Source organism: Myotis yumanensis, unplaced genomic scaffold (genome assembly GCF_028538775.1).
Source record: "Myotis yumanensis isolate MYYU_CA2020_CCGP unplaced genomic scaffold, mMyoYum1.0.hap1 SCAF_2, whole genome shotgun sequence".
NCBI lineage: Eukaryota > Metazoa > Chordata > Mammalia > Chiroptera > Vespertilionidae > Myotis > Myotis yumanensis.
This window is the reverse complement of record NW_027223753.1, coordinates 209,840,205-209,960,998: the sequence shown is the minus strand read 5'-3', so window position 1 is coordinate 209,960,998 and position 120,794 is coordinate 209,840,205. Positions and strand designations below refer to the sequence as shown.

The 120,794-nt window shown below is 45.8% G+C and overlaps 3 protein-coding genes, 1 non-coding gene and 1 pseudogene across 14 annotated transcripts; 2 read left to right on the top strand and 3 right to left on the bottom strand.

Moving 5' to 3' along the window:
• Positions 1–1,050: 1,050 nt before the first annotated feature.
• Positions 1,051–15,794, bottom strand: WDR4 (WD repeat domain 4). Of its 2 annotated transcripts, XM_070407129.1 has the most exons (11): positions 15,694–15,794; positions 13,954–14,022; positions 12,701–12,844; positions 9,297–9,453; positions 8,602–8,714; positions 8,081–8,141; positions 7,003–7,101; positions 5,172–5,236; positions 3,957–4,140; positions 3,026–3,095; positions 1,051–1,330 (listed from the first exon to the last, which is right to left on the bottom strand). In XM_070407129.1, the coding sequence occupies exons 1-11, from the start codon at positions 15,780–15,782 to the stop codon at positions 1,134–1,136; spliced, it is 1,248 nt and encodes a 415-aa protein (XP_070263230.1). In that variant the 5' UTR covers positions 15,783–15,794; the 3' UTR covers positions 1,051–1,133. The 2 variants fall into 2 exon arrangements, with proteins under 2 accessions (XP_070263230.1, XP_070263231.1); XM_070407130.1 differs by lacking the exons at positions 13,954–14,022; positions 15,694–15,794 and having other exon boundaries at positions 12,753–12,838.
• Positions 15,795–26,792: 10,998 nt separating this feature from the next.
• Positions 26,793–38,167, top strand: NDUFV3 (NADH:ubiquinone oxidoreductase subunit V3). Of its 2 annotated transcripts, XM_070407127.1 has the most exons (4): positions 26,793–26,890; positions 28,614–28,734; positions 34,677–35,768; positions 37,905–38,167. In XM_070407127.1, the coding sequence occupies exons 1-4, from the start codon at positions 26,843–26,845 to the stop codon at positions 38,090–38,092; spliced, it is 1,449 nt and encodes a 482-aa protein (XP_070263228.1). In that variant the 5' UTR covers positions 26,793–26,842; the 3' UTR covers positions 38,093–38,167. The 2 variants fall into 2 exon arrangements, with proteins under 2 accessions (XP_070263228.1, XP_070263229.1); XM_070407128.1 differs by lacking the exon at positions 34,677–35,768.
• LOC139004458 (large ribosomal subunit protein uL18-like) lies at positions 30,883–33,190 on the bottom strand (annotated as a pseudogene).
• A 17,022-nt stretch (positions 38,168–55,189) lies between the features above and the next one.
• On the top strand, positions 55,190–117,306 carry PKNOX1 (PBX/knotted 1 homeobox 1). Of its 9 annotated transcripts, none has more exons than XM_070407120.1 (13): positions 69,668–69,737; positions 70,810–71,015; positions 78,120–78,188; positions 79,202–79,308; positions 83,422–83,549; positions 86,221–86,392; positions 88,367–88,537; positions 94,845–94,944; positions 95,870–95,967; positions 104,615–104,743; positions 108,777–108,853; positions 111,149–111,321; positions 113,216–117,306. In XM_070407120.1, exons 4-13 carry the CDS (start codon positions 79,258–79,260, stop codon positions 113,425–113,427), a joined length of 1,311 nt encoding a protein of 436 aa, XP_070263221.1. In that variant the 5' UTR covers positions 69,668–69,737; positions 70,810–71,015; positions 78,120–78,188; positions 79,202–79,257; the 3' UTR covers positions 113,428–117,306. The 9 variants fall into 9 exon arrangements, with proteins under 9 accessions (XP_070263220.1, XP_070263223.1, XP_070263221.1 ...); XM_070407123.1 differs by lacking the exon at positions 69,668–69,737 and adding an exon at positions 69,978–70,038 and having other exon boundaries at positions 94,845–94,917; XM_070407118.1 differs by lacking the exon at positions 69,668–69,737 and adding an exon at positions 69,979–70,038.
• On the bottom strand, positions 79,653–79,785 carry LOC139004722 (small nucleolar RNA SNORA51). Its single transcript, XR_011470557.1, has one exon. It is a non-coding gene; the product is annotated as a small nucleolar RNA SNORA51 (small nucleolar RNA).
• Positions 117,307–120,794: the final 3,488 nt, after the last annotated feature.

Sequence of the window (120,794 nt, the reverse complement as noted above, 5' to 3'; positions counted from 1 at the left end):
CCATTTCACCCCAGGCATCCCCTCCGCCTGAGCACCACCCCTTGCTCCTGAACTGGTTTTGTCCTTGACCCCTTGCTTGGGGCTGTTCCTGTGGGAAGCGATCCTGTGTGCGGCACAAACTGTAGCTTTCAGATCAATGTTCAAAGTAAAGCAAGGCACTTAGGAAAAATGTGAAGCACTCCGCTTTGATACACAGAACGGTTTGTCTCCAAGCACCTCATGAATCCCACACCAAAAACCTTTTCTCTTCAAATCAAAGAGTGCACTGCTCGGTCACACACAGTACACTCATCAAAAACGGTTTTGCTCAATGTATTCTGAAATTAGTTCCACATGTTGCTGCTAAACATTTCCAGAAGCTGCAAAAGCTCGTCTTTATTGATTGGTGACTTGAATTCAGCTGACACCCTGCTCTTTGTGACGTGTGCAAGGTTCCAATCAATCCACGCACATGTCATCAACCATTTCCCTGTAGAACTCCCATATTCTACATGTTCTCACGTCCTGAAAAAGTCCAGTTCTCCGCTGTGTGTCCGCCAAGCCTGCACGTCTGCAGCTGAGCAGGAGCCCTCACTGCGTGGATGGAACACATGGCCAGGCTGGGGAGGAACTGAGACTCCATTCTGCTCAGGCTGGTGGCCCCGTGTGGGGAGCGGTGCCGTGGTGGACAGTGCAATCCACCCTCCAGGAGGACCGCTGCCGGGAAGATGAAAATGCCCCTCACACTGGTGTGAAACCATTTGTGTGGGTTCCCCTGGAAGGAAGTGTGCCCGGCATGGGTGGCATTATGGGAAGAGCGGAAATACCAACAAGTGCCAGGGAAGAGGCTCACACATCCTCCACCATGAAGATTAAGTGCTTCCAGGCACCGAGCTGCTCACCTGCAGTGTCTCCCCGTCTGGCTTCCCTGCAACCAGAGGATGCTCAAGACACCTCTGCTCAGCAACAGAATGTTCTAGAGCCCGGGACACCCTCAGTTACTGGGCCAGCCCAGGTGCCTGGGGAGCTGTATGGACCTCACTGCCACCAAGCGGAGTGGACAGTGATGTGCCCCTTTTTTTCCCCAAAGGGAGCTGCTGGCAAGGAGGGGACAAAAGCTACTCTGCTTCTCGAGGCCAGAACCGGCACCAGGGCTAGGACGAGCCACTCCAGGAGGCCTCCCCGGTCTTCACCTTCTTGGTCTGCCCGTTGGGCCCAGGGGGCGGGTTCTTATGCCGCTTCTTCCGAAGCTGCTGTTGCAACCTCTCCTCTTTCTTCTTCAGGTAAGTGGTCATGTTGTCAAAGGTGGCCTTGTACAGACTGCTAAAGCCCTCGTCCACGCCAGCAGAGCCTGTGCGGGAGGAACAGGAGTAGATGCCAAGTGGGACGGTGACACAGGACATCGCGGGACGCCGCCTCTAGGAGTGGGATCTGGTGGGCCTGCCAGGCCCTCCTGCAACGGAATCCACCCGGCAACCACGCAGTCTCTGTGGACTTGTGGCGCCTTCTCCAAGGTGACTCTCACAAGGCCCACCCGCTGGTAGCCACACAGCTGGATCTCAGACTCGCTTCTAAGAGAACACAAACTTCTGCTATTCGAGACCCCTCACCCGGCGGGAACGCCACAGGGCCCGTCAGGGAGGCGCAGGCCTGTGCCCACAGGCATGACCTTCATCTGCCCGCAGGAGTGACCTCCCAGCTCCCTCAGCTCCCCTACCCTTCTGTCCTGTGATTTTCAAGGTCAACTCGCCTTCCCCGTGCTCTCTCCAAGACTCCCCCCCCCCGGAGGGGCCTCATAGTGATGCTTCCACCTGGGTCCCTGACAGTCCTGCTGAAGGTCCACTTTCCCAGTGTGGCCCCCGTAAACCCAAACAGCCCCAACCCTTCAGCTCTAAGCGAAAGGATGGAACTTAACCCTGGAATCAGAGCCGACGGGCCTTCCGAGAACGCTCCGCCTGGGGGACGCTCTGCATGGAGAATGTTACACATGGGGAACGCTCTGCATGGGGAACACTCCGCCTGGGGAACGCTCTGCCCGGGGAACGCTCCGCCCGGGGAACGCTCTGCATGGGGAACGCTTCGCATGGGGAACGCTCCGCATGGGGAACGCTCCGCATGGGGAACGCTCCGCATGGGGAACGCTCCGCCCGGGGAACGCTCAGCATGGGGAACGCTTCGCATGCGCACTGAGATCATTGTTCCCATAAAGAGACTCTGAATCCATGCTAGGCCCTCTCGAGAGCTCCCAGGAACCCAGACTGGCTTTGCAAGATGTCTTATGAGCATCAATTTCGTGATTGGAATGAAGGCATCTGAATTCCAGTGCTGAGCTACAAATTCCCCTTTAGACACTGTCGCTTCAAGTCTCTCCCCAAGAGAAGCTTTAGGGAAAACAGCCAAGAGCTGTGTGACTAGGGGTCTGCCTTCTACCAGTGCAGACAGATGGGGTCTCACCATGTTCTCTCTCTGACAGACCCCAACACCGCCACCTCGGCACTCGCTGTGGGCCCTGTGACAGACAAAGCCCAAGGAACTGACAGCCTCGCCACCCTCACTGAATGCAGAGGCTGGTGGGGGGGACCTGTCTTCTCCCACTGCTCTCCCCTCTCTCCTCAGCCTGATGGTCCTGTGAGCACCTGCCCTGGGCTGTGAAACCTCTCAGCGACTCAGCGACCCGGAGACTGTCCTCATCCCTGGTCTCCTGGCCCAGAAACTGCACGCACTGTGCAGCCGCTCCGTGCCACCAGCTGGAGCCGTTGGGTGGCTCCGGCTCCCTCTGGGGGCCATAGAGGCACTGGCCCTGCCTTGGGGCCTGCCACCCAGCTCTGGAGGCAGAAAGGCGGCAGCTGCTCTGACTCAGACCACAGGGCACATGCAGCTCGGCTGTCCTGACGGTCAAACCTGGTTAGTGGGTTACCTCCTCAGCGCCCCCGACGGGGACACACGCACACCCCACACCCCCTATATTCTCACAGCTTCCTACTGTGCACCTCGTCCTAGAATCTGCTTTGTCGGATGTTACCCTGAACACAGGCCGCACCCTCACCTTCCAGCATGGCCCAGTGCCCGCGGAGCTGAATGCAGACTTTCTTCACCGTGGCATCTTCAGGCACAGGCTGGGGGGCAAAGGAAAACCTGTATCAGAAGGTGCTGCCGGCCCAATAATGGGCAGACCTGCCGGGCCCGGACTGCGGGGCCAGGGAAGAGACCCCGTAAATCTTTACATGAGACCAGGTGAAGCCGGCTCACCAAACACAGCAGCCACATCTCGTCAGGACAAAGCCCATGGCCCCTCACGTACTGGCTTGTTGGGTGCGACTTTATCTACGAAGCCTGGCAGACCTGACAGGTACCGGCTGGTGGCACTCTGTTCTCTGCCACTTTCCAGATAAAAACGCCTGGAAGGTCAGTGGTTCCTGCGGACACTCGGCCAAGCGAGCGTCTGTAAAGGATGGGAAAGGTGCGCTTTTCCGGATCCTTCCCACGGCAGTCCTGCCAGACACGGGACAGGAAGGAGAGGACGCCCCCACTTTCAGGATGTGGGGCCGACTCAGAGAAGGCACGGAGCTCACTCGCCCACAGCCCACGCGCCTTCCTCCAAACCCAGAGGCTCCTCTAGCCAGTGGGACCACTGCCCCAGGCGCAAGGCCATGCTAAGCTGCAAACTTTAAGGATGACACACCAAGTATCAGCTTCTCTGATTAAAAATAATTTTTAAAAAAAAACAGTGTGACCAGGACAGGAACAGAGAAAACATGCCAGTTTGGGGTGGTGAGCCCTCCCAAAAGGCCACTGCAGGCTCAGGACACTGGACAAGTTGGCCGGGTACCCAGCTCCCTTCTCCCAGGTCACAAGTCCTACGACCGCCCACCCAGGACACCCTCTGGCATCAAGGCTCAATCAGCTGAAAGGTATGAGAGCTGTGGCCCTCCCCCCACCCCAGGCTCAGGGGACAGCAGGGGCCCAGCACAACTCACCTGCCACTGGCCGTCCACAGGCCTGCAGAGCACGAGGGGGGCTTCCCGGCAGTCCTGCAGCACCCACAGCCCCTGGCTCTCCTCGAAAGCAATGTCCCACACTCTGTGCTGGAAAGACAGCTGCTGCTTGTAAACCAGCTGCTGCCTGGGGGCCTCCAGCTGGAAGATGTAGACCACAGGGACACTTCCCGCGAGAAAGAGAGGGAGATCGTTACAACTCCCACAGCCCACACCGCCAGCAGCTCAGCCTCCGCCCAGGCCGGCCCCAGACAGAGACGCGGTCCTCGCCAACGTTTTGGCTGCAACTGCACAAGACCCTGAGCTAGAAGCACCCAGCTGAGCGCTCCCAGAGCCCTGAGCCACAGACTGTGAGGTAAGGACCATCCGAGTCACCAAGTCCTGGGGTCACGTGTTACACAGCAAGGACCACCAATACAGAACCGGCCGTTCCACCTGCAGGCAGCAGGCAGGACACCTCCTGGAGGCACTTTCACCTCCTCTAAACCTGCGTCCTTATTTCTAAGACAAGCTAAGGTGCCCTCCCTAGACTTGTTATGAGGACAAGTAGGAGCAGAGCACAGGGAAGATGCTCAGGAGGAAGCAGCTAAGGCAGGGGTGGGCAAACTTTTTGACTCGAGGGCCACAATGGGTTCTTAAACTGGACCGGAGGGCCAGAACAAAAGCATGGATGGAGTGTTTGTGTGAACTAATATAAATTCAAAGTAAACATCATTACATAAAAGGGTACGGTCTTTTTTTTTTTTTTAGTTTTATTCATTTCAAACGGGCCAGATCCAGCCCGCGGGCCGTAGTTTGCCCATGGCTGAGCTAAGGGCATGTGCTACCTAATCCAGCTCACCACTGGCCTTCAGGGGGGTCTACCGAGACCGCTCTCAGCTGCACTGACTGAGGCAGACTCTACCACAATCGACCCTTAGGTGAGACTGATCACACACAAAAGACCAGTCCCAGGCCTTGCTGTCCATTAGCCAGTGTGTTTAAATAGCTTGTAAAAGACTGCCTGCCTATAGAACCCTCACCCACAGGCCATAGCAACTTCAGAAAGGGAGACACATACCCCGCCCCCACAGGGAGCTGTGGTCCCAAAATACCAACTAAAACCTCCGGAGTTAGGAGACAGAATGTGGGGCCAGTGGAACAATCCATGTGTTCCCGCTCTCACAGGCTGGAGGAGACCAGAAGCCGTGAGCTTACCAATCACACAGCAGCGCCACACAGCTGTCCCGGCTCCAGTAAGTGATCCTGGATGCGGCAAACCTCTGCAAGGAAAGCAGCAGCTTAACTGCACGTCAGGGACCAATACCAGCCTGTTCCGCTCCCACTGAGCTCGCGCTGCAAGACTGAGTTCCCACACATGTCCCGGATGAGAGAGAGAAGGCAGTGCCAGAACTTTCCGCAAACTATTGAGGGAAAAGAAAGGCAAGGGCTTGCCCGGCCAGCGTGACTCAGTGGTTGAGCATCGACCTATGAACCAGGAGGTCATGGTTTGATTCCTGGTCAGGGCATATGCCTGGGGTTGCAGGCTTTGATCTCCAGTATGGGGGTGTACAGGAGGTAACCAATCATTGATGTTTCTCTCTCCGTCTTTGTCTCTCTCTCCCTTCCTCTCTGAAATCAATAAAAATATTTTTAAAAAAGCAAGGTAAGGGCTGATTTCCTGTTTCACAGTAATGCCAACATGCCAGGCACGTGGCAAAAGCCTCTCCATGGTCTGGCCCTCCCTCCAGACAACAGAATGTCTCCAAAACCAACGAAATTGGTCAAAAATCAAGAACGAAGGGAACAGAGAACACAAGTGGGAAAGAAGGGGGTTGTTCGGTACAGACACAACTGCCCTACAGGTGCCCACACGCCCAGCAGGGATGAAACACTGGGCACCAGTCAGAAATGGAAAGGGAAGGGCCTGGCATCCACAAGGCCTGAGCAGGGCAGGCGCCTGAGAGGCAGGGCTGCCCCCGGTCCTGCAGGCCAGGCCGGTGTCACCTTTAGAAAGAGCTCACATCAACCTCGCTGCTGGAGCATCAGGTAGAGTGAGGGCACATGGGCGATAAGTTAGCAGAAAAAAATCAGGCTTGTTTGCTGCAGCTTCCACTACTGCAGGGTTCCAGCAGGAGGTGCCCATGGGGCAGCAGAGCAGCTGGAGCCACTGGCCTGGTGGTCACTGCAGGTGCTCAGCTAGGGGTCCTAGGGACCTTGGCCTGGGTCAGGCCCAGCCTGCCCACTTCGAGGACCTGTGAGGGCAGCTGCCATGGAGTGCCTCAGAGCAGACAACGGAAATGAGAAGCGAAGCTGAGGACCAGGCAGACAAGCCCTGCACTTCACACCCAGGTCTTATCAGAAATGCAGGGGAGCAGAGTTCCACATGGGGAATGCAGGGGGAAGGGCTTGGTGCCCCTGGGGACAGGCAGAGGGTACCCAGCTCTGCAGGCCTGAGTGGACATGATAGCAGTCCTTCCCTCCCTCCCCACCAGGACCAGGCGGGCCTCTGGGAAGCTGGCAGGGCCGTCCACATGTGACCAACCCGGGGTTGCATAGGACTAGCTCAGGAGCATCAGAGCTGGGTGCCCATGAGCACAGAATCCTAGGGATCCTGAAAGGCAGCCCACACTTTCCCCCTGAAAATCTCCTTGGCAACCAAAGACCCAGGCAACCTGAACTGGGGGGTCATAAGATTAATCCATGACGGACAATAGAGAATGCTGGGTGGGTACCAGCCCGCTGCCCAGTTGATAAAACCACAGCAAGCCTCGCTGCTCTAGCCCCACTATTTTTTCCATTTCCAAGTGGATTAGAGGCCGTTCTATAATTAGTTGTTCAAATGCAAACATGGTAAGAATATAAATTATTCCCCCACTTACTTGACTAGCTGCCTAGAATTTGAAATACACGACTTCTCCCAAGCTGGAAAAGTTCCAGCTGCACTAACAGCAGAGAAATGTTTCCAATGTAAAACATTGTTTTTCTCAAGACCCGAGTCCCTGGAGAGGCACCCTACAGCCCCCACAACCCAGACAAACTCGGTTACCTTGTCGCTCCAGGGCCCCGCTGGCTCCTGCAGGCTGGTCAGGTGACAGCAGTGCAGCTCTTGGCCACGTCTGTACTCCCAGAGCCTCAGGGTGCAGTCCTGCACACAAGGACAGGTCAGCATACCTCTCAGGGGCCTGGCACCGCCCCCCGCCGCAAGCACCCAGGCTTCCACCAGGTCGGGGGGGATGGTAACTCTGGGACAACCAGAGCACCCTTCTCAACCAATGGCTCTTGGCTCTAAAGAGCTCATGCAAGTCATTCAGAAAAATGGGCCTGGCCAGTGTGGCTCTGGTTGAGCGCTGACCTATGAACCAGGAAGTCATGGTTCAATTCGAGGTCAGGGCTCAAGCCTGGGTTGCAGACTCAATCCCTAGCAGGGGGCGTGCAGGAGGCAGCCAATCAATGATTCTCTCATCACTGATGTTTCTCTCTCTCTCTCTCTCTCTCTCCCCCTCTCCCTTCCTCTCTAAATCAATAAAAAAATTATTTTTAAAAATATGTTTAAGGAAAAAAAAGTCGTGGTTTTTTTAATAGAAAGAAAAATGGGTAACCACGCACAGCAAAATGAGCAAAGGACACATGGAAACATGATGTCACATGCCAGGCTGTATTTGGGCCGAGTATGCACACACAGGAGCACACATGTGCATAAACACACGGGCACATCAATGACCAGGCATTTGCACAAGGAGAAACACATGGGGATACTGAGCATGTGTCAGCAGCAGTGGTGACCAAACCCAGGTCCCCATAGACTCAGAAAGGGTTCCTCTACCAACTGTCTGAAATAGGATCACGATGTTATGACAGATGTAACAGCCCTTAGAACGGACTCCCTGCACAAGACCCTCCAACTCTACACACACAGACCTGCATACACACACACAGACCTGCATACACACACACAGCCAGCTCTAAACTGCAGAAAACAAGCACCATCTAGTGGACGGCCACCAGTGAAGAAGGAACACTGACGTCCAAACCACGAATGGAAACAAAGGACAAGCTCTTGGCTGCGAGCAGGGCTGGGTCACTACAGAGGAACCCAGAGGGGCCCACGGCGGAGTGGCACTCACCCCGGATGAGGACAGAAGCAGCTCAGGGTGGTCGGGCACCACGAAGATGCGGCTCACGAACCTGCAGCACAGAGAAGCAGAGTGAGCCAGGTTCCAGTGCTGCTGTGACCTCCGCACGACTCCTGTCACCTCAGAGACAAGCCTGTGCCCCCCAAACCCCTGACCTCCAACAAAACTGATATGAGTAACATGTGTAACTGGTGATGGCCATGTGGATAGTGATGAGGAGGCTGGGAGCTCGCTGGCCGTGTATTCTCAGGAACCCAACAACACAACAGCCTCCACCAAGGGCGGCCCCCAGACCCAATGAAGCCCAGCCACCCTGCTGGACAGACCCATGAGTGCTCCTCTCAGCTGCCTGCACACAGCACCGGCCGCCTTCCCAGCCGGGGGGAGACATGGAAGACAGTGGGGGATGGAGGAGCAGCAACACTGCCCAGAGGCCAGACTCAGACCAGCTGTCCCTCAGCCTGAGGAACCACCTCTCCCCAGACACCAGCTCAGGGCGGAGGGAGACTCACTCAGTGTGCCCCAGGCAGAAGGACTCGATGTTGTGCGGTGCCACGGCCCAGCTCACCCGGATCTTCTCGTCCCGGTCAGCGGTGAGGACGTAGCGGTCGTCAGGACTCACGGCCTGTGCGAGGGGTGAGAAAGGACAGATCCAGTCACGGGACAGCCAGACACTCCCCTCCACCACCGCCCCTCAGACCTCTTGTCTCCAGCCCCCATTCCATATCCATGAAGACCCACCTCAACACAATTCCTTACCGCCACCCATGCCTTCCTGTCTCCAGCACCGAGTCACCTTCTTCTCCCTCCTATTTCAGTCGCCAAGTCCTGACTCCCCCCATTATGCCTGCGTGTCCCCGTGGGAACCCACCCCAGTTCCACCACCCATGGCTACAGCCCAGCCCTCACTGGGACAGCTCCTGGCTCAGGAGTTGGAAGGACACCATGGAGATGCCCGTGAAGCATGAAGGATGAACTCTGACCTTGTGACTGCGCCCCTCCACCGCATCGCCCTGACCTGGGCTGACCTCACGTCCGGAACCACCCAGCGCCTTCCTCACTCACCCGCTGTCAGCCTCATGTGCCTGGATCCCAATCCTCCTGCTCATGTATCTGCAGAGGGCTGTCCCTGCAACAGGAGGACCCGCGCCCACCCCACCTGAGCCCGACCACAGCAGAGTTAATAAGCACTTCGACTACCACATACCACATCCAGCAGCATCGACAGGTGCCCAAGTTCAAGTTTGCCACTTTCATTCGGCTCCAGCACCGCAAAGGAGTAAACGTCCCCAGACTTGTCTGCCACCAAAACCTTCTCCTCAGAGGCCGTGAACGTCAGGGCTGTACACCTCCTCACCACAGTCCTAGGAGGCCAGAGAGATGCCCAAGGTTGGCTGACAGACTGACACAGGTCAATGCAAGATCCTGCAACAGGCCTGCAAGCCGTGCGCTCCCAGCATGTGAAACTCCAGATGTCAGCTTGAAATGGAAACGGAAGCCTAAAGGAATTAGGACCCCAACACACCATCCCAACAGGCCCCCGTGCTTCTCAGGAGCACAGGGACACATGGACAGAAAGGCTGGAGGAGGCCGCCCAGGCATCGCTGCCAGAGGAACCAGCAGGCCTGAGGACCGCAGGAGGAGGCACAATAAACATGGTAAAAACAATGACAAGAGAGACAATCAGGCTCCGGGTAAGATGCCTCAAAATTCTCCCAGCTGTGATTTCAACAATGGCTGTGCCCATTCTAATAGGCCAATTAAGCAGCTGTGACAATCCAGCCACAGCACTCTGGGGGAGCAGCTAGGACAGTCCTCCAGGAGCTGGGCTGGGATCCAAGGAGCTCGGCCACCCCAGAGAGAATCCAGCCCCACCTTCACCCCACCCCCCATGAGCACCCCTCCCACCCAGCTTCTGCCAGACTCCGCATCATGTCCCTTTGTCTCGCACCAGATGGCGGCTTTCAGCTGCTCAGGCTAAATTGGACCTGGCGATGATTCCAGGATGCAGCTGAGCTTTACAGAGTAGGTTTAGGGCATTGGGTCCAGGGGATTCAGGTAGCAGAAGGGAGAGGAAGGGCAGGTCATAGGACAGGACAGTTAGGAGGCCTCTGGACTTCCCCAGGGGAAAGTACCCTGGGGAAGGCAGAGGCCACAGCAATCTTCAATCTACACAGGGTCTCCTACACAGGGTCTCCTTCACAGGGTCTCCTACACAGGGTCTCCTATATAGGACCTCGTATACAGGGCCTCGGCACCCTTCCCCCCTTCATGGAGTGCCTGGGTTCAAAAGCTCCCCCACAGCACACATCCCAGCAGCCACTCTCCCCATCCTTAGGCCCCTGAGGGTAGAACAAACCCAGATCTGATGTCCAGAGGCTCCGCCTTTTCCAGGGCTTTTATTATTGGGATACAGGTGCTTTATAAAATGGTGTGGTTTCGTGTGTAAGATTTCTCACTAACACATCAGAAATATAAAATACCAAAACAGAAAACATCATGTCCTCATTTTTTATTCAAAAAAACCTTGTTTTTCTGGCCTCTGTTCTGAGCCTGAAGTCCTTCTGACTTGCCCAGTTCACAGGTTCTCTGCCCTTTGTCACTCTAAACTTTACCTTGAAAAATGTCACTGCTACCCTTAATTTCCTTCTCAGCTTTTCCTCAAAACCCTCCAAGGTGAAGTTTTAAAGCAGCTGCAGTTAGGTCGTTCCCGCTTGGAGAGCTGTAAATTACCACAGTAGGACACACTGTGTAACCCGAGGAACCAAAGCAGCTGTGCTCACCTCCCTGATCCCATCCACCCCCAGACTCTGCACTGGTCAAGTCCTGCCGCACAGAAACCACAGACCTGCAGCAGACATGGGCCCCGGGCTTTGAAAAGTATGCCAGCAACGCAAGTGCCAGGAACAGGCTCACCCAGCCTCCACAGCCCTGAGCGGCTCTCTCTCCACGCTGAGCTACCGAAAGGCCATGTGAAAGTAACCACTGTAGACAGGCTCCTCTACCACAACGGGAAACCTGAGTTCCCTAATACACAACCAAATGAGAAGGGGAGCAGCCCAGTGGGAAAGCATAGCTCACACCCGAGAAGCCAGCACACAAGACACTGGTTCTTAAAATAAGATGTGCTCCCCTCACTCACACTTAAGTATACAGGACACCAACTTCCTTCTACCTAATTGCATAGTCCCCAGGTTCCATACCACCTGCTGTCTAGGGTAGGAAAGGCACCTTACAGCCTGGGAGGTGGAGACAGAGCCCCTTGGGAAGACAATCTGGGATTCTCTATCTAGATTATAAATGCACCTATCTTTTGACCAGGCAACTCATTTTTGGAACTTCTCCTACAGATACATGAGATTTTTTATGTTTGGGAACACAAAGAGACACCAAGGACACAGGCACAGAGGGACAATGTTGTGAGAAGGCCGTAAGAGGACAGCCATCTACAAGCCAAGGAGAAAGGCCTCCGGGCAAGCCCTGCCGACAACTTGATCTCAGAATCCCAGCACCAGACTGTGAGGAAGAACTACCTGGCTTTTTCACGCTGTGGTGTTTGTCGCGGAGGCCCAAGCAGAGTAAGACAGCGACCATGCTCTGTGATTGCTATCACTGGCTTGCTTCTCTCTGGCTTGCTTCCCATCCTCACATCCCTCCCTCCTTCCCACAGGTGGTGGGAGCAACTCAAAACCAAGGCCAAGTACAAGGATCCTTGTTGGAGAAGCTCAGTCAGACCAGAAGGCCCCATGTAGTATTTACCCCAAATGCTGAAAGCACTTATCTTCCATAACCAAAATACTGGCTAATGTCCTGGCTGTTCTGGCAAGACGCTGCCTAACAGGCCTTTCAAGTGAAGGATGATGTGAACTCATAGCAGTCAGCTACAAAAAGTGACTCATTATCATTTATAACCTGCATGCATGGCAGCAAGCGTTTACGTCACTCTTCTCCTGGGAAACTCTAACTGCCCGTGGGGAGAACTGGAGAGAGGAGGTGGAGGGAGATTCACTGTATATCCTGTATCCTTCTGTTAATCTGTTTTTTTTAAAGCTTTTAGGTCGTCTATTATGGTCATCTATTGCCTGATATATGAAAACACACATAAGATAAAAATGGAATACCGTTACCAGGCTTTATTTTTAACCTGAATGGAACACAGGGCAGAATGGGTATTCCTTGCTTGTGATGTCACCTGGAATGTAGCTTTTTATTCTTCTCTTAGGAAATGAGAGGAAATAAAAATTTAAAAAGCATAGCTGTCCCCAACACAAAGGGAAATTCCCTAGTCTTGGTCACTTAGTAATTCAAACATTATGACCGGCACGTGTTTTCTCTGATTATCAAGGGACATTTAAACCCTGCAGCCTCAGGGAAGACAGAATGAGGGGACAGGGGCTGACTACGCCCTACCAAACTGACTGGGATCAGCTTCCAGACTCCTGGCAGCAGATATGAGTGAGGACCATGTCCCCACCCGTCACAGGCCCTGGGCATACAACTGGAGCTACGTGTTAGTTGCGTATTATAATCGTTGCTGTCACTATTGTTATTGGCAAGCAAGTGTAAGCTGTGTGTTCAACAGGGTAATTATTCAACATTAGCATTTCATACCTGACACTCAGACATTGCCATGGTTTTGTACGGAAAAGAATCAGACGCTTACTGTCATCGGTTAAAGCAAAATAGCTGCCGGACTTGGAGAAGGTGGACGCCAGGATCGTGTCACTCCCCTTCTCCACGGGCTGTCCGTCCTCCCTGAGAAAGAAGGAGAACGGTGAGGCCTTAGCTGAGAAATAAGGCTGCATTCCCCTAGGCCAGCCTTGTTCATTTTTAATGTGAACAGAGGTAGAAAACGCCATGAGGTTCATGCAGCCAGACTATCAGACCTATTAGGGGAACATGGGGAGGTTCAAACAGTTCTAACGTTTAAGGAGTAAAAGCTAACTAACAAAACAATTTCTCAGTGTACACACCAAAATAAAAAGAGCTGAGGTGGAAGGACCTACATGGTCCACTCCCTCATGGACATGAACTAATCAAGACTAGAGGCAGGAGCCCAGCTGGCGTGGTTCAGTGGTTGAGCATCGACCTATGATCCAGGAGATCCCGGTTCGATTCCTGGTCAGGGCACATGCCCAGGTTGCAGGCTCCATCTATTTCTCTCTCCCTCTCCCTTCCTCTCTGAAATCAATGAAAATATATTTAATAAAAAAAAAGACTAGAGGCAGGAATTAAATAATAATAATTTTTAAAAAGCTGAGCCACATGACCAATTCTAGTAAAGAAAGTCACTAGAGCCAAAACCAGTTTGGCTCAGGGGATAGAGCATCGGCCTGCGGACTGAAAGATCCCGGGTTCGATTCTGGTCAAGGGCATGTACCTGGGTTGCGGGCACATCCCCAGTAGGAGATGTGCAAGAGGCAGCTGATCGATGTTTCTCTCTCATCGATGTTTCTGGCTCTCTATCTCTCTCCCTTCCTCTCTGTAAAAAATCAATAAAATATATTTTAAAAAAAAGAAAGTCACCAGATAAAATCATCACACTCTGCTTTTCTTACCTTTCAATTAGCTAAGTTAATGTCATGCAACTGCCCCCAATGCACTTAAAACTGATTGCATTATTTCAAGGTGCCAATAAGAACGTTATTAACAAAAACTAATTAAAAGTACTTAGAAAAGTCCTAATATTCTTAACGCCTAATTTGAAAATCCCACATTTCTTTCCTGAGGTACCCGGTTTTCTACACAGCAAGGTAAAGAGAAATGAAAAGTTCAGTGAGAAGACATCAATCTCCTTCTTAGGCTATCAGGGCCCATTACTCAAACCACGAATTGAACCTGAAGAGACTTCCCCACTATCTCACCCTTTATTTTCTTGTGACTTCTTTTCTGCAGTACTGCAATCATATGTGAAGAGGCTGCCGTCATCATCACTGAAGAAAAACAATAGAGATTTTTAAAAAGTACTTTGTTAATTAAAATGCTTATGTCTTTTATTTCCCTGGAACAGAAAAATATTTGCCTAGTCATCAAGTTAAGGGTCTCAGCCACAACAGGTCTGAGTTCGCTACCTCAGGCAACAGTTATGGAGCTTTATCCGCCTAACCTCTATTTGGATTTGCCATGCACAACTGGCATGGTTCTGTACAAAAATCCGTTTAGTAAAATAAGTGAGAACAAAAGTCAACGGGAAATATCCTCCTCTTTCAGGCACCAGCACATCGACGTAAAATGGTTATGTCTGAAGAAATGTGTCCTGATCTTGTTTTCAGTGGGTTTTTTGTACCCAAACTTAAAACTGCCATTTCTAGTTTAGAAAAATGTCTCACCTGCCCCAAAAAGCTCCTTTGGCTGCCAACCACTGACCAATACAGGAGCCACCCCTCTTCCCCATTACACCCCAAGTTCTCTACTATATAATACCTCCCTCCCCCACCCCCACCCCGCTTCTAGCACACAGAAGGCATCTTGTACAAATGTATAGCCTTTAAAGTGACTGCACTTTAAACTCTTCACAGGGAGCACTGGAGCATAGAAAAGAGAAATAGTCCTCCAAGTCAGAAACTGTGCTGGCTCTAAGGCAGCAAGCAGATGGAAGTCTCCCTGTGGCATGTGTGGGACACCGTGAGCCTCAAAAACGAAGTAATCTGGGATACGTGACAGGTTTGGGAGGAAATGTTTTATTAGATCTAAATTTAACATTGAGTTGGGAGTTCTGAACCAGGACACTGAACAGGGAGCACTGATAGTGCATTTGTTAGGCACGTTCTCTGATTCAAGCATGAGAATCAAAACCCTGCGAAAAGAAACAGGAGCCCATACAGACCGCTACTAACATCCCGGAGGCTCCTGAGTCAAGAATAATGGAGCAACAAACATTTCCTGAGTTAAAAATCCCGAGCGCTGTGTCCACACTGGGGAACCACAAGGAAAGAACGTTAAATTAGGGAAAGCAGCCCTGGCTGGTTTGGCTCAGTGGATAGGGCGTAGGCCTGTGGACTGAAAGGTCCCGGGTTCAATTCTGGTCAAGGGCACATGCCTGCGTGGCGGGCTCGGTCCCCAGTGGGGGGCGTTCAGGAGGCAGCCAATCAGTGGTTCTCTCTCATCACTGATGTTTCTATCTCTCCCTCGAATCCGGAAGAGCCAGTGGGGCGGGGTCCACAGATGCAGAGGAGTGTGCGGCACCAACGCAGGACGAGGGAGCCAGAGGGAGGGCGCCGGAGAGCCAACCCCTCCGACCAGCCTGCCTTCCTCCCCGCGCTCGGGTCTGCCGGGCGTCCCCGGGACCCCCCTTTGGCCCACGCACCTGGGCTCCATCTGCCCCCTCAGAACCCAGCCCAGAGCCACGCAGACCAGCCATCGAGGGGGCGGCGCCCTGGACCGGTGGCCAGGGGAGCGCCCGGGGCGGTTCCAGGGAGAAGGGCTGCAAGGAACCGGTGCAGGCACGCAGCCAGGCCGAGGAGGCAGTGGAAGCCCGCAGGCAGCGGCGGGACTTCCGCGGGGCACCGCGGCACGAGCGCAGCCCCGGGCGCAGGGAAACCGGGGTCTCCAGGCCCCGAGCGCGCCCGCAGCCTGGCTCCCTGCTCCACACCCAGACGCCTTACCTGCTCGCCGTGGTGGTGGCCAGGAGCCGGCTGCCTCCCCGCACCACCAGCGCCCGCCCGCACAGAGCCAGCCCCGCGGAACTCGCCATGAGCCCAGCCGTCGCGCTGTACCCACGTGCGGCGCCCAGCGCCTCTGCCCCGCCGCGCCGGAAAGTGACGTTGCGCGCAGGCGCAGCGAGGTGACAGGTCTCCGGGGACAGCGCCGACCCGGGCATGCGTAGAAGGTCTGTTCTCGCTGTCCATCCTCCAAACCGAGTTCCTGTCTCTTGGCGACTCACGGTGTGTCGCTGACCAGATGTGTCCGGGGAAATACACGGCACACGCGATAATGTTGGTCTTTTCCTCCAGACCGAATGGCCGGCTCTGAATTCTAACCATGCACCGTGAAACTACATGAGGTCTGGCCCCACGAGACACGGAGCAATGCATAACAGAAAACTTAAAGAACTGTGCTTGGCCATCAGTTGTAAGCACAACTCAATCATTTGGATCTTTTTGAGATGCTGAGTCACTTGCCTCACACTCTGAATTCTTACAGTACTTGTGCAAACAAGATGGATTTGCCTCAAGATCTTTTTCTTATCAAATTCCATGATAACCCATATCTTGCTTTTTAATTTTAATCAATTCTGAATTGAAATGTTTTTAAGCTCTTATTTTCATAATTTTTCCCTTTTTATGTCTCTTCTGGTACTACTTATTTTGTTGTGTGCTATTAGACATTAACGTTTGCCTGCAAAAGTATTGTTTAAGTGGATTTTATCATCATTACTCTTATATATAGGTAAACTATAAATTTCATCATTACTCTGATGCGTTGATATTTTACTATCTAATTATCTTAGCATATTACCCAAAACCCACAACCTGAATTTCAGTTCAGTGTAATTTGTCTGTTGTTGTTTTTTAATTTCTTAATATGGCTAGTTAAATTATCACCAAGTTTTCACTTCTATGAAATTTTAAAAACAATGAGGGGGTATATTAATCATTTACAACTTTGATAAAAATGGAGAATTATTTGATTTCATACCATCTCTTGGTAATTGTTAGGTCACCGAAGGAGGAACACACTAGGCCAGAGTGGTGAGGGATTACAAATGTATTTTATTCGATCAGCCCCCAGCGATGGGAATCAGCGGCGTTTAAAAGATTTTTGGCGGGCTTTTTTTTCTGGGTGGAGACTTCTTTATGCAAACCCGGAGTTGTCACCGCAAGTGAAATGTGGTCAAAGGGAATGTCCATAGTGAAATGACCTGAAAAGCCAGTTCCCGGGAGAGGGGTATCAATTCAATTCAATTACCTAACAGTAATTTTCTCAAAGAAGGTAGCTGTGTTATTAGTAACTCTATCTGCTATCCACTGCCATAATAATGCATGACAAACACAAAAATTTTGTGACCTAAAACAGCATTTACTTAGCTCGATTTTGTGGGTTGGCTGTCTAGGCTGCACTTAGCTGGGTGGTTCTTCTGGTGTTGAATGAGCTTTGCTCTGTGTCTCTGGCCAGCCACCTAGTTGGAAGAGAACTAGCTGGTTTGAATGGCCTGGGATGGCTCATCTCTATTCCATCTGGCCTCTCGTCCCCCAGAAGGGTAATGGGGATGGTGTGCATAATAAGCAAAATCAGGAAAAAGCCCACAAACCTCATGAGATCCAGGCATAGAACTAGTGCACTGTTCTAAGTGCACTTTTGACACATTCTATTGACCATAAAAAAACAAGTCACCAGGGCATTAAGAGCCAAGGGGTGGGGAAATAAACTGCCCCTCCTGACAAGAGGTGCAGCTACGTCACATACAAAAGGCCTGAGCGAGGGAACTGGTGGAACATTGAGGGCAATTTTAGAGTCACATCGACCTCAGTCCATCCTCTGGCCCCAATGATTCATATCTATTCACCTGGAAAACACTTCCAACCCAACATCAGGCTCAAAATGCAAGGTCTTGGGATCTGTACTAGGTTGGATGTGGCCCCTCAGGTGCAGCTAGCTCCTCTGGATCCAGAGACCTACCACCTAAAAGGCTGAGTTGTCCCCCACACAGCCAGCCTGCCCCGGCAAGCTGGGAAGGAGAACCACAGGAAAGGGGAAGCCTGGGGTACACCCAGCAATCTCTTGTCTCCAGCAAGTCTGAAACCCACCGGGAACTGACTGCAGGGCGCCCAGGAGTGGGAAGTGTTCCTTGATGAAGTGAGACATCCCATCCTGACTCTTGCCTCTGCCCTCTAGGATATCCCTCCTCTTCCAGCACCTCTTGGTCACTTTGAAAAACATGCCCTTTGAGCAACTCTCTTACACCTTTGGCTGCCCTTAGCAAGTTGGGGGCCCAGAGACCATTGTTCACTTTAAACTTCCCAGGCCCCTTGAGCCAGCAGGTGTGCTTTGTTCAATACAACTCCCATAAAAACTCTGTGGAGCCCTGGCCGGTTTGGCTTAGTGGACAGAGTGTTGGCCTGCGGACTGGAGGGTCCCGGGTTTGATTCTGATCAAGGGCAGATGCCTGGGTTGCAGGCTCGATCCCCAGTAGGGGGGTGTGCAGGAGGCAGCCCATCAATGATTTTCTCTCATCATTGATGTTTCTCTCTCCCTCTCCCTTCCTCTCTGAAATCAATTTTAAAAAATTTCAAAAATAAAAATTAAAAAATGAAAACACTTTGTGGAGCCCGACTAGTGTGGCTCAGTGGTTGAGTGTCTACCTATAACCAGGAGGGCATGGTTCGATTCCCTGTCAAGGCACATGCCCAGGTTGTGGGCTCGACCCCCAGTGGGGGCGTGCAGGAGGCAGCTGATCAATGATTCTCTCTCATCAGTGATGTTTCTATCTCTCCCTCCCCTGTCCTCTCTGACATCAATAAAAATATTTTATTTAAAAATAAAAAGCTTTGCCGAAACCGGTTTGGCTCAGTGGATAGAGCGTCGGCCTGCGGACTGAAAGGTCCCAGGTTCGATTCTGGTCAAGGGCATGTGCCTGGGTTGCGGGCACATCCCCAGTGGGAGATGTGCAGGAAGCAGCTGATCAATGTTTCTCTCTCATCGATGTTTCTGGCTCTCTATCTCTCTCCCTTCCTCTCTGTAAAAAATCAATAAAATATATTTTTAATAAATAAATAAATAAAAAGCTTTGCGGAGATGTCAGCATTGCAGTTGAATAAGATAGATCTCTGGTCATATCCTGCCCACCCCCACCAAAACAATGTAACATCCACAAGCAAAAGCGCCCTTGTGGGAGCTGTGGGTGCAGGATCATATGCCAAGGAACCCAGGAGTATCACCACCTATGCATCAGATAATAGGCATACACACCTCGGTCCCGGCTGCAGTGGCCCATGAACTGCCTCCACCCCTCCTGGCCACAATCTGGGAGCCCCTGGAAAACACCATCTTAGACCATCACCCATGAAAGAGCTTTGGTAGGAGTCCAGGTTTCCAGTGGACAAGTTCCAGCGCATCATCAGAGCAAAAAGTGTGAGGGCAAGAGGAGCAGATTGGCTTTGCCAGCACCACCCCTCCCCTAAGGCAGCCCCGCTTAGGGCCCAGAGAGACCTTTTCAGCCATGATTTCTCCCGCAGGAGAGTGAGAGCACTTGAGTGAGCACCCAGCTTCCCCAGCTGTGCCAGATGCTGCTAAGGAGTCTCTTTCTCTCTTGTCCTGACCAGAGTACCGAATGGTGAGACTGGGAGAGCAGGAGATAGAATTCTCAGAGGAACGTAAAGGGACATCAATACTGCTAAATGCATCACAGACTCTATCTATCAAGAAGCCTGCCCATGAGCTACTAGGCAGTGGTTCTCAACCTTCTGGCCCTTTAAATACAGTTCCTCATGTTGTGAGCCCCAACCATAAAATTATTTTCGTTGCTACTTCATAACTGTAACGTTACTACTGTTATGAATCGTAATGTAAATATTTGATATGCAGGATGGTCTTAGGCGACCCCTGTGAAAGGGTCGTTCGACCGCCAAAGGGGTCGAGACCCACAGGTTGAGAATTGCTGCACTAGAGTCACTGAAGATCCCCCAACTGGCCCATAGGCACCCCAGCACACCACATACCTCATCCACACACACTCCTACCCTGTGAGCAGCTCCCTGTGCATTCCCAGTGGTGGTGAGAGCCAGTTAGGGCAAAGGAATGGAGAGCACACATGGGGGGGGGCGGGGGGTGACGTCTGTGGGCCAAGGAGAGACAATAAACTTGAGTTATAGCTCCACCTTTGGAAAACAAAAGGGAGTGTCATCACCCGCCTTTTCCATTGCAGGATCCAGAAAAGGCATGGAGCTTAGGAATTCCACCACAAGAGGGAGCAAGAAACGTGAAGCAAATGTATCCACGGAAGGCCTGAAAGACAGAATGCCTGGCAGCTGGGCTAATGGAAGGTATTTCTCTCCCAAAGGCAGTTGGCAAAGATTGAGGAGGTGGATTGCTACTTCAAATGTGAAGACAGCAACACAAGACTTCAAAGATCATGAAAAATCCAGGAAACAGGAGATTACCAAAGGATCACAATAATCTTCAAGTAACTTATCTCAAAGACAATGGAGATCTGCAAGTTACCAGATAAAGAATTCAAAATAGCTGCTTTAAGGACTCTCAATAAATTGTAAGAAAGCGAAGGACAATTCAATGAAATCAGTAAAACAATACATTTAAAAATGAGTAGTCTAACAAAGATAGAACTCATAAGAAAGAATCAAAGAAAAATTCTGGAGCCTAAGAACACTATGAATCATTTTTTTTTAAAAAAAAAAAAAGGTGGCAATAGAGAGCATTAACAACAAAATGGATCCAGCAGAAAAAAGCATCTGTGAGTTAGAAGACAGAAATTGTAAAATATTCCAGTTGGAAGAGAACAAAGAAAAAAGAAAGCCTATGTGATCTATGGAATACTAACAAAAAGAACAATTTGCAAATTGTTGCAGGTTCAGAAGGAGAAGATAGAAAGAAAGGGACAAACACTTATTTAAATAAATATTAACTGGGAACTCCGCAATTCAGGGAAGAGATTTGGACACTCCTGTGTCCCCCGACCCCTAGGGCTAATTGGTCACCAGGTTCTGTTCACCTGCCCTGCCTGTGTCTCCTCCTGGGATTCAGGAAGGAAGATAAACAACTCTGATGGCCGGCGCCATGTCTTTCTTGCAGCCCACAGTGGGTGCTCAGGAAATGGATGCAGTCGAATGCATGGTGAGAGGACTCTAGAGGGCACGCTAGAATCTAGTAGGTGATCATTTCACACAGTCCATGTTTCCTCCCAATCAGGAGGCCGGGCCCAGCTCCAGGGCCTGGACCCTCTGCTCCCCTTCGGGTTGGAGCCAGGACTGGCTTACATGCTGCCCGGCCCTTTGCACTGCGGAGCGCTGGCTGGGGCTCCTCTCACAGGTGGCAGCAGAGGCTGTGTGTGAGCCTGACCCTCCTCTGAGCACTTCATATTGGTCCCAGGTTTCTGACCCAAGAGTTTACCTCCTTGATTCCCCAGACGTGGCCCAGTGATGGTTGGTCCTTTCTATCACTGGGATTGTTCGCAGGCTCGCTAGCGTGGTATCATTAAATACTCGTGGGTTTATTGAGTACTCGCGGGGTGTGATTAAGTAATTAAGCTGAGGATTCTCTGGGAGCCGCCAGGTGCCCACCCTTGAGGTTTTCGCAGAACCAGCTGGGCCAGAGCCTCCGCTCCTCCCCAGGGATGAAGCCTGGGCTCCTCGAAAGCCCTCCAAGGCCAGTTTCCGCCCTCCCCCCCCCCCCCCCCCCCTTCCCGCAGGCTGCTGTGGCTTCCATGACCCGGGCACAGCACCGGCCTTGCAGCTTCCATTAAAAATGTCTGTGTATTTCCAGGAAAAAAAAAAAAAAACATAAAGGAGAGGGAATAAAAGGGAAGTTATTGTATAAAATCAAAGTTGTAGTCAGTGTAAAATGGACTTTTATATCTAGATGAAGTTTTACATAAGCTCCAGTAACCACACAGCAACAAACCTACAACAGATTCACAAGAGAGGAGAAGGAAGATGCAAGGAAGAAAGAATTCTACCCAGAGTCTCAGAGGGTGGTGGCCCTTCTGACACCTTGATACAGGACTGTGATGCAATAAATTTCTGTTCTCTTAAGCCACCCAGTTTATAGCACTGTGTTATGGTAGATCTAGCAAACTAATATAACGTGCATTTTTCTTTTCTTTTTTTCTAAAGTATTTTTATTAATTTCAGAGAAGAAAGAGACAGGGATAAATAGAAATATCAATGATGAAAGAGACTCATTGACCGGCTGCCTCCTGCACGCTCTCCACTGGGGATCGAAGCTCACAACTCAGGCATGTGCCCTGATCAGGAATCGAATAATGACCTCCTAGTTCACAGGTCAACACTCAACCATTGAGCCATGCTGGCCAGGCAATCACATGCATTTTCATTTTGAGAACAATGGTGTTGTAACAACTAAATTGTATCTCAGTGGCAGCACTCAGCTAGAAGCCCTTACTTGGTAATGACACTCGGCCATTAGAGTTGGAAAGTCTCCAGCAGCATCCACTTGGTGACGTGGGAGACACACGAAGGTAGATCCTCGAAGCTGGGTTCCAGTTTTATTCCACCACCAGGTGTTCCATCGAGAATGACTTACAGCTGGGTTATATATGCAAGGTGCATGTACACGGGATCTTGCTGGACAAGCTATTTGTCATTTCAGTGTACAGAAAGGTAGAATATTCAGTAGTGTTATCGGAACCTACATTTTTTCCATTAAAAAGTGAGCATCTAAAACTAATATAATTTGGGGGAACCAAATAAAACCAAAATATATGTAGGGATGTTTATTCATCAAAATGCATTATGGCCCTAGCTGGTTTGGCTCAGTGGATAGAGAGTCAACCTGTGGATTGTAGGGTCCCGGGTTTGATTCCTCTTAAGGGCATATGCCTGGGTTGCAGGCTCGATCCCTAGTGGAGGGCACACAGGAAGCCCTTGCAGAGCTGCGCCTAACTGACAAGGTAAACCTGGGTAAAGCCACCTGCTAGCAAAAAAGGCCACAGGAAATGTGTCTATCTCAGCCTGGGCACTGGACAGGCGAAAATGTCTACAGACCTACTCTGTTTTGAATAATTTGGTGTTTCTTTCTCATCATTGATTCTTTCTCATCATTGATGTTTCTATCTCTCTCTCTCTCTCTCTCTCTCCCTCTCCCTTCCTCTCTGAAATCAATAAAAATATATTTTTAAATGCATTATGAAGTATATCATACATGTCAAAAATATATAAGTAAGATACAAACACTCGTTACCTACAACACACCTGAAGAAATAAAGATTACTAATGGAACTGAAGCCCAAGGTTCCCTTCCATGTGGCTCTCACCCCAATCCACCCCCCACCACATCCACCCCTCCAGAGGGAGCCATTATCCTATCCTTGTGGGTGGCTTATCTTTCTTGTTTAACGAGTAGGAAAGTCTTTATGTACTCTGGATACTAATTCTTTACGAATTAAATAATTTCCTAGTTTGTCTTTCTTAACTTTTTATAGTGCCTTTTGCTAAACAGAAATTTTAATTTTAATGTCATTAAATCACTTGGAATGTCCTAGATCACAGCACGTGTGTGTGTGTGTGTGTGTGTGTGTGTGTGTGTGTGTTTAATACCAAATTCTAAAGAGAGTAGGTCTGTAGACATTTCCCCTGCCCAGTGCCCAGGCTGAGATAGACACATTTCCTGTGGCCTTTTTTGCTAGCAGGTGGCTTTGCCCAGTTTACCTTGTCAGGTAGGCGCAGCTCTGCAAGGGCTTCCTCTGCTTTCCAGCCCACTCCCAAGGGTTCACAGGTCAAAGTTCTGTCTTCTCTTCTCCTGATATCACTTAATTTAAACCATGGGACTGGCTTACTGAGATCCGCAAATGCTCCCTGGGTCGTGCGCTAGGCTTCTTGTGTTTTCTTTCTTCTGCTGTTTGTTTGTTTGTTTGTCCCTGGAGACACACTTCCTATGAAAAAATGATCACATGAGACCAAGATGGGCATCACTCAGAAGAGCCTGTTGTACACGAAAAGCAAATCCATGTGGGAGGCATGTACACTCAACCAGGCTTAGGAATTCCCACAGTTAGGAGCCCAGAAAGACATGAACTTCAAGTACATCACTGCACAGGGATCATGAACAAGCACCAGCAGACAACAGAAAACAGAACTGGGTGTGTGAGCAGAACTGGTGATTTAAATTATGCTTGTAACATTTTGCCCAGAATTGCTAAATGTTCTGTAGCCCAAGGTTTTTCACAATACCTAGTGGCCAAATGCTGCCAGGAAGAGAAATCATTACATGTGTTTTCAATCACAGTTTTAGGTACCCCGAGTTTCACTTTAATTTCCATTATTTCCTTAATGTTTCTTGACCAAAAAAATGTTTTAATTTACGTTTCCTGTCTGCTGAGCTACCTGTTTTTATTCTTTTATTAAAAACAAAATGATCAGCCCTGGCCAGGTATCTCAGTTCGTTAGAACATTGTCACAATATGCCAAGGTTGTGGGTTCAATCTCTAGGCAGGGCACATACAAGAAGTAATCAAAGAATACATAAATAAACGGAACAACAAATTGATGTCTCTCTCTCGCTCTTTCTTCCTCTCTCCCTCTCTCTCCCCGCCTTCCTCTCTCCCTCTAAAATCCATAAACAATATCTTAAATAAAATAAAAGTAAAGAAAATTATCTAACTTAGAAAAGCATAATATATAGGGTCATCCTAAACAATATTTTAAATGAAAGCTCTTTAAAAACAATCTTAATTTAAAATGCATAATTAAATTGTATTAATTTACATAGGATAGTGGCATAATACATTCTTTTTGCGGCTTAAAAAGAATATACATATTAGGCAAGAATGCAGCTGGACTGATGTGGTTCAGTGGTTGAGCATGACCCAGGAACCAAGAGGTCACAGTTGCCCTCCCGGTCAAGGCACATGCCTGGGTTTTGGGCTCGATCCCCAGTAGGGATCGTGCAGGAGGCAGTTGATCTATGATGTTTCTCTCTTATCATTGATGCTTCTATCCCTCTCTGCCTCTCTTCCCTCTCTCTGAAATCAATTTTTTAAAAAAGAATGCAGAATATAGACAAATACAAGTTTTTGAGGTTGTTAACCTCAAAATAGAAAGCCAAAGTGAGAGGCAAACAGCATTTATTTGAGAACAAAGGCTAGCTAATCAAGAAGCACTGATTGAGGCAGAAACCTAAATAGTGTTCCAATAATGGGACTGAAGGCAAGAGGTTTTTATGAGAAAAGGCAGGGAAATAATTACATGAACAGAAGGAAGGAATTTGTATTGCTGTTAATCTTTAGCTACACGTGACTGTTCACCAATTCTAAAGAATGTCTTTATTTTTAGTCCTATAGTCAGGGGGTATGTTTCCTGTTAGCTTTACAACTGTTTGGAAGACAATGCTGCTCCGGCCCAGTCCAAAGGTTATTTTGCCAAGTTCAAAAGTTCAAGGAGTAAGACATGCAGGCGGGACCTCTGGAATTGCTGCCTGACTCTGTTTTAAAATGGCTCCACTTGTGCCAACTTTTCATAAGGTTTTATCTAAAAATGTTGGGTTGGTAATTGGTAGAGCTCCAGGCAGAGGTAATAGGTGCCTGCAGAAAGAGTTTGGACAGAGAATTAACAGTTGGAGGACCAACCCTGTGGCCAGCAAATTCTAGGCTAGTTTTTTAGCTGATTGGAAAATATGGTATAATCCCCTCTCCACAAATAATCATTAAATCACCAGTCCTTTCTATGATAGATAGATAGATAGATAGATATAGATATAGACATAGACATAAATATAGATATATATAATTGATTTCAGAGAGGAAGGGAGAGGGAGATAGAAACATCAATGAGATAGAATCATTGATCGGCTGCCTCCTGCATGCCCCCTACTGGGGATCGAATTGGGGCATGTGTCCTGATCGAGATTCGAACCTTGACCTCCTTCATCTTCAATTTTCTTAATCACTTGTACAACAAGCACACTTCACAAAGACAAGCTCAAACTTTCCCCTGGGACAACAAAGTTAATTTGGTTTGAGCAAAGGATAATTATTCTGTTAGCATGTGGGTGTTTTTTTTCTTCTCCCTGTAGGGATGTTAGTAGGACAAGGGTCTCAAGGTCTGGGCAGTTCTAAATGTTATTACTAAATGTTATTCTTGCTAAATATTAAAATGTGATACAGTACTTTGCAGACCAGCTGTGAACAGGATGAGCTTGACAGGAACCCAAACGGGATACATGTAGCCAGCTGTAAAGAAGAAATCAATTTGTAATTAACCAAATATGTATATAAGCCATGGCTAACTTGGATGTAATACTTTATTAAGGACACTGGGCATTGAAGGAGTGGGGGCGGGGAGACATGATCAATAGAGAAGGAAGCCGATTACTAACTACATTTACTCCACGATTATGTCTAACTCTGGGGAAAATTTACATTGAAAGCTATAAACATTCGGGTGAAATAAACTTGCATTTCTGATCTGCCCGGATCCGGTATTAGTATTGTCACGGGCCAAAAGCGCGCTCACGGTCCGGCCTGAGGTAGCGCAGTACAAAGGGCAGTAAACAGAGGCGACCACAGAAGACGACGCCGATGGGAGGACGGAGTCTGATCCGGTGCCGCAGGGTGGCCGGGGAGGGAGGCTGGGCACGTGGTGCGTTTTGCACTTAACGTGCAGAGGGGCTTCAAGCCCACCAAACATTACAGTACTGTCGGCCAGGGCCAGGAAAACTCCCTCGGACCCGCGTTCCGCACACAATGACAGGAGGCGTGCCTGGCAATAGCCACGGTGCGGTCCCTGCGCCCAGGCCGCTGCATCACCCGGGCCCGGGAGAGACACCAGCCCGCGACTCACGAATCCACTGGGAACAAGTCTCCAGGCGTCTCGCGGAGAACCCGGAGCAGCTGGGTGCGCGCTCGGGACCACGCCTCCGCCCCGCCCCCGGCCCCTCTCGTGATTGGTGCCCAGGGAACATGTACTCAATGGTGCGCGCGCAGCGGCGGCTTCCTCTCCCGTCCCTGCCTGGGATTGGTGCCCTAGGTTCAAGGGGGCGGGCTTTCAGGTGGGTGCGCGCGCGCAGTGGTCGCGTCAGTCCGGATGCGACCTGCTCTGGCCAGCCGGCCTCCGAGTCACCGCGATGGCGGCCTTCGTTCTGCTGCGACAAGGGCGAGCCGGTGCGCTGAAGGTAAAAGGGAGCCGGGCGGTGCCTGGGAGCCCACGTAGGGCCGGGGCGAGGAGCGCGGCCCTGGCGGTCACCTCTGGCCTTCATGGGGAGACGCTGACCCGCTTCCCGGGCGAGGAGAGAGCGCCTGACCCTGGCAGCAGCCGGGGGTGGGGGCCGGCGAATGGACCCCCGACACCGGCCGGGCTCCCGCTGGACCCCAACTCCCTGGGGAGCCTCCGTGGTGCGGGGCTCCCAGGGGGCGTGCGCCTCTGTGCTCTGCCGAGACCGTTCCGGACCGCGTCTTTACTTAAGGAACCTCTGGGTACCTAGTCGACCTAGTAACTTCACAATTTCTAAGAAGCCAGCTTACAGGACCTCGTCTGTGAAAAGAAAGAACGAAAGAAGGGCTTTCCTTCTCCATATGTAAAAACTAAGGCCACGTCACTATATTGAAAATGTGAAAAGGCTCTTATTACAGAAGCAATAACTATTCATTGCAAAATAACTTAAAAGTACAGATGGGAAATCTATTGTCAAAGAGTCTACTATTTACTTCTTGATATATCTAGTTGCAAATGAGTTTTTCTGCTTTCATGTACCCACGTGGTTAAAGTTATAAACAACAAAAATTTCTCCTTCAGATGCACCCTACAGACACCTCTGTTCTGTGTGGAGCGTCTAAAACAGTGCCCACCATGTAGTAGTAAATACATGCTGAGTAAATTGACAGTTTGTAAAGTGCTTGCCACTTACGATGTATTGTAAACAATGTTGAAGCAATTATTCATCTACATCATTTTTAAGTTACAATTTCAAATGTTATCCTAAATTATTTTATAAGTGTAGGAAAACATTTTATAAAGAGAATCAGTATTTTGCAGGTTAATAAATAATTGAAGACTACAAAAAAGGATGCACAGGAAAAAGTCTGGTTGGAGAAGTACCCAAATGCTAATAGTGTGTGTGCTTTTTTTTTTTTTTTTTAATATATTTTTATTGATTTCAGAGAGGAAGGGAAAGGGAGAGAGAGCTAGAAACATCAATGATGAGAGAGAATCATTGATTGGCTGCCTCCTGCACGGCCCCAGCCCGCAACCTGGGCACCTGCCCTTGACTGGAATCGAACCTGGGACCCTTCAGTCCGCAGGCCAACGCTCTATCCACTGAACCAAACCAGCAATAGTGCTTGTTCTTAAACTCAGGTGTTTTTCTCTTTTTGCAGCTTTTTTGTGTTTTATAATCATGAATATGCCATGTGAGTGCAAAGCAAAACATTTATATGTAGTAGTAACAATACATAATCTTCATATGTAGTAATAATTGAAGATTATTGAAGGGACTAAGAAGTACAAGTTGGTATAATGCTAAAATAGTCTTTAAATTTTTTTTAAATTTTTACTTTACAGTTTACTTTCAATATTATTTTGTATTGGTTTCAGGTATACAACATAGCGGTTAGGCAGTCATATACTTTACAAATGTTCCCCTGATATTTTCAGTACCCACCTGGCACCATACATAGTTACTGCAATATTATTGACTATGTTCCCTGTGCTGTACTTTATATTCCCTTGACTATTTTGTAACTGCAAACTTGTACTTCTCAGTCCCTTCACTTTTTTCACTCAGTCCCCCAACCCCACTTCCCTCTGGCAATTACCAGTCCACTCTCTGTGTCAGAGTCTGTGTCAATTTTGTTCTTCAGATTCCTAAAATTATCCTTATTTGTTAATTCTTTTGTCAGACTCTGCTTCTAGAAGGACAAGTGTTTCGAGGACTTGCGTCTACAGCTTCTCTCTCTGCAGAATCAGGAAAGAGTGACAAGGGACTGCCACCAAATTCCAAGAAACAAAGTCCACCAAAAAGTAAGGTTTTAATGGTGGTCATGGGGGAAAAGAATGCATATAAATCGGTCAGCTTTCCAGGAATAAAAAAGAGTTTTACTGGCTACATAATTTATGATTGTTCATTTCCAGCAGCATCCACTTTATAATCAGACATAAGATCTGTAACAGGTTTTAGACCAAACTGGTTCTATCTGTATTTACTAAATGATGTGTAGCAACGGGATGCAGAGTATAAAGGTTCTGGATATTCAGGTGGCCCTAATACAGACCCCGTATTCGCATGAGGCGGCCATAAACCCCACTTTACTTTTCTTTCCCTGATTGTGACTTTTTTCAATGTTTTGAGACTCATCTGTAGCCTCCCAAGCTTTGCTCAGCCACAGTCCAGGACTGCAGGCATCAACATTTTGTGACTGTGACGAGAGTTAAGAGCAGGCACCATTTTTAATTATATGACTCACTTTGATGGAGTATGATGTCTGCTTTGTTTCCAGCTCTTTCTGCAGTCATTTTGACTTTGAGCACCAGTTTTTACTTTTCCCCTAAATACCAATGGAGCAAATCCTCATTGAAGGAAAAGAGGAAATGCAACAGTATGTTTTAAATACTTCTGGGAATTTTATGTTCTGTTAGAGGCCTGGTGCATGAAATTCATGCACGGGTCAGGTCCCTAGGCCTGGACGAAGATCAGGGCTGATTGGGGCCTTCCTTGCCCAGCTACTGGCTGCCAGCCGGCTGGGCCCTTCCTTCTGTGAACTCCTGAGGGGATAATTTGCATATTGGCCTTTTATATATATAGATATATATAGATAGATTCCCCACGCTCATTGTTAATTGATTATAATCCACATTCATTGCACTTGGTCTTAACTGATGGAACTTTAGTGAACTCTTAAAAAATATATATGGTATCTATAATCTCTTGGCAAATCTTTTGTTTTTTTATTATTGAGGTGACATTGGTTAATGAGGTGACTTTCCTGACATAATAATTATATAGGTTTTGGGTGTACAATTCTATAATACATCATCTGTTACTGTTTTTTCACCACCCCAAGTCAAGTCTCCTTCCATCCCCATTTATATCCCCTGTACCCTTTTCTACCTCCCCCTCCCCCACTTTCCCTCTGAGAATCACCATACTGTTGTCGGTCTGTGAGGCTTTTTGTTCTTGTTGTTTAATCCCTTCACCCAGCCCGGAAACCCTCCTCCCCTCTGATAGCTGTCAGCCTGTTCTCTATGAGCCTGTTTCTATTTCATTTATTAGTTTTTTTGGCATATATTTAATGTGTGTGTGGAGTTTAGAATGGTAATTTCAGTTTGTCTTTATTTTCATGATAATACCATTTTCTCAGTTTAAAAGTGTTTAGATTCTTTTGTTAGGTCCCTCCTTGGTCTGCACACAAAAACATGAGTCGGTTATAAGAGACTGGCCCTCTGTTGAGAGTGCCAACCTGCCAACTGCCTTTCACATGCCATCGATCTCAACTAAGAAGACACACCTTTCTGGGGGTGTCTTCGGCTCCTGTACACTGGAGGCCTGATTTTGACAGGATTTATTTAATTCTGTCCTCTACCTGTTTCATTTTTAGATCGTGTTCTCTTTTTTTAATCCGTAAGTTTTAAAATAATGATCTTATATATAAGGACTTTTTAAAAAAAATATTTTATTGATTTTTTTTTACAGAGAGGAAGGGAGAGGGATAGAGAGCTAGAAACACTGATGAGAGAGAGAGACATCGATTAGCTGCCTCCTGCACACCTCCCACTGGGGATGTGCCGGCAACCAAGGTACATGCCCTTGGCCGGAATCGAACCTGGGACCCTTCAGTCCACAGACTGATGCTCTATCCACTGAGCCAAACCAGTCAGGGCTATAAGGACTTTTATTTGTTTATTTTTGTGTGGACATAACCATAAAACCATTATCACACTTAAAACATGTTTATAAGAATGTCAGTTAAATTCTGTATGGTGCCGGACATGTTTCTGACATTCTTTCATTGTTTACTGATGAATGACTGTTGAGTTTCATTACTAATATTACCCTTGGCCTTGGAGAAGTTTATCTTTTCTTTCTGGGTTTTTGTGTTTTTTTCAGGTTGGTCAGTAAGTTTATTATTGTCTTTATCTGAAAATATGCATAGAAAATTGTGGTTTGGTTCATTAGCTCTTAGCAGCCTGTTCCTGAGCTCTGAGGAAGTTTGCCTTCTGAGCTACCAAATCTTTTTTCTAGACATTTGGGAAGTCTTCTTTCTTAGGCCTCTTCTCATAGACAGGATTCTCTCATATAGCAGCACGAGATTTCTTATACGTCTCCTTTGTGTCTTGAGTTACATTGCTCTTTATGAACTGAGAGAATTGTTTTTTGTAAGCATCTTTATCTTCTTCCATTAGGTAGCACATATAATATGCAACGTTCTGACCTATGATGTACTTCCACATTGAATCCCTTGTTTTCTGAATCATAACCAGGGAATCATTTGGTACTGTGAGGGATAGACAAGCCTCCATCCATAGCTCCCTTTAGGGCCCCAAAAACTTTATTGCCAGTAGTAGTTCTGACAAGCCCTGCATCCAAATAGCAGGTGAAGGCACCAGGTTGACCAGCAATGCTTTCCACATTCTATTCACCTGTAGCCACCTCTACTTGGCCTTCATAGATCGTGTCCATACCAACTCTATTGAACAGCCTGCAGGCCAGTATAATATACTGTAGCAGGTTGTCAGGCCAGCCTTCACACCATACTCTGGGAGTTCATGAGTGTAAACTGCAAAAACTACTCTGTCTCCTTCTGTACGGGTGTAAGCAATCTGGCAAATTATATCTTTGTTAGTTACACTATTATCACCCTGCTTTGGGGTGTGTTGTGCTTATTTTTATCCTGGACTGCCAAGCATTTATGGGCATTGTAATCAGTTTTTCCGTCTCATCACCCTCTAAATTTCACTTGAAGTAGGCTTATTTTTAACAATTTTAACAAACCCTGTTTTGCAGAAGAGAGATCCACATTTGTGGCTCTGAAATTTTATATGTACAATCCTGCTTCATGAAATTGGCTTATGAAGTTGGGTTAATGGATTTTAAAATATCATGGCAGAGCCAAAGATTCCCTTTTTATAAATATGCTTCTGTATGTGAGTGGGAATGAGGTGCTTCTCCTGTGACAGTTTGGGGTGTAGTTATGAGAAGGGAACCCTGAGCTGGAGGTTAGCCTTGGGCTTGTAGCTTTTGCCCTGCGGGCCCCTGAGCCTCAGACCCTTCCTGCCTTAGTGGGGTCAGTGCATCCCAGAATCTGAACAATAGTAATCCCCATTTGAAGACAAAGAAGTAATGCTTCTAAATAGATGTGTGCAGGTGTCAGTGTTTCCCCAAAACATCAATGATTGGTATGCATGAGACAGACTGCTTATCGCCCACAAATGGCTCACTGCCAGATTAAACCCCTGCCAGTGGTGGGTGTTTTATCACATTTGTCTTTCAAGGAAAGTCACTACCAAACTAAAATATTGTCAGATCTATCGGCATCCAGCTTCTAGACCAGGTGGGCTATATAAGGCCTTGGAAATCATTTGGTCTGCCAAAGCATTAGAGGTGAGTTAATTAAATGTTTGACCAAATATAGCAGGCTCCTTGTTAAGTTGATAATTTTGTATGGCCCACAAATGATGTTATAAACATCCAAATGGCCCTTGGCAGCAAAAAGGTTCTCCACCCCTCTGTAGACAAACGTCAGAGATTTCATGAAAACACAGGTAAAGTCATCCTCACATTCAAAGTGAGAGCCATCGTTCCTCTACTTGACACTGCTGTGTTCCAGGAGCTCCCCGGCCAGGGATTGAACTCAAAACCTAGGTACATGCCCTGACCAGGAATTGAACCCTCAACCTATTTGGTGTACGGGACAATGCTCCAACCAACCCAGCCATGGCATTTGTTCCCTTTTGATAATAGCAGTTCTGACAGGTGTGAGGTAGTATCTCGTAGTTTTGATTTGCATTTGCCTAGTGATTAGTGATGTTGAGCATCTTTTTACATGAATATTGGCCATCTGTATGTCCTCTTTGGAGTAATATTTGTTTAGGTCCTCTGCCGTTTTCTAATTGGATTGTTCAGGGTTTTCTTTTTTCCTCATTTTTAGAAAATTTTTGCTCAGTGTAGAAGTGGATTAATGACACAGGTGAGCAGGCTATTGGGGTTTGGAGGCCAGCATATCCTGATTTGCCTTTAGGCATTTCTGAACTGTATGGTTTAGAGAGACAGGGAGAAAGGGAGAGTTCAAGTGTGTAGCCACTTCTTTGCCTCAGTTTTATATTTGGCATGATCCTGGAGCTCCGTGCGAGTTAACTGCATCAGCACCTGCTCTGGGTGGTCAGGATGCAGATTCTGCGCTGGCACCTGGCCACAGAATTAGACGTGGTGTGAAGGAGGTAGTGCTGAAAGTGGAGGTGACAGCTCTAACCAGTCACCCATGCTCTAGTTCCGTCAGATCCTTCTACACTGCCCGCTAACCTCTGCCCCATTTCTGACTTTTTATTATTTCTCAGTTTTCTTTCATTATTTTCTATCATTCTATTATATATAAGTCCCTGAACTCAGAAAACAATTAAAAACCTTTTAGATACTGGTAATATAGAAAAGCTAGGAATACCGTTTTGTTTTTTTTCACTTTAAAGATGTAAGATTGATACCTTTTTAGTATAAAATTGACTTCTAGACTTGAAAATAAAGATTTTGGACTTAGAGTTTGCTCATTTGTAATATTTCTTAAGTTTTTACTTTAGATTTGAAAAGTTATTTTAATTTATAAAAACATGTCCTATATTTTTCTTTTAATCTGTATAGTTACAAAAAATTTACCCCCTGAGAAAACTGAAATTAGCTCTAATCAATGTACTGTTTAATTTCATTATTTTTCATAATTGACTTGACAAAATGTAAGGCTTTTATGTTAGCACTTACTAGATTTTTTTCAGTAAACCTGTTGCTTCCGATGATATATATGATGTTAAATTATTTTAGACTTTTGTGGTCTTATAATACTTTTGCTTTCCTTAGCTGAATAAATCTCCAAGTGGCTTATGATTTTGAAGGACTTCTCTTCCTCTTAGCGCAATTTCATTTGTACTACTTTATACCCTCCCTCTGTGCCCCCCACTCTTTTGTGTGTATGTGTGTGTGTGGTGGTGTGTTTGCTTGTTTGTTTTGTTAACCCTCACCAGAGGATATTTTTCTATTGATTTTTAGAGAGAGAAACATCGATGTGAGAGAGACGCTTAGATTGGTTGCCTCCCGCACATAACTGAAGATCGAGCCTGTAACCGAGGTATGTGCCCTTGACTGGAATCAAACCTGGGAATCTTTCATTCTCTAAGCTGATGCTCTATCCACTGAGCCAAACCGGTTAGAATATGAGCGCCCCCGACTCTTAACACGCATCGATGTGTATATCCCAAATCCAAACCAGGCTTTTGTCTCTACTTTTGCTTTGCTATTTTGTTCAAAAAGTTCAAGTTCATACAATATGGGTAACTTCTTTAATATATGAGAAGCACCAGTTTTTTTAGGATTTTAAGAAATTATACATTTGTAAAACTTCAACAGACATCTGAAAATATCTTTATATTATAGTTTAACCATCTTAAATTTGGATGAAATAATTTTAAAATAATTACCAAAGAAGCTCTCTTGTGAAAAATGAAAACGTTTATTTCTGTTTTTAAAAATCCCCATTTTTAAAATTTCCATTTACAAAGAAAAAAGCACCTACATTTCTTACTATTCTCTCATGTGGTTTGGCTTTCACTTAAGAATGGGTTCCCCTGAAACGTTTCTTAGGATTATTACGTTGAAGATGTTATAAATGACAAGTTGGTATATGTTGAAATATCTGTGACATTGATGAATTTAGATTGTTTTACTAATTATTAAAAATAATCCTCTTTATGCCATTTCCTAGATGTAGTGGACCCAAAAGAGAGGGGCAAGCTACTAACCACTCCAACAGCAGCTGAATTGTCTAAAAACTTAACTTCACCCAGTTCTTACTCATCAATTGTGAATCAAGGTGGGACAGTAGCTAGCCCTAACCCTGGTGACAACACACTATTCACAGATGCCGGGGTCGCAAAGTTTTTGTCAAGAAAGACTTTGGTAGAGTTTCCTGAAAAAGTTCCATCTTCATTCAGAAAACAGGGCTCCGATTCAGAAGCTCTTCAGAAGAGCAAGAGAGTGATGGACAGTTCCTCTTCATCGTCATCTTCATCCAGCTCCTCTGATTCAGAGTCTGACGAGGAGAGAGATGGCTCAGAAGTTGATTCTCAACTGGTGAGCAAAGGCAAAGGAAGGGTTTCAAAATCAGAGGCCTCCCCTTCCTTTGAAAATAGAGCCTCCAAAATGTCAACATCAGCAAAAGAGAAACCCTGGTCACCACAGCCGCAACTGGACCTCCCCTTGCCAGAAAAGCCCCATCCGGCAAAGAAAGGGACCTCCGTTATGCCATTAAAGGACAAGAAAGATGAAGCAAAACCCACAGTACCCAAGTCACAAGTAGGTGAAGAGGTTATGAAGCAAAATGTAAAGGAAAAAAAACTGCAGAAAATAGTTAGCTCGAATAAAATAGATGAAAGCCAAAAGCCATTTGAAGGTAAAAAAATCTCATCTGACCATACAAAATCAGGGTTATCTACACAACCGAGTGGTGGCCCGGTGCCCACTCGATTGGCAGAAGAAACCACTGCAGGAAGACGCCTGCAAGCAACTCCTCCTGAGACCAGAGGAAGAAACTTAGAAAAACAAGTCCCAGAGCCTGATGGGGAGGTGCCTTTGTTCCCATTCAAAAAAGAAAATTTAGGGAAGCAGGTGATGGAAGGACTCTCACAGGCTAACAAAGAGATTTTGGAAGATCAGGTACCAATGAAAAATTTGAAGCCAGTTCCTGTTCCTAATAAAGGCATTTTCCATGAAAAGACAACAGTACTAAAGCGTGAGGCAAAGAGTGAAATCATGGAGGACTCAGCAACCCAAGTGGGAGACCAGCAGGACACACAGGGTACACCTTGATTGTTGAGAACTCTCCTTGTCCTTCGGGGGTGGTTAGAGTGAGGAACTAGGAGATAAGACATACTGTAATTAATCAGATTCTATAGGAAAAATATTGCCTATAACTCTCAGATAAGCAGAGGTGTCTATGAATTATGAAAAATACCTTATAACAAAATCCCTAAAACATTTTACATTTCTTTTACAAGGAAAGAGTAGGCCCTTGACACTCTTGACTGTTCTTAGCCAGTGTAATTTTGAACACTGGCAGTGTAACTCATCACCCTTAACTTTGGAGGGTGTGCCAGTTCCACTGCATGAACTTGCAGAGCAGCCCACTGAGTGTAAAGGGGAGTCCTGTTTAATGTGAAGGGCGATAGTTACACTTGGTCTGATGGTCTTCATGTGAGCTGACAGGCGATAACTCTTAGCATCCTTATGCCTGAGGGGAAACCCACAGTAATAAGTGACTCACTGGCTGCCATGGACTGCATGAATCTTGTCACTGGACTTTTCCTTTTCTGCTTTACTGAAAAAACAGTGGGCTGCTTTCCTTTTCTGTAATGAATTTTTATGAAGGGCATTTTTGCTACCACAGATTTTTAAAGGGAAACTGTTTATTCTTATGTTACCATTTACTTGTACATTGAACTTCATAAAATATAGTGTGCATTAGGTAGGTCATGGCAAAACAGTAAAGGAGGTCTCCAATTTTAGGGTCTGTGCTCAAGACACCTTTAAAATGCATTACTAACAAACCCAGCTCCTTCCTGTCCGCTCTTTTTACTTCTAAAGAGCATACATTTTCCTGATTTATGTTACCTGGTCATTGTTATTGGTTGCGTTATGTTGACAGAATTTACGTGTTTCCTTCCCTCCTTTTTCTCCTTTTGTCATTAATATGCAAAGTGCCAGCACTTACCAGACTGCTCAGGACCTCAAGAACTGCATTGCCTAACGCTCCTGTTTCAGCCATTGTGTTGTCATGAGGAATACCGAAACCTTCAGGAGGAATACAGAATGTGGGGTTTTCAGATTGCACATCTTTTTGAACAAACTTTGCTCCTAACTTTTCATGGATGTGTGAATTTTCCAATATTCTCTTTGCCCTTTGGAATCGAGTGATGCCATCTAGGAGCACAGGGGTTGTGTCTGTGCAGTGGACTGAATGTCACTAAGTCCACCCGGCTCCGTGCCTTCCAAGGGGATCGGTTTTTGATAAGTTTTCTATAGCCCTGTTTACCTTCACTTTGAAGATGCCCCTACACCACATCGAAGATACTCAACTCGTGGAGATTGGAGAGGTGTCAGCTCTTTAAATAAGACATCATTTTTACTTAATACAATTAAAAAAAGAAAACCAAAGCTTTTGGTATGAATTCAAATAGTGGGAAAATGTATTTCAGCTTTTTGGGCAGCCCAGAGAGCTCCAGTGAGAACTTAACCCAGACCTTAGCCGACTCCCACGCAAGCTTGATCCTGCCGTCATTCTGTCTTGCATTCCACCTTGCTGGCGAGCGATATTTCTTTTGCTTCAACCACACGCTTAGTTTTAAGATTACCAGATATCTAGTGTATGGGTTTTAAATTTTTTCCACTTAAGGAAACAAAACTAAGTAATTTTAGTCTATGAATCTAAACTATATCAACAACTTTTTTAAAAAACACTACACATCCCATTTCCAGTACCCCTTAACTGTGTCATTATTAAAACAGTTTGAGTTTGTTCAGTTTTCTTGTATTCAGAGACTTAGAAGTGACTTAGTCACTGCTTTTGAAAATTTTCTTCTGTAAATGTTTGTTTCTGTTTATTTCTAGTAGATCTCATTTTTCCCCCTGAATCTTTATGTGACCTGAAAGTCCCATCTCCATAATTGTTCTAGGCATTTTCAAAGTTCTGACAAGTTCAGGGTCTAGAAGTACAAAAAGTAAGATGTTAAGACACATTATAATAACTATTTCCATTTCATATGTTGTTAAGGCTATATGTTGTAGAATAGATTTTCAGCTAATCTCTTCATTTTGGTTTTGAAGGTACTGTTTCTCTCATGGGCTTTTCTTTTCTAATTAGACACTTCATAGCAGTTAGGGTTCTAACGAAGCTCCTTTCCTTGTCCAATGTGCTCACTGCATGTTTCCCCCACAGAGTCTGCACCAGCTGCCGCACCAGCCGCCGCACCAGCCGCCGCTCCTGTCGAGCCGTTTGACAACACCACCTACAAGAACCTCCAGCATCATGACTACAACGTGTACACCTTCTTAGACGTGAACCTGGACCTCTCAAACCGGAGGTTGCCTCAGCCCTCTTCTGGCCGAGAGTCACCTCGCCACTGAGAGCTCAGTTTAATGATCACCCTTATGTTGTCCGCTGCATTCTTACCTGCAAAATAAAGTCTGCTCGAGTCATAAGGCCTGGCGCGTGTCATTGGTTTCCCTTTTACGCCTTCACAGTGAATGGTGAATTAGCAGCATGACTGCTGATCATTTATTCAGCATGTGTTTAGGAATTTTTCTTTTAAGCTATGGCTCACTGGACACATCCATAAAATTAGAGAACGTGGGTGCTTTCTGGCAGTGTGGTTCTGTGTTGAGCCCCTCGGCAGTTTGGCGTTAATCTGGGTTACCAACTAGGTGTTGACAAATGGAATGGCAGCTTCTAATTTTATAAACCTTAATAAATTAGGAGCAGGAATTCGCTCATTTTAACTACTGCATTGCAAAGAAATAATATTAAATTATAGCCTTTTATTATCAGAAGGAACAGAATCCTTTTGTTTACTTGAATTAGGTATTTGATGTAAACTCAGAAGCTTTTGGTGATGGGATTAGCTAGAGGAAATTGTTTTTTAATATATTTTTATTGATTTTATAGAGAGGAAGGGAGAAGGATAGAGAGTTAGAAACAGCAGTGAGAGAGAAACATCGATCAGCTGCCTCCTGCTGGGGATGTGCCCACAACCAAGGTACATGCCCTTGACTGGAATCGAGCCTGGGACCCTTCAGTCCGCAGGCCGACGCTCTATCCACTGAGCCAAACCGGTTAGGGCTAGAGGACATTTTATAGGGTCCAGCAGCATCTTTGTTCCCAGGTGGCCACAGCCAACCCAGCTAAATTAGCTACAGTGGCCGAATAACCTTCCCTCCTTCAAAGTGTTACATGCTGTGGGTGTGCGTCATGCAGTGTGCACCAGGCAGCCTGTGGGGACGAAGGAAGCAGACTGCTGTGAGACAGTCACTAATCTCGGTAAGAGTGCTGCTGATTCAGAGCTGAAATGAAAGACAGCATCTAGTCCTCAGGCAACACTGAAACAGCCTGACATGGGAAGCTTGTCTGCACATACATGACCGTTTCATGATTGGCTTTGTTCTCACGCTTCCCTTGTTTATGGGCTTCATTTCATTTCATAGGAATTCTGGTCCTTGGCCTCCAGTCAATTTAGCAAATACTGTGGATTTGTAACTCATGATTCACATTCCTGTAATCATACATTTCTTAAAATTAGTCCAAGTAAGAATACCAAAATTGAAAAGTCTTGAAAACTAGTACTAAGATTGTCTGCCTCAGATTTTCTTACCACCCGAGAGGCTTAGCAACTCAGCAAGTCTTCTAAGCACATTTTTTATTATAAAAGTACTAAAACCACATTACCAAAGGGAAAATGGAAAGTAGTAAGATTACCTAAAATCCAATATGCTAACCCAGCCATTATTAACATTTTACATGTTTCCCCGGTGGTGGTGGTTTTAGTTGGATGTAATAGTGTATAATGTACATACAGTTTTCTGTTGTGCCGGGTTTTTTTCCCATTTAACAGCTTGCTTGTCAAACTGGCCCCCAGAACCCCTATAATGTGCGGGGGTCTCAGGGTGGTAGGGGAAATAGAATATGAAGCCACAGAGTGTGTTTCCCTGGACTGTTAATGCCACAGACTTGACAGTCTTTATATAAAAATGTGTATGAATATATTTCAATTTGTGTGAAGTTTTCCCTTAGGATCAGTCCTGTGGGGTTGACTTTCAGTCTCCCTGGGACTTTGGTCCCCTCTCCTCTACCCACCAAAAAAGGCTTGAAAGGAAACAACAGGCAGTGTCTGGCGGGTCTGCGTTTTAGACCCATCGTCGCTAATGACTCCTTCATGTCCCATCTGGTGGCGACACGATGGCTGCCCGCTGAGCGCAGTTTGCGATCTGTGTTATTTCCCGTGTTCTCGTTTGCGGAGTGCTGCCAGAAACAGCGGTGTGAATTTAACTTGTTTTGTGTTTGGTATTGTCTCCTTAGGATGGATTTCCAGAAATAGATCTGATGGATCACATGTGATTCCTGAACATTTGTCTTTCTTTTGTTTCTGTGAGATTTTTTAAAATATATTTTTAATGATTTCAGAGAGAAAGGGAGAAGGGGAGAGAAATTAAAACATCAATGATAAGAGAGATTCATTGATCAGCTGCCTCCTGCATGCCCCAGACGGGATCAAGCCTGCAACCCAGGGATGTGCTGTGACCAGGAATTGAACCATGACCTCCTGGTTCATCGCTTGATGCTCAACCACTGAGCCACACCGGCTGGGCTCTGAGAGATTTTTTGAGCCAGTTTAATAGGTTTGAGCTAAATTAGGTAGGCAGTTGTTTTTATCTTCTATATTTTCCCTGTCACCTGCACTCTGGATTCTTTCTAGACATTTGATCTCTTATACCTGTCAAATCCTCTGATGTTTACTGGCAGCTGGCTAATAACTGAAAATCGCAGATGATTGGGGTGGGGGTGGGGGTAAGGAGTGTCTGATTCTGCCTCCAGGCACGTGCTTTGTATTTTAATAGTCCTGTCCCCCTGCCTGTCTCTCTAGCATTCAGAACCAGGAAGTGCTCAGCAGCTCGCCACCCAGCACTGTCTGACCTGGCCCCGTGCTGGCCCAGGATGCCATCCGAGGCCTGTGAAATGAGCTCACCAACAGCACCGCTTACTGCACCCCATAGGATGCTGCAGGAGAGAGACGCTAAGTCGGTTTGTCCTGTGGAAGCAGGGAGTGGAGAACTCTCTTAGGCTTTGCCACATACATACAGTCAGTGTTGCACAGACTTTTTTTTTAACCCTTTGAAAATGTTAAAATCATTGTTAGCTTGTGTGTCTTACGCAGGGTTTCTCTGAGCGGCCCCCCTTTGTGGACCCCAGTATTAAAGGGCTCTCGATAGACCACTGAACTGAATAAAAGGGCTGGCCAGAGAGAAGACTCAACAAGGGGTGTGTTCTAGGTGTCCAGCCCCCCTGGTTCTGCCTCCTCTCCCTGGCCCTCTGGCCCTTTTCCCTTCTCTTGCCCTTATTCTAGAAGGGATCTGAAACAATACCAGGGTGTAAAAAATTAACAGCTCAAGTGCTGTTTCTTCTAGAGCAGTGGTTCCCAACCTTCTGGCCCTTTAAATACAGTTCCTCATGTTGTGATCCAACCATAAAATTATTTTCGTTGCTACTTCATAACTGTAATGTTGCTACTGTTATGAATCGTAATGTAAATATCTGATATGCAGGATGGTCTTAGGCGACCCCTGTGAAAGGGTTGTTCGACTGCCAAAGGGGTCGCGACCCACAGGTTGAGAACCACTGTCCTAGAGCACTTTTCACTCTTGTGAGCCTGTAATAAACATTAGTGTAAGTGCCTCCTAAGTGCCAGGCCTAGTCTGGGAGTGTGGGTACAGAGACGATAAAGACAGTCTCTCCCAGGAAGGGAGGGAAGCTAGTGAAAAGCACCTCGAGGTAAGGTGCCGCATCCAATGACAGCGGGGTGATAACTGAAGTGAGCTGATTGGGGAGGAGGTGACTGTGGGCGTTCATCACCGAAGGCTGTATGGGACATGAATCCACCAGGTGCTGGTGGATTGTGGAGGGAGCCTGGAGGGTCTTCAAGGCCTCAGGATGGGATATGCAGAGACCTGGATGCTGAGACATCCGTTGGTTTTCAGGAAACTCAGTCCTTCCGCTGGAGACCCCGTTTGAGAGGGGACACAGCCGGAATGAGTCATGAGGGCTGAATCATGAGGCTTGGGCTCTGCTCTCTGTGAGTCAACCCCGGCTGCCATATCAAAATACCACAGTGAACGGCTTAACCCACAGATTTATCGTTCTGGAGGCCGGAAAGCCCAAGATCAAGGTGCTGGTTGATCCAGTTCATGTTAGAGTGCTCTTCCTGGCCTACAGCGGCTGTCTACTAATACCATCGCATTCAATATATGAATTGGGAGGGATACACACATTCAGTCCATGTCAGGCTCTAACCTGTAGGAAAAGAATTTAGTGTAGCTATCCTGTTTTATAAAAAGAACCAAGCTGATCATCTGTTTGAAATACTCTGACAAAAAAAAAGGAGGGAAGGGGCTGTAGCAGAGGACATAAAAGAATGGTAAAGCAGTAAATGTTGAGACTGGGTGATGGGCAAAAGGAAGTTCATGATTCTGCTCTAACTTTTCAAGTGCTTGAGAACTTCCATAATAAAAAAGTATTTTTAAATCCTAATAGGAATATGGAGAATAAAGTTGGAAAGGAAGAAACTTGAGGCAGAGAGAGGAAACAGATCACCCTGTAATTCCTCCAGGCAGAGTGACGAAATGTTGCATTCAAGCATGGCTCCTCAGCTGGCTGGCCAGGTAACTTGGAGGTTTGGATACACATAGCCAAGCTGACGCCCCAAAAGGTCATTCGGTTTATAATCTTTCCAACAGTTTATGAATGCACCTGTCCCATTACACCCTTGCCAACAACAAGTATCATGGTCTCTGATATTTGCTAATCTGACAAATAACTTTTATTGGAGTGTGGGTGAGCTTATATTTCCTTCAGGTTTACAGGCATAAAAAGTGAGCCGCTTTGATGATAACCATGTGTCTCTGTCTCTTCTTCTATCTGCTCTGTCCATTATTTGATACAGTTTTTCATTTTCAGCTGATTTTCCTGTAGTGTATCTAAACACATTTCCTATTTCTTTTCCGTGTCTTTGGACATCTAACCATTGGTGATACCGCTTTTGTCTGCTTTCTTTGAAAATGTATCAACACCCTGAGCCCTTCATGGGAGAAAAATTAGACAATGAAACCCAGCCAGCTAGGAGATTATTAACATGAAAACTCAGGAATTGAGGAGCCACGGTAAGCGGACTGGGGTTGGCCATAGAATAACTTTGCATATAGAACTAAGATGAAACAAATACAGGATCATGGTTGCAAGACAGGACAAAACTGTTAAAAATCCTGACAAAGTAAAAATCATAGAAACCAAAGACTCTGGAGGCTGGAGCCAGGAGCCAGGAGGCCGCCTCCCTGAGAGGAACCCAGCTCATCTTTCAGAGCAAGTCAGGCCTGTCTAAAATAGAAACGGGCTCAGGAAGCGGCGAGGTTTCGCTCACCGTGGTTTCCAGCCTGCTGCTTCATTTCGGTGGGCTTTATTAGGAACCAGGGTCTTCTGGGGAAAAAACAACAACACAGTTATTTAACTGAAGTTTAGAAATCCTTTCATTTTTACTTCAATTTCTTTTTATCAATTAAATTTAATAATTTAATGCTTTGTATTTTTAAAAGTGTCAAAATAAGTTATTTTATGTCTGACAGGCTCTTGTACAGAAAATACTTTGTTTTAATTCTCTCCTGAGGATATTTTTCCATTGATTTTTAGAGAGAGTGGAAGAGAGGGAGGGATGGGAGAGAGAGAGAGAGAGAGAGAGAGAGAGAAAGATCGCACCCCAACCAGGGCAGAGAATCACAGGTATGTGCCCTCGACTGGGAATCAAATCTGAGACCCTGTGGTGTGAGGGCCAATGCTCTAACCACTTGAGCCACACTGGCCAGGGCAGAAAATGCTTTTTTTTTTTGGAGTTAATATTTAAATTTTTAAAAATTATTGTAAAATTTAAACAAAATTTTAAATCAAATCTTTAAAATGTCTTTAATATTCAATCTTTTAAGAAATCTATTTTTTTCTTAAAGCCTTTTTGTAAATATTATTAATCTATTTTAAAATATATTTTATTGATTTTTTTTTTTTTACAGAGAGGAAGAGAGAGGGATAGAGAGTTAGAAACATCAATGAGCGAGAAACATCGATCAGCTGCCTCTTGCACACCTCCTACTGGGGATGTGCCTGCAACCAAGGTACATGCCCTTGGCCAGAATTGAACCTGGGACCTTTCAATCCGCAGGCTGACGCTCTATCCACTGAGCCAAACTGGTTAGGGCATTAATCTATTTTAAATTGATTTTAGAGAGAGTCAAGTAGAGAGAGAAAAAACAACAACATTGATTTATTGTTCCACTTATTTATGCATTTATGGTTGATTCTTGTATGTGACCTGAGTGAGGACAGAACCCTCAACCTTGGTGTATCAGGGTGATACTCTAACCAACTCTGCTACCCAGCCAGTGCTTATTACTCTATTTAGTAGTCATATTTTAACGATCACTTCTAAACTTAAAAAGTAAAATTTTATTGAACATGCATTTCTTAGTGAGATGTATTAGAACTATTCTTTTCAGTTAGTTTTTATATTCATGAGTGAAATTACTTAAGGCTAGAACAGTTCATGAAAATTAGTCAAAAAAAAAAAAGGGAGAAAGCATAGATCACTATCAGGGATGAATTTGGATTTTGAGGGGCCTAAAGTTTACAGAATTAGGAGAGCTCATTTTAACAACAACAAAAAAATGCAGAATTATGAATTCTAAGTAAGGTATATAAAAGTGAATATTATTTAGAATGAGAAAAAAATCTTACAGATTTTCAAAGCTGGTAGATACCATAAACCTCCTCACAAAATCCAGAAAAATAGCATAATATTTTTATTAACTGCTTGACATACCTCCATATGTGTCAGGCAGTAAATAAAAAAACCTGTGGCTGCATACCTTTCAATTGCTTTGTGACGTGACAATTTTGTAGTACTATTTTGCTGGAATATAAAGGTACTTCAGTCTTTCCCCTTGTATGGTTGGTCAAAATTTGTTCTTTGATAGTTTAGATACCTTAAAAATGTGACTTCACACACAGATGTCCTTGCTGTTTGTACTACTGCCCCAAACATAGGTATTGTGATAAATTTTATTTCACACGATTCCCATCAAAAAAGAAAAAGTGAACCCATGTTTAATTGCACAGGCTGCACTCGGGAGTACGTTCCTGCAGGAGAGGAATTCCTCGTCCCGGTACGGATGGAAACCAGATCCTTTGCTTACCACTTTTCATGACTGAAGGAATTTCCCACCAACTAGCTTCTCTGGCTTTGTGAATTTCAAAACCTGCTTCCTCTTTTCCTCCACCTATTTCTGGTGCCAAGCATCTCAGGACATGGTCAGAGCATGTTTGCGGCCAAGTCACATGTTTGTGGCCACATCACACGTTCGCATTTCGTGTGCAAACGCACAAAAGGGGTGAACTGGGGAAGAAAAGAGGGCAGTTTCCTTGCACTTTTCTAGGTGGTGCAGACCTAACTGACCACCTGGACTCCCTGGTGGAAGCCGCCCAGAGGGTTCCTGGGCCGCAGAACCGCTCCCTGGCTACTCTGTCCTCGGAGGCTGCCCCCCACCCTTACCCCGACCCCCACCCCCACCCCCACCCCCAGGAGCAAGACCTACACTCAGGGATCAGATCCAACCTCTCCACCTGGGCACCCTGAGCCCTTGTTTCTTCCTTCCTTTTAAACACTGGCTTTGAAATCTCACGAATCGGAGCCCAGGCTCCAAGCATATCTTGATGTTTTTAGTTCCTCACAAGCCTTGCCAAGGTTTTTATTTTTAAATGCGGGGCTTAAAATACATCGTCCTCAGCTCAGAGCCAGCCAGAGGCAGCCAAAGTAAAGCACCGTCTTCTTCAGAACATATGGCCAGTCACTGCCGCGGAACGAGGGGGTGCTAAGGAGAGAAAGGAGGCTGGTATGAAATAAAAATGCAGGTTTAGTGCATGGAAATTGGCAAAGCCTCATGCCACCAAAAGCTGTTTTCAAAGAGAGAATTTTTAAACTATAGAGTTTGTGGAAAAGAAAAAAAGGAAAGGGGTGGGAAAGACATTCCTAAAACTGACCTAGGCACTAGGGACCTGGATGTCCTATCTGAGCATGGACACAGGACACAGGACACAGGACACAGGACACAGGAAGGGAGGGAGCGGTGTCACCAACAAATTTAGGACGTAGCTGAACATGTACACACTGCTCTTAGTGAGGTTCATCTCCAGGATGGGCCCTCACCTCCGCCTGAGTGGTACTTAGTTCCTTTTCTTTCTCCCTTTTCTTTCTCTGGCTCTCCGTTTCCACCACCTCCCTTTTTCATTGTGCCACTGGGTCCTTTAAAGCATCCTGATTGTACCGCCAACTACACAATTGCAAACTCGGGTCATCTACACGCAGGGGACAGCTTAAACAGCTTATGGCGCTTGAACCATTTTGAAGGCTTATTTTTCAGCATCTTTTGATGTTCTCTGTATATATTTTTTTTTGTCTCAATCTTTTGATTATTTAGTCTAAAACCCATAATGCTCCCCCCACGCTTTTAGCATGCTCGGAGTTTCCAGGTCTCTCTTCTGCTTCCAGTGAAGCTACAGTTTTTATTATTGTTATTAAGGATTTGACCGCGTCGAGTAGGGAATTTTAAGTAGTGTTGCTGGGTAGTCGACGTTTTAGATACCTGAATTTATTATTGCAGATAGAGTGTCATTAGAAAAAAACGTGCACAACAAAAGGGGACTGTCGGTGGTGTAATTGTAGAGGCATTAGGTTAATATATAATGTAGAAGTCTGTGTAATGGATAGTTTTTATTCATCATAAAATTTTCAAATGACTCGCAGATGTGCAGCCCTTGCAGCTGTTTCTCCCTCGCTAATGGCCTTAGGCTCTGACTCAGAGAGATAGTTTGTGCCAATGGATTCTGGCAAAGACGATGGTTCTTGTGATCCTCCCCCGGAGGAAATCATTCATTGTCAGCAGGGGTGATGATGACAAGCCCATAAAAGGCTGAGTGGGGAGGGGCTGGTGAAGGAAGAAGGCTGGACCTTGGCATGTAAAGAAGGCTGTTTGAAGCTGATTTCAAAAAGAAATATATTGACCCCAAAATTCTTACCATTGATTTACTGACTTCAAAATTCTTACCATTGATTTACCCAAATCTGTTTCTATTTACAAAGTCTGCTTCCCCCACCCTCCACCTCCCCTTCTCACCACTCCCACCCCCCCCCCCCCCCCACCCTCCCGCCCAAAGCAGGGCTGCCACGAACATCAGCTTGAAGCTAGAACTACAGTTTGGAGAAGGAACTCCTTGCCAGTGCCCACTGCGCCCTCACCTGCTGGTGCAGAAAGTGTCTGAGTTCCATTGCATAGACCCCATGATGTTCCCCATCACACCGGCCTCCAGGGAGGAATGGCTCAAACTTGACCCCGTAGGAATCACCCCAGGGTGCTAGCAAAAATGCCAATCCCTGGCTTGGGCTGTCAGGACCAAACATGCAAGTAAGGAGACTGGTTTTATTCTGGCTGCTACAGGAAGGAGAGGCCGCATCCAAAGATCAGAGTCCTGCCAGGGTGGTCTCGCCTTGAACTTTTACGGAAAGGCCAGACTAGTCCCAGGCAGGGTGACTTAGAGCGTCAGTGTCAGCAATGGAGGGCAGTCAGGCAGCTGACAGGGAAATGCTCATCGCTGTGTCCAGCTGGTTTCAGGGAACAACGCTAATCTCAGCTGAGCATTCATGAGACAAAGAACAGGAAACTGGGGCGGGCGGGACTGGGGGTCCTGTGTGTAAAAGGCATCTTCTGCGAGTCCTGTCCGAGTTGTGAGGAAGAGCAGACAGCAAGTCTTACCTAAATTACACAGGGAAGTGGGGGGCTTTCAAGGTCGCTGTTTCCCGGGGGTTCAGCTAAGATCCATCCTTTTCAGCGCCACTAACCTGTATTTTGGACAAATGCCTAGTGACTGGAGACAGGTGGAAGTGGACCAGACTTTGAGCAACTCTGTTTGCGGGGACTGGAGTGGTGCAGGTGCTGCCCGTTACTCCAATATCACTTTGCCATTTCATGGTTGGTGTTCGCTGGCCCGTCTCCTCTCACCTGAACTTTCTGACCAGAACTACCCAGGATGTCCCTTTGACAACGCTTGGTGCTGGGTAGGTGGTAGCCGCTCCCAAAGGGCACAGGCTACTTCCTGCTGCCTTCTCCCCATTCCTGTGCCTGGCCAGGGCCAGCGGGCTACAGAAAGCACGCACACCAGGTAATCTGAGGACGCTACCTGGCACTAGCTCCGAGCTGTGGCCTGTGGCCAAGGGATGCTGCAGTGCTAGCTCCTAACGCCTGGTTACCAGGAGCTGTTTGCCCATCAGGGGAAGGACAAGGCAGGGAGCAGTTCCCAGAATCTGGGAGGCAGGTGACAGCATGAAGCTGGGAGGAGGGACCTGACTCATGGTGACCGGGTATAACCCCACACACTTCCTCCCACCCTGTGAATGCTGACAGTGCCTGCCCTTGGCCAGCCCACCGGGGAGCCTGGAGGAGGGAGCCCGGGAGCAGCCTGTGCAGGTGGCCCTCAGGGCACAGAGCAGGTGGGAGAAAGTGATTGTAACAATGTGTGTTATTCAATAATTAAAGTCTAATAGACTGTTTTAAAACATAAATAAAGCAATAACAGAGAGAAACGGACTGTTTGTGACCCATCCCTTCGCTCAGGATGGGCTGGAGCTCCTTCCCTCGAGGTGCCTGGGACTGTGCATCACCTGTGTGGCCAAGGCGAGAGGCCCCAGCTCCCCAAGGTGCTGTGTTGCGATCTGGGGGTGGGTGCAGGACTGATCATAACCAGGTACCTTTGGGCCCAAGAAGAGTGTGCACGGCTGAGCAGAGCGATTCTGACACCAACTCCGGAGCTTCGTGCAGGCCCACGGAGTGAGGGCACAACCTCCCACAGGACTGTCTCCATTCTAGACACCACCCAACTATAAGGGTTCCAGGCCACTAGTGCTTCTGGCCAACTGGAGACTAGTTTCAGGGGTTCCTACCACCCTTTCTGATTTAATCATTTGCTAGAATGACTCAGAACTCAGGAAAGCACTGTAGTTTTACCATAAAAGATACAAATCAGGACCAGCCCAAAGAAGGGACCCACAGGGTGAGGTCTGGGCGGCCTCCAATGCAGAGCCTCAGGTGCCACCCTTCTGGCACATCCACGCGTGTCTCCAACCAAGAAGCTCCTATGGATTTCCCGTGTTTGGAGTTCTCATTGGGGATTTATCACAGGGGCACGATTGAACTACTGGTCACGTGATTGACCTCAATCTCCAACTCCCCTCCCCTCCCTGGAGGTCAAGGGGTCAGCCTGATATCACTTGGCTCAAAGTCCCAGCTCTCTGAACCCCTGATGGTCTTTCTGGCCTGATGGGCCCTCATCCTGAAGCTATTTAGGGGCTGTCAGGACCCACCTCATTAGCATAGACTGGTGTGGTCTGAGGGGGTAAAGGCTGCCTCCGAACTAGGGACAAAAACAGGCCAAATCCCTTGCTATACTAGTACAACAGCTTCCAGCAGCACCACAAGGGATGAAGGAAACTCCCAAATCACCTCTGAGAGCTGCCAGGAGAGTCACACACCTGTGGGGACAGTGGAGGGTGGTGACATGCCTGGCACTGTTCCCCTGAAGGCCCAGGTACCCAAAGCTCAAAAAGAAGTCAGGAGAAAACCCCAGACATTGAAGGTGTCTTAGTGGGAGACGGCCTTTGCTGTAAGTTCTCCTTGCAGGAATGTTGGCTTTGCCAATGCAACAAAACAAGTATTTCTAGAGCTGCCTTTGACCGGAGGTCGCACATTCATTCTTTATGACTCCATATGTTTGGATTTCAAATAGCATTCTTCTGAGTAAATGTCACTTTGGGGATTTAACTTCCTTGTTATTCTTTAAAGGGACTCTGATTTATAGTTTCAGGAAGTGAACTCTTTTATTTAAATACTCAGGGGCTGAGATAAATCCATCTATGTGAGTAATCTGTTCGAATATCGTTGCCACAGCTGACATTGTGTGGGTGACACACTCTCTGTGTAACTGAGGAAATCAATTTGGGGATAGTTTGATTTCACTTATAGAATCAGTGTTAGGAGAGAGGGAATCGACTTCTGGCAGCTTCCTTCCCCACAGACTCGCTGTATTCTTTTGGGTGAGATTCTTAACATTTCAGTGCTTCTGTTTTCCCATAAAATAGAATTAATAATGCTTGCTTCTACTGCAGTGAAATAACATGATATCTGGGATTTCTTTTAAAGTACTTAAGGGGGGGGGGGGAGGATGGGAAACAGATGAAATAAAATTGGCAAAATATTAATAATTTTACAGCGGAATGATAGGCACACAACGGTTCATTATTCTCTTCTCTCTACTTGTGTGCATGTGAAATTTTGTTTTTAAAAAAGGTTAGAAAATAATAACACCTGCCATTCTCCCGCAGAGAATGCGTGAACTGCATCCTGTCCTTCGCGCACCTCTGGCCCCTTGGAGGAGGATGCCACATTAACACAAGCCCGAGCTGTTACTCTGTGGCCCTCAGATTATTGCATCACACCTTGAGCGTCGTTGACAAGGAGACAGAAAATAGATGAGGACCCAGGGGAAGAATGGCTATAAAACAGTGAGATAAACCTTCCAGAGCATGGGATGCTACCCAGAGGAATTTATCTTCGTCTGACAAGCGGGAGGCCCATCTGGGCACACTGGTGATGTAGAAAATAAATCTGCAATATATCAAAACTATATTGCCTCATAGCTGACAATTTATTTCTGAAGTTCCATGTGTGTAATATTTCCAGTCTCCTAAATGGTAAATAATAAATTTTTATTTATAAATCACCAGTTCCCAGATGAGCACACTGAATAAAAATAAGCTGTTACAGAAGCTGGTTAATTTCTGCCAACCGACACCCAGTAACAGTGATTTACTGAGTTTGGGGAATCAGTGAGCCAATGGGGGAAGCTAATACATTGAAGAAGTTGTGCCCATCACAGATAAAGCTTATATTGTGGAAAGTGCAGTGGCATTGTATAGAAAGATACAGCATTGAACTGTGTGCTGTAAAAGTCATCAACATACTGTCCCAACCTGAAAGAAGTACATTTGAGAAGACATATTGTTGGCTTCCCACAAACCCCTGAGCTCTCTATAATAGTAGAAGGAGAATTAGCTAAAGACTAGTAATACAACTGCTGTAAAAAAAAAACTCAGAAAGGACCATTGTTATGTTGAAAACATGCCTCCACTTTCTGGATGTATGTTTGTCTCAGACTGTAGCACTGGCTGGGGGAGGGGAGCACAAGGTTTCATTCCTCTCAGCCTCAGTGATGGGATCCACAACTTCTTATAAAAAAATTATTCTGTAGCTCAAGGACTCCCCGATTTTCCTAAGACAGAACATGAATAAACATGAGTGTACAGAGAAAGTCTTCAGTAATTCAGGGTCGCTGATGACAGGAACAAGACAGGAGTGGGCGCTGATCTTTGTTAACAAACCCTTTGGTCAAGGGATGATCAGACAGTGTGAATAAGGCTTACAAGATAAATCTTTGAATAAATAAGAAATAGTTTTAAAAAGAAAATTTGGGGCGCTGACCAGGTAGCTCAGTTGGTTAGGGCATTGTCCCAATACACCAAAGTTGCAGGTTTGATTCCTCGTCAGGGCACATACAAGAAGCAAGCAATGAATGTATGAATAAGTGGAACAATGAGTGAATGTTTTTCTCCCTCTCCCTCTCCCTCTCCCTCTCCCTCTCCCTCCTCCTTTCTCTCCCTCTCTCCAAAATCAATAAATTTTTTTAAAAGAAAAATTTGAGCCTGGCCAGCTTGGCTCAGTGGTTGAGTGTCGACCTATGAACCAGTAGGTCACAGTTCAATTCCTGGTCGGGGCATAGGCTCAATCCCTAGTGTGGGGAGTGCAGGAGGCAGCCTATCAATGATTCTTTCTCATTATTGATGTTTCTATCTCTCTCTTTCTCTCTAAAATCAATAAAAATAGATTTTCAAAAGAAAAATTTGAAAACCTTTACATATAATTACCCAAACCTAAGCTGATTATAAAAGACTCCATCTCGTTGTTAAACAGGCTTCTAACAATCCTTATTAGGCCAGAGTTTGTGTTCCTTGTTCAAATTGAAAGTAGAAAAGGAGACACCCAGCACTGGGATGAGGGCTTGACCTTGTCTTCATTGCACCGTGGGCTGCAGCGGGCCTTGTCTGGAAAGTTTTTCCCCTTAAAATGACCCAGATTCCTGCGGGCTCTCGAATTTGTGAGCACATTTTGTTTTCCGGTAACAAGTTTTATTCTTTAATCTTTGCACTGATTCTGGTTAATATTTGCACATAACAAAGGTTTTTTATTTATAGACAAATATATGTGGATGCAGCAAAACAAAAGTGCTGCCCAGCCCAATAGGCATCGAGAGAGATGGTGACACGGCCACCAAGAAGGCTGCTTTCTGACGGAGCTCACAGGTCCAGCCCAGGCTTTGTTCTCGCTCTCTCTCTCTTTGAAAATATGCTGCAGAAAACGAAACTCCGATGTCTCCAAAGATGGTAAACATTCCGGAAGATTAGGAAAATAGCCAAGAATGAGGGGGCAGAAGAAGAAATTTTTTTTCGCTTGATACTCCTTTTGTTGTTGTTGTTGTTAATCCTTGCCCGAGGATATTTTTCCATTGCTTTTTAGAGAGTGGAAGGGAGGGAGGAGGAGGAGAGAGAAACATAGATGGGAGATACATGGGTGGGTTGCCTCCTGCACACACCCCGACCAAGGCCAGGGATTAAACTTGCAACCCAGGTATGTGCCCTCGACCGGGAATCAAACCTGCAACACCTCAATGCATGGGCCGGTGCTCTAACCACTGAACCCATCAGCCAGGGCTTGATGCTCCTTTTTGTGCTTTGTGCTGTCCCAAGTGCAGGAGGGCAGTGCATCAGCTCTGCTCCCTCTCTCTCCCTTGGGCATCCATCTTGGACCCCCCCAGGCAGGGCCACAGCAGATCTGTGTCCCTGCAAAGGTCAGTGCAGCCAGCTGGAGTACAGGGAGGTGTCAGAGGGACCCTCAGCCAGACCACTGAATCTGGGTCCCTTTTCATCCCCCTCCCCCACCCCCACTCCTCCACAGCCAGGTAGTGGATAGAGCCCCTCCAGGTGCGAGTGTCCCAGTGGGAGGTCATGGGGCGGGGGGGAACTGAGAGGGCAAGAGGGTAACTCTCTGAAGGGCACACTGACCACTGTGGGCAGACAGGAAGCAGCACTACAGGGCTTGAAAGCATGTTTTCTGTGGCTGATCCTCAGCTTATGATCCTCATACTTCTTCTAGAAGAACCATGGGGTGAGTGGCTAACTTGGACACACGCCTTCCAGGGTTGTCCACAGAGGCCTTGGCCATCCACAGTAGAGGAGGAGGAAGGGGTGCAGAAAATAAAAGAAGCATGCCTGCTCTCTGGATGGCCTCAATGTGCCATCGTAGAGGTCTAAATAGAGAGGAAAAGGAATACTGTCTTTGTCAGTCAGTGTGTGTGTGTGTGTGTGTGTGTGTGTGTGTGTGTATCTCACTATCTGTCAAAAAACTGATTTAAGGAATTGGCTCATGCCATTGTGGGTGCTGGCAAGTCTGAAATTTGCAGGGCAGGTCGGCCGGCTGAAAATTCTGGTAAGCGTTGATGTTGCCAGGGTCTGCTGGTAGGATTCTTCAGGGGACCTCAGAGTGTTTTCTTGTAAGGCCTTCACCTGATTGGATGAGGCCCATCCACATCTTGGAGGGTAATCTGCTTTACTCAAAGTGTACTGATTAAAATGTTAAACCTTTCCAAGAAATACCTTCAGAGCAATATCTAGATTTGGGTTTAGTCACACAATTGGATACTCTAGCTCAGCCAGGTGGACACATAACACTAACCATCACAGATACCAAAGCTCAGGAAATAGTCTGTGCCCAGTGCAGCTGCACACACTTGTGTCATTTCACGGTTCTGGCTTACTGTGCTTCCTGGTTCATAGGTCAACACTCAAGGACAGAGCCACACCAGCCAGGCAAGGTGGGAATGTTTCTGCAAAAATGAATGGTCAAGCCAGATGTCACTCAGTGGTTGAGCCTCCACCTATGAACCTGGAGGTCAGGGTTTGATTCAGGGTCAGGGCACATGCCAGGTTGTGGGCTGGATCCCCAGTAGGGGGCGTGCAGGAAGTGGCCCATCAATGATTCTCTCATCATTGATGTTTCTCTCTCTCTCTCCCTCTCCCTTCCTCTTTGAAATCAACATATGTACATAGTTATATACACATATACATACATATATACACATCTTGTATAAAAGTGTAATATGCTAATTAGACCGGCATCCTTCCCCGCGACCTTCTAGACGAAGCCTGGGCTGCAAGGGAAGCATGGGTGCCAGGTGCCAGAGGGAAGCTGCGGGGGCGGGGGGGGGGGGGGGGGGGGGAGAGGGAGGCCTATTCTTGCATGAATTTTGTGCATCGGGCCTCTAGTATGTATATATTTAAATGAATGGCCAGTCAGACAAACCCCATGCCTCTGTGCTAGGGCAGGTGATGACTTCCCTTCAAGTCTTGGAGAGCAAGGCCACTGGCGGGACCCATGGGTGCACTGAGGCAGCCTTTGAAAGTCCACCTGAGATAGGCGACACTCTCCATGTCCCCCAGGGAAGCCACTTCACCTGCCGACAGGCCTGCACGGGTCACCTGGGGGACGGATGTACTGAAGGCAAAGCGCCGGACCAGACCGGACCAGAGGCGTGCCAGCGTCGGTGGCTGGAACCCGCACGCCGGGACAGACGGAGCCCAGGGCCAGGCCAGTTGTTGGGCAGAGACAGCCGGCGACAACTCCACCAGCCGCGAGCACACGTCCGCACCCGCTGCGCGGTCCGGGCTCGCGCCCACCGGGAGGCGGCGGGGGCTACACACAAAGGGCGCGCGCAGGCCGAGCGGGTTGGGCGCCCGGCGCCCGTGAAGCCAACCTCCAAGGGCCTCTGAGGGCAGCGCGAGTCGGCCCGGGCCCACCTGCGATGGGCGCGCGCAGAGGGGCTGGTGCCTCCTTTCCCCACGGTTCCGCCCACCCAAGCCCGCTCCTCAGATCTCTCCGGGCCGCTGGAGAGCGAGCGGAGGGGGCGTGGCGCGCGCCCAGGTCACGCCTTCCGCTGCATAGTCATGAGGCGGGAAGCTCGGAGGGCTGGGGGCGGGGCCTGGCTCGGGCGCGAGGCGGGGGCGGGGCCGGCCGCCGCCCGCCCCCGTCTCGTTCTCCACCCCCGGAAGGCAGGCCACGCCCCGCGCCGCTGCGGCGCAGGGACGGGGAGGGGCCCGAGTCTGGATGGCCCCGCCCCCTATCTGAATATTGATGCGGCGCGCGTCGGCGTCGCCCTCCTCCCATTGAGCAAGGCTGTGTCGCGTGGCCCAGCGTCGGCGTGACGGTTGGACGCGGGCGCGGCACTGCGGGTCCCGATTGCTGCAGCCGCTTGTCAGTGTGATGAAGATTGGCACCCAGGTAAGCTGTCACTCAACCGCTCCGCCGCCGCCGCCGCTCCGCCGCCCCGTCCCTATCAATCACGCTGGCCCGCCGGCGCCGCAGCCGCCGCCCCGTCGCCATCGCCTGGGTCTCCCTGGGCCGCAGTCGCCCGGGAGGGCCGCGCCGGACCCGCCGCCCGGGGCAGGGGGCGGGGAGGGGGTGCTTGTGGGGGAGGGGAACCAAGGGCTCGGGGAGGGGCGTTGTCTGCTGGGCAGCCGCGGGGGCGCGCCCACCTTGTTTCTCAGTGTGGGTTTACGGACGCGGAAATTTCTGGAAGCCGCCGCCGCTGCCGCTCGGGGCCCGTTGTGAGGCGCGCGCTCTGAACCGTTCCTCACGGAGCGCGGCGCGCGCCCGGGCGCAGGCGGGGGCGGGGCAGGGGTGGGGGGCGCGCGGGCGCAGGCGGGGCGGGGCCGGCGTGAGGGGCGCGGGGGCGCGCGGGGGCGGGGCCCGGCGTGAGGGCAGCGCGGCCCCGCGGTTGGTGCGGCGGCCGCGGGGGCCGCTCCGCGGGGCGGTAGGCGGGAAGATGGCGGGTGCGGCGGCCGGAGGGGCGCGCCGCGTCAACCCCGTGCGCCTCGGGCGGTGCGGGTCCCGCGGGCCCTGCCGGGGTCGGCGGGGTGGGGGCGGGCCCGAGGGTGCGGACCTGCGGGGGAGCCGGCTGCAGCCTGACGGGGTGCCGGGCGCGGTGCCGGCTCCTGGAGTTGGTTACGAAGGGGTCGCTTATCATAAACGGCCGACTTGAGTGAGCGGACGTGTCGGACCTGGCCGGGCGCTCGCCAGAACCTCTCATTCCTGTGGGAAGCGGTCGTGAGTCACGGCAGGAGAATTAGGAAAGTGGAGCCTATTGATTTCATCCTGCGACTCTGGGAGCCCTGAGCGGCCCTGCGACACAAGTTGGGGTCTCCTCGGGGGGTGCCCCTCAGTGCCTGGAGGTGCTGCTCGCGTCGGAATCGTGGCCGGGGACGGCAGGCACCCGGGGGGCGGGCGGGTCCTTAATCAGATGTGCGTTTGGTGAGTTTGATCGCAGGCCTTGCAGCCATCCAGGATGTATCTGACGTGTCAGGTGTAATTTAACTTAATAACTTAGCTTGTAAGAGTTCGCTTTCTATAAAAAGCTACTGTTTTTTCCCTTAGTAAGTGAGCGCTTCCACTTTAGGGTGAACGAACCCTTCGGCTTCAGTTGGGTCTAACTATGATTTTTCTGACATCGGAAAAGGAGTGATATTTACACCATGCATCATGTTGAAATAAATTACAGAATACGTTACACAGTACATTCTAGATGCTGCAGAGGGAGGACAGGTGAAGTTTGCAGGTAGTTGGTGGTGATGCATCCGAGTCTGGAGCATTGATTGGGAAGATGGCAGCCTGCGCAGCCACCTGCCTTCCGTCGCTTCCCCAGTTTCCCGAGTGGAGAGTGGCAAGCGCTGTTCGGTGCACGGTGCACGTTGAGCGACGCTCACAGTCCAGTCCCTTCTGCCCAGCAATAAAGTGCGCGTCCTGCCTGAGACTGGAAACCGGCCTGAAACGGGACTTGACCTGAGGGTCCTGCTGGAGACTGACGGGTTGCATGTGAACGATGCTGGGTGCGAACCTCTCGCTGGGTCCTGCCCCTAGTTTGCATCTCTTCGCATCTGTGTCAGCTGTAACTTCAGAAAAGCACTTCATGAGCAGGAACATTCTAGTTAGAACTTTCACTTTTGTTGCAAATTATTAAGCATTTTGAAACCGTTTAAAAGAAAACCCTGAAACTGCTGCTGGTGCAAAGCATCGGCCCTTGGGCGCCTTTCCTGTGTTCGCCCGGCCTCTGGGCTCTCGGTAGAGCCGGTGTGGATCAGCGGTGTTCAGCCTTTCTCCTCGCAGGGCACACTAATTGCTACAGTTCTGCGGCACACCAAAAAGTACATTTTCTGCCGATCTGACAAAAGATCATTGGTTTAACTTTGATTCATTCACACCAGACAGCTATTGTTGTGTTGGCTGTTGTCGTTCTTTATTTGACAGTCTAAGGGGAAGAGGGTCAGTGCCCCTGACTAGGCAGGTATTGCATGTTTTAAAAATCCATGTGGCGCACTGTTGAAAAAAATCAGTTTTAGATAAAATAGGATCAAGAAGAGAACCCGTTATTACTGAGATACAGTTATCAAAATATCGAACCAAACTGGTGATAAAGTTCCTCAGTGCCCTTTATTAGCTGAATTAGTAACAGACTGAGCGCTGGCTGTAGCAGTTCCTTTGCAGCGGTGACAAGTAACTGACAATTGAGATTTCTGAAGCAACTCTAGCGCTTTGTGAAGATATTTGTGGTTTCTGTTGGAAGCTACAGGTACTGCTGGAATGCCAAGATTTTTAAAATTTTTTAAATGATTTCAGAGAGAAAGGGAGAGGGAGAGATAGAAACATCAATGATGAGAGAGAATCATTGATCAGCTGCCTCCTGCACATCCCACACTGGGGACTGAGCCAGCAACCCGGGCCTGTGCCCTGACATCGAACCATGGCCTGGTTCAGAGGTTGACACTCAGCCACTGAGCCACGCCGGCTGGGCTGGAACTCCAGACTTTAATGTCTACCCTCATAATTGAGTGAGAACTAGATTTCAGCCAGAGATTATTGCAAATAAAGATGTGATACTTTTTCTCAATCAGGTTCACAGACACCAAGTTCAGAACTTCTGCACCAGAACTCGTCTTTCCCTCAGCCCATCCGTTAGTAGGAATATGTGTGTGCCCTGTTTTCCTTCCTAAAATGACTGTACTGATGACATTGGGGATGAGGAAATAAAAACAGTTCAAATAAGGGAAGTCTGAATTTAGCAGGCTGGGGTCACGGGGGTGAGGGTGAGGGAAGCTGCAGGCGCCACATGGGGGCACTGTCTTAGACCATTGCGACAGGCCACACACAGCTGTGATAAGTTAGCCTTCTATTTTGTACAAGCTGTTTAAGAAGACACTGTTAGGGAGGAAAATCATCCTCTACCCTTCAAGTTCTGGCTGGAGTAATAATCAAATTAACAGAAGACAGGTTAGTAGGAGAAAAGCAAATTAAAGTTTAGTAACATATACTTTGGAGAGACCCAGGTACACTAAGTCTCCAAAATGGTGGAAGCCATCATCTTCAGTACCATTTTCAGCTAGTGACAAAAGATGACATTGGGGGTGGAGAATCTGTTACAGGAGGTTCCCAGGCAAAGCACAGAAAACCAGCCTAAGGTTTTTCTGCACCTTTAAGTCCCTGCCTTCTCTGACGGTGAAAGCAGGACAGGTATGGTGAGGGAACCCCCTTACAGAGGGAGGTTGCCCTTACAAATGTAATTGAGTTTTACAGAGGGTAACTTCTGGGTTTTCAGAGCTTCTCCCAGGTCTGCTGTTTCTTAAAATTAACCAGCCTAAAATAATCAATATGCCAAAGTGGGATCCCAAACTCTATTCTCCTTCAATATAGGACATGGAAATACAGTGTAGAAAAAGTTTGAACTGGAAATCTTTAGAATAAACATTTAAGGGATGATTGACGTGATCATTTGGTGGAAAGGCCTGGTTGCAAAGGTTGTCAAGTGAGGCTACTGTATCTGCCACGTTGTCCTGCCCACCAGAGTGTGTGCAGAGTACAGCCAGCCCCAGGTGCCCTTGTGTTGGTGTTTTACCCCTCTGCCAGTCTATTCATTTTCTGGGAATTTCACTCAGAGGGTCACATATTATCACAGCAAATGTGCGTTCTGATAAGGTGGTTTCAAGCGCCCATCCCAGGGACCTAGAAGTAGCTTTCTAACTCTATGTAGGATTCCTTGGGAGAAGGTTCAACAGCTTTTTCAAAATCTTGAGAAGGGTTGAGGGACTGAGGGCCTGTGAGCTAGTGAACATTTTGGATTCATTTTGTTGTATTTCTCTAAGTGATAGGATTTAGTTATCCTGACAGGTCCAGCTATCAGGCCCTGCCTTCCCTTTCTTAGAGTAAGCTGCTCATTGTGGATTGATGGTGCTCCTGTCTTGGGAAATTTTTCTGCTCAGGATGATGCCATCACCGTAAGGCAGACAAATTTGGCACGCCTCTAGCCCAGTAAAGCCATGTGAGGTGAGGCTATGGGCATGTTTACTGGAAATGCTGCTTTTCTTGTTTGCCACCTGTGGCTGACACAGAATGATTGGCTATTTTGTCAGGTCTCAGGATGGCAGGGAGCAGGCTGACTTCAAGTCCAGGAGCCTGTGGTCCAACAAGGTTAAGGAAAATCGAATCTAGCGGGATTGCAGGGATCACCATAGTGCTGGACCTTGGGACCAGTTTTGGGTCCTGGCAGAGTCTGGCTGCCCACATGGGGTCTTGGCCCTCCCTCTCTGCTGGACTCTAACTCTCCACTGTCTGCTCCTGCACACTGTCAATTGCATGTTCTCCGCCACCCTTTCAGCTTGAGCCCAGCTCTGCCACCTCATCCTCTTCATCTTTCCCTCCACCCCACCTAGGAGCTGCCTGGTCCTGTCCCCAAAAACGGATGGACTCCTGCCATCTACACAGCTGCCCCCTTTCAGCAGGGTCTGCAGTGGGGTTGGGTCACTCAGAAGGGACTGTGGATTGATAGGTACTGTGATTGCAGTTTCCAAAAACAGGTCATTATTTTTTGCAAAAATAATGCCTCAATGAGACCTTGCTAATCTTTCAATACATGTTATATTTTGTCTAAGACATTTTATCAAGATTTGTACTTTTTGTATAAAAAAATTAGGAATTTAATGTATTCTTCTAAATTCAGTTAGTGTTTATGTATACTTTTTAAAAAACGTTTATTTCAGTAGAATTTCCTGCAGCATAAGTGGAAATACTTCTGCAATCCTCGAGAGCAGCAGTAAACCATGGCACTGTTGACATTTGGCACTAGAAATGTCTGTGTGGAGGAGTTTGTCCTGTGCGTTGTAAGATTTTAGCAGCATTCTTGGTCCCTACATACTAGAGGCTAGTGGGATCCTAGCCCCAGATGTAACAATAAAAAATGTCTTCCGATATGGCCCAATGTCCCTGGGGGACAAAAGTCTCACTTGGTTGAGAACTACTGATCTAGAACAGCATTTTCCAAAATATATTGAACCCAAGTTTAGTGGGATATGTGTACATTTTTATGTATTAATCAGTTAAGCTATTTTGTGTTTATTTTTAGCCAGCATTATTATATTACTACAGGCCTGGTGCACAGATTTGTTCACTGGTGGGGTTGCTCAACCTGGCCTGCGCCCTATCACAACCCGGGACCCCTCGGAGGATGTCAGACTGCCAGTTTCTGCCCAATCCCCGCAGGCCTGGCTGAGGGACCCCACTGGTACATGAATACGTGCACCAGGCCTCTAGTATGCATGTAAGATCTTTGGTTAATCTCTTCCCACCCTCCCCCCTCCTCCCTTCCCTCTGAGATTCTTCAGTCTGTTCCATGCTTCCATGCCTGTGTGTTGAGCATCTGCCCCCTGGTGGTCAGTGCACATCATAGCTACCAGTCGAAGGGTCACTTAGGCTTTTATATATATACTAGAGGCCCGGTGCACAAAAATTTGTGCACTCGGGTGGGTCCCTCAGCCCAGCCTGTGCCCTCTTGCAGTCTGGGGCCCCTCGGGAGCCCCTTCCCCTGGCTGCTGGCACCAGTTTTCCTCCAGCGCCCGAAACCCAGGCCTTCGCTCTTCGCCGGGAGGGGCCTGCGTGGCGGGTGAGGGGCTTAGCTCCTTGCTCGCTGTGCGCGGGGCCCGGGGGCATGGCGGAGGCCAGCATGGCAGGCTTCCCTCTTTGCTTTTTGCTCATCACGCCGGCCTTCACTCGCTGCTCCTGCCCAGGGCCAGCCGGCTTCGCTCTGTTGCTTGGCGCCTATGTATGCAAATTAACCGCCATCTTTCTTGGCAGTTAATTTGCATATCGCCCTGATTAGCCAATGGGAAGTGTAGCGAAGGTATGGTCAATTACCCTTTTTGTCTTTTATTAGATAGGACTAGAGGCCCGGTGCACAAAAATTTGTGCACTCGGGGGTCCCTCAGCCCAGCCTCGCTAATTAGCCAATGGGAAGGGTAGCGGTCATACGCTAATTACCATGTTTCTCTTTTATTAGATTAGATAGAGTAGTAGCCCGGTGCACAAAATTTGTGCACTCGGGGGGGCGGTCCCTCAGTTATTAAACATTTTACAGCACAACACTGACCACATTGGTGGTGGTGGTGGTCTTGTCAGAATGTGTTATATTATGCAGATGAAAATCTATTTAAACAGATTTGATGTAGATATTTTCAAAGATGGAAGAATTGTCCCTGTCAACTATTTTAGTTGATTCATATCTTCAGTAATTGTCATCATTGCAAAGTTTTCAGTCCCCATATGGATTGCTGGATATAATAGGTCATGCGCTGTCCCTGTCCTTTGTAGCCTTTGTTACCTTAAGGACTCTAGTTTTTCATTTATATGTTTAAGTACCAACCTTACCGGCTTAAAAATGTAAGCTTTTAACACTGCTCTCTCTGTTCCGTATCCTTCCGATGAAAAGTGGAGTTGGGTTGCAGCACAGGAGAGAAATTCAGAAGGGGAATATTGAAGTAATGACTACAGTAGGAGAATAGGGAACCTGTTTCCCTGGCCACAGGCGCTGGCACCCTGGACCACAGGGCTGGCAGCTTCTCCAGGTGGCTGCAGCCTGGGACCTCTGGCTGGTAGCTTGTCCATCTCCTGGGCTGCAGCCAGCCCCAGGCGCTGGTGCCAGGACCAAAGGTGGGCGGCGGCTTCTTCTGGGGGCTTCTTCTTCTTCTGTGCTTCCAGGGAGGGTAGTCAGTTAAGTGTCATGCAAAAATAGGCATCACCAATTGCATAAGCCGGGTGTGGGGCAGGGAAGCCGCAGCCGGGGAAGCTGGCAGCAGCTGCTTCCCTGACCGGCACCCAGCTTCTGCGGTCACGGATCACAGAAGCCGGGTGCGGGGCAGGGAAGCCATGGCCCTTGATGCTGGCCTGACCCGCACCCAGCTTCTGCGATCGCTCCTGCACCCAGCTTCTGCGGTCACTGATCGCAGAAGCCGGGTGCGGGGCAGGGGAGCCGTGGCTGGGGCGCTGGCGGAGGCTGCTTCCTTGCCTACGCACCTGGCTTCTGTGATCCCCCCTGCACTGGACTTCTGCGGTCACCGATCGCAGAAGCCAGAAGCCGGGGACGCTGGCGGCAGCCGCTTCCCTGCCCCTGCATCCAGCTTCTGCATCGCTGTCTGTGTCCGCTTCCCTGCCCCACCCCCAGGCTTCTCCGATCACCCACTGGTGGCAGGGCAAAGGTGCCCTCCAGGGCCGACCTTTGCCCTGCTCCCTGGCTCTTGCCTGTGCCTGGGTTTCTCATCACTGTCTTCCATCCTTCCCCTTTCGCCTCCCATCATTGCGAGTATGCAAATTAGCCGCCATCTTTGTTTGCGGTTAACCGCCATCTTGGCTGGCAGTTAATTTGCATATCACCCTGATTAGCCAATGGGAAGGGTAGCGGAGGTACGGCTATTTACCATGTTTGTCTATTATTAGATAGGATGTTTTCATATGTTTATATAATCCAGGTAAATATGTTTTTTTATTTTAAAAATTTAAGATCTCTTCACAATTGAATGATTCTATATTTTTTCTGATTATTTTATGTCCATGCCTAATGTGGCAGAGCCTTTTGAGCATCTCATTTTTTATATTTTCTGTGTTTATTTTATCCTCCTCTGGCCTAACAAGCTTAGTCAGATCCCAGACCTAGGTAGGATGGTATCACTGCTGGGCCCATTTCCAGGGTGCTATCCCCCAGCACAGACAGTGCCCTAGGAAGAAAGATTGTATGTGTAAGAGGGCCCTTGCCTTGAAGGAGTGGGGTTTCTGTTTTTCATAAAATGTATTCATTGACCCTTAGTAATAAATACTACATGAAAGGTGTGAGTATCAGCTTTTTAATGATGCCAATGATAGTCAAGGTCTTAAAAACTGTGATGTGAATTGCAATTCTATCCAGCTATGCTAGACCAGCCAGCCCAGAATTTACTAAAACAGGTCCTAAAACCACTAAAACACCTTTGTGGTTAGAGTTTTACTATGTCTTTAGTGAACATATGTGGACTTTTGGCTTGGAAATATGTTTTTGGACAGATTTTGTTTTAACAGAATGTAATATTTATGATTTTATTTTTTTGTTAATCCTCACTTGAGCATATTTTCCCATTGATTTTTAGGGAAAGTGGAAGAGAGAGGGAATGACAGAGAGAAACATTGATGTGAGAGAAACACATAGATTGGTTGCCTCCGGCACAGGCCCTGACTAGGGCCTGGGCTGGGGAGGAGCCTGCAACCAAGGTACTTGCCCTTGACCGGAATCGAACCTGGGTCCCTTTGGTCTGCAGGCTGACGCTCTATCTACTGAGCCAAACTCTCTGGGGCTCTGATTTCATTTAAATATTAAACTTCAAGTGGTACCTTCCCAAGCCTTGTTTGAACAATAAAGTGATTGTTTGGCAAATGTTTTCCTCAGAATGTGTTATTGGCTGAACCCTCAATGGGATGGGGGATTTGAATGAAGCCAGGATAGAAGAGAGGTGACAGGCGGATGACAACTCACTGAAGTGTAGTGATGGATAGTTGATTGTCCTAAAAGGTATTTTGGAAAATCTCTCTTTTTTTTCGTGTTTTTTTTTTTTTTGAGTATAGAATTTTGACATTTTTCTTGGATTCCTTGACAGCTTTCTTTATTAATAATATTAGCAGGTTTAAAATGTTTGGAAAAGTATCATCAATTAAATGTTTTGAGGAAATATTAGTAGCCACAAAGAAAATGTCTATTGCAGCCCTAACTAGTTTGGCTCAGTGGATAGAGCGTCGGCCTGCAGACTGAAGGGTCCCAGGTTCGCTTCTGGTCAAGGGCATGTACCTTGGTTGCAGGCACATCCCCAGTAGGGGGTGTGCAGGAGGCAGCTGATCGATGTTTCTAACTCTCTATCCCTCTTCTTTCCTCTCTGTAAAAAAAATCAATAAAATATATTTTTTTAAAAAAGAAAGAAAGAAAATGTCTTTTGCAAATGTCTCTTGACTCTTGTGTCCCCAGTCCCTTCCTGGCTCCTTAACCAACTCTCTTCCAGACAAGCAAGCTAAAGTTACCGTAGACTTTCTTGCATTTCTGTTAGTGGAATTGATTGTGCTCATCAGTTAAAGCAGCTTTCGAGAGCAGCTCGGGAGTTGCCCTGCTGAGAAGGAAAGTGGCTAGGTGTGGCAGCTCTGAGCTTTCCTGCATTGGGCCTGTCTGTAGATTAAATGAAAAATGCAAAAGACTTGATGTTCCCAAAACTGAGTTAGAGAGCAAATTAAAAAAAAAAAAATGTATTGATTTCAGAGAGAGGGAAACATTGGTCATCTGTCTGCTACACACCCCCAATGGGGATCAAGCCTGCAATCCAGACATGTGCCCTGACCTGGAATCAAATGGGTGACTTCCTGGTGCATGGGGTGATTGATGCTCAACCAACTGAGCCACACTGGCCAGGTTAGAGAGCAAATTTTTGATGGATAAAAGAAGTTATGAACATGTCTCTTTGGACAGCTATATTTTAGGCCATGAGTTGGCAAATTGTAGGCCTCTGGGCCAAGTGCCACTAGAGCCACTGTAAAGGAAAAAGAATATACAATAGAAACAGTATGTGCCCTGCAAAGCCTAAAATACTAATTAGTTGGCTCTTTAGAGAAAAGTGTGCTGACCCCTCAGTCATTTTTAGCTTAAAAAAAAAAAAAAATTTGTGTTAATCTGGATAAATGGAATCAAACAGCCTAAGTCTGCTGGGGAAATCCTATATAATAAAACCCTAAAATGCAAATCGACCGAATGGCAGAATGACCGGTTGCTATGGCACACACTGACCACCAGGGGGCAGACTCAGCTCAGGACTCCGCAGGGAGTGGGCCTAAGCTGGCAGGCAGACATCCCCCAAGGGGTCCTGGACTATGAGAGGGCCCAGGCCAGGCTGAGGACCCCCCTCCCAGTGCACGAATGTCATGCACCAGACCTCTAGTATGACTAATAAAGGGGAAGATAGGATATTGTCCCTCAATAGACTATCTTGCTGTGATTGGTATGTAATGACACCTGTGTAAAAATAGGGCCTAGGTAAATAGCTCTAATTAGGATCATAAAGGAATCCATGTGAATAAATATTGAAAGCTTTTGTGACCAGTTCCTATTGTCTCATTGCTCCTTTGTTTTTCCCTTTTGCTGGCATTTGAGCCCTGAGAAACTCTGCTTTGCTGAAGTCAGTATATAGAGTTTAATTCTTTCTTATGGGTGCCACCTTGTCCAGAAGCAGTTGTTCTGAAACCCAGATGCCACTGGGAAAGCAAGGAGTGCTTCTTCCTCGAGAGCTTCTGTGTGCCGCACTCCCTGAGTTCTGGGGCTGAGGAGCACTGTGTGAATAGCTGCTGGAGAGCAGACTCTAGCTGGGCTGGGAGGGACTGGGCCTGTGGGTCAGAGGTCAGGGAGAGGGGCAGGGCTGCAGTAGGGCTGGGCCAGGCAGCCTCACTGGTCTTTGGCTTATTAGGGCTTCTCTCTAGAAGCCACTCCCCACTGCCCCCCACTTTTTCTGTCTTCACATCTCTTTTGAAAGTGACAATTATAGTGCAGAAAATGAAGATGAGTCTGGAGTGTCTTGTTTTACCTGAAAGCAAGAAAGTTATCAAGAATTACTAGGATGTGTTAAAGGCTCTAGGAGGTAACTGAAGGTGCTTGCATTGGCCAAAGATAGGATAATTTTGGGGAAATACATATACACATATATATACTACAAACACATACATATAACTGTACTTATCTTTTTATTTTTTTTTATTTTTTTTTTATTTTTTATTTTTTTTAAATCTTTATTGTTCAGATTATTACATTTGTTCCTCTTTTTTCCCCCCATAACTCCCCTCCTTCCAGCTCCCACCCCACCCTCCACCCTCACTCCCCACCCACTGAGTTCATCCATAGGTGCATGATTTTTGTCCAGTCACTTCCCGCATCTCCCACACCCCTTTTCCCCCAAGAATAGTCAGTCCATTCCCTTTCTATGTCCCTGATTCATTATAGTCACCAGTTCATTCTGTACATCAGGTTATTTATTCACTTGATTCTTAGATTCATTTGTTGATAGATGCATATTTGTTGTTCATAATTTGTATCTTTACCTTTTTCTTCTTCTTCCTCTTCTTAAAGGATACCTTTCAGCATTTCATATAATACTGGTTTGGTGGTGATGAACTCCTTTAGTTTTTCCTTATCTGTGAAGCTCTTTATCTGACCTTCAATTCTGAATGATAGCTTTGCTGGATAAAGTAATCTTGGTTGTAGGTTCTTGGTATTCAGCACTTTGAATATTTCTTGCCATTCCCTTCTGGCCTGCAAAGTTTCTGTTGAGAAATCAGCTGACAGTCGTATGGGTATTCCCTTGTAGGTAATTGAGCCTCTTTCTCTTGCTGCTTTTAAGATTTTCTCTTTGTCTTTTGCTCTTGGCATTTTAATGATGATGTGTCTTGGTGTGGTCCTCTTTGGATTCCTTTTGTTTGGGGTTCTCTGCGCTTCTTGGACCTGTAAGTCCATTTCTTTCTCCAGGTGGGGGAAGTTTTCTGCCATTATTTCTTGAAATAGGTTTTCAATATCTTGCTGTCTCTCATCTTCTGGCACTCCAATGACTCTGATATTAGTCCGCTTAAAGCTGTCCCAGAGGCTCCTTACACTATCTTCACACTTTTGGATTCTTTTTTCATTTTGCTTTTCCAATTGGGTGTTTTTTGTCGAATCTTTGACTTGATTCTTGTGCTCCTCTGGTCTGCTATTGGGTATAATATTCTTTATTTCAGTCCGTGTATGCTTACTTTCTAATTTCTTTATCGTAGCATCGAGGGTCTCATTAGTTTTCGTGAGGCTCTGCACAAATTTATGGCAAGCCCTCAAAATTGCGATTCTTAGCTCCATATCCTCCGTTTCTGTCATGTTTTTTTGTCTCCGCATCTTTTATGCTTTCTTGGTGCACCCCCTTGTGGTCTCTGTGCGCAGTCTTGTTCTAGCCAAGCCTTAATTGTTGTAGTTAACACTAGAGGGATTTGACCACCAGGCCGACTGGCTGTGAGAATCAGCTGTGGGAAAACTTCAGTCCTCAGGGGAGGCGCTAGTCCAGCCCTTGCCTGAGGCGATCGGCAAATGGCTGTGCGCAGGGTTTGGGCGGGGCGGGCTCAACAGGGCGGGGGGGGGGGGGGGAGGGAGCAGCTATGGCCGCTCTCAGTCCGTCCCCAGGGGCTCTGCCTCTCTGTCCCAGCAAACGCTGCAAACCTCGGAGGGGCCGTAGCCAGACAGTCCCGCTTCTCCCGTTTGAGTCTGGGTCCCTAGAGACTCGCCCGGATCTGTAGCCCAGAGTCTGAGACTCGCTCCTGATTGAAAACGACAATCGCGCCCTCAGCCGCCAGCCCGCTTTGCGCGCGCACCCTCACCACCGCACCGCCGTACCTTTAAATTTTCCACACTGCACCTCCGCTGAGCGTTGGAATGCTGTTGTTTTTGCTTCTAGTTGAAGAGACTCTCCTCAGCCAGCCTTCCCGTGGTTCTGGTTGATGTCCGCTCCGACTTTTAGTTGTATTTTTGAAGTGGTTGTCCACGGCGGCAGTCTCCGGTGTTTACCTATGCCGCCATCTTCTTTTTTCTCCTCTTTTTAAATTTATTTTTTATTTTAATCCTCATCTGAGGTTATTTTCCATTGATTTTTAGAGAGAGTAGGAGGGAGAGGGAGAGACAGAGAAAAGCACTGATGTGAGACACATCAATTGGTTGCCTCCCACGTGCCCCCGACCAGGGTCGGGAGCCTGCAACCAAGGTATGTGCTCTTGACTGGAATCGAACCTGGGACCCTTCAGTCCTCAGGCCAGCGCTCTGTCCACTGAGCAAACTGGCTAGGGCTAATGTACTTAATTTTAAAATGTTCAAACCCATGAGATCATAATGTACTAAAACAGCCTGACTGGTCACTATTGTAGAAGGCTAGGGAACTAGCACGTTGTTCTGAAAATTGATAAGCAGGGGGAAAGAAGCAGCTCTTAAGAAACCCCATAGTTGGGGCTACAGTGTGGATTATGGACTTGGGGTGGGAAAGCGTGACCATGGGAGACTGGTCTGAAGACACTGCTGGGAGTTCAGAAAATGGAGAGCTGATGGGGGAGCTTGTTTCATTTGCTGCATCATAGCATCAGGGGGGAATTTCTTTCCTTTTCAGTAACTTGTGTTACAGTGTTTTGGAGGTGCCTACTTCCAGACTTTGTCAGGACATGCCACTTCTTCACATGGGCACCAGGCTGTCATTTTTTCTTTAGACTTGTCAGTGTTTGCAGAGCAGAGTTACATGGGTGTGCAGTGTGGGCATCCTTGCCATGATTGAAAGTCATTCGTGGTGTTTACCTGATGCATTGCCTTCAACTATTCTCTTAAATGGTGTTTCCCATTTTGAAGGACACTATAATTCGTAGTTTGAATTGATGAAATTAACATTTGCAGGCATCAAAATTGAACAGATTGTCAAATACTGTCCTGATTTTCTTATGAGTTCTACAGTTATCTTAGAAACAAAGTTATTGTGTTCTCAGAAATAATGTGTAGAAGAAATGGGGCTTCAGAGCCAGCGTCTGACCTCACAAAGGTATCTTAACCTCTTTGCGCTTCTGTAAGATGAGGACAGTGTTACAAAGCATCTGCTAGAACAGTGGTTCTCAACCTTCCTAATGCCGTGACCCTTTAATACAGTTCCTCATGTTGTGGTGACCCCCAATTTCATTATTACAAATTGAACATAATTAAAGCATAGTGATTAATCACAAAAACAATATGTAATTATATATGTGTTTTCCAATGGCCTTAGGCGACCCCTGTGAAAGGGTCATTCGACCCCCAAAGGGGTCGAGACCCACAGGTTGAGAACCACTGTGCTAGAATGTTCTGGTTCCTATTAGTGGGAACCCAGTTACTCCATTAGTGGCATAAAACAACCATTTTATGATGCTTATGGCTTTGAGGCCAAGAATTTGGAAAGGATGCCGTGGAAATGGCCTGTGTCTGCTCCACAATGGTTGGGTCCTCAGCTAGCAAGACGCAGAGGCTGGGAGTGCCTTGATGACAGGGCTGGAGTCTTTTAGAGGAAATTTTCTCAAATTTGGAAGTTGATACTGGCTTTCAGCTGAGGTTGTTGGCTAGGACACCTCTATGATGACTCTACATGTGACCTGGGCTTCTTCACAGTATTGGGGTTGGGGATGGGGGAGTGTGCTTTCTCACAGCATGGGAGGGGGAACGCTTCACAGCATGGGGGGGCCTTCCTCACAGCATGGGGGCTCAGGGCATCAGAAGTTAAGTGTCCAAAGGCGGCAGAAGCCCAGGAGTCGCACACCATCGCTTCCACAGTATTCTCGAGGTTCCAACTGAGTCTCTAAGGTCAGCCTTAAAAGTGTCTTATGTAGGTCTTGAATATGAGAAGATATTTCTTCCCTCATTTTCCCTTCCCTACCCTCACATCCCCGTTGTGATACTGACAGGGCAAAGCGAAGATTAAACATAGAACAAATTCTCTGTACATTTCTGCATTAACATGGACTATATAGATATAACTGTGACACGGAGCTTTGAGACAAAGCTCTAGAGATTTGATCTTGCAAGTGCTTCTGCTTTATCCAGCCCAGGCCACCAGGAGTCAGTGTGCCCATGTCTAAACAAGAGAACAGCCGATTGACCACAGGTACGGTGTGTTTGAAGAACAGCACCAAAACCCCAGTTTCACCATCACTTTGCAGGAATTGATTGAGTTAAGAGAGATTTTTGTAAAAGCATCAAATTCCAAAGCTTCCTGCATTTTTGGCAGTTTTTCTTCAAGCCCTGGCAAATCTAGTGTCTTATTTCTTCTGTTCCAGTGGCCTGTTTATCTATTGTGTTATTACACACTTTTATGTTACTTCTGTACTCTTGTAGGATACTTTAAAATTTGCTAATTCTTAAATTTTTTAAGGGTAATAACTATTCATGGACCTTGATTCCACTGTATACAGTGGAATAGGGTTTTTTTGAAAATAGGGTTTTTTTAGAATAGGGTTTTTTTGAGTTTCTAAAGAAACAACAGGTATTTTTATTGGTATTGCAGCCGCAAGATTTATAGATAACTACATGTACCAAGAAAAACCAGTAGATTCTCCATAAACTGTTAGGACTAAAGGCCCTAGTGAAGTTGGCGGGTACAAGGTTAGTCCACACAGACTAGGGGGCACTTTTTTATCCAGCAGTCTGCCACAAAGTATAATGACATTGAGATATTTTTGACAGCAGCAGGAAAAACTAAAAATGTCTAGGAATTAATCTAACCATGAATGCAGAAGACCTCTGTAGGAGAGGACCCAGGCTCTGGACTAGGGAGAGCTGGCACCATAGAGGTGTCTCCTGCCCAAATGAATCTATCAGGACTTTTTCAGCATTGGTATAAAGTTGTTTCTTGTTTTGTTTGCTGCTCCATCCCCAGCACTTACAACACAGCCCACATGGAGAAGACTTTCAGTAAATCTTTGTGGACTGAATGAAGGGCACAGATGCTAACAAATCGTGGGCCCTGCCTTTCAGTTGGCAGGTTACTGTGAGACTTTCTATGCTGCTCCTGGATTTAACCACCATGCTGATGATTGATGATGGGCGACTGTAATGATTTCACTGTTCCTCTATGGATGACATGTAGGTTCTGTTTCCATTTTTTATTAATATGGATAAAAATCATCATTAGCATCTAGCTTTTCTTGCCATGTTTAATGCCCTTTCAAATGAGGCTTTTGAGCACAGAAAAGATAATTTGAGGTTATTTTAAAATCAACATTTATTAAGGCCACAAAGTTACAGGCCTATTTATACTTTTATGTAGAATTTGCAAGTTTTTGGTTCTCTTTATGAATTTAGTATATTTTAACTAAACTTCACCTTTAAGACAGCCTTTGATCAACTCAAGGTGAACTGACTAAATATACCATTTTTAATGATCAGTCCCAGTCACAGCTTACACAATTCAAGCATAATTTTAAGTTTATTGGATTTGATTTTCATTTAAGCACCTTATATATCTGACCAAACAAGTAAAACCTTCTCAGGTATGTCTAATAATTTAATGTTATATTTATGGTGAATCTCATGTTCTCAAGCTTTTCAATCCTCTCTATTGGGGTGAGCTTTGTGGTCAGGGTCTTGGTTTTGTTCACTGCTATAATCCTAGGACCCAGTATTTGTGCCCGGCAGTTGATAAACTTGTATAAATGAAGAAATGTTTGCAATCTTCGTTAATTTCTCTCTTATACCTTTTCACTGAAAAAGAAATTATGTCTAAAATCAATAATGCAATTAATTATACATTTTAAGTTAAAATCAAGGCTAAAATTTAAGATTAAATTGTCCTATTTTCTTAACTATTAAAGCATCTAAATGTCAAATACATAGATTATTATGAACACCAAAATATTAAAATCTAAATCTTTCACAGGGTTAAATGATACCATTAAAGCACTAAGTCATCTCAGACAAGAGTGGGCAGACCACACTGGCTAGAGAGCTGTGGCCGGGAAGAGAGATGAGGCCTTGTCAACTTCAGGGCTATCTCCTGACCTGCATACTACACCTTCTTTTCTAGTCTCTCTGAGCTTCTTAGCCAGCTAGGACCTTCCCAGATTCATCCATATTGTCTGAGCAGGAAAGACTTCACCATCAGATCAGATTCAGCCAATCGTTTACTAGTATATCTGGGCCTTTTTAAAAATAAACTTCTCTTATTCCAGTCAGCCTAGACCAGAAAGCTGAAAAATATTAAAATGTCAGTCTCTTAGACTTGGCCCATATTTCATATTTTTGTCTGCCTTTAAGGTCATAGCCTGAATGCTACAGTCTCTGGTTGATTGAAGAAGAATGCGATATTTTTTCATGACTGACTATATATAGTCGTGTTGTTTTCCAAGCCAGTCATGCAGTATGTGAGTTCTAGGACTCCTTCAGAGTTCCAAGTTTTACTTCATCTTTGCTGGCAGTATGGTTGGTTTAAATTTAATAATTTCTAGATGAAAAGTATATTATTTTAAAATTAGTTTTTCTTAAAATTAATAATGAGTTTTAATATTTCTATACATGAATAGTGGAAAGTTGTGTTTATTTCATTTGTATTAATCTAGCTGGAACTCTTGAAACGCTACCAAAGTGACAGTTTCAACAAATTATATATTCTTTTTAATTGGGTGAAACTTGTATAAATAATATTCTATGTCTGACCCTTGAACACTATGGTATTATAAGTACATTAGGTTGGCAATTCTTTGACTTCGATTTTAGGGCCCCACGTGATGTTAGGAAATTAAGGCACTGGTTTTTGAGTTTGAACATAATAGATACTTATTTTTCTGTGTAATGGGGGGAAGAAATGGGGATTAATTGATTGTTTCTTAAATTCAAGTTAGTCGTTGGTTTTTGTGTAATGCCCATTAAAACAGATTGTGATAAAGAAAGATGAGCTTTGTTGACCATCATTCTTGGGTCAGATGCTTTCAATTATTTTCCAGTTGATGATGGGTATCAGTTAGTCACTCAGATTCCGTCTTGGGCCTGCCTGGGCCAGCAATCTGAGGGCCTGTAGCTGAGCAGATTGACAAGGCCTTGGCCAGAGCAGAATGCCACCTCCTAAGCACAAGAAGTCTGCTGAGGTGAGCCCTGTGAATTCTGCTGAGACCTGTTTGCCTACCGTCTTGCAGGTACCAGTCGGGGTTACATTATGCTAGAGTGGAATTTGGAAAGGAGCTCCACAAATTACAAGTAACAAACTTGCAAATGGCTCTTCCATGTGGTGGCACTGGCTGCAATGTCTATACACACCCAACCACCTGTTGCAGCGGTCTTGAGCAGACGGTGCCACCTGCTGATAACTTCTCTCCAGCTTCTTTGGTGATCTGTAGGAATATTGGTCACCATGGTACTCCGCCCATATGTTTACTGAACAATATACTTTAGTTATATAGAATTTCCTTTTATAAAATTCCTCACATGGTGTTTTGTTGTAGAGAGAGCACATGTTTTCAAAGCTTTTGACACAAATTTAAAAATTTTCCTTTAGAATAGTTGTACCAGTTTGTATCTGATATTGAAGTTTTAACCAGTTTTGATAGAGGGACTGCAAATCTATATGTATTTGAAATAAAATTCTGATTTCCCCCCAGTATTTATGATAGGCGTTTTGGGACCCAAAAAGTTAGAAGAGTCATCCTCTACCACCTCCACTCAGCAGTTGTTGAGTTTGGCCACAATTTGTATTAGTTGTGTGTGTGCTCTTATTGACTATTTAAAGTAAACTTTGGAGCCCTGTCTGGGTAGCTCAATTGGTTAGAGCGTCATCCCAATATGCCAAGGTTGCAGGTTCCATCTCCGGTCAGGAAACATGTAAGAAGCAACCAATGACTGCATAAATAAGTGAAATAATAAATCAATGTTTCTCTCTTCCATCTCTCTCTCTAAAATAATTTTCTTGCCGGAACCGGTTTGGCTCGGTGGATAGAGCGTTGGCCTGTGGACTGAAGGGTCCCGGGTTCGATTCCGGTCAAGGGCATGTACCTGGGTTTCGGGCACATCCCCAGTAGGAGATGTGCAGGAGGCGGCTGATCGATGTTTCTCTCTCATCGATGTTTCTGACTCTCTGTCTCTCTCCCTTCCTATCTGTGAAAAATCAATAAAATATATTTAAAAAAACAAAATAAAATAAAATAATTTTTTTAAATCGATCAAAATTTAAAAAACAAAACAAAACTGTGGATACCATAACCATACCCCTAAACATCTTAGCCCTTGCTCTTCAAAACAAAGATGTTTCCATTAGCATACAGCATTATCACACCATCTTAACACTCAGTCTCTCATGCTGACTTATATCAACTTTATTTTTTAATATATATATATTTTTTTATTTCAGAGAGGAAAAGAGAGGGAGAGAGAGGTGGAAACTTCAATGATGATAGAGAATCATTGATTGGCTGCCTCCTGCACACCCCCCACTGGGGATTGAGCCCGCAGCCTGGTCATGTGTCCTGACAAGGAATCGAACTGTGTGACTTGGTTCATAGGTCAACACCCAACCATTGAGCCATGCCTGGCTGGGCTCTTTTGTCTCTTGAGAAATCAGCTGACAGTCGTATGGGTACTCCCTTGTAGGTAACTGATTTTCTTTCTCTTGCTGCTTTTAGGATTCTCTCTTTGTCTTTTGCTCTTGGCATTTTAATTATGATGTGTCTTGGTGTGGTCCTCTTTGGATTCCTTTTGTTTGGGGTTCTATGCGCTTCCTGGACTTGGAAGTCTATTTCTTTCACCAGGTAGGGGAAGTTTTCTGTCATATTTCTTCAAATAGGTTTTCAATATCTTGCTCTCTCTCTTCTTCTGGCACCCCTATAATTCTGATGTTGGTACGCTTGAAGCTGTCCCAGAGGCTCCTTACACTATCTTCGTATTTTCGGATTCTTTTTTCATTTTGCTTTTCCGGTTGGGTGTTTTTTGCTTCTTCGTATTTCAAATCTTTGACTTGATTCTTGTGATCCTCTGGTTTGCTGTTGGGAGTCTGTATAATATTCTTTATTTCAGTCAGTGTATGCTTAATTTCTAGTTGGTTCTTTATCACAACAGCGAGGGTTTCATCAGTCTTCTTGAAGATCTCACTATATTTATCGGCAGCTTCTAGACAGTTCTTTAAAGACCTTAAAAGTGTGGTTTTAAACTCTATATCCATCAGTTTGCTTTCCTCCAATTCTGTCGTTTGTGTCCTGTTTCTTTGTCTTGGCATTTTTTATGCTTTGCTGTGTCAATAGAGTGCCTTTCTGTGCTGTGTCCCAATTACCTGAGGTAGACACTCTTGGTGCACCCCCTTGTGGGCTTTGTGCACAGTCTTGTTGTAATTAAGCCTTGATTGTTGTAGTTATCACTGGGAGGAATTGACCTCCAGGCCAATTGGCTGTGAGAATCAGCTGTGTCTGCAGTGGGAGAACTTCTGTGCTGGAGACACCCCTCTGGGGCTAGACTTGCTTCGATGGGGCTTTGGTGCTCACTGAGTCTGCCCCCTGAGTGTGTCCTTTATGTGTCCAAGGAGCTGCAAGCTGGATGGTCCCCTCTGACCTCTGGGCTTCCTGGCTCCTGGATCTCTAGGGAGGTGCTAATCTAGCCTTTGCCTGAGGCTATCCAGCAAAAGTCTCCCTGCAGGGCTTGGGCGGGGCAGGTCCCACGGGATCAACAGGGCGGGGTTAGCAATTATGGCTGCTCTCAGTCTTGCCCTCAGAGACTCTGCTTCTCAGTGTCCCATTAATTGCTGCAAGCCCCTCAGAGAGAAAGCTGCCCTCGGGTTCTGACCGATGCCAGACAGTCCCGCTTCTCCCTTATGAGTCTGGTTCCCTAGAGACTCGCCCGGAACTGGAGCTCAGAGCCTGAGACTCCCTCCTGATTGAAAACGACAACCACGCCCTCAGCCGCCAGCCCGCTCTGCACGCACCTCCGCACCTTAGTATTTCACTTCTGCACTGCGCCTCCTCTGAGTCTCGGTATGCTTTTCTCTTTCTAGTTGTAGAATTTCCACTCAGCAAGCCTTCCTGTGGTTCTGGAAGATGTCCGTTTCATCTTTTAGTTGTATTTTTGAAGTGGTTGTGCGAGGCAGCAATCTCTGGTGTTTACCTATGCCGCCATCTTGGTTTCTCTCCTCTTTTGTCTCTTAATTCAGAACAGTTCCTGGCCTTTTAAAATTTGGTTTGTGGGCACATCCTCAGGATTGGGCAGATCTGTCCAGTGTTCTTTTCTGTGTCCTTTTTGAGAGTCCCATCATGTTCATTTGTCTCATTACTGTTGGTGTGACTTTTTACCTTTTGGGAGCTGCTGTGGGAGGGAAGGGTCAGGCAAGGGCCAGCTCTGAGATTTGATCTGCAAGGGCGGTTTGGACCAGATTTGCACTTTGGAAAGTGGAGAATGGAAGGAAGGAGGGTAAAATTAGAGGCCACAGGATTTCCTTTCCTGATCAAGGTGTGGGCTATGATGCAGGCTGGTAGCTCTGCCCTGGGGCACAGGGCAGATCACGGCACCCTGGAGAGCAGATCAGGGCACTGGGATGAGGGCCAAATTTTGGTCAAGGCAGGGACCATTGGGAGATACTCAGGTTGGCAGACATGTGGGGCCTCTCTCTTAAGATTTGGCGTCTCAAGGCAGAGAGGGCAACATCATGATGACTACACATGAACTCCCTTCCCAGCAGTGGGGTTGCCAAGTCTCACTGCCCCATGCTGTAATGGCCTCTTTACGAGAAGGTATCTTCAGACTGAAAGATGAATTAACCAACTTCATAGAATATCATGGAATTTATTATAGGGTAATTTTCTTATGGGAAGATTAGGGCTGAAGCAGAGGACCCAGCAGTTTTGTGCAAATTATACAACGCCCCTTCTTTCCCAAGACTCCTGTCACTGCACTGTTTTTATAATATAACTCGGGTACTAATGATTGACAAGACAAAGGGACAACTAATGCAGTAGTACCAGGAGCCATCCCTCCTGGTGGCTGACACTGTTACCAGTTTGATGTATATTTCGGTTGTCGTCCTGGCCATTACCAACAAAAGTGCTTATGGTTACATTTTAGGGGATACAGCTAATCATTAACTAGAAGGCTTTGCTATGCTTACTAAAGACAGGTTGGTCAAAAGCCACAGGATGAAAGGACATGAAGATGAAGATGGTATTTGCTTACACCTACATCTATGCAACAGATTCTCTCCTCTCCCCTCCCCACGTGACCATGCTCAGCCTTTCTCTTCCTTCACCCTCAGCTACATTAACATGGCTGACACCCCCTCCTCAGTCCTCCTCTTCCTCCACCCATGTGAGTGGCATCTCTTGATTCTACTCTTGTCCTGCTGGCTGCCACTCCTCATTCTGGGTTCCCTCTTCTTTCCAGCTTTCTTACATGGCCCACCTCCTCTCTCTTCCTGGGTGGTCTCATGCAGTTTGGTGGCTTTACCTACTGCCTTAGGGTCCTGGGTTGCTGTAACCAAGTCCCACTAACTGGGTGGATGAAAACAGCAGGAATGGATTCTCTCAGGGTCCTGGTGGCCAAACCTGAAATCAAGGTGTTGATGGAACCACACTTCCTCTGAAGGCCCAGGCCTTCTCCCACTTGGTGGCTGTGTGGTCTTGGCTTACAGCAGCATCACTCCAATCTCTGTCTCCAATTTACATAGCCTTCCCCTCAGTTATGTCTCAGGTCTTTTTTTTCTCCCCCCTCTTTTTTAAAAATAATTTTTTAAAACATGTTTTTTTTTAATTGATTTTTAGAGAGGAAAGGAGAGGGGGAGAGTGATAGAAGCATCAATGAGAGAGAAACATTGTCTACCTCCTGCATGCCATCCCTTACTGGGGATCGAGCCTGCAACCCTGGCATGTACCCTGACTGGGAATCGAACAGTAACCTCTTGATGCATGGGATGACATTCAACCAACTGAACCACACCAGCTGGGCTTCTCCCCCCTCTTAACGCACACGAGTCATGGGATCCTGACCCTCCCCTCAATCCAGGATGATCTCATCTCAAGATCCTTAATAATCACACCTGTAAAGACCCTATTCCAGATAAGGCCCCGTTCACAGGGACTGGGGGTTAGGATGGGTGTATCTTGGAGGGCACAGTGTGACCCCCTTTGCACATATAAACCACAGCCTGATGATTACTGAGTTTATATTTCTTGGATTTCTGAGAAGCATCTCACACCTAAAATGTCCTGACTTGCTTTCTCTTCCCAGGCCACAGAACCTGTTCCTCACCATCTGCTCTTTACCGGGACATGCGACTCTGCTCTGCTAGTTGCTCAGGTGGGAACTTTGGATGCTTCCTTGACCCTGCTCCCACACCCAACCCCAGGCCATCTGCAAACCCTGTGCTCTCAGCCCCCCATGTCCACATGGCCCCCTGCCTGTCCATGGCAGCACTCCCCCACCCTCTGTGTGTTCCCCAGTCACGTTGCCTATCCTTCACAGTCAGAGGGACCCTTCTAAGACATAAGTCAAGTCACCCTTCTGCTCAGACCTTCCCAGGAACACCAGTCTTCACTACGGCCCATGAATCTCTGTGAACTGGTTCCGTGTTTCCCACCCCCTTATCTTCGCTCCTCCTTCACCGCTCTGCTCAGGCACATCAGCTGACCCATGTTTCTCCCAGACACTATCAGTAGCCCTGTCCCCAGTCATTCTGTGTCCCCACCTGGTTTTCTTCCTCTCACCTTCTGACATTTACCTGTGTGTTGCCAGGAAAACAAGCCATTATTCCCATCTCCATATTATATACAGATGTTAGAAGAGTGTCGGCCCAGACTCCCTGAGCACACCTTTGTCATTCCAGTCTGAGCTCCAGTCTCCCTGTCTCAGCAGCCACGATCAAGTCCTTGAGGTCTCAGGGCCAGTATCTCCTCTGAGAGCCTGCACTGTCACACATCAGAGAGCCCCTTCACTCATCTCTGTTCTGACACCCTGTGTGCTGCCTGACCTTCTTCGTGTTTATGGTCCTGCAGCCCCTGGCCTTGTCTGCCAGGAAAGTAGGGCCTCCCTAGAACAGTGTCCTTGCTGCATGTTTAGACATTCACTAGACACTTGGGCACGTGAATGAGTAAATCCAAATGACTGAGAAGTATGATAGCACGTCAGGCCCTGGGCAAGAACAAACGTGATCGCCAAGTAAGTAGGGTGATGCTGAGTAGGATTTGGTGTAAGGACAGTTTTTTTTCCATATAAAAATATATATTTAAAAAATAACATGGATGTTGTGTAGTAGGGAGGACAAAAAATGCACTGCAATTATTAACTGCTGCTTTTCTGCTTTTGTTTTCCAGATACCATTTGCTTTTGACTCAAGATGATTTGATGTCTTATAATAAACTTATTAACCATGATGGCTACACAGACATTAAGCATAGACAGTTATCAAGATGGGCAACAAGTGAGAGCTGAAGTTTTATTCTTTGTTTTAATTACAGTCAGTTGACTTGCTACTAAAATACAAGCAATGCTTTGCATATTAATAGTTAACTTCCCTGAGATTGCAGTTTCAATTTTAGTATATTATTCATTTAATATATGTTCAAATTATTTCCTAAATAATACCAAGATTACTAGTAATTTTGACTCCCCTAAATCATACTTTCTTGGGCATTTTTTTTTTAATAGAGCCACAATCACTCCCTGGCCCAGCTGCCATGCCTCAAATAAAGCTACAGCCTCAGCCCTCTCCACATCTGCTCTTTGCCTGGAAGTGAAAAAAGGTCAAATTCCAAACCTCCTTAACTCCGTTTCCCCTATTCACAATACAGACCAGGCGAAGGGCCTGGGCTGAGCTGTATGTGGGGTAGGTTTACTCTGCTTTCTCTTTCTGTGCAGTCAGTATATGAACACAGTCTGTGGCCCTGGCCTGGTAGCTCAGTTGGTTAGAGTGTCGTCCTGTTATGCCAAGGTTGCAAGTTCGACCTCGGTTCAGGGCACATACAAAAAGCAACCAATGAATGCATAAATAAGTGGAACAGCAAAATTGATGTTTCTCTTCCTTCTGTTAAAAGAAAAAAAATAAATAAATAAAAAGAACACAGTCTGTGGTAAGCACCAGGAGGCCTAGGAATTTGCCTTTTTAATGTCAGTGTTAGCAGGGCCAGTGATGAACCTGCAACCCAGGTACTTGCCCTTGACCGGGAACCAAACCTGTGACCCTTTGGTGCATGGGCCGGCACCACTGAACACACCAGCCAGGGCTGTGGGTGTGTTTTCTTCTTTTTAATATATATTGATTTCATAGAGGAAGAGAGAGGGGGAGAGAGATAGAAACATCAATGATGAGAAAGAACCATTAATTCTCTGCTTCTTACACACCTCCTACTGGGGATCACAACCTGGGCATGTGCCCTGACCAGGAATCCAATTGTGACCTCCTTATTCATAGGTAGATGCTCAACCACTGAGCCACACTGGCTGGGATGTGGGTGGTTTCTTGACAGCCCTCCCACTGTCTGTAAGTTGTAGTTTTACCTGAAGCTACCCTGGTGTTTTATGTTCTGTGACCTGAAGGAATTGGGAAGGAGGGGACTTACTGAGTCCTGTGCAGCCGCTCTTGGGACACCTGAAGTTTTGGGAATGCTCTGTGTGCTTCCAGTGGGGGCCATTCCCTTTTTTTCTCGGGAGCTTGGGAGCTGATTTCCATTGAAGACATTCAGCTCTGCCTTTGCTTCCCACCTACCTCATAATCAGGAGGCAGGAACAGAATGCCAGGAGCTCTCTTCTCACCCTCCTTGAAGACTTTATTTATTTATTTATACATTCATTCATTCATTGATTTATTTATTTTTGTTAATCCTCACACCTGAGGATATTTTTTTCATTGATATTTAGAGAGGGAGGAAGGGAAGGGGAGAGAGAGAAAGAAACAATGATGTGAGAGAGAGACACATCAGTTGATTGCCTCCCGCACAAACCCCGACCAGAGATGGAACTTGCAACTGAGGTACATGCCCTTGACCGGAATCGAACCCGGGACTCTTCGATCCATGGGCTGATGTTCTATCCACTGAACAACTGGCTAGGGCCTCCTAGAGCAGCGATCGCCAACCTTTCGGACCTCATGGACCACTGGTTGGTGACCGCTGTCCTAGAGGATTTTAGTGCATCCGACCAATTGATCAAATCTGGGTAGGGTCGACTCACCCTAGGAAGTCACAGCTGCCCCATTGGTGAGGCTCCAGGTGGGCTTCTGGTGGGCAGTTAGGACCTGAGTCTGGCCACCCCAGCCTTGCTGACTCTCATGTCTTTTCCTTGGTGGCCAGTTTTGCACCATTTCTGGTTTAGTTGCCGTTGCTTTTGTTTGCTTTTGTAGGCTTTAAAATCTTTTTAAGTGCTTTTTGCTTCTTATAGGAATTGAGGTAGAGAATTCTGTTTCAGCCTGCTCTTTTCACTTGTAAGTTCTTTGATATTTCCAAGTGACTAATGATGACTCCTCTCTCCTTGCTGACGCCTGACCTTAACAGCCCCCCTTCCGCATTGCCTGGCACTCAGATCCCAGGCCCCCTTGCAACCTCCCCTAGTGCACTCACCTCTGCCTTCTTTACTCCAGGGCACTTCTCTGCCTCGTGGCCCTGGCTCTTTCCTTCACTCCCACCCGCCCCCCTCCCTCAGGCAGCAGCTTGGCAAGCTCCTTCCTGTTCTGCAGGTCTTTGCCTGCATCACCCCTTTCTTCGAAGACTCTCCTGCCTGCCATAGTTACTTACCACTGCAGCGTTCTCTGATCTTCTCTCCTTCCCAGCAATGATCACCTTCTGACATATTCTGTTAAGTGATAGTTTTCTGTGCTTACCCTTGTCGGTCTTCTTCCCTGTCTGTGCCCTGATGCAGCGAGTATGCAGTGTAGTGCCAGGCACAGTGTGGGGTGGGAGCTGGTAGGTGAGGGGTGGTGAACCCTTTGATTTTAATAGCTAAGCACTTCCTCACAACACAGAAAACTCTTTAAAAACATTATTTTAGAGAGAGAGGGGAAGGGAGAGAGAGACATTGATCTGTTGTTCCACCCATTTATGCACTCATTGGTTGATTCTTACATGTGCCCTGATTGGGGATTGAACTGCAACCTTAGCTTATTAGAATGACACTCTTTTTTTCTTTTTTTTTTTATTGATTTTTTTACAGAGAGGAAGGGAGAAAGAGAGGGATAGAGAGTTAGAAACATCAATCAGCTGCCTCCTGTACACCCCCTACTGGGGATGTGCCCACAACCAAGGTACATGCCCTTGCCCGGAATCGAACCTGGGACCCTTCAGTCCACAGGCCGACGCTCTACCCACTGAGCCAAACCGGTCAGGGCTAGAATGACACTCTTAACTAACTGAGCTTCCTGGCCACGGTGAGAACATAAGCACTTAATATTATTCAGTATACATATACCAAATTGACTTAACCATTCCTTCGAGGTTGAACATTTAGATTTCCCTTCTTTCACAGTCATTAAAAAAGAAACCTTAAAATAAATCTCTTAAGACTTTTTTATAATACTGTCAGGTTTTCCTCCAAAAAGACTGTGTTTGAGTGGGTATTAGTTTGTTGCTTTAGTGTTTTGTTTTATTTATTTTAAGAGAGTAAAACAATTTTCTAAATATACTGTGCCATTTAAAGGCACCAGAATGGAATTGTCACTCTGGACTATTGGAGAGCCTGGGTCTGAGGACTCCTTCCTTGGCCATAGCCCCTGGGTGTCAGGAAGGGATCATGATGGGACTCTCCCATCTCCTGGGGATGAGTACCCCACCCCAGTGCACCCAACATACTGCTTCCTTGAGGGCAGAAGCATGGCAGCTAGGGTTGAGCAGGGGTGGGAGGTAATCTGCTTATGGATAATTACAAGTTTACTAAGCGGCAATTTTGTTTCATATTTTTGTAAACTGAATTCTTTACGTTTAAGAATTTAAATACTTTTTACCTAACTTACAACATAGCTAGTTTAAAGCAATTTAAATGATATCTTAAAGACTTCCTCTTATATTTAATACTATTTCTTTACATACAACTGGTTTTTATTTTCTGAATAGAGTGACTTTTTAAAAGAATTTTATAGTTTATGTATTCCTGAAGTTTAAGCATAGATAAGGGAGAATTTCAGGCCTGTCAGAGACATGTAGCATATTGGACATGAGTTGTTTTTATGACACGAGAAGCTTGGACAATTTTGTTTACTCTTCTCTTACTGCAGTGTTATCCAGCATGAGGCTATACTGCTGGCAGGCAGGCATTAAGATTGCATATGGACCAGTTCCCTTCAGTAATGTGTGGTTATTATGATTTTGAAAATTATAAGCACTTCACATATATCAGTCCTTTTTGTTTTTAAATGATTTGGAAATTTGACCTTTGGCCTTTTTTAAACAGTAAATTATAAAGGAGTTTGTGGGTGGTATCCATTTATATTGTTGCCAATCACACAGCGGGCAGTTACCCTTCCCATTGCATTCCTGTGTGATAATAGAACACTTAATAGCAGTTTGTTTTTTGTTTAGTAACAAAAATTATCCTCCTCCTTTCACAGATGCAAGTAGTAACAGAGTTGAAAACAGAGCAAGATCCCAACTGCTCTGAACCCGATGTGGAAGAAGTGAGCCCTCCCCCTATGGGGTCCCAGACACCGATGGATGCCGACAAGCAGGCCATTTATAGGTAGCGAAGAGATGTGAAGCATGTGGGTTTTAAGAGGAATAATGAGAGTAGAAAACCTTGTTAAAGGGAACATGAGAGCTATTAGCTGGGCAGAGTAAGATTTGATGTGATAACTACTAGGGTATTTTCTCTGATTAAGATGTTATTTCTAATACCTTTCTTTAAAAAAAGTTTTGGAATGTTAATCACATTTTAGTTCACCTTGTAAAAAATAATATTTAGGCCCAGATGATTTTACTGAAGAATTATACCAACCTTATGAGAAAAAAGCAGCATGTCTACACAATCTCATTCAGAAAATAGAAGATGAAGACTACTTCCCAATGCTTTTTACAAACTGACCAACACTCTGATACCAAAGAAATCCAAAAAAAATTCACAGATAATATGCCTCATGAATTTGCACATAAAAAATTTCAATAAAATATTAGCAAATTGAATCCAGCAACAAAAATAATAGAATAATATATAATGACCAAGTGGAGTTCATGCCAGGAATGCAAGACTAGTTCACTATTCAAAGATCAACCAATGAGATTCACAGTGTGATCATATCATTTGACAAAATCAACAGCTAATTAAAACTGTCAGCAAAGGGGAACTTTCTTAACCTGATGACAGGCAACTTAAAAACCCACAGCTCACATCAAACTTGATGGTGAAAGATGGAATACTTTCCCCTAAGGTTGGGGATGAGAGATGTCCACCCTAACTCTTCTTAATCAGCACTGTAATAAAAGTCCTAGCCAGTGCAGTAAGACAAGAAAAAGATTAGAAAGGAAGAAATAAAACTGGCTCAATGCACAAACGACATGATTGTCGACATAGAAAATCCCAGCATGTACCAAAAAACTTCCAGGTATATAGTGAATTTAATTAGATCACAGGTTACACGTGCAACACACAAAAACCAACCCTGTTTCTATACCTGTAACATGTAATTGGAAACAGAAAACAAAAAGATAGTACATTTGCCAGAATTCCAAAAAAACTCAGGTATAAATCTGTACCTATAAAATGCTGATGCAAGCAAATCAGAGACAACCTAATAAATGGCAGGACATACCATGTTTATGGATTCAGAGACTCAACATAATACAGATGTCTGTTCTCCTAAAATCAGGCTATAGACTTAATACAATTTTAATTAAATTTTATCAGGATATGTTTGTGCATATAGACAAGTTCTAAATTTTATATAGAAGTCAGAAGAACTAGATCAACTAAAACAATTTTGAAAAAGAATAAAGGAGGAATCAAGTCTATTTGATCTTAAGATTTGCAACCATGTTACAGTAATAAAGACACTGTGATATTTGTGAAAGGATATACACATAGATCAATGCCACAGAGAGAGTCCAGAAATAAATCTACACACATAGGATTTGATCTTTGGCTAAGTTGTGAAAACAATTCAATAAGAGAAAAGGTAGACTTTTCAACAAATGGTGTTAGAACAATAGGATATCTATATTCAGAAAAAAAGATCCTTGACTTACTCTGACATCTTATACAAAAAGTTACTCAAAATGGACTATCGACCTAAATGTAAATTTTAAAACTGTAAAATTGGTACATCCATATAATGGATATTATTTGGCCATAAAGAAGGAATGAGGTACTGATACCTGTTACAGCATCAGTAAGTCTTGAAAACATGCTAAGTGAAAGATGCCAGACACACAAGGTCACGTCTTCTATTTATATAAAAGGCTAATATGCAAATTGTCCCCTCGGGAGACCGGGAGTTTGACCGCTTGCTATGATGTGCACTGACCCCCAGGGATCGGCACTGAACAAAGCAAGACCCCAGCTGGCAGCCAGGGAAGGAAGGCCTCGGCCGGCACCTGGAAGGCCCTGATCAGCCCTGATCACCAGCCAGGCCTAGGGACCCTACCTGTGCATGAATTTCATGCACCAGGTCTCTAGTTTTATATGAAACTAGAGGCCCGGTGCATGAAATTCATGCACTCGGGGTGGGGGTGGTGGTGTGTGTGTGTGTGTCCCTCAGCCAAGCCTGCACCCTCTCCAATCTTGGACCCCTCGAGGGATATCCATCCCTCTCACAGTCCAGGACTGCTGGCTCCCAACCACTCGCCTGCCTAATTGCCCCTAACCGCTTCTGCCTGCCAGCCTGATCGACGCCTAACTGCTCCCCTGCCGGCCCGATTGCCCCTAACTGCCCTCTGCTGCTGGCCTGGTTGCCCCCAACTGCCCTCCCTGCAGGCCTGTTCCCCCCCCAGCTGCCCTCCACTGCAGGCCATCTTGTGGTGGCCATCTTTGTCCACACATCTTGTGTGTTGGAGTGATGGTCAATTCCTATTACCTCTTTATTATATAGGATGTTTAGAATTGGCAAATCTATAGAGACAGAAAGCAGATTAGTGGTGGCCTGGGGATGGGACTTAGGGGTAAAATAGAGAGTGACTGCTAATGGCTACAGAGTTTCTTTGGGGGATGATGAAAATGTTCTAAAATTGATTGTGGTGATGGTTACCCAACTTTGTGAATGTACTAAAAACCATTGAATTGTAAACTTTGAATGGATAAATTATATATTACATGAATTATATTTTAACGAAGTTGGTATGTCAAATAATGTGTACATACATACATACCAAACATCCTCATGCCATATGTAGAGTGTACATTTTTTTTCTTTTTTCCCCAGGCATCCACTGTTTCCTTTATTAGCTTTGTTGTTTGAAAAATGTGAGCAATCCACGCAGGGCTCAGAAGGTACAACTTCTGCCAGTTTTGATGTGGACATTGAAAATTTTGTAAGGAAGCAAGAGAAGGAAGGAAAACCCTTCTTTTGTGAAGATCCAGAAACTGACAATTTAGTGAGTAGATTTTTTATTCCAAATTTAAAATATGTTCAATAAATTTTTAACTTCCAGTTAAAACTTTAGACTATTTGTAGTTCTGCTAAAGGGGAGAATTGTACAACTCATGAGATAACGTGTGCGTGTGACTTGAATGTCCTCCGGCCTTCTCTTGTTACCCCTTCCTGTTATCAAATAAGCTGGCTCAGCCTCCATCTTAAATGGACCAGGGGATTCCGTTCTCTCCTGGACATTTGAAAGGTTCATTGGGGTTGACGTGCTCACCTGCCTTGCTTCTCAGGCAGCATGTTGATGCTCAACTTCAGTCCTTGACTTTTCCTTGACCGTGGACACATGACTGTTCTCCAAGACAGCTCTGTCTTGAGGCTCACACTGATTCATGGGGGGTGACAAAGTTTGTCAAGACTTGGGAACCACCAGCACAGAGCAGGGACAGGCTCTGAGGCCCCCCATGATTTCCCTTGCTCTTTCTGTCTGAAGCCTTTCTCATATAATGCCCTCCTCCTAGGTCCAGTGTTCTAAAATTCAGGGTTCTCTGTGCTTTCTGAAGGAAATGGAAAATTCTTTGGCGTTAACATCACTGCTGTACCCAAGGGGAGTGGTGCCATTCAGTACTGTGAGGCACTGTCAGCTGTGTCTGGGCTCCTCACTGGATTTCCACTGAAGCCTGCTATGCCAGCTCCCAGATCAGTACCTTCATCAGGCTCTGGTCAGCAGAAAGGGTCTTTGGAAATCTCATTCCTGAATAAACTGCCCAGGTCTTCATTGCTGTTGTTTAAATTTCTCATTACATATTCAGCCCTTATTGCCCAATAATAGATTTTATAGGTGAGTTGTCTGACTTTGAGTCTGTCTCTTCATCTTTTGAATGGGACTGACAGTGCCTTCCTTTTGGATTTAGGACCAGAGACTACTCTCTCTGCCTCTGAATCTGTTGTACAGCCATCAGCGAGTGAGGGGCAGAAGTGGCCACAGTGTCCCAGGCTGGCAGGGACCAAGGCTCTCCTGACTGGTGTTAGGGCACAGGGCCTAGCAGAGCTGGATGCTTGGTATTCCTCATTATTGACTGGCTGGCTGATTTGTTCCCTCCACAAGTACTATGAATTACTATCCAAGGTCACAGGAGGAGCTAAGGCAGGTGCTGCTTATGGTAATGGTTTCATTTTCAGCATCAGTTACCTACTGCTGTGGGACAAAGTATAGTGAATTAATCCAAAATCATAAAACTTAGAAAAATCGTAAGAGAAAATCTTTAGGATCTAGGACTAGGCAAAGAGTTCTTAGACTTGACACCTAAAGCACAATCCATAAAAGGCAGAGTTGGTAAGCTGAACATTATTAAACTTAAGAACCATCTCTGATGCCCCCACCAGTTTGGCTCAGTGGATTGAGCGTCGGCCTGTGGACTGAAGGGTCCCAGGGTCCCAGGTTCGATTCCGGTCAAGGGCATGTGCCTTGGTTGCAGGCACATCCCCAGTGGGGGGTGTGCAGGAGGCAGCTGATCGGTGTTTCTCATCGATGTTTCTAACTCTGTCCCTCTCCCTTCCTCTCTGTAAAAAATCAATAAAATATATTTAAAAAAAAAAAAAGAGAACCATCTCTGAGGTGGATCTGGATACATCCCAGTTTATAGATGAAGCAGGAACAGAGTGAGGACTGTCAACTTGCCTGTAGGGCCTGAGGCAGTGGTGAAGCTGGCTGAGGTCTGGCTGGTCCTAGCACTGTACTCACTGAAGTTGCACTGGCATTGTCCGTCTTTCTGCATATCAGAGGGAGCACGGGTCTGGTGCTGGGACGATTTGTCATTTTGCACAATATCTGATGTTATTCCACTTCTATCACTGGCAGTACAGATGGTGATGGCTGTGCAGGGCTCAGGCTAATAACTGAGAGTAGTTATGTGATGATGATTATAACTTAACATCATGCTGCATTTCCTTATCTGAAAGTCTTCATTTTCTCTGCTTCTAGATGGTAAAAGCAATCCAGGTTTTGCGTATTCATCTTCTTGAGCTGGAAAAGGTTAATGAACTCTGCAAAGATTTCTGCAGTCGATATATTGCTTGTCTAAAAACGAAAATGAACAGTGAAACTCTCCTGAGTGGAGAACCTGGAAGCCCGTACTCCCCTGTCCAGTCCCAGGTATTTATGTTTGGGTCCTGCTCTACTTCCTAGTTGCTGTAACATCTGCAAAGATGAACTGTGTTGATCCTGAGAACACCAGCCCTTTCAGAATCACAAGGCTGTCTTAATGGCTGTCCTGGCCCTCTAGATCACTGGCACTAGCCTGGGCTGAGAGTTAATTCCAAACACCATCCATCTGGCTTCATACAGTGAATGCAATGAGGCCCCGATCTGTATACTCGACCCTGGGTCCTATGTTTCTGGAGTTCCATCCATTTCTTTCTTTTTTCCTTTTTTAAAATATACTAGAGGCCCGATGCAAGAGGCTCAGCCTTCGTGGCCCCGGCTGTCTTGCAGCCCCACAGCCTGGCCCCCTACTCACTGGTTGTTCTGGAAGGTCGTTCCGGAAGGCCATTCTGCTGTCCAGTCTAATTAGCATATTAGCTCTTTATTATATAGGAATTTTAAAAATTATAATATATATATATCACAAAATGTACCATCCTAACCATGTTTAACTGTACAGTTTTGTAGCATTAAGCACATTAACATTGTTGTGCAACCATCACCACCATCCATTTCCAGAACTTTCCATCTTCCCAAACCGAAATCTGTCACCATTAAACACTAACTTCCATTCCCCTACCCCAGCCCCTGGCACCCACCATTCTACTTTCTGTCTGTATGAATTTGACTCCGTTAAGGACCTTATGTAAGGGGAATCATTTGTCCTTTTTTAAAAATAAATGTCTTATTTATTTCAGAGAGGAGGAGGGTTAGGAGAGAGGGATAGAAACATTAATGATGAGAGAGAATCATGGATTGGCTGCCTCCTGCACGCCCCACACTGGGATCAAGCCTGCAACCCAGGCATGTGTCCTGCCAGGAATCAAACCATGACCTCCTGGTTCATAGGTCGACGCTCATCTACTGAGCTGTACCGGCTGGGCTGTCCTTTTGTATTTGGCTTATTTCACTTAGCATATGTCCTCAAGGTTCCTCTATCTTGGAGCCCTATTATATTGTAGCCACTCTGATAGATTGTAGTGATATTCATTGTGTTTGTAACTTACATCTCCCCGGTGGCTAGTGATGCTGACCATCTTTTTATGTGCTTATTTTCCCTCTGTATATCCTCTTTGGTAGAATGTCTTCTCACATCTTTTGCCCAATTCCTAGTTGGATTTTTTTTAACTGTTGACTTTTTTTTTTTTTAATTGATTTTTTACAGAGAGGAAAGGAGAGAGATAGAGAGTCAGAAACATCGATGAGAGAGAAACATCAATCAGCTGCCTCCTGCACACCTCCTACTGGGGATGTGCCCACAACCAAGATACATGCCCTTGACCAGAATCGAACCCGGGACCTTTCAGTCTGCAGGCCAACGCTCTATTCACTGAGCCAAACCGGTTTCGGCCAAAATGTTGACTTTTGAGAGTATTCCAGATACTAGTTTTTTATTGGCTATACATTTTTCAAATATTTTTCCCAAGTCTGGAACTTATTTTTCTTTTTCTTTTTTAAAAAAATATATTTTATTGATTTTTTTACAGAGAGGAAGGGAGAAAGAGAGGGATAGAGAGGTAGAAACATCGATGAGAGAGAAACATCGATTCAGCTGCCTCCTGCATACTCCCCACTGGGGATGTGCCCGCAACCAAGGTACATGTCCTTGACAGGAATCGAACCTGGGACCCTTCAGTCTGCAGACTGACGCTCTATCCACTGACCCAAACCAGTCAGGGCTGGAGCTTATTTTTCATTCTCTTATCAGTGTCTTTTGCAGAGCAAGCATTCCCCCACCCCCTGTCTTTATTTTATTTTATTTATTTAAAATTTTTATTTCCCATCCATCCACCTCACCCTTTTAGCGACCATTAGCTTGTTCTCTATATCTTTGGGTCTGTTTTTTTTTTGTTTATTCATTTGTTTTCTCCTTTTAGGTTCTGCATACGAGTGAAATCATATGGTATTTGTCCTTCTCTATCTTTTTTATTATATTTTGCATAATAACCTCTAGGTCCATCCATGTTATCTCAAATGTCAAGATATCATTATTTTTATTGCTGAATAATAAAATTCCATTGTATATATGTACTGCATCTTTTTTATCCACTCAGCTATTGCTTCCATATCTTGGCTGTTATAAATAACTAGAGGCCCAATGCACAAAATTCATGCAAGAGTAGGCCTTCCTTCCCCCCAACTGCCAGCACCGGCTTCCCTCGCAGCCCCGGCTTCATCTGGAAGGTTGTCCAGAAGGATGTCCGGTCTAATTAGCATACTATGCTTTTATTATTATAAATTATTATAGATGCTGCAGTGAACATAGAGGTGACTATATCTATTTTAATTAGTGTTTTTGTTTTCTTGGGATAAATACCTAGAAGTGAAATTGCTGGGTCACATGACAGTTCTATTTTTAAATTTGGGGGGAACCTCCATACTGTTTTTCATAGTGGCTGCACTAATTTGCAATCCTACCAATAGGGCATGAGTATTCCCTTTTCTCCACATTTTTGCCAACACTTGTTTATTGATTTATTGATGATAGCCATTCCGACTGGTGTGAGGTGATAATCTCATTGTGGTTTTAATTTACAGTTCCCTGATGATTAGTGATGTTGAACATTTTTTCATTTGTTTATTGTCCATTTGTGTGTCCTCTTTATAAAAATGTCTATTCAGTTCTTCTGCCTTTTTTTTTAATTGGATTTTTTTGGTGTTAAGTTATATGAATTCCTTATGTATTTTGGATAATAACCTTTTATCAGATGTATCATTTGTGAATATCTTCTCCCATTTAGTAGGTTGTCTTTTTGTTTTGTTGATGGTTTTCTTCACTGTTCAGAAATTTTTTAGTTTGATGTAGTCCCATTTGCTTATTTTTCTCTTTGTTTCTCTTGCTTGAGGAGATATGTCCACAAAGATATTACTGGACCAGTGTCAAAGAGTTTATTACCTATGTTTTCTTCTAGGAGTTTTATGATTTCAAGTCTTATTTACATTTAAGTCTTAAATCCATTTTTAAAAAATATATATTTTATTGATTTTTTACAGAGAGGAAGGGAGAGAGACAGAGAGCTAGAAACATCGATGAGAGAGCAACATCAATCAGCTGCCTCCTACACACCTCCCACTGGGGATATGCCCGCAACCAAGGCACATGCCCCCGACCGGAATCGAACCTGGGACCCCTCAGTCCGCAGGCCGACGCTCTATTTACTGAGCCAAACTGGCCAGGGCAGTCTTAAATCCATTTTGAGTTTATTTTTGTAAATGGTTTAAGAAAGTGGCACCATTTTATTTTGTTTTTGATATATCTGTCCAGTTTTCCCAGCAGCACTTAATGAAGACTGTCTTTACCTCATTGTATATCCTTACCTCCTTTGTTGTAGATTGACTGTATAAGCAAGGATTTATTTCTGGACTTGCTATTCAACATTTTTTAAAATTGATAATTCTACTTACCAACTTTTCCCTTTATGAGTCATGATTTTGGTGTCAAGTTTAAGAACTCTTTGCCTAGCCTTAGATCCCAAAGATTTTCTCTCATTATTTTTCCATAAGTTTTATATTTTACACTTAAATCCATGATCAATTTTGAGTTAACTTTCGTATAAAGCATGAGGATTTTGGCTGAGGTTCATTTGTTTGCCTCTAGATGTCCAGTTGTCCAGCACCATTTGTTAAAAAGACTCCTTCCTCCATTGAATTGCTTTTGCACCTTGTCTAAAGTCAGTTGGGCATATATATAAGATTTATTTCTGTGTCTTGTGTTCTGTTCAGATTTATATATCTATACCATATAGTTTTGATTACTGTATTGTATAATAAATCTCAAAATTCAGTAGACTGATTCTTCTCACTATTCTTTTTCAAAATATTATTTTCTCAAAATACTTGAGCTATTTCTAGTTCCTTTGCCTTTCCATATAAATTTTAGAATAATCTTGTCTCTATCTACAAGAAAAATGTTACTAAGATTTTGATAGGAATTGCATTAAACCTGTATGTTGTTTTAGGGAGAATTGACATCTTTACTATGTTAACTCTTTCAGCTCACACACATGGTGTGTCTCCCCATTCATTTTCTCTTCCTATGATTTCTTTCATTAGTTCTCAACATATGAGTCCTGCACATGTGTTTTTAGAATTATACCTAAGTATTTTTGTGTGTGTTTTTGAGCAATTGTAAATGCTATATTTTTAACTTGTGTCATGCTAGTTTATAGAATTGCAGTTGGTTTTTAAATGTTTATCTTGTATCCTGTGGCCTTGCTGAACTCACTTAACTAGTTCTAGGAGTCCTTTATATAGAGTCATTAGGACTTTCTGCCTATTTAGTCATGTCATCTGCAAATAGGGACAGTTTTGTTTCTTCCTTTGTGATCTGTATACTTTTTATTTCCTTTTCTTGCCTTATTGCATTGGCTAGAACATCTAGTACGATCTTGAATAGGATTGGTGAGAGCAGACATCCTTTGCTTGTTCCCAATCTTATGGGAAAGTGTTCAGCCTTTCACTATTAATTTTTATCTTACTGGTAGATGCTCTTTATCAAATTGAGGAAGTTCCCCTTCTATTTTTCTGAGAGTTATTATGTTGAATTTTTTCAAATGCATGGATTGATATGATTATGTGATTTTTCTTCTTTAGCCTGTTAATATGGTAGATTACATTGAGTTTTTTAATATTGAGCAGGCCTTGCATTCCTGGAATAAACTGCACTTGGTCATGGCATGTAATTCTTTTTATATGGATTCCTGAATTTTCTTCTAATTGCTAATATTTTGTTAAGCATTTTTGTGTCTGTATTAAGGGATATTGGCCTGTAGTTACCTTTTTGGGTGCAGTCTTCATCTGTGTTTGGTATTAGTATAATACAAGCTTCAGAAAATGAATTGGAGAGTATTTCCTGCTCTTCTGTTTCTTAGGAAGGTGTTAGAATGGGTATTAATTTTTCTCTAAATGTTTGATAGAATTTTTCAGTGATACTACCTGGACCTGGAGATTTCTTTTTTTGGAGGTCTTTAAATTACAACTTTAGTTTCCTTAATAGTTATAGGGCTATTCAAATTATCTACTTCATATTGGATTTTGTCTACCATGTCAAGTTTATATGTTGAGTTTATGGTGTTCTTTTTTCTCCTTTTGATGTCTGTAAGGTCTTCAGTGATCTCCCCTTTTTCATTTCTGGTATTGATAGTTTGTCTTTTTCTGTTCGGCTTACTAGAGGTTTGTCAATGTATTGATCTTTTCAAAGAACTTGTTCTTTTTTCTCTGTTGTTTTTCTGTCTTCAATTTCATTGTTATCTGCTTTGATCTTTATTATTTCCTTCCTTTTGCTTGCTTTGATTTTATTTTGTTCCTCTTTTTCTAGTTTATTGATATATGAGGTTGGATTATTGATTTGATAGCTTAGCTTTATTCTGACCAAATTAATGTAGCCTACTTTGTGTGTACCTGCCAAAGCTTACACATTCACATTGTGCGGTGGCCCCCAGAGCAATCGCCTCTGGATGATATTCATTTATGCTACTTAACTGCTCAAATATCTGGGTGCCTGCATGTAACAGACCTCACGCGAGATGCCAGGTATAGGGATCCTTTCCCTTGTGAACCACAAACCCAGCCATCAGTCCATAGGTGAATTTGCCCATTTGGATCTAATGTCAGATCATTGGAATCTCTGATGAGGTATTTACAAATGTTTGCATGGAGCATGCTGTGGGCCAGCCTAGGCCCAGTACTCCACACACAATGGACACACAGAGAGGTGGGTCTCAGATGTGCACTGTGCTGAGATCGGCGTGATAGGAAGCTATGTGGGCCCCGGGGGTAAATCCCATCACCACTTAGAGCCTCCCAAGCCTATGGGATAATCTTCTGAAAGCACTCATACATTCAAGGAAGCATTGGTTCTTAGAAAATCAAGAGTCTGGGCCAAATTGAATGGGAAAGTTGTGTGGTAAGATTAGGTAATTTTGGTCTTCCTACTCATACCTCCCAGACTGTGTGGTTACTATGCAATGAGATGAAAGATAATCTTTGGAAGCCAAATTTAAACTAATATCTTAATCGATTAGTTTAATCAATTAAACTTAATATCTGTACCGATCATCACATTTAATATTCAGACAGACTTCTCTCTCCTGGTTTCCAGATATGTAGAGCCTGCTTCATGGAAGGCTTATCATCTGATTGTGCTCTTTGCCTCAAGCATCTCCCTTATTAATAATGCCATTATACCACTTGTTAGGAAGTTTTAAATATGGGTGTTCTGTTTTCTAATAATCCCTTCCTGTGTATTTCTGACTTACAGCAGATTCAAAGTGCCATCACAGGCACTCTCAGCCCCCAAGGAATTGTGGTGCCTGCATCCGCGCTGCAACAGGGTAATGTAACCATGGCAACAGTGGCAGGTATGGTGATGGAAAAAAGGACACCTTTTCCTTGAGCTTTTGCAGAAAAAGTCCATCATAGTAAAATGGAGACTTGCATAAACATAATTTTTAATTAATGCCAGTTCCCTAATAGGAGTCCCAAAATCTAGGCTTCTTTGAATGTTTGTTTCTTGTTAATTCTCAATGACAAATACTTTATGCAAATTTTTCCCTACCAAAAATGTTGGGAAGAAAGTTTTTATATAGGAGTTGAAACTATATAGCAAAAACTAATTGTAATTTTCAAATAACTATTTTTAAATGTGCTCTTAGCAGCACCTGGAAAATCTTAAGTTGTGTCATTAATTGATGACAAGCAAATAAAAATTCAGTCTTGGTCTTGATCTAACTTATATGATAAAAACCGTCACAGGAAGGGGACAGATTTTCAAGTTCCCTATTGCACCTAGAACATTGCAAATACGAGACCATCATGAAAATATAAGGAGGGGAAGCAATTTACACTAAAAACCCCTTGTAATAGCACAAAGGGAAACCTCCACAGCAAAATAAAGCACATTTGACCAAAAAGAGAAGCTTAACAAAAATATTTGTCATCTGAAACCTTTGGCCAGGTCCTTTGATATGTTCTAATTGTGAGGAAAGTAGAAAATGGGGGCAAGCAAAAGGCAAGGAAGTGCAGACCCTCTGACCCGGCCGTGCCCTGTGCACTGTTGTGAGGACAGTAGGGATGTCTGTCAGCATAGTGTCACCTGGGCACTGCTGTGCAGTGAGTTCGCTTTGATAATTTACAGTGACAAGTCAGCAAGCAAAGTATCAGTCATTTGAAGTGATGTAAAAAGCTCATCAAACTAGAGATTTTATTTCTTTCATAGTATAGTGAGAAGATTGGTCTTAAATCATTGAGACATAAATTTAATTTTTTTTCTTCTTCCTTTTTGAGGTGGCACAGTTTATCAGCCTGTTACAGTCGTCACTCCTCAAGGCCAAGTAGTGACACAGGCGTTGTCACCTGGGACAATCAGGATCCAGAACTCCCAGGTGTGTGAGCCATTTGGCAGGGTTGGGGGGTGGGGGGAAGTGTTGCACAGGTGTGGAAGTGCAGGTGGCAGCAGGCTGGAGCCATTCTCTCTGGGTGAAGATAACTTATCTCATACTCGCTCTCCTACAGCGACCTCCAGTTAATCTGAATGTCAGTATTTTGTTTCTTTTTTACTCTTCACATCTATCATTGTAAAGTTGCAAAGTTCAGAAAAGTCTAAGGAAGCAGAAAAAAAGTCATCTGTTATTCCTTCCCTTAAGCAACCACTGTTCTCCAATTTACCACTGGATTGTGTAGTTGTCTCTGCACCAGGAGATTTGAAGCCATGTGGTCATTCCCTTCTCCCCCCTTGGCTCCCCTCCAGGCCCCAGCAGAACTGCAGGCAGGTTTTTGAGACCATGCCTAGCTGTCCCACACCTCCAGCATGAGAGTAGTGGCCTGGTTTTGGGCCTGTGTGCTCTGAAAAACTGTTCTTGGTCTTTCTGCTGTGCTTCTGCTGAGCCAGAGCAGGCTTCAGGGTGTCTAGGGCACTTGCTTAATGCCCCCCCACACCCTGGTGAGAAATCTGAAAGAGGGCTCCCCTTTTTCCTCTGTGCGCTGCCCACTGGGGGGCGCTGCTTCAAGAAGGCTGGTCTGCTGCTCCTCCCTGTGGCCCACTAGCTCCCAGAGCACAGAGGCACTTCCAGGGCAGAAGCGACAGCTAGAAATGCAGTGACATGCCAATACCTTGGGATGGCCCTACCCTCTCTGTGTCTTTGGTAAGATGAGATTGAACTGCCAAAGCCGGTTTGGCTCAGTGGATAGAGCGTCGGCCTGCGGACTGAAAGGTCCCAGGTTCGATTCCGGTCAAGGGCATGTACCTGGGTTGCAGGCACATCCCCAGTAGGAGATGTGCAGGAGGCAGCTGGTCGATGTTTCTCTCTCATCGATGTTTCTAACTCTCTATCTCTCTCCCTTCCTCTCTGTATAAAATCAATAAAATATATTTTAAAAAAAAGATGAGATTGAACTTGGTGGTCCTCCAGAACCCTCTAAGTTCTGGACACACACACACACACACACACACCCATACTCACACATACTCGAACACACTTTTACATTTAGCTGGGTTTAAATAAGAAAGTGTTTCTGTTACCCGTTCTTATTTAAGAGCATTGATTCCCTCTGTACGTTAGTTGCTTGTCTTTGGCCTGTGCAGATATTTTCTATATTCTTAACCACTTTGAAGCCCCGCCTTGGGGATGTGGGTGTTTTTGAGGGGGCCTGGGGTGTGCGTGAGCCGGCACAGCCGGTCCAGGGTTCCCGTCTTTGAATTCATGGAAGGTTTTGTTGGACAGTCACGCTGGGGCTGGTTACGGCTGAGTGATTGTGAGGCCTCAGAGACTAGGTGACTTCCCAGTAAGCAGAGGGGTGGAGGTGAGAGAGGAGCTAGGCCCACCCATGCTGGCCCTGGGTCCTCGACCACCCTGCTTTCCCTGTAGCTTCCCATTTACAATAGCTGTAAGCACAGAGCAAGGCCTGGTTTGCAGTGTTGCCTAGTATTAAAGTGAACTGTTCTTGCTCTGGCCGGTGTGGCTCTGTTGGTTGGGCATTATCCCTTGCACTGAAAGATTGCCAATTCGATTCCAGGTGGGGACACATGTCCAGGTTGTAGACTTGATCCCCAGTGTGGGGTGTCTACAGGAGGCAGCCTATCAATGTTTTGTTCTAGCATCCATGTTTCTCTCCCTTCCTCTCTCTCTAAAAATCAGTAAAAATATTTTTAAATGTTTTTCTTGAATGTATTTTCTTGATTTTTTTACAGAGAGGAAGGGAGAGGGATAGAGAGTTAGAAACATCAATGAGAGAGAAACATCGATCAGCTGCCTCCTGCACACCCCTTATTGGGGATGTGCCCGCAACCAAGGCACATGCCCTGACCGGAATCGAACTCAGAAGCCCACAGTCCGCAGGCCGATGCTCTATGCACTGAGCCAAACTGGTTAGGGAAGTAAAAATATTTTTAAAAAATAAAGTAAGCTATTCTTAGAGGAAAACTTTTAAAAATCAAATGCCTCACTTATATACTAGAAGTTCATTTGTCCTGCTGATTGAAAAGGAAGTTTCCTAATTAACTGAAATTTCTTAGACAAAAATTAATAGTTTAAATAGCAGACATACAAAGTTTGGATTATTTCAGCTGAACACCTTGTCGTGTTTAATGTGACATCACTCCCCAGATCCCTTTGGCAGATCCCCAGTGAGGGTACCTCCCTGCTTCTGCCTGGGTGCTGCCCCTGCTCTGGTCCACAGTGGCCACGGTGCCCCGCTCTGCCCTGTCCTTACCTGTCCTGTCCTCCCTGTTGTTATTGCTTCCCATGTGGCTGGCTGGAAAGCCAGAGAAAAGAGCTGCTCAGGTTTCTAACAGAAGAATAGACCTGATAGAGGCCTTGGTGGGGTGTTCTTTGAATAAAACCAGGATGTTATATGTATGATTCTGTCACAGCTGTTTAGGCTGCTCTGGGCTATTTTTTTCTTTTTGGGGGGCAAAGTTTGGGTTCTTATGCTTCAGATAATTAGAAGCAGGTGCTTCTGTGTTGTTGTGTCAAAAACTCTCAGGGTTGGTTTTGTCCAGAGAATTGGTATTATCACGACTCTTGTTGTTACTCTGGTGGTGGCATTACACAGGTGGACCTCGGCGACACAGCAGTGTGGTGGCAGTCCTGGATGTGCCTGTGCCATCCCATCCCTCCCTCCCCGGACGGGTCCCTGCTCACTGTGGGGCAGGGTTGTGGGCACATGGGGGGGGGGGGGCGGTGCGGAGTGGGAATTTAGCCCAGCATCGCCCAGCTCCCTGGAAAAAATCTGCACAGTGGGGAAGTGGGCAGGGTTCGGATTCTCACTTCCTACTGCATTTCTAGGGAAAAGTATTTCTTTTACAAGAAGTACTTTGTATCCAAACTTTGTATGTCTGCTATTTAAACTATTACTTCTAATACAAACCCATTTAAAAACATTTTTTGAGAAAAGGAGAAGTAACCAAGAAGTGAGGTTTTGTTGATGTCTCTCCCTCCCCTTCTCCCCTCCACTTTGCCTGGCAGTCTTACTTCTACTACCTTAGTCAAGTTGCCAAGTCATAGGTCGGTGTCCAATGTGCTGAAAGGCTCAGGTCAGATGGCAGGGGTTCCTGTGCTGCCCTCTGTGCCTCCCTCCTGCCCCCCAGTGGCCTTAGACAACCACTGTCAGGTCTTAGCCATTTCTTCTATTTCTTCCCTCCATGTTTATAAATAATGACCTTTTCTTTTAACTCACCTCTTAAAACATCTAGTTTTGGCTTCATAGTGGTCAGGAGCCAGTACATGTGAAAAGACAGGTCCTCCCCATTCATTTCGAGTGGACTGTAGTCAAGTCTGTTTTTAGTGTTAACATCATGTAAATACTGGGTTCTACTGAACTGAGTGTCTAACCATGGTGGCAGCACTTTTCCAGTTCAGATGCATGCTTCTCCCCGAGCTAATCACTGTTTTATTTCCCCCCTTTGCTCAAATCCTCCAGTATTGATGGCCAAATCCTCCAGTATTCTCTGTGATTCCCCATCCACCCAGCCTGGGTAACATATCAGGACCAGTACCGCCCAGGAGCTCTCGGCCCTCCTGGTGTCCGGACTCCAGGCTGCTCTGTCCAGGGCCAGCATAGACACATCCTTGGCCTTTCCTTTGGCACCACCTTGAGGATCCCCTTCTCTCAGAGCCCACATCTTCTACTTTTCTGGCTTTACTGCCCCCTTTGATAACTTACAGAGAAAATGTGCATACGAAGTACATTTTGCTGAGACTTTGCAAATCTAAAAGTCACTTGATTTTGGTCCCGTACTTGATAGGCAGTCTGTGTACATGTGCAGGTCCAGATGAGAGTCACTTCCCCGGAGATGGGGAGGCATTTCATCATGTGTTCCAGTAACAGGGCTGCCTCTGAGAAGCTTGGTGGTAGCTCTGTTTTCTTTTTTTTTTTAATTAAATCTTTATTGTTCAGATTATTAAAGTTGTTCCTCTTTTTTTCTCCCCATAACTCCCCTCCTTCCAGCTCCCACCCCACCCTCCGCCCTCACTCCCCACCCACTGTCCTCATCCATAGGTGCACGATTTTGTCCAGTCTCTTCCCGCATCTCCCACACCCCTTTTCCCCCCAAGAATAGTCAGTCCATTCCCTTTCTATGTCCCTGATTCTATTATAATCACCAGTTCATTCTGTACATCAGGTTATTTATTCACTTGATTCTTAGATTCACTTGTTGATAGATGCATATTTGTTGTTCATAATTTGTATCTTTACCTTTTTCTTCTTCTTCCTCTTCTTAAAGGATACCTTTCAGCATTTCATATAATACTGGTTTGGTGGTGATGAACTCCTTTAGCTTTTCCTTATCTGTGAAGCTCTTTATCTGACCTTCAATTCTGAATGATAGCTTTGCTGGGTAAAGTACTCTTGGTTGTAGGTTCTTGCTATTCATCACTTTGAATATTTCTTGCCACTCCCTTCTGGCCTGCAAAGTTTCTGTTGAGAAATCAGCTGACAGTCGTATGGGTATTCCCTTGTAGGTAACTGACTTTCTTTCTCTTGCTGCTTTTAAGATTCTCTCTTTGTCTTTTGCTCTTGGCATTTTAATTATGATGTGTCTTGGTGTGGTCCTCTTTGGATTCCTTTTGTTTGGGGTTCTCTGCGCTTCCTGGACCTGTAAGTCTATTTCTTTCACCAGGTGGGGGAAGTTTTCTGTCATGATTTCTTCAAATAGGTTTTCAATATCTTGCTCTCTCTCATCTTCTGGTACCCCTATAACTCTGATGTTGATACGTTTGAAGCTGTCCCAGAGGCTCCTTACACTATATTCGTATTTTTGGGTTCTTTTTTCATTTTGCTTTTCCGGTTGGGTGTTTCTCGCTTCTTCGCATTTCAAATCTTTGACTTGATTCTTGCGCTCCTCTGGTCTGCTGTTGGGAGTCTGTATAATATTCTTTATTTCAGTCAGTGTATGCTTACTTTCTAGATGGTCCTTTATCACACCATCGAGGGTCTCATTAGATTTCCTGTACGTCTCATCAAGTTTATCGACAGACTCTAGAAGCCTCTTGAGAGACCTCAAAAGTGTGGTTCTGAACTCAATATCCTCCCTTGATAGTTTTGTCCTGTTTCTTTGTCTCCGCATTTTTTACGCTTTCTTGGTACACCCCCTAGTGGTCTTTGTGCGCAGTCTTGTTGTAGTTAAGCCTTGATTGTTGTAGTTAATACTAGAGGGATTTGACCTCCAGGCCGACTGGCTGTGATAATCAGCTGTGTCTGCAGTGGAAGAACTTGTGTCCTCTAGGGAGGTGCTAATCTAGCCTTTGCCTGAGGCTATCTGGCAAATGCCTCTGTGCAGGGCTTGGGCGGGGCGGGTCCCACGGGATCAACAGGGCGGAGGAGGGAGCAGTTATGGCTGCTCTCAGTCCGTCCCCAGGGGCTCTGCCTCTCTGTCCCAGCAACCGCTGCAAACCTCGGAGGGACCGTAGCCAGACAGTCCCGCTTCTCCCGTTTGAGTCTGGGTCCCTAGAGACTCTCCCGGATCTGGAGCTCAGAGTCTGAGGCTCCCTCCGGATTGAAACAGACAACCGCGCCCTCAGCCACCAGCCCGCGCCAAGCGCATTCCGCACCTTAGTATTTTACTTCAGCACTGCGCCTCCTCTGATTCTCGGTTCCTCCTAGTTGTAGAACTTCCACTCAGCCAGCCTTCCTGTGGTTCTGGATGATGTCCGTTCCGTCTTTTAGTTGTATTTTTGAAATGGTTGTTCGAGGCAGCAAACTCCGGTGTTAACCTATGCCGCCATCTTGGTTTTTCTCTCGCTCTGTTTTCCAATCTTGTGTTTTCCCCTCTTTTAGACGCTTCTCTTTTCTCAAAGTTTTTGGTGCTGAGCCCTGCAGAAGGACTTCATATTTTTTGTTCTGGGATATTTCCTTGATCTCTCTGTGACAGCCATTCTCCCCACATTCTTTTCCTAGGGCCCTTAAACTGACCATTAGCCCTTCTGAACCATCTCTTGTTTTTTCCTTTCTTTTTTAAAAAATATATTTTATTGATATTTTACAGAGAGGAAGGGAGGAGGATAGAGAGTTAGAAACATTGATGAGAGAGAATCATCGATCAGCTGCCTCCTGCACACCCCGCACTGGGGATGTGCCCGCAACCAAGGTACATGCCCTTACCGGAATCGAACCTGGGACCCTTCAGTCTGCAGGCTGACGCTCTGTCAACTGAGCCAAACTGCTTAGGGCTGTTTTTTTCTTTCTTTATTGATAAAGGTATTACATATGTGTCCTTATCCCCCCATTCCCCCCATCCCCGCTCACGCCTTTACTCCCCTGGTATCTGTGCCCATTGGTTATGCTTATGTGCTTGCATACAAGTCCTTTGATGAACCATCTCTTGATATCTGTGCATTTTTATATTTGTATTCCCATTGCCAACTTTTTGCCTACTTTCTGAGAGATTTTCTCTTATCTTCAAACCCCTCTATAAAGTTTAAAATCTTCAGCATTGTTTTAATTTCTAATATTCTTCTTTACCTTCTTTACCCTGCATCCTATTTTGGTTCATGGTGGTTGAAGTTTTCTTTGATTTCTGCATTTTTTGTGATGGAGGCTTTCTTTCAAGTGTTTGGGGACACTTGGCTGCCCTTTGCAATGTAAACATGAAAGCTGTTTGGCGCTTGTCAAGTGCTGGGCTGTGGCAGGCACTCTGCCAGCCCTCAGTCATTTCTTCCTTAGTTTCTCTGGAGAAGGGCTCTCTGATCACTGCATAGGTCAGGGGCAGGAGAGACTGGGGTCTCCCATTTTGTGTGCAGACTTTCCTCACCCCTCTTTCTAGCCCTGTCCCTCACTCCCACCCTCCAGCCAAATCTGCAACATCTGGTCTGTTTCTTTGGGAAAGGAACCTTGAGCCTCCTGCAGGGGATGGGGACAGAGTAGTTATCTGCCAAGGATGATGGGGGGAAGTTGAGGGCCTTACTGCTTCTTAAACGGACTTTCAGCCAGTTTCCTAGGCTTGAAAAATCCCATGTTTGGTCCAGTCCCAGGCTTTGCTGGAGCCCAGTAGGGTGAATGGGCCCTTACATGCTCTTCTCTCTGGGCTTGGGTGGCATCCCGGCCCCTCCTGGAGGCATCCTCAAAGTGGAGTCACGGGCCGTCCCTTGTCACGTAGCCTATTTATGAGCCTGCCTCTGCTTTAACCGGCACAGAAAAGCAACCCTGAAGCACATGTCAGGTTTCATGAAGAACATCACATATTAAATGGGGACAGATAGGGCAAACAAGCTAAATTTTGGCCCTGGTACTTTGGAATTAGTTTTAAAAGTTCACTTTTCATTCTTTTTCTTGTACATGAACATTAGCATACAGGTGGTGCTTAATACCATTTGCTTTCACTCCTTTAACGAACAAATACATTCTAAAAAACAATTCTGCCCTCAGTTATATCTTGAATTTTAAGAAATTTTAGATACAATTAGTGGTCTTCATATCTCCTCCAAGTCATAAATTCCATGTCTTTTTAGATGTTGGTGTTCTGGCTTTTTAAGAATATATCCCAAATGATGTAAATCCAGAGGAAATACAAATAAAATGGTGAAAAAGTGAATTTCCAAATCCTTTAAACTATGTTTATGAGTACATTCTACTGAAATGGACCTGTAGAAGCTGATGCTCATTTGTCTGTAGGGTGAGATTCACATGTAAGTTCTGAATTAAAGCACGAGAAGCAGCAGAGATGCCCCTGGTGTGTCCATGCCGAGGCCCTAGCGAGCCGCGCAGTGGACTCTTGAACAGCCCGTATTTGCACTTAAGCGCAGGCATATAGGAGGACCCGTACAGTGCAAACCCGCGTTGTTCAAGGTTCCCAGGCATCTGTTTTCTTCCCTGGTCCCTGCAGTGGCCACTGTGACACCCTCTCTGCAGGCAGGCTGGGAGAGAGGCTGAGCCTGGGAAACATGCCTGGCCTGGGCAGGGCCAGTAACATCAAGTCTTTTCTCAGGTTTGCAGGAGACGTTCATCTAAGAACTGTTGTGTGCACACTTTCCTGTTGAAATGGAATGACAGAAAGTGCTGTATACTTTCCTCAGGGGTGGGGGAAGTTCTGCTCCCAGTGGCTGTGGAGGCCCCTGCAGAGGCGGTCACCACAGCTGTCGCTTTGTGATCTCTTTGTTGCACTGGTTGTGTTGCTGTTTGCTTCCCCTCTGTTCAGCTGGCATGGCCTCCTTCAGTTAGGGGTCCTTTCAGCTCCCCTGTCCATTCTCAGTGGTTGCTTTAAATCTTGGGTGTTATCACATCCATTCCTGGAAGAAGCAAGATGAGAACAGGTGTTGCATGAGAGACACGGGCTCACATGTCTGCATCCATCCCATCTGCCTCACCAGACGCGGGGCCTCTGCATAGCTGAGGCACTAGTGTAAGTAGTTGTCAGACAGAGGGAACCAAAGCCTAAAATCAGCCCGAACAGGGTTCCAGCGAATGTGCCTCTACTGGAAGTTCAGTCCCTTATCTCTAAGATCCTTGGGTATTTTCTCCATCAGAAGTCGTGAGATACTTGGAGGTGTCATAATTGTCTGTGCTCTCTAACGTTATCTTTCAATTGTTTAAAAGCTTCAGTTACAGTTAAACCAAGATTTGAGTATCTTGCATCAAGACGATGGCTCATCCAAGAACAAGAGGGGCGTTCTGCCAAAGCACGCCACCAGTGTGATGCGGTCCTGGCTCTTTCAGCACATAGGGGTAAGACCACCTGACCTCGCGGAGAGCGACACCCTCCGCCAGGCTTCTTTCTGGCTTGTTTTCTAGAAAAAAGTTGCCTATACATGCTAGTAGGCCTGGTTTTTAATATCTGTATTTTGTTAACTGTCCATGTGGGTTGAGTGTGGGACAGAAGGGAGGGTTACCAAAAAATGGAGGACATCACTTAAACTTAAAATAAATGAGGGGACCACTGGTGAAAAGAGAATCAATTCAGCTCATACTCGTCTTCTGCATGTTAGAGAAGCTACTCGTGAAGGGTGACTGGGGTGAGTGAGGTTACTTAGAGAAGTGGGCAGAGAAAAGATGCATTTGGGCAAAACCTTAGTATAGAGCAATGATTTCTATGTAGGATTTTTAAGGAAGATGCACTAAGAAACCCCAAGGTAGAGCTGGAAAGTTGGGCATATGGACAGAGCAGTCGGCAGATGGCTTGTTGAATTTGAGATATAGTTGGGCCAGCAGGCAGCACCCACCCATCCCATTCTGTCTGAGCCCCTGGTTCCCTCGTGGGGTGGTGGCCATGTCTTCTCTGTGAAGATGCCTTGTCTTAGGAAGCACACACTTGTCGGTGGGTTTAATGGGACAAGCTCACTCTACCAGACTGAGCCCTCAGCCCTCACACCACTGGCCTCAGGGAAGGCCTGTGACCCAGAGCAGCTCTCAGAAGTGACTCCCAGTGCGGTGGCCACAGTCAGGACTGATCGGGACAGCTGTCAGGAGCAGGTGGGGACAGAGGAAGTAGATGCTCCCTGCTGAGCCATAGCCATGTTCAGGCAGGGGAAGAGCCAGCAAGGGTGCTGGAGGGACAGAAGGAAAGGAGGCCTGCCCAGCAGCCTCATGAATAAGCTTTCAGGCCAGGTATTTCCATCCCCGGTCAGCTCTTTCTGAGTGCAGTGGCCGCCTGCTCCTTGAGCAGCCCTGGTCCCGGGTTGTCCCTAAGAGCTGGGCTAGCCCCTGGATCTGCCCCTCCACTTCACTGCTGTCATCACCTGCTCATGTCTGCAGCTGATGGCCACTTCCTCACTTTCCCATCTTCTTTGTCACTGTCCGGGTGCTGTGGCCGTCAGTGGAGGTGTCTTTCAGGCCCACATCTCCTCATGCCTTTCCTCTTCCTTCACCCTGTCCCAGGCCTGAGGCTTACATTGGTCTCTTGGCACCTGCCCCATCCTCACCCCGATTGTGAGCCCCAAGACCAACACCCAGGTCTCAGTCGTCTCATCTCCCCCTGGGTTTGGCCCTTGTCACTGTTCTGTGCCCCCTTTTTCTCTAACTGGCATTGGGCTCCATCCCTGAGGGCCAGTGGCCTAATAGCTGTGATGTCATTGAACAGTCCTGGGAGGAGAGGGAGATCCCTCCCTTTTCTGAGGGGAAACCTTGAAGGATCTGAGGCTGCCCCTCCCTGCGCACTAGGCCCCCAGCTTCCTCCCTTCTCTGGTGGCTGTTCTCTGTTAGGCTGTTGTACCAGCAGGACATGGCAACAGGTGTCAGGGGAAGGAACAGTGTGACCATGTCTAGAAATACGTCCTAAAAAAATTCACAAGAAAATTAAATATTTTTACAGATAAAATGGTATAATGAGCCCTAACCAGTTTGGCTCAGTGGATAGAGCGTCGGCCTGCGGACTGAAGGGTCCCAGGTTCGATTCCAGTCAAGGGCATGTACCTTGGTTGCGGGCACATCCCCAGTAGGGAGTGTGCAGGAGGCGGCTGATTGATGTTTCTCTCATCAATGTTTCTAACTCTCTATCCCTCTTCTTTCCTCTCTGTAAAAAATCAATAAAATATATATATTTTTTAAATGGTATAATGATATTCATTATCCTGAAGGGAAATGAGTTAGTATGTAAATTAGAACCTACCAATTTGATGGAGTATTATGCAGCTAGTTAGCATGATAAACAAGGGTGTGTACACTAGGAAGCTTCAGGTAGATGGTAGTAAGTGAAAAAGAATAGACATTTTAAAATATACTGTGTTTGCCCTAACCGGTTTGGCTCAACGGATAGAGCGTCGGCCTGCGGACTCAAGGATCCCAGTCAGGGGCATGTACCTTGGTTGCAGGCACATACCCAGTGGGGAGTGTGCAGGAGGCAGCTGATCGATGTTTCTAACTCTCTATCCCTCTCCCTTCCTCTCTGCAAAAAATCAATAAAATATATTTTAAAATATATATATACTGTGATTATTATAACCAAGAAATATAACTGTGATTGGTTTTCCTGTTAAGCTTCCTTTAAAAATTTCTAAAATAATAACCCTGCTCATATATTCAATTAAAATGCCACATTTTTCCTCCTATGAAGTATTTCCTATCTCTGCTTGCCCTTTTTTTTTTTTAAAATATTGTCCTATCCTTATAGTTTTTCTAACACTCCAGGACAGCATTTACTACTGGTGTTTTCTGGTTTGTACACTTTTTAAAAATATTTTTTTAAATTCATTTCAGAGAGGAAGGGAGAGGAAGAGATAGAAAACTCAATGATGAGAGAGAATCATTGATCTGCTGCCTCCTGCATGCCCCACTGGGGAGCGAGCCCATAACCCGAGCATGTGCCCGGACCGGGAATCAAACTATGATCTTCTAGTTCATAGGTCAATGCTCAACCACTGAGCCACACCAGCTGGGCTGGTTTATGCACTTTTGTTTCCTGTCCCCTCTTCATTTTATGAGCTTTTTAAAGGGCAAGAGCAATATTTATGTTTTCATAACATGTAACTCGGGGCCATACGCTCATAGAATCAAATGGAGCTGCTGCCAGTCGCATGGAGGGAACAGGTAGGCTGCTGCTGAGATCACCCTGATGCTGCTCTATTGTCACTGACAAGTACAGCGACTTTTCCAACAGGCTGAGTGTTCACTTAAAATAAAAACGGGAAACAAAACACCCAATATTATGCAGCTAGTTAGCATGATAAACGAGGGTGTGTGCACTAGTTATACTAACTGAATAACCCACCTCCTGACTGTTGGTGCCATTCACTCTCTGGGGTCCCACTTGGTCTGAAATAAGAGACTTCAGTGCATGTAGGTTTTAGAGTAAATATCTTATTGGTTTCTACTTGTGGACAGTAATCAGTCCTGGATAAATGGTTTATCACCATAGACAGAAACTGTTTTCCTTTGGTACTTCTCTGAATTTTGAAATTCACTTCTGTTTTGATTCTGTTTTTTTAAAGTGAAATGTTTTAACCATATATAATAGAAAGAGAAATATAACAAATGCCCCCACTCCGTTTGGTTTCTTTATCAACAGCACACGTGAACCCCTCAGAGATCATTCTTGAAAAGCCTTAGAAGATGTCAATGTCAGTGCATCCATTGTTGGTTTCTCCTCAAGGTCCCCATGTAGAGACCTGCCACCTGAAGTGACGGCAGAGAGCAGCTTACCTGGCTCTTTTCTGCCACCTCACATAGCCAGCCAGGGGCAGGGGGGATCGGGGGGAGGAGTTTGTAAATTCTCCATGCTTCAGCTTCCTCATCTGTAAAGTAAAGGTGACAACAGTGTCTCAGAGGTGATGGTGAGGCACCAGGGAGTTACTGTAGAATGTGTGGAGGTGAGAGAAACCTGCAGTGCCTGCTGTGTCAGAGGTTTCTGGGTCCAGACCCCACCATTTATCCACTGGAAATGGGTGCAGTTTATGGCCCATAAATTATACCTCAGTCAAGTTGACACAAAAGCTATAGGTATGTCAGGTGCTTAGAACAGCACCCAAGGTGGTAGCGCTGGGCAGTGTTACTATTGTCATCTCTGAGCCTCAGGCTGACAGGTCTAACCAGCCTGGGCTTCAACCAGCTGCCATTCCTGGGCATTCCTGGGCAGCCAGGAGAAACACTTCATTCTGCTTGGGTGTTTCTAAAAAAACCTATGAGACTCAAATTTTTAACTGAAAAGTAGTATTGATTGGTACTTGTCAGTTGTTTATAAGTGATTATTTGTATGCCTGGATTTTACCTAGAAATCCTGAGTTCCTTTTAAAAATTGAAATTCATAGTAACCCTTTTTTATTTTTAGCATCCCTACCCCACAGAAGATGAGAAAAAACAGATTGCTGCTCAGACAAATTTGACACTACTCCAAGTTAACAACTGGTAAGACACGCCCACTTTCCAAAATTGTGCCTGTAAACGTCATAGAACACTTGGAAACACTGACACTAATATCTAGTAAAATTTGGTTGAAAATATGAGTTCTTTTAACGAGCAATACCCTGTTTTCAGAGTGCTGGAATTAGTGGTAGATACTTAAGAATAAATCAGCACACACTTTTTTTTTTAATTTATTGATTTGAGAGAGAGAGAGATGGACATTGATTTGTTGTTCCACTTACTTATGCATTCATTGGCTGCTTCTGGTACGAGCCCTGATGGGGGATTAAACCCTCAACCTTGGTGTACTGGGATGATGCTCTAACCAACTGACCCACCTGACCAGGGCTCAGCACACACTTCCATCTTACATTTTTCATGCTCAACATCTCATTGTGGGCTTTTTGCTTATATCCTGCTTGCCGGATTAGAAATGTGTTCCTCTATTGCGTTACTACTCCCAAGTTCCCGAATTGATTTAGAAGTGTGATGTTTTCGTGGCTAAGCTTCCAGGTGGTGGACAGCCAGGATGAGGTATCCTGACCTCTGATGGCCCCTCTGCAGCTCTCCCACCTTTTGAAACGTTGTGTTGTGTCCCTTTGGGGGAGGCAGTCCTCCACCGTCTGTGTGGTGGTCCTGCCCCACAGCAGCGCCTGGGGTGGGGGAGATGCCCAGGATGATGATTATTAATGAGACATTCTGCTCTGGTTTTTGTGTCACATGTGACTGGAGACACCTGGACCGTGACCACGTGTGTTCCCTTCGGTCAGAGCTGTTCACATTACTAAGTGGCACTAAGGTCTAGGATGCACTTAGATTTTGTCAGTCACTCACCTCATGTTTGTTTACTTATTATTCAGACATAAGAAGTGATTTCAGCTTAATAAAATTGACATGCATAAAAGAAATGGCGCCCTAGCTAGTATGGCTCAGTGGATAGAGTGTTGGCCTGAGGACTGAAGGGTCCCAGATAGATTCTGGTCAAGGGCACATGCCCAGGTTGTGAACTCGATCCCCAGTAGTGGGCGTGCAGGAGACAGCCAATTAGTGATTCTTTCTCATCATTGATGTTTCTATCTCTCTTTCCCTCTCCCTTCCTCTTTGAAATCAATAAAAATATATTTTTTAAAAAATTTTAAAAATGGCATAAATTCTACCACTTGTAAACATGATTATATTCTTATTTTAACTGTTAAAACAAACTTGAAGTTCCAATGTAAATGGTAAAATCTCCCAGTTTATGTAATTAAATATTCAGGAGGCACGCTTTAGCATTGCATTAAATATTTATATTATCCTGCACTTGAGCCATTATTTGTTATCTGGGTAGCAACAGTAAGCCATACTATTTCTTGTTAATTCTTTTCAGTATAGAGTACTAACAAAAATCTGAAGGTTTCAAATATATTGTTGCTGTGGTGTTTGTAATGTCTTGTATGTATCCTGTTGTTTTGAAACTTCCTATTGTGATGTAGTCATGATAGTGATTGATTGATTGAGGTGAATGTTAGACACAGAGTAACAGTTTAATAACATGACTTTTGTAAAGTCTAAATTTTCTAAAGCCTTTTAATATTTATAGCTACTTTTTCTCTTGGTGACTTCTTTTCTTTTCTCACATTCACAAAAATTAAATTTATGCCTCATAGCAACTTTGAATAAGACTAAGGAAGCAGATACTGGAAAGGAGCAGTGGGGTTCCGTCCAAGGTGCTGCTGGCATCGGGGGACTGTAGGGCTGTGGGGCGGTCTCCTAGTCCAGTCCTGCTTGTGCTACAGGGACTGAAGACTGTCGCAGAGGGAGGCTCTGCGGAGTCAGTCTGTTTGTTATTAGAATGTGTTCAAGGCAATTTTACAAGTTCTTGAATCTTAGGGTTTTAAAGTTAAGTAACCTTTGCCCAGCCAGTATGGCTCAGTAATTGAGCGTCGATCTATGAACCAGGAGGCCACAGTTAGATTCCCTGTCAGGGCACATGCCTAGGTGTGGGCTCGATCCCCAGTAGGGAGGCGTGCAGGAGGCAGCCAAATCTCTCTCTCTCCCTCTTCCTTCCTCTCTCTGAAGTCAATAAAAGCATTTTTTTAAAGGGGCTACCATGGAGGTGTTGGTCTTTATTTAAATGAATTATCTTAAAAACAGCATGCCCTGTTTTTCTGGACACTTAGAGAATATGTGTGCCATATTCTAAATACCTGTTGTCATAGGGAATATGAGTTACTCTGATCGTCTTTGTTGCTCCTGCAGTGTCTTTAAAAAGGGTGTTTTGATGACAGTTCTTCCTTTGTCGACCTCACTGCTCAGGTTCATCAATGCTAGAAGACGAATTCTTCAGCCGATGTTGGATTCTAGTTGTTCTGAAACTCCAAAAACAAAGAAGAAAACTGCTCAGAACAGACCAGTTCAGAGGTTTTGGCCTGACTCCATTGCATCCGGAGCCACACAGCCACCACCCAATGAGCTCGCCATGTCAGAAGGTACGGGGATACCTGCAGGGCGGGTGGTGAATCGTAAGCACTGTCGCTTCCTGTGAGTTTAGGGAACAGGAGCCAAGGTGTGTGCAGTTGTCTGTTTCTGCATCTGAAACTCAGGAAGCATTATCCTGAGGCCTATGTGTTAAGACACTCATGGCATATGAAACATGACCCACACCAAGACCCAGCGTCCACAGTGCATTGTGTCCTGTGTCCTTTTGTCTTTCTTTTCCCTCCCACTCACTTCTCACCACCTGGCACTTCACCCCCTTTATTTACCCTTTTAGTCCCCTCGGTTCTTTGACCCGTCACAACCTCTCTGATGTGTTTAATGCACATCTTTCTGTCTAGTATGTGTGTATTTTTAAATGTATATTGATGGTATTATCTTTTCATTCTCTGTCTTTTTTTCACTCAGCAGCATAACTGTTATTAAGGTAGGAAAGTTTGGGCCATTGTTTCTTCAAAAATATTTTTATCTCCGTACCCCTGTTAGGTGGTTAAAGGTCACACAGTTGCGGATGGTCTTTCAAGTTTTGGATTCTTTTCTCTGTCTCATGTGGATTGTTCTGCTCCTACCCATCAGCTGTAGCAGTCTCTTTCTTCTGCGTGTTTAATTCCTCTGATCCCATCCAGTGTGCTTTTTGTGTTAGACCTTGTAGTCTTCGTCTCTAGAAGTGCCGTGTGAGTCTTTCTGTGTCTCCTGGGTCTGCCTACGTTTTGAATCATAGAGTACAGTTACAGTCACTGCTTGATTCCATCCTCTGTCAGTTCTGGGTCTTCCTTTTGGGATTGGTTCTTATTCCCAGCAGTGCTCAGCCCCAGGCTGATAACCCTCTACAATCATGCAAGATCTAGGAGTGCTCCACCCAGTCTCCCATGCATCGGGCATGTCCACTCTGGCTACAGAGTGCTGGACACCGCTCTGTAATCTCAGATGGTCCTTTCCCCAGCCCAGGTCATTTCCTCACGCGCACATGCCAGTCCGTCCTCTGCCCCGTGCTCAAGGCATACATTCCCAGCCGTGCTGGCCCAGGCTGGGACGGCCCTCACGGTGGGCTGTAAGTCAGGCTTATTTGGTTTCCATTGAACTCCTCTTGAGTTGTAGTGGATGCTCTTAAACCTTTGGCTTCTTCATGTGTGTTTTAGTATGTTGTGATCCTACATCCATATTCAAATAATTGCTATTTTCAGTTTTTATTTTCTCTTTTAATCCAATAATTAGAAAGGTATTTTTTCCCTCTCTCCCTCTCCTCCTCCAAAAGAAAGGCAGTACCTGTCTATTGGGGGAGAAAACAAGAATATCCTGTGAAAATAAATCTCCCCTCCATCCTGGCGTCTAGTCCTCTCAGGAGACAACCTTGTTTCCAGTTTCCTGTACGTGCTCCCATTGCACCTGTGAGGAGGTATTCTGTGCACAGACACGAATGAGTGAGCCTCTTTCCCCAGATGTAACATACCCAGTGGTGTCTCCTCTTGCTTTCACCACTTCATACACTGGATATTAATACACTGGAGACTTTCACAGGTGAGCACGTGAGATCACTGTCGTTTCCCAGACAGGCAGGGATTAGCGCGTCCCTTCCAAACTGGTCTCCTCACTCTGACCTTACGTCCCTTTTCTTTGTCTCCCCATTTATGCCTGTGTGGGCCTTTCTCCTGTCTTCACTGGTCTCTTTTGTTCTCCTTGTGGCACTATTTCCATCCCGACCCCTGAGACCTTCAGCAAGGCCTGAGGCCAATTCTAGAGTTTCTTAAACCCCTGTTGAGCATCCCAGAAACACACAGTCTTAATGAGAGGTCACATGAGCAAATAGCACCCAGTTGGCAAACAGTGTTTTCCTCCACTGAGCACTAATTTGAATAGTGACCACTACATTCTGCCAATTTGCCACAGGAGCTGTTGTGACGATCACCACGCCCGTGAGCATGAATGTGGACAGCCTCCAGTCTCTGTCCTCAGACGGTGCCACCCTGGCTGTGCAGCAGGTCATGATGGCGGAGCAGAGTGAGGACGAGTCCGTGGACAGCCCAGGGGCTGGCGGGGCCGCACTCACCCCCACCCACATCAGTGGGCTGGTTCTGGAGAACAGCGACTCCCTGCAGTAGGCCAGGGCGCCTAGGACCCAGGGTGGCGCCAGGACCCAGGGCGGCGGGCCTGGCTTTTTATAGTTTGCACAGCAAACATTTTACACAGTTTTATTTCTGATCTGTTTTATATGTAGATATAGAAGAGTGCACTTTTGTATTTCATAGCAAGCTCAAGGGCATCTGTGCCGGTGCAGCGACTTCTTTCAAGTGAGTGTGCGTGCGTGTGGGTCTTCAAGGAAATTCTTTAAAGGTTTAACGCTAAGTATGTGACAAATGACAAACCCCCATGAGCCCCTAAGTAGATTAAGGAACTTTTATAAAAAAAATTATGCAGTTTTAATGCGTTCTGTGGTTAAAGCAGGTCCCCGAGGGCTGACTTCTTTGTGTAGCCCACAGGTTTGAAAGAAGCTTCTGCACCTTAAAACCGCCAGTGCGAGGTGGACAAGACACGACCATAAACTGGTGTGACTCTGTGGTGAATGTACAACAACTTCAGTACCTTTACGTTCTCTCATAGTCAGTGAGCCTGTTTCATTTGCTATATATAAAAAGAAACTCCTATTTTTACCTTGCTGGAATTATTGGATAAAAAGCTATTTTTATAAATTCGTTATGAATTGGATTATGACTATATTGAGGATAAAATTTCTAGAGAAGAAATCATACATGCATACTATTTCAATTTGGAGTGTAATGAATTGACCAAATTTAATGAACCTGCCCCAAGATAGCTAGGGTAGTAATTTACATTTACTACTACAAAAGAAACAACTATTTAATGAAATTTTGATATGTAGTCAAATTTTAGTTTATATGTAAATGCTCAGATTTCATTTTCCACTTAATCTAAACATATATCTTAAAGGTATTTGCTAAGTAGGACTTAGTTAAATGAAATGGTAGCCAGTAATTAGTTTTTACCATACATATTTCAGTCTAATTTAAATTTGACTACAGTTAAATGGTGACTATACCATGTTAGCTGTGTGTTTTAGAATTTTTTAGTCAGCCATATGTTATACATAGAATGTTTATTATAAACTAATATAAAATGCCCTGTCCCACTGGCTCAGAACTAGGGTAAATCACAAACATTCAGCTTCGTTTCATAGTTATAGCAGATACCCATGAAGTGACCGGGACTGTGCTGACAAGCGGTGCACGCTCCTGCCATTGGCCACACAGGTTACCCTTGGTCCTGGGCCGAGGTTTTCTCCTTGTATGTGTTACTCTGGAATTTCCAGAGATTTGGAATAACGTTAGGACTTCCATTTCCTGGTGCCAAGATGCATCAAAATTGTAGACTAGGTTTTTTGTTTGCTTTGGTTTTCATTTGGTCGCTTGCCATTGGGGTTTTTTCTCAGAGAGAAAACAGGGCGCCTTGTTTCAGAGAGGAAGTCTGTATGGAATCTTACCTGTGACACCCAGAGTTCAGCGTGTTTCCAAAGGAGGGTCTCATGGTTGGGAAGGTCGTTAGTTCTTGAGATTCAGCAGCAGTAACTGGTTATGGACCAGGTTTACTTTGAACGGTATGCTGAGCTAGTGCAGATTTTTTTTTCTGGGACTGACTTTTCCTTAAAAATTTATTAATTAAAGTTAATCATAGGAAAGTACTTCCTAGATAACCTAGAAGGCAGAAAGAAATAATAAAAATTTCCTTTAAAGTATTTCAGCAGCTTTTAAAAAAGCTTGACTGGCAACTTTTTGGGGAGAGCATACCATTTTAAAGTAACTTGCATTTCTTATTTATAAACAGTTTTTAATATTTTAAGTCTACATAACTTTCAAAGATCATTTTAGCTTTACTTACATTCTAACTTTGCTGGATTTCACAAAATGAGGATCTGTGGAAGCCAGCCCTCTCCACCTCCCCCCACCGCCCTTTGTCCCTCTGGGCCACCCTGCTCTTTGGTTTAGGAAAACAGTCAGGGCATGTAGGCTCCTTACAGGTCATTGGTTCTCCTCACCAGAAACCACGGCACTGAGGCAGCAGATGTTAGCCGAGGGCTGCACACACTGTGTCAGTTTGGATGCGGCATGTCAGGGTTCGCATTGGCCTGGATTCAGCTTATGTGCCCAGTGACAAGGCGTGCGCCTCTGCAGCTGAAGTGGTGTTCTTAGCCCTAAGCTCTTGTCACTGCCTTCGGGGGGCTAGGGCAAAGGTTAGAGAGAGTGCTGGCATGGATAGGCACAGCCTGAGGTTTTTCTAACATCTTCCCTTATTAACACCTGACATGGCTGTTTGGGTCATAAAACCACTGCCCAGTATGCTTGTTGTCATTTTCCACCTTATCAACACCCGTTTTCCAGACATTGGAGAGAACCTGTGAAAGTACCTCTTCCATTGAATTTTCACTGTAAACAAACAGATCCTTTGTTGTTCAATTCTTTCCTTATGAAGGATGCTTTTGAATGTTTTGAGACCCCAGGTAAGCATGTTGTCCCTGCTGCTCAGCTGGAGCAGATAGCTGGACCGGCTTTGCTGCACCCAGACTTCTCCAGCTGATGGACTAACCCAGCTTTCAGCCTTTGGTTCCAGATGGCAAGATACGTTTCAGCATTTATTCCGTGTGCAAAGGAATCAGTTCTGTGTCACCTCTAGGGTGACTCTACTCTGACCTGCGTGAAAAGTGCTGAGGCATATTTTTTTTCAAACTTAAACATACCCAGAAGGTGTGACAGGCCCATTTTTGGCAGTTAGTGACAGAAATGACTCAGCAATCTTCCTTTGTTTTAATTATGTTTGGTCTATGAACTGACAATCTTTAAAACGTGAATACTGTAACAATATGTTTTCTTGGATTGTTGTCTTTAAAGGGGATTTTTGTGAAGCAATTGATTTATCAAAGCAAAAAAATTAAAAATAGAAACACACTTTATGGATGTTTTCTTCTTTTTAAAAAAATATTTTTTTATTGACTTCAGAGAAGGGAGAGCGAGAGAGAGAATCATTGCCTGACTGCCTCCTGCATGTCCCCTGCACGCCCCCCTCCTTGGGATTGAATCTGCAACCTGGGCATGTGCCCTGACCAAAAATTGAACGCTGACCACCTGGTTCATAGGTCAACGCTCAACCATTGAGCCACAGTGGCCAGGCTGGATGTTTCATTTTCTAAAGCCCATGTCACTGCAAGCGCCTTTTACATTTCAAATAATGCATTCAGGTTGTTGACATGTTTTGCTGGTGACAGTTGGGATTTGTGGTGACCCCTGGACATTTTAAAAATTAAGATTACCTCACACTAGAGCCATTTAGTTTTAAGAATCTTCAATTACTTCAGTTAGTCATCGGTTTTCTAGGAAAAAATGAGCCCAAGCCTTCAGCCTATAAAAACCAGTAATGCCTGTGACTTTGTTTTATATGTTTTGTTTTGTTTTCGGGGGGGAGGGGTTGGTATTTTATCATAAATCTAATTATTTCAATAGTAATGAGAAGATTGACTGATGAGTAAGGTATTGCCTTTCATAGTTCCTGTTGTAAATACATGCCCAGGCAGAACATTTCAGAGTGGTTTTAACTCCCCAAAGCTGTATACCTAGAGGCTAACGTGAGTCAGAAGACTTTAAATACTTTTTAACAAGTGCAGCTAAAATTTCAAATCTTGCTGGAGATTAGCACTCGCAGGGATGAAGTATTGTTTCAGGAAGTATTCTGATAGATTTGACAGAAAACGGAGTCACTGTGTTGTCACTCCAACTCCTTTATGTCGGAGGTGAGAGGGTGGATGTGAAATTTGCCCAGGTAAGGCCCCGCCCTGACCATCATCTCCAGGCTTCCAGTGCTTCCTTTGTAAAAGGAAAGGAATTGGTTTCTAAGGTTCATTCTAGGTCAAAAGTGCTGTTCATGACAAATAAAATTCTATCTTGAAAGAGAAGGGTTAATTAATAAGTAATGATCTAGCAAATTCTGAAAGAAATGTATTTAGATTAAATGTTTAGTTTCACTTTTTGTTGCATTATGCAGATGTCCTAAATAATGCATATTATATTTATGTACTCTACGTAGAAATTCTTAGCACAAATTATTTTAGCTTTTTACAATTAGATCCTCTTCACTGAGACCTAAGTTGGCTGTACCATTTTTTAAACTAAAATTTGCAAAACTATAGCACTATGGCATCTCAGCCAATGTGACTTACTGAAGAGCATGCTGGTCTGGGAGGCTCCCCCTCTCCCTTGCGCCGACCCCAGGCGCAGAATGTCCTGTCTCAACAAGATCTCCAGCTGGTCTACCAAGGACTGGTTAGTGGTGCATGATTGAATCATTGAGTAATGATTTCGAATAGAGAAGTATTTGGAAAGGGTTACCTTGCACAGATGTTTCTGTTTTATATCATGATTTAAATGAGATCCCTTGCCTCAGTGGAGACATCTGTACACCTCTCCATTGTTAAGGGAGAAATGTGCTTGCACCAAGGATCTGCCCGCCACTCCTTCTCCTTTCAGATGCTTTTAGCATCCTCTCCCTTGTCTCCCAGCCTCCATGTGCTGGAGACACATAAGTCCAATACCTTTCTCATTCTAAGATTTTCTGTTTGAGCCCATAAAAGCCAATAATGGCTATGGTATGGGGAGAAACTCTATCCCAGCAGGTTCGAAAGGAGCATTTTTATTAGGTTGGTAACTTTAGTTGCTTAGACTTTTTTTTAGCAAATGGCTAGTAGATAAAATCAGGTATATATATATATATATAAATATTTTTATAAATTATTATTTTTAAAAATATATATTTTATTGATTTTTTAGAGAGGAAGGGAGAGGGATAGAGTCAGAAACATCAATGAGAAACATTGATCAGCTGCCTCCTGCACAGCCCCTGTTGGGGATATGCCCACAACCAAGATACATGCCCTTGACTGGGATCGAATCTGGGACCCTTCAGTCCGCAGGCTGACGCTCTATCCACTGAGCCAAACTGGTTAGGGCAAATCAGGTATATTTTAAAAATATTTTGTTGTATGTTAACTCAATTTTTTTCTGATATTATTTCAACACTAGAGGCCCGGTGCACGAAATTTGTGCATGGGGAGAGGGAGGGTATCCCTCAGCCCAGTCTGTACCCTCTCCAAGCTGGGACTGCTGGCCTCCAATCGCTCGCCTGCCTGCCTGCCTTATTGTCCCTAACCACTCCCCTGCCAGCCTGATCAACGCCTAATTGCTCCCCTGCTGGCCTGGTCACCAGCTGCCCTCCCCTACAGGCCTGGTCCCCTCAGCTAACCTCCCCTGCTAACCTGGTCGCCCCTAACTGTCCTCCCCTGCTGGACCAGTCGCCCCAAACTGCCCTCTCCTGCAGGCCTGGAAGCCCCCAACTGCCCTCCCCTGCTGGCCATCTTGTGACATGGGTGTGGACATCTTTGTGTTGGAGTGATGGCAAATTTGCATATTACCTCTTTATTAGATAGGATAGCAATCCATGTCAGAAGTCATGAAGCCCTTGATGGTTTGTTCTGAGGTGTTAGTGTAGCTCTGAGTTTGCAAACTAGGGTGTGTGTCAGAGAACAGCCAGGGGGCTGGAGGAGACATGGCTGAATGGAGCCAGGGAAGCCGAGAAAGCAGTTTCTAGGGAAAGCTGACCTGTGAACTCACAAGAGCACGCAGTGAGCCTGATGCTGTTCCCCCACTTTGCTGTGGGTGAAGGGAAGGCATTTCAGAGGAGTCTGGGAGTAGGCTGCACACAGCCCACTGCTAGTCAAGACACCTGCTTCATCCAGGGTGCAGTGCCATCCTCAGCGTGAACAGGCAGCAAGGTGGCTCTGCATGCCTACTTAATATATAGTCCAACCCCATCACGGGCCACAGAAAGGCCCGGTCATGTCTGAGGTGCTCCTGATCAGCCAGGGAGGCAGTCATGGAGACGCCTGCCAGGAGGAAGGGCCAGATTGAACCATAAAAGTTATATACCTGTTCTGTTATTAAAATGCTTAAGAAATGACATTTGCAAACCAGTGTTCCTAAACGTGTTTCAGGGCCTGATTTAAATACCCACTCAGTGGTAATGAGCAGCATTTATGTCTTTCCGATCAGTGTGCTGCTCAGACAGCAAGCTGCTCAGGTAGGTTACATGTGACCTTGCACTGCCGTTCTTGGTAGACACTGGCCCAGCAAGCCTTTTTCTTTTTAAGCAAACAGCAGGACACCAGCACTCTCCACTGAGCCCAGAGCACTGGCTCCCTGCCTCGGAGACTCAGAGCCGAAAGTCTGTAGGCTGCATATCCATGCCCCACCCTCCCCCGCAGGGGATGCTTCAGTCCACCCAGGCCATGCCCAGGCAGCGGCGAGTCCCCACCTGGCCCAGCCATCACGGCTGTGTGTGGAGGGCAATGAGGCCGCGCTAATGAGAGGAGGAAGGGGTGGATGCCAAGTAGATCAACAGTGACCCCAGCTCTGGGCAGCGTTGTCATGCCATGGGGCTTCAAAATCCCAGCAGGAGCATTAGGAAGGCAGTGCCTGGCCACCCACACCCCCACGGCTGGGACTCTGCATGGATAGCCTGTTTCCTTGGCCCCTCAAAGCATCACTCCTGGGCCCTTTCAACCACAGCCTGTGGCTGCCGGGCCCTCCACGACCTCCCCTGGGGGAGGCAGTTTTCTCTCCTGTGTTGTACTTTCTCATCTTCCAGTGCTTTCCTAGCAAGAAGGTTGCTTGCCTCGGTGACATCTATACACCTCTCTGTTGTTAAGGAGAAATGTGCTTGCATCAAGAATCTGGCCGCCATCCCCTCTCCTTTCCGACGTGTTTAGAATCCGCTCCCTTGTCTCCCAGCCTCCAGGTGCTGGAGATGCAGAAGTCTGATGCCTTTCTCATTCTGAGATTGTCTATTGAGCCAGGTTTCCCCACCCCTGGAAGCTTTAGCTGGATCTTCTTGTCCCAAGTGATGTTCACCATGTTCCCTGTGTGGCTCCTCTCAATCTGCAAAATCATGTCTGTCAGTCTGGGACAGTACCTTGAATTATTTCCTTCTGTTTTCTTTTTCCTTTCTGGAGCTATTACTGGTCAGATATTAGAATCCAAGAAGTTTTTAGAATTGCAAGCACAAGAAACATGAAGAAAAATACATCATGGTGCATCATGATGTCTAAAACAATATTGAAAATGAACAAAGATGGAGGACGCACACTTCCTGATTTCAAAACATAATAAAAAGCTACAATAATGAAAACAGTGTGGCTCCGGCATATGGATAAATGTATAGACCAGTGAAATAGGATTGAGAGTCCATAAGTAAACCCATACATCTATGGCCAATTGATTTTCAGCAAGAGTGCTGAGACCAGTCAATGGGGATGGATATCAACATAAAGGGATGACGTTGGACAACTACCTCACACCATGTATAAAAATTAATACATAATGAGCCGACTGTGAGTTAAAAGTATAAAACGCTT

Coding starts and splice junctions, on each gene's coding strand:
- WDR4 (XM_070407129.1), bottom strand. CDS start 15,782: ATGGCGAGTTCCGCGGGGCTGGCTCTGTGCGGGCGGGCGCTGGTGGTG. Junction 14,023..15,693: donor GCCACCACCACGGCGAGCAG/GTAAGGCGTCTG, acceptor GTTTTTCTTCAG/TGATGATGACGGCAGCCTCT. Junction 5,237..7,002: donor CGGGGCCCTGGAGCGACAAG/GTAACCGAGTTT, acceptor CTTTCCTTGCAG/AGGTTTGCCGCATCCAGGAT.
- NDUFV3 (XM_070407127.1), top strand. CDS start 26,843: ATGGCGGCCTTCGTTCTGCTGCGACAAGGGCGAGCCGGTGCGCTGAAG. Junction 28,735..34,676: donor GAAACAAAGTCCACCAAAAA/GTAAGGTTTTAA, acceptor GCCATTTCCTAG/ATGTAGTGGACCCAAAAGAG. Junction 35,769..37,904: donor AGACCAGCAGGACACACAGG/GTACACCTTGAT, acceptor TTTCCCCCACAG/AGTCTGCACCAGCTGCCGCA.
- PKNOX1 (XM_070407119.1), top strand. CDS start 79,258: ATGATGGCTACACAGACATTAAGCATAGACAGTTATCAAGATGGGCAA. Junction 88,538..94,844: donor ACTCCCCTGTCCAGTCCCAG/GTATTTATGTTT, acceptor TCTGACTTACAG/CAGATTCAAAGTGCCATCAC. Junction 104,744..108,776: donor GGCTCTTTCAGCACATAGGG/GTAAGACCACCT, acceptor TTTTATTTTTAG/CATCCCTACCCCACAGAAGA.